The sequence below is a fragment of the Salvelinus alpinus genome, chromosome 30 (assembly GCF_045679555.1).
Source record: "Salvelinus alpinus chromosome 30, SLU_Salpinus.1, whole genome shotgun sequence".
Taxonomy (NCBI): domain Eukaryota; kingdom Metazoa; phylum Chordata; class Actinopteri; order Salmoniformes; family Salmonidae; genus Salvelinus; species Salvelinus alpinus.
This window is the reverse complement of record NC_092115.1, coordinates 17,123,192-17,232,254: the sequence shown is the minus strand read 5'-3', so window position 1 is coordinate 17,232,254 and position 109,063 is coordinate 17,123,192. Positions and strand designations below refer to the sequence as shown.

General features: G+C 43.0%; 4 protein-coding genes and 2 pseudogenes across 11 annotated transcripts; 3 read left to right on the top strand and 3 right to left on the bottom strand.

The window, feature by feature from the left end:
• The first annotated feature begins 3,229 nt into the window (after nt 1-3,229).
• Nucleotides 3,230-6,027, top strand: prg4a (proteoglycan 4a). Its single transcript, XM_071375679.1, has 6 exons — nt 3,230-3,305; nt 3,477-3,593; nt 3,876-4,268; nt 4,602-4,696; nt 4,819-4,975; nt 5,079-6,027. Exons 1-6 carry the CDS (start codon nt 3,230-3,232, stop codon nt 5,438-5,440), a joined length of 1,200 nt encoding a protein of 399 aa, XP_071231780.1. The 3' UTR covers nt 5,441-6,027.
• Nucleotides 6,021-31,002, bottom strand: tpra (translocated promoter region a, nuclear basket protein). Of its 2 annotated transcripts, none has more exons than XM_071377480.1 (47): nt 30,755-31,002; nt 29,653-29,757; nt 29,474-29,541; nt 29,272-29,359; nt 29,060-29,163; nt 28,697-28,861; nt 28,346-28,438; nt 28,185-28,265; nt 27,914-28,001; nt 27,569-27,700; nt 27,284-27,378; nt 24,901-25,098; nt 24,471-24,578; nt 23,876-24,093; nt 23,593-23,756; nt 23,189-23,325; nt 22,259-22,407; nt 21,825-21,987; nt 21,555-21,689; nt 21,177-21,317; nt 20,323-20,533; nt 19,957-20,171; nt 19,617-19,757; nt 19,325-19,441; nt 18,928-19,131; nt 18,517-18,713; nt 18,095-18,242; nt 17,853-17,990; nt 16,883-17,014; nt 16,189-16,319; nt 13,864-14,053; nt 13,494-13,679; nt 11,722-12,376; nt 11,377-11,570; nt 11,146-11,222; nt 10,823-11,022; nt 10,216-10,706; nt 9,878-10,084; nt 8,967-9,177; nt 8,481-8,722; nt 8,241-8,312; nt 7,939-8,030; nt 7,673-7,779; nt 7,260-7,524; nt 7,038-7,144; nt 6,811-6,915; nt 6,021-6,314 (listed from the first exon to the last, which is right to left on the bottom strand). In XM_071377480.1, exons 1-47 carry the CDS (start codon nt 30,903-30,905, stop codon nt 6,256-6,258), a joined length of 7,677 nt encoding a protein of 2,558 aa, XP_071233581.1. In that variant the 5' UTR covers nt 30,906-31,002; the 3' UTR covers nt 6,021-6,255. The 2 variants fall into 2 exon arrangements, with proteins under 2 accessions (XP_071233581.1, XP_071233580.1); XM_071377479.1 differs by having other exon boundaries at nt 7,038-7,147; nt 30,755-31,001.
• Nucleotides 31,003-42,753: 11,751 nt separating this feature from the next.
• LOC139559575 (protein odr-4 homolog) lies at nt 42,754-49,221 on the top strand (annotated as a pseudogene).
• Nucleotides 49,222-52,068: 2,847 nt separating this feature from the next.
• Nucleotides 52,069-52,982, bottom strand: LOC139559574 (phosducin pseudogene; annotated as a pseudogene).
• A 1,280-nt stretch (nt 52,983-54,262) lies between these two features.
• LOC139560585 (putative nuclease HARBI1) lies at nt 54,263-58,650 on the bottom strand. 6 transcript variants are annotated; one of them, XM_071377485.1, is made up of 10 exons: nt 56,970-58,650; nt 56,818-56,879; nt 56,649-56,735; nt 56,520-56,561; nt 56,278-56,451; nt 56,163-56,198; nt 55,512-56,064; nt 55,327-55,442; nt 55,119-55,230; nt 54,263-55,024 (listed from the first exon to the last, which is right to left on the bottom strand). In XM_071377485.1, the coding sequence occupies exons 7-10, from the start codon at nt 55,711-55,713 to the stop codon at nt 54,654-54,656; spliced, it is 801 nt and encodes a 266-aa protein (XP_071233586.1). In that variant the 5' UTR covers nt 55,714-56,064; nt 56,163-56,198; nt 56,278-56,451; nt 56,520-56,561; nt 56,649-56,735; nt 56,818-56,879; nt 56,970-58,650; the 3' UTR covers nt 54,263-54,653. The 6 variants fall into 6 exon arrangements, with proteins under 6 accessions (XP_071233586.1, XP_071233585.1, XP_071233587.1 ...); XM_071377484.1 differs by having other exon boundaries at nt 56,278-56,561; nt 56,970-57,146; nt 57,234-58,650; XM_071377486.1 differs by having other exon boundaries at nt 56,520-56,735.
• Nucleotides 58,651-73,318: 14,668 nt separating this feature from the next.
• LOC139560586 (uncharacterized) lies at nt 73,319-82,787 on the top strand. Of its 2 annotated transcripts, XM_071377490.1 has the most exons (10): nt 73,321-79,843; nt 79,931-80,107; nt 80,198-80,259; nt 80,342-80,428; nt 80,516-80,557; nt 80,626-80,799; nt 80,879-80,914; nt 81,013-81,548; nt 81,814-81,925; nt 82,020-82,787. In XM_071377490.1, exons 1-7 carry the CDS (start codon nt 79,780-79,782, stop codon nt 80,912-80,914), a joined length of 642 nt encoding a protein of 213 aa, XP_071233591.1. In that variant the 5' UTR covers nt 73,321-79,779; the 3' UTR covers nt 81,013-81,548; nt 81,814-81,925; nt 82,020-82,787. The 2 variants fall into 2 exon arrangements, with proteins under 2 accessions (XP_071233590.1, XP_071233591.1); XM_071377489.1 differs by having other exon boundaries at nt 73,319-79,843; nt 80,626-80,914.
• Nucleotides 82,788-109,063: the final 26,276 nt, after the last annotated feature.

Sequence of the window (109,063 nt, the reverse complement as noted above, 5' to 3'; positions counted from 1 at the left end):
GCCCAACACGATAACTGCTAGGCTATCTGCCGGCCTATATCTTAGAGCCCAGAGATTTAATTTACCAGACCTCAAGGCCAAGACAAACTCCTGGCCCTATCCATAGTACCTGGCTTGAGTTCCACACTAAATGATGCCGTACAGTATAGCAGATCATGGTTAGTTCATAGGAACTCTGGGCAGATCAGACTGTAACCAGATCATTCTCGTCACCCACGGTGAGTCCAGTCCAGAGGCAGAGAGAGACAAAGGTCATGACTAGCTGTGGAAGCCAGCTTGTGTTCCTGTGGTCTGTAGGCTGACAGCTGGGTAGTATACTAGCCTAATAAGGCCTCCAACACAGCTCCTACAAACCACCTTTTACAAGACTCTGAAATCAAGAACTAGAACATAATGTTCACAGAACTGAGAAAGAATTTGGGGTCACAGAGCAGGGAGTCGCCTCAGTCAGTCCCTTTGTAGGCATCAACCTTCAGTAAGATTCAGCATCTTCCATATGTTAACCTGCCGCCAGGTAGCCTAGTGGTTAAGAGCGTTGGGCCAATACCCGAAAGGTTTCTAGTTTGAATCCCTGAGCCGACTAGGGTAAAATCTGTCAATGTGCTCTTGAGCAAGGCACTTAACCCTAATTCCTCCTGTAAGTCACTCTGGATAAGAGAGTCTTGTAAATGTGGGGCTATACTTTTTTGATCTAGTGAACTCGTAAAATTCTGATTGTAAGATTATTGGTCAAAGAGGATGTTTATGTGAAGCAAAGCGCATGTGTGAACATGGGTGTGTTTAAGAATGCTCTTTGAAGCACTCACTATTCTCCAGTGGTGTAAAGTACTTAAGTACACATACTTTCAAGTACTACTTAAGTCGGTTTTTTGGGTCCCTATACTTTACTATTTATATATTTTTTTACTTGAACTTTTACTCCACTACATTCCTAAAGAAAATATTGTACATTTTACTCCTTACATTTTTCCTGACACCACCCAAAAGTACTCATTACATTTTGAATGCTTAGCAGGACAGAAAATATTCTAAATCACGCCCTTATCAAGAGAACATCCCTGGTCATCCCTACTGCCTTTGATCTGGCAGACTCATTAAACACAAATGCTTTGTTTGTAAATTATGTCTGACTGTTGAAGTGTGCCCCTGAAAAAAAAGAAAGTAAAGGTTGCTTAATATAAGGAATTTGAAGTGATTTATACTTTTACTTAACATTTTTGATACTTAAGTATATTTTAGCGATTACATTTACTTTTGATACTTAAGTATATTTAAAACCAAATACTTTTAGACTTTTACTCAAGTAGTATTTTACTTGGTGACTTTCACTTTTACTTAATTTCACTTTCACTTTAACTTCATTTTCTTTTAAGGTGTCTTTACTTCTACTCAAGTACGACAATTGGGTACTTTTTCCACCACTGCTATTTTCATTCTTGAAACAATTTGCCTCGGAGAGACGGTTTGAATAATACTTACATGTTCGTCGGTGGGGTAGAAGACATTACCTTAGAATTGGACCAGGAAAGACGGTTCTTTCTTGAATAGTCTCTTTTGTTCCAAACACTGAAAACGTATCAACAGACGGCCTCACAAAAAAAATACATTTTCTAAAAAAAAAAAACAGCAATTGACACTTGTTTGTGTGTATGCATTGATATATAGGCTGTGTGTGCCTTTTAAAAAATGTATGTAGTTCTGTCCTTGAGCTGTTCTTGTCTAATGATGTTCTGTATTATGTCATTCTGTTTTATGTTTCATGTTTTGTGTGAACCCCAGGAAGAGTAGCTGCAGCTTTTGTAACAGCTAATGGGGATCCTAATAAAATACCAAGTGGTAGTGAGAGTAAGTGCTGTGTTTCGGTGCGCCTCATTGTTATTGTAGCGAGATCAAATCACTGGAAGATCTCAGGGGTATACTACAAAGCAGGATCAATGAGTTAGCCAGCTAACTTTGATAAACAACCAGAAATAACTATTGATTTTCTGGTTCATTAAGAAGGCTAAACTGAGATTTGTGTTTTTGGTTGTTGACTCATTTAGACCATGCCCATTTCAAGCTTAAATAAGAAGTTATTTCAGAATATTAAGGCAAGTTAGCTTGCTAACTCATTGAGCCTGCGCTGTAGTATAGCCCTCGTGTTGTACACAGACCTACTCAGAGAGATGAACGCCACAATAAAGATGTGCTGAATGATATACATTCAAATCACTGTACACTGTTCAGTTGCTACATTATATTATTACTTGGGTCCAGAGATCTTCCTGACCACATGATCTGACAAGGCAAAACCTTTAAGAGCCCTAGTACTAGCCAGAGATTACCTATTATATTGGCACTTTCATAGAGTTCTTCCTGGTTATAGAGTAATTGGATTAGTTTAGTCATGATTGACCATGTTCCACTAACTTACTGTAAGGAACACTACAGTCAGAATGTAGTTAAAATATCACATTAAAACAATCGGTTATTTTTGTTTTGTAATACAGTACTATTATATCAGTTCGAAGTTTGGGCCCTGAGAGTGAAAGCTTGATCATAAACTGTGGTACGACCACATTGTGAATCACGAGAACAATTCAAACTTTTAACCAATTGAGGTTGGCATGATAAAAACCAATCAGTGTGTCGTTGTTGGAGTCCACACAGAGTTGCGGGAACAACCATGCAGGTCTGGTTATTAATATAAAGAACATAGTGTTTTTTGGGGACCCTTGAAAAGCAAGGTCGTCACCTCACTGTGATGTCATCGGTGTCTATGCCCACAGATGCTCTTCCAGTTTCTTATTCCACACCTCAACACACCTGGCCAGTTTAGTTCTACTTCCTGTGAGTGCGTAGGAGGTCTCTGCATCATTTGTGGTTTTAATTGTGGCTGTATTTGAACTAATAAAAATGTCCTGCGGTAGCTGTCACTCCAAAACCAGCCCTATTCACACTTTATAAAGCCCATAGGAAGTTAGAGAGAGCAAGGTGAGTCGACTGCAGTTGACTTCTGTGAAGGTGATTGGCTTTCTTCTATCTTTTTCTCTATTTCAGGGACCTACCAAGCATAACATGTGAAGAGAACATTGATAATTAGTTATGGTTTGATTATTTGAATGTAACTTTGTAACACTCCTTTATGGATAAAACCAAAGAGAAAGATGCTTTTTCCAGTTCATCCTACTGAGTTGGACAAAGGTATTTCATAGTCTTGTTTCTCTATTCTATTTGAGACAAACTCATGATGACTGCATCATCGCTGTTGGCTGCCTTCGTGGTGGAGACCTGTGCTGCTCTTCTGCCATTCTCCGCTGCTCAAGGTAAGAACCCATTGTCTGGTACAGGGGCCACATTATATGCTGAATATGTGACACTGTTAATGTCAACAGTTCTGTAAGTCACTTTGGACCTTTTTTAATGGTAGCATTGAATGTACAGTAGTAGTTGTTTTTGAGCTCATCCCTCCCCATCGCTCTCGTCCCAACCTGCAGACAGCTGCAGTGCTAGATGTGGTGAGCCATTTGCTCGTGGCCAGCCCTGCCAGTGTGACACCAGCTGCCTCCCTCATGACGAGTGCTGCAAGGACTTTGAGGCTCTCTGCACTTCTGGTAAGACTGATGCTACTACCATGTCATTACTATGTCTTTATTTAAAAGTCAGAATGGTTATTCATCAGAATCTGTATATATGCATGAATGTAAACATGTGTTGATGTACCTGAAACTCAAACTATGTGACAGGCCAAGTCATCCATCAATGGTGTAGTAGACAGGACCATGTACAAAGAGAAAGTCTGTGTGTTGGTTCTTTTTTTTTGACCCCCCCCAAAACCCCAACAACTTCAGCTCTCTGGCAGACATAGCCAAGGCCATGGTGTTGAATGATCCCAGCAGACTTAGCTGAGTCCTTGGGGGTCAAGAACCCCAACAAACCCATAACTCTGGCAGATATAGTCAAGGCTTTGGTGCTCAATGACCCCAGCACTCAGGCAGGCATAGTCAAGGATTTGGGAGTCAAAAACCACAACGACCCTGAGACACCCCAAAACCTCAACAGCCCCAACACTCTGGCAGATCTAGCTAAGGCCTTGGGGCTCAACGACCCCAACAAATCCATCACTCTGGCAGACATAGTCAAGGCCTTGGGGCTCAACGACCCCAACAAATCCATCACTCTGGCAGACATAGTCAAGGCCTTGGGGCTCAACAACCCCAGCACCCTGGCAGGCATAGCCAAGGCCTTGGAGGTCAACAACCCAAACAAACCCCACAAAAGTCTACCAGGTAGGGACCTCAGATTGTAATGTTTCTCCATCAGTCACATTTGGGATGTCTGCTCTGTTGTAATGTATAGTACTGCATCAATTGATTATGGCAAAAACAATTATGCAATCACTGTCAAGTAAATATTTAGCTATTATACAGTAAGCTATATGTATTATATAGTAAATGACAACACCTAAATATTCTTCACAATTGTAATGGCTTCTACCCACACGGGTGTGTCCTCTTTACTCTAGATGCCAACAGTAACACAGACCTCTGCAGTGACCTGCCCATCAACGGACTGACCACTCTGGCTAACGGAACCATTCTCATCTTCAAGGGCGTGTGTAGAGCATTGTAACATCACAGAGGAGTTGGGCATTCCATCCCCTATCGACAGTGCCTTCACCCACACCAACTGCCAGGGCAAGAGCTACATCATGAAGGTACTGTAGAACTGCAGAGGAAAAATCTAGAACCTGAGAGAAGTTCAGAGGGTTGGGGCAGTGGAGATTCCTTGGTGGAACCAAATGGCAACACTTTTGTCCCAATCTCTTTTCCATGTTAGGGTGATGGCGACTGGAGGATGGACAATGGCAAGATGGAGCCTGGTTACCCCAAATCTGTTGCCTCTAGTTTTGATGGTCTGACTGGCACCATCACTGCAGCCCTGTCTGTGCCTGCTACCTGGAGAAGGCCTGAGTCTGTCTACTTCTTCAAGAAAGGTTAGGGAGAGCTTTGAGGATTACCACTACCTAACCTACTCCCATTGCTTCACACCAATGAGCTTGCTTCACTCGATCCTAACTTACCATTTCTTTCTCACAGGAGGCACCATGCAGAAATACTCCTACCCTGCTGGAAGTAGTTCAGTCTGTGGCAAGAAATCCAAGTCCAGTACCAAGAAACACCACGTTCGCCAAGCAGAGGTGCATCTGGGAGGAGAGATTAACATCAAGCGGTCTCTGAAAGGCTTCCCCTCCTCAGTGACCTCAGCTGTGTCTGTCCCCAGCGTCAAGAAGGCCGACAGATACAAATACTTCCTCTTTGCTGGACCTAAGTCTTGGTCAATGTATTGTACATCTGATATCTTGGTTATATCATGGAAATGGGGTTACTGCAGTTCAAAAGACATCTACGTAATGTACTGTATACATACACACTTAAGAAACGTATCATTCTTACGCTGATGCTGCGTTTGACATACGGTGTGCAAAACACCTGCTCTTTCCATGACAGACTGACCAGGTGATCCCTTGAGGTCACTTGTTAAACACACTTCAGTGTTTATGAAGGGGAGGAGAAGGGGATAAAAAAAATGTGTAAGCCTTGAGACATCGTTAGTATGTCCTATTCAGATGGTGAATGGGCAAGATAAGAGATTTAAGTGCCTTTGAACAGGCGGCCGTTGGCACATTAGTTGGAGAGGATATGCTCACAGTAATGGCTGGAATGGAATTAATGGAATCAAACATGTTTTGACTTGGAGAAACAGAATATGCCATGTGTAAATGACCGGTCACTTAGGATAAAAACGAATACTAAAAAGTCAAAATCTAAAAGCAAATGGCAGCCCTGCCCTGGTATTCTGTTGGAAAGGTAGTTATTTATAATCTATATAGTAACATTTTAGCACTCGACTTCAACATCAAGATATCTGGTGACCTGCCTGCTCTGGCAAAACCAGACAACCCTGATCCCCGCCAGAACTCCATCAACTGGCTCAAGTGTGTCTAGAGCAACCCTATGGATGGACCACCGACAACGACAAACATTTTATTTTTCTCAAAGTTTATTAGCAAAAACAAAAGCAATGGAACAATTACTCTTCTTGAAACAAATACAAAACAACTCAAATGTATGGTATCCACTGACACATGGTATCCACTGACACAAAGTTAGGGAAGAAGTCCATCACAAATTAGTTGAATTTTTTAAGTAGACCAAGACACTGATTGATAGTTGGGACGAAGGGAGGGGGGTGGAGCAGTGCACGATGGCATCATTAGCGGGGTAGGTTTCCTCTACCGAAGGGGCCTCTTCCTGCTCGAAGGAAGCCCATACCTTGAATGGAGGAGGCGAAAAGAGACAAGTTCCATCTTACCCATCATCCAAAATGGCCACCCTATGAAGCTTGTAACTCTGTTGTGCTGCTTTAGATTGGGTCACTATAGCTTCTTTGACGATTGTTTTGATGTGCATTGAAATATTTACCTCTAAAAACTGTCAGTGCTAAGCTCAAACATAAGATAATACCATACCTGGGGGGGCTTAAATAGCTCTCGCATCACAGCAACCCTGCTCCAACAATACTTGCAGCACATGTACTCCAACATGCCAAACAAAAGTCTACAATGTGTGCTTTATGTCACCTACTTTCACTTGCTTATCAAACTAATAAAAACAATTATCCTCTACTTTGTTGTGTGCTGTGTTTCTACTCTATGATGCAACAGTATGGTAGCAAAGCCACTGCTTTAGTTGAATGGACTTATAACATGTTGTTCTGGGTTAAAAGTGGCCGTCAAGACTTAAAAATTCAATGTAGATGAAAGCTCACCTCCTCTGCGGATGAGCGCCCTGCCCCTGTTGGCTGTCCTCATGGGCAGAGAGTGCTGGGCCAAGGGGCGGCCGGAGGGCTTGGGCTGCACACTACTGCTGGTGTCTGAAGAGAGAGGGAGCGAAAGAATTAGAGAGGAGACAAAGAGGTTGTAAGCAGGGATGAGAGAAGGTTGAGGTGTGAGAGAACAAGCAAGAGAGACGTGAGAGAGGGAAAGCTGTACTGACCGGCAGAGCTGGAGGTGGGCTCCTGGCTTGTGGAGGGCAGACTGGCATCGTCTGACGGCTGGGCAGAGTCCATCTCAGCCTGGCTATCCATGGACGCTTCACCACTCCTACTAATAGGATTGAAAAGTGTGTATGAGCAACACACACACACACACACACACACACACACACACACACACACACACACACACACACACACCCCCCAACAACCCCTGTTCTCACCCTTCACTATCTGCCTCCATGAACACCTCGTCCCCGTCATCTCCTGGGACGGCCTCTCCGCCGGGGACTGCCAGCCCGTGGTGGCTCGTGGATGTTGTCACCATGGGAACAGACTGGGATGCCATGTCCTGGGCATCAGAGGGGTGGGATTCATTGAAGAGCGTCACTGGGGCAGCAACCTGCAGGGGCGTGGTGGGAACACTCCTCCCTCCAGACTCCTCGTCGTGAGCGGCCAGGAACAGAGGACTCTCGTACATCCCCAGACCTACAGACACAACCACAGAGGTCAGGGAGTTGAAGCGGACACTCAGTACAATGACATACAATATCTCTGTCATGAAATTTATATCTATAGAGGAAAAAGACAGTACAGAGCAGCATATTCACTCAGTGCTACTTGGTGTATGTTGTACCTCCTTGTGAGGCGAGCTGTCCGAGGTCAGAGTGGGACGAGCTGGCCTGAGGCATGTCTTCAGGAGGACCAAACCTGAACCTGGGAACTCCTGCTACCTGGGGAGAACTGAGACAGACAGAAATATAAGACATGGGACAGACACCGATAATAATATCAATGAAAAACCAACGGCCAAGAGACTGTGTCCAGTCAATAAATACCAAATCACAACATTCATTTAAGGGTCCATACAAGCAAGTGTGTGTGTGTGAGAAAGAGACGTACTGGATGGCCTCAGCAAAGCCATCAGTCCGGTGGGGCACCACCAGCGTGGGCGTACTGGGGACCATCCTGTCATCGTCATCAAAGAAGTGTTGCTGAGGGATGAGAACAGAAATGGTGAGAGAGGACTAGAAAACTGTGCAAGACATGACTTGGTGAGGTTACATGGTCATTGAAATACTCCTGGACCCAAATTATGCCTAGACCAAGAAGCCTTTAGTCCAGGAATAAGCTTGGTAACACTAATCTGTGTCTGGGAAACCAGGCCTCAATATATAGCCAGGCACCATTCCTTCCTGCCTTACCATGTTGCCTATCCCAGGCGTGAGCTGGGGTCCTCTGCCTACAGACTGCCGGCGGATTGGCGCAGACAGCCTCTGTGGGACAAACAACCACAAGGACGTTAAACTAGACAAAATCTTTTTGCACAGCTGACTCAGTCCATAGTGAATATTGTATAATTGAACCCAGGAGCATGTTAGTACAGGTTACATCTGAATATCTGTATTTACGTCTGAAGGCATGTGTCTGGATCAAAACCGTACCTGTGTGGGTGGAGGTCCCAGGCCCAGCTCAGTGCCGGGGGGCTGGATGTAGAGGCGTGGGGGCAGGGGGTGTGGGGGTCGGCGGGGGACGGACTGGGGCAGGCGCAGGCTGGAGGAGGGGGAGAAGGGGGAGGTAGAGAAGGAGAAAGTGCTGGTAGTACTAGCGGTAGGCTGTAGTAGTTCTTTGGGGGGGTCGGACATGGCCATGGGGAAGGATTCGGTGGTACTGCTGCTCCCCTCACCTGGAAGCAGGGGAAAGGGTTAATGTCTCAGACTGATACGTCAGTCACTAAGTCACATCTACCCGAAGTTTCTATTCACTTCTACTTAATGATATTTACTGCATAAATTTTACTTTCAAAACACGACATCCATATTTGGAAGTCTCAATTGTCAAACAAAACTCCCTCAGTCATCAGTGTTTCAAATGCCAACTGGGGGACTTCATAATACAAATGTTGTACAAAAACAGTGTCTCTCTCTCACCGCTTTGCGAGTCAGCCTGTTTCTGGGAGGTGGAGTCTATAGCTCCCATGCTCTCCTCGTTCTCTGAGGCAGGCTCCGAGGTCTCAGGGCCCGTCTCGTCTCCTTCAAACGGCTCGTTGGCGTCTCCGCTCCCCTCGTTGCTCTCCTCTCTTCCCATCCCCTGGTCCTCGTCATCATCATCCTCCTTCTCTTCCTCCACCTCTTCCTCATACTGGGAAAATACAAACATTTCTTGAATAATCAAATGTATTTAAAGATTGTGACAATTGCTAATGTATACAAAGTGCTTTTACAGAGAGAAAATAATCTAGCGTGAAATGCTGAAAACACCTTTCTTCAAATTAAACACCTAAATAGAGATCAACAGATCAGATTCCGCAAACATTCATAAAACACTGAATATATATATATATATATTTTTTAATTATACATTTTTATCCCATTTTCTCCCCAATTTTCGTGGTATCCAATCGCTAGTAATTACTATCTTGTCTCATCGCTACAACTCCCGTACGGGCTCGGGAGAGACGAAGGTCGAAAGCCATGCGTCCTCCGAAGCACCACCCAACCAAGCCGCACTGCTTCTTAACACAGCGCGCCTCCAACCCGGAAGCCAGCCGCACCAATGTGTCGGAGGAAACACCGTGTACCTGGCCCCCTTGGTTAGCGCGCACTGCGCCCGGCCCGCCACAGGAGTCGCTGGAGCGCGATGAGACAAGGATATCCCTACCGGCCAAACCCTCCCTAACCCGGACGACGCTATGCCAATTGTGCGTCGCCCCACGGACCTCCCGGTCGCGGCCGGCTGCGACAGAGCCTGGGCGCGAACCCAGAGACTCTGGTGGCGCAGCTAGCACTGCGATGAATATCACTGAATATATTTTAACGTCAACATATACTGAAACCCTCACCTGCTCTGCCTCCTCCTCTTCCTCTTCTTCTTCTCGACTGGAGCTGTCTGTGTCGATGATGATGACGTCAGGCTGGCGCTCTTCGCTGGAGTCCTGGGTGTCAGAGGGTTGGTGGGTCACCTGGTGGTCTGAGGGGACAGACTGGGACACCCCGTCATCCTCTTCCTCCACCTCTCCCAGTACAGGAAAGGACACGTCTGGTAGCTCCTACCACACACAGTTAGATAGGGTTTTGCAACAGGACTCATGTGATGATGAATGCATGCACCTGTACACATACAGGGCCTGATAAACATGCGTATGAATTTGTGCGCACACACTCCTGTCTTAAGGTTTACCTGGCTGCCGTCTGGAGTCTCCTGGTTCTCCCCTGACCCCTCAGCCTCTCCATCAGTGCCCTCTTCATTCTCCTCCTCCAGGCCCACTCTCTGGATGATACGGAGCTTCTTGGGGATGGGTGGTTCGTCTGGGTTCTCCAGGGCCGTGTCAGGGCTCTCTGCCCGAGCCTCCAGCTCCACCTCGCGGGCACGCTTTGGCCCAGCAGAGCCCCCTGTAGCAATAGCGGAGCCAAATACGGCCGTAGACGTGGAGGGCCTCTCCACTTGACCACTAGGGCCCGCCTCGGTCTCCTGACTGGCCGGCTCAGCGGTGGGCGGGGCCTGCTGTTGCTGGGTTGGCTGGACGAAGGCGGTGGCCTGGCTGCTGATTGGCTGAAACTGAGAGTGCGTGATGTTCTGGACGCTAGGGCTGGTGGAGCGGACCGAGCCGCTGGTGCTGCCGAACACAGACACGTGTTCCACAGGGGTTCCACCCTCAGAGGACTGCAGCACTGTGGGGGTTAACACACACACACACAGGGGATAACAAGGTCGCCCATCCACAGCTGCCCTGGGGGACAGTGGCCCATCTAATGCCAATCCTATAATACAGAGCCACTTCTCTCACCTTCCTGGCTTTCAGACTGTGTATGGGGCATGACAGTGGCCGTGGGTGTGGGCATGGTTATGGGCACCATGGGTCGGATGCTGGCCCTGGGGGTGGACTTGTTCCCGGGGATGGGGGAAGGTTTACTGGGGGCACCGCCCGACACTGTGGTGGGTTTGATGTTGGCAGTGGGGGGCTGCTCTGAAGAGCCGGAAGAACCACTGTTTGGTAAGAAATTGGAGACAAGACACAGATGTGGTGTTAAGAGTTGGGGGATGCATCAGTTACTTTAGATTTTAAACCAGTATTTATTTTCAGTGTGCATGATTCAGATATATTTCTACCTTCCCCTGTCTGCAGCTTGGGAAGTCCTCTGGTTGATCTGCCTCTGTTCTGGAGCTCTCTGCTGCTGCTCCTGGGTCTGGAAGGAGAAAGTGTCCATCACAAATAATTGAATGGGAATTTATCTCCTGGATTGACTGAATTTAAAATGTAATTTATCCCAAATCAAGTGTACAGTACTCCATGTACAGTATGTATGGGTATATGCAGATGTTTGTGTGCAGTGCCTGTACCTTATTTTTCCCCTGGTCCTGGGACTCGTCTCTCTGAGGTTGTTCGTCACGGTGGTCTCGGAGCTCCCTGATCTCTCGGTCCTGTCGGTGCAGACGGCCCTCATACTGGGACTTGAGAGCACTCAGACGCACCTCCTGCTCCTCCCGCTGCTGCTTCAGCTCCTCCACCTCCTTGGTCAGATGCTCCTTCGCAACTGGGACACACACAGAATACTTCATTTGGAATCCGTGATGAGTACAAACCCCAGATAGTTCTCACATCACTTAAATAATTTCTTTAAAAATCAGGGCAACAAACTAGATAATGTGCATAAATAAACATAAACAGCTAGCTATGTGACTTACTGTTGAGTTGGTTGATCTTCTGCTTGGCTCCCATAAAGACCTTCTTGGTCTTCTCCTCCTTGTCGGCCATCTGTTGCCGTAGCGACTCCTCCTGAGCAGTCTTCTCCTGCAGCTCCTGTTTCAGCCGAGTCACTTCACCCTGGGTCCCCTGGGCCTGGGTAGACTGTTCCTGGAGCCGGGTCAGCTCCTGTTTCAGCCGGGTCACTTCACCCTGGGTCCCCTGGGCCTGGGTAGACTGTTCCTGGAGCCGGGTCAGTTCCTGTTTCAGCCGGGTCACTTCACCCTGGGTCCCCTGGGCCTGGGTAGACTGTTCCTGGAGCCGGGTCAGCTCCTGTTTCAGCCGGGTCACTTCACCCTGGGTCCCTTGGGCCTGGGTAGACTGTTCCTGGAGCCGGGTCAGCTCCTGTTTCAGCCGGGTCACTTCACCCTGGGTTCCCTGGGCCTGGGTAGACTGTTCCTGGAGCCGGGTCAGCTCCTGTTTCAGCCGGGTCACTTCACCCTGGGTCCCCTGGGCCTGGGTAAACTGTTCCTGGAGCCGGGTCAGCTCCTGTTTCAGCCGGGTCACTTCACTCTGTGTCCCCTGTGCAGACTGTTCCTGGAGCCGGGTCAGCTCCTGTCTCAGACGCCCCATCTCTGTGTTGCGCTCATTCACTGTCTGACAGGGTGATGGAGAACAATACTTTATTAATCCATACGAGATGGAAATGTGTCTCCTGCTATCATTAGAGGGGTTTGGGGGTCAACGGTTTGAGGTGTTTTGTAAAGCTGTATGGTGAAGGAAGTACAGGAAAGGGAATAGATTGGTCCTCCAGAACCAGGGAACAGGATCATGGTTGGACAAGAAAGAAGGCAACGTATTCTCTGTCCAAGCAATCATGCTCTTTCTATGAAAAAATATGTATTTATGGAAATTCAAATACAATCAAATGTACATTTCTAGTCAATAGCTAGGTTTCCATCCAAATGGTGACAGATTTTCAGGCGATTATTTAAAAAAAAATCTGCATAAAAACACCAGATTTTCCCACCAGTGGTGAGTTTCCATCAAACTGACTTGTTGGGGATAAAAGGCTGTGTACATCATTTATTTTTCGGTCTATGGTTTTGTCACAAAAACTGTAGTGATAAATAGCTCAGACGCAGTCTGGTTTCACCTCATGCTCTCTAGGACAAGACTTTACTGATAGTGGACAGGGGGTTATATGATGAGATATGGATAAGAGCAAGACAATCTCAATTGATAATTGGCAGCCAAGCACCGATCATCATGTCACAAGCGTTCAAATAACAGCCTACCCTCAATATTTAGCCTATTGGAAATGTGCCTGATCACTGTGCACTTAACCACCAGCTGAAGTTCATAACTTATTTCATCTGCCTATAAACTTTTCATGTTTTCCACATTGTGGTGTTAGGCCAATATCATTTGCTCCAAGTTTACTTCGATACGATGGTTATGTTAATATTTGCGCATAATTCTTTATACAGACAAAAAAGATCCCACCATGTCGAACGAACAAATTGTCTTTCGACATTTTTCATATCTTCGACATATCTTTCGAAATTACACCGACATTTCCTGTTTCCATAAACCCTGTCAGGACCTTTTTTTTTATGCGTCAGGTAATTCAACCGCATTAAATGGTTGGATGGAAACATGGTTTATGATATTGACAAGGTGCCAACAGCCATCTGCACAAAACTGCTTTTCTAAAAGTCTACTTAAGTTCAGCATCTACAACACTGGCTCCATACACATACAGTATACCTACCTCCTGTACGTTTTTCAGTTGTCCCTCCAGGTCTTTGACCTTGGTCTCAGCCTGGCTGAGGGAGTCCTTCAGGCTCTGGATCTCTTGGGCAGAGGCCTGCTGGGCATGTTGAGCCTGCAGATGGGCCTGCTGCACGGCCTGCAGCACCTCCTCCTGGGCTGGCTTGGCTGCTGCCTCCGCCACCAGCTACCAAAGGGGACAGGAGCAGTGTTGGAACGGAACAGAATTAACAGTCAGTAAAGTTCTGACTGGCCCCGGTCATTGTAGCTGTGGGTGCAAACACGTGCAGGTACAGTTTAAACTTGAAACATGCATGATCAGCAAATGTACACACACACAGGCATGCAAACACACACACACACACACACACCTTGTCGTGCTGCACTTTGAGCTCCTCATACTGCGTCTTGTAACGTCGTCCGATTTTCTTGACCTGCGTGATGGTCTTGCACTTCTCCTGGATGTCCAGGGTCTTCGCATCCCTCTCGGTGGTCACCTTGCCCAGAATCTCCTTCAGGTTCTGCGCCTGGCTCTGGGCTGTGGTCACCGACGCATGGGTCCTAATGGAGGACAGGGGTATGTACAGAGTCAAGTGTAGAGGAATGTGGATTAGAAAATAACCTAATTCAAATATTTTGGACAATAATCTCTTGGACAGTTTATATTTGAGCCTACTGTACTATTACATTTGGATCCAGTTTCTGAATTGGAAACAATGAATTGTCCCCAACCCTGGTGTGCACTTGTGTGTTTTATAATTCTACAACGATGCATAGAATCAGAGTGAGCGGCAAATTGCATGTCACAACATATGAGAGGTGTATTCATTACACTGATTCTGTTGCAAAACGTTTCTTAAAACAGAAGTGAATGTTACAAAACTGGGAGGGACATACCTGAATTTGTCCAATAGAAACATGTTTAGTTGCAAAACTGTTTGGACAAATGATTACACCCCTGGGTGATTGGCGCATTTCTGTGTTGAAGTGAATTTCAACTGTTATGTGACTCAGTTAGTAGATCACTGCTCTTGCACTGCCAGGAGTGTGGGTTCGATTCCCGCTAGGACCACCCATATGAAAATGTAATGCACGCATGACTGGATAAAAGCATCTGCTAAATGGCATAGATTTGTTGATTTAACTCTGCCACTGATAGTGGTTTCAATGCTAAACTGAATTTATATGATCCACACAGAGTACATCCATAAATTCCACTCTTTTGTCGCGGCAATTCTGAATCATACAATGCAAAGTTGGTGGAATATTTAAAGTTAGAATGTTTGGTTGAGGGGGGAGCAAGTGTTGATTTGAAATCCATTATATTTATTTGCCATGGCGATTCTATTCAAAAGAATACACTTACATTTTAAAATGATTTCACAATAAAAAATGTTAGAATGTTTGGTTGATTGGCATCCATGTTGAGTTGGTGGCAACAACCCAAAGACCAGGGCCCAGATTCACAAAACACTTCTAAAAAAAAAAAAAAAGCTCCTAAGATAGTTCGTAAGTGTAATTCGCAACAATATCTTAAGAATTTATGATTTACGAACTTCTCAAATATCTTCTTAAAATGTGTTGTAAGGCAACCAATTTAGGTAGCAATGGCAGCATATTTCATACTGAGATTACGGTTCTAAAACATGTTCTTGGGTTTAAAACCATCAATACTGAAACTTTTAGATTAAGTTTGTGGATGAATTAAAAAAATTCAATTGCTTTCATGAGATTATTCGCTCATTTCCCAGAGTTTAAGACAACGAATGAACTATCTTGGAATTAAGAACAAATCCAATCATTTTATTTTTAAGTATCAAATTTCTTAACTTTTTGCTTAAGGAGATACATAAGAAATAGCGCAAGACCATTTCCAGAAACCTAGGGGAATAGCAACTTGGTTTAACTTACTTCATAGGTCTACAGTTAAGGGGGGGAAAAATGGCAGTTAAGACATTTAAGGTTTTGTGAATCTGGGCCCAGACATGTGAATTGTTTCTGCTATTTAACATGATCTATTTTTCAACAATTAGCTTCTACACCTAGCCATTAAACCAGTCAGGACCTTGGATGGCACAGCCATATCATCAGTATCTTCCTGTCAGCAATGGTAAGAATAAAATTGTGTATTTTCTTAACATGATTTGGTTAATTGCTTTTTTTGTATATTCCTCAACATCACGTTAGAATTAATTTAGGAATTGGTTGTGTGTGACTTTATGTCAGGTCCTCCCAGGTTTCTCAGAGATCTTTCATTGTCAGTGGTACTGGAAGTCCCTAAACATGGCCAGCTTCCGCTACCACAACCTGCCTGGGCAGGAGAAACAACGTCTGCCCACAAGCACAAGGTGATGAGGCGCGAGGTGGAGTTCTACAGGAGAGTGAGGAGGGAGTTCTACAAGCAGCGTATGAGCTCAGGTGACCAGTGGTTATTTTCTAACGAAGAGATAAAAAAAACTGGAAGTAATTTGGGGGGGGGGGGGGGGGGTTACAGAGACGGGCTTCTCTGATATCCCATGTATTATGTGTAGTAGTAGTAGTAGTAGTAAGACAAGATTAAATAATATAGGATAGCAAATTGGTAGTTATAGTAATTTTGATAAGTGTAGGTTATTGCCTTGTTTTTTATACCAACAAATATAAAGAATTGTATGTAAATTGTGATGAGTCTATTTCGAGTGAGAGTGCGTACTGACCTGGCCACCTCAGCCTTCAGTCTCCCAGTCTCCTCAGAGAGCTGCTGGATGCGTTTGAGGTGGGCCTCTCGCTCAGAGTGCAGCTTCTTGTTCTCCTCCTGGTCTGTGTCCTTCTGCTGGCTCACCAGTTGCTGAGGGACACACACACACACAGGGTGTGTTCTTAAATTCACTCTGGAGTGCCAGAGTGTGCTCTGGGCGTTCGCAAATTCAGAGCGCTGTCAGATTGTCCATTCGTAAATTCTCTGAGCATTCAGAGCGCACACTGGATGATCTGGCCGAAGAGTAGGGTTGATCTGAGCATTCTGACCTCACAACGCGAGTCAAGCACCCAAGCTAACTGGCTAACGTTGGTTAGCTACTTCAAGAAACAAATGAGAGAACAGCTCACTGACCATTTTACTCTCCCTAGCAGAGCTGGTTAGGCTGTTTTCATGTTATCCATAGTGTTGGTGACTGCAACTGTCCTGCTTGCAACAATTGAATTACACTTATTTGCAGACGTTTAATGACACCGGCCATATTCAACGGGTGTTGTGCGTTCGAAAATTCATCAGTTATTCTGCGCTCTGGTACACTCAGACGAGAGTGCTCTGAAATCGGAGTAGACAGCCAAAGTGAATTTATGAACAAACAGCACACACACATACTGTACATCATCTCTCTCACACAAACATTGAAGTTGACCTCTGACCTGTGTGCGGGCCTTCCAGCGTTTGCAGTCCTCTTCCAACAGTTTCTTCTCAGCCTGCAGCATGCCATTCTTCTCACTCAGCTCAGAGTTGGAGTCCTGCAGGGGAGTGATGTCCGCCTCCAGCTTACGCACCTAGAAGAAAAAGGAGGTAATGGTAAACGCTCAATTCACATGAGAAAAAGAGCACTTTGTCAGTATATAAATAGAGACAAGGGTTCTTTGTGTATAGCATCAAAGCAACGGAGTTCTACAGAACTATAAAAAATGTCAGATTAGGTCTCATTATACAGGTGATGTGTCTCCAAAAGGCAACAGACTGGCTCAGAAATCAACATTGGGATGCCTAATAAACATTTGAGAGTATTACTGCAGCTGACAAACCTCTTTAGAAAGAAATCATGTAGCTAGTAACAATTATTAGTGATGCTTTTAACACTCATAGGGCCCAATAAAATCCTTTCATGTTTTTTTGCTTGATTCCGTTTTGGTTTTTCTAGGTTTCAGTTTTCGTCTTCTGGTTTTTGTTCTCCAAATCACCCACCAAGAGACCATTGTATGGTATGCAGTGTTTCTGTAGCACTCATGTGATTGCAGAGTTAACAAAACAAATGGCCGCTGGATTGATGTAAATAATCAGATATTCTGCCAGGTAGGCATAGGCTACTTTGTAGTTAACATTTCATTGAGGTTTAAGGAATGCTTTTCCATCTACGAGTTTACGGTCATCATTAGCATCATCATTAACGGCTACACAAAATGTGTACAAACGCACGCACCGCACACAAACATGGGCATTCGTATTTCAGAAGGCTACAGATTATAGCGTTTTTTAATAAATTCAAAACATTTAGTTGATTTCCTAATAGTTCAATACATGTTATAATATTGTTGAATTCCGTTTAAATGTCTGGATTCCGTGATTCTGTCCGTGTTTTCCACATCACTCAAGAGAGTGTATAGTAGTTCTTACTTTAGCCTGGGTCTGGTGCAGCTCCTGTTCCAGCCTCTCCCTCTCCTCCTTCAGCATCTTGTTGGTCTCCACCAGCACGTTTAAGTTCTCCATCCTCTTCATTTTCTCATCGTGCTGGGCCATGGTCTTCGCTGTCAGCTGGGGGGCAGACAGCAGAGTTGGTTGAAATAAAAATATGAACCCTTAGCAGGCTATAACAGAGGAAAGGATGCTCTGAAAGGTTAAGAACTTTCTAGTTCTACCTGTAGTTTCTCTCTCTCAGCGTTGAGGCTCTCTTGTAGTTCCTTCAGCTCGCGGTCCTGGTGTTCAACCTGTTGTTTGTAGCGCTGTGTCTCAACCTCTGCCACCTCAAACTGTGTCTCTGCGATCTCCTTCTCACGACGCACAAACCTGCAGGAGGGAAAGGTCAGAGCAGGCTTAACAAACTGCTTGCTCGCTAAAGTACTGGTTAGGAACAGCTCTAGTATAGGCTCGGTTTTCCAGACACAGATTAAGCCCATTTTTAAAGGTAGAATGGTGCTTTTTTGTCTAGAACTAGCTTAATCTGGTCTGGGAAACCATTCTGTAGTGTAAAAATTTATCAGTGTGATCTTACAGTTTTACAACCAGGAAATTCAGGTGAAATTCAGGTGACAGTAAGCAAAGTCACATCCCTATCTAGTACCTGAGGATCTCCAGGATCTGTTCCTGGGACTTGCCCTCTTCGCTGAAGGACAGGTTGAGGCTGCTCTCCCTACTAGCCTGTTGCTGCTGCTGTACTGTGGCGGCCATTTTGGCTCCCAGGCTCTCCATCTGCTGGTGCAGCAGGCCATTCTGCTTCTGCAGCTCATCTGCCCGCTTCTGCTGCTTGGACAGGTCCTCCTGGGGGAAGAGGGAAGCCAGGGTGTGAAGAACAATGTGTCCAACTCATCACCAGCAAGCAACTGATGGAACGGTGAAACTTGACATTTCAGTATTCAGTTTCAGTAACCTGCTACATCCTGGCCAAATCGAATAGTTCTTTACCACATTGTCTGTCAAAAAGATGTGCATTACTCTTTCAACAACGTTCACACCGCATCTCCCCCCCACCAACCTTGAGTTTCTTCTCCAGTTGGTTCCAGTTGGTGCGAGCCTCCTGTAGCTGGGTGGTGATCTGTTTGGCCTTGTCCTCCAGCTGCTTCCTGCTCTGGTTCCCCTGCAGGCCTTGTTTCTTGACCGCCTGTAGCGCCTCCACATCAGCCGCATGCAGCATCAGCTCCCGCTCGTACTTGTTCTGGGCCTCCGCTGCCAGCTTGCCCTGTGCAAGGAGAAAAATAGTCAAGTTTGACAAACCCATGCCTAGACACTGTCATACCAACAGTCTTTCTAGCGTTTCACCTCATTTATAATTAGAGGTGAAGCACAAAGGATCTGAAGGAAGCAACATACAGGGCAGTTTGCCCTTAATTATCGACTGAGAACATGTAGCCTGACATTAGCTGGAGGTCTACCTGCTGCAGGCTGTCCTGCATGGCCTTCTGTTCCTGGGTGACGGCTGCAGCCTTCCTCTCCTCAGCCTCCTGCAGCTCTGACTGCAAGTTTTTCATAGTCCTCTTCAGCTCATTCACCTGGGGGAAAATGAGTGGGCATGAGCGGAGGATGACAGAGGGGCCTTGTTGGGCCCACGACTAACATGTCAGCTCCAGACATCCAACATTAAGAGGGGTCAATACATTGCAACATTTAGCCACAGCTGTGGCTTCTGATGTTTTGAGAAAGTATTTGGTACAGTTGCCATCTTACCTGTTTCTCCACAATGTCCACGGCCTTCCTCTTCTCCTCACGGAGCTCCTGTTTCTCCTTCTCAGCCTCCACCAGCTTCTTTTCCAGCCCACGCTGGAACTCCTGGGCCTCCTTTAGACGAGTCTCCACAGGAGAACGAGCCTGAGAGGTAGAGAGAGAGGTAGAGAGAGGAAGTTAGGCATCAAAGAAGTTATATCAAATTGGTGTTCAAAGTGAGTTTGAACTCCACTGGTAGTGTTGATTACTACAAGGATGGAAGATCGATAAGTCAAAGGGAAAGGGTCATTGTAGGATAATAAGTACATGTACGCTTTTCTTGTGCTAATTCTCAACACATAACCTGTTTCTCTTTGCTGAGGGACTCCTCCAGGCTGAGCACCACGATGCGGTACTGCTCCACGTTAGTGCTCGCGTTCTGCAGGCGCTCCTGCAGATCGCTGATCTGCTTCTCGGCCTGCTGCAGACGCCCGCGCACCTCCTCTAGTTCTGCCTGGAGCTTGGCCTGGGCCTCCTGGGTAGCCTGGGACTGGGCCTGAGCTAGGGTCTGAGATGGAGCTACAAACAAACCACAAACAGATAGTGACTGAAAATGCCAACAGTTCTGGTCCAATGCCACCATTTCCAATGCTTTTACGCAATACATTGCAATGTCTCCTGTCAAATTCCCAGAGGACATCTGTAATTGCCACTTTGGACGAAAGCCTACCTCTTAACGGTGCTCTGATGGGTGCCCGGGAGTTGGTCTGGCCCAGGCTCTGACCCTGGCCCAGACCTGAACCCTGGTTCTGGCTCTCAGCATGGCTGAGCTGTTGTTTCAGAAGGTTAGCCTGCTGCTCAGCATTCTTCAAAAGCTCCTTGGTCTTCTGGTGCAGGGCACACTGGGCCTCTAGCTGCTTCTTGGCCTCCAGCAGTTGAGCCTGAGGGAGTATATAAAACATTTTGGGCTGTTCATTCACACACACACAAAAGTATCTGAAGGCAAGACGAAGTCTACGCCCCTTCGTCAGTGATTGGTCAACAGTATGGATTCTTCAATGAAGTGCTTTTTGTCATTCAACAAGAAACAAATCATTTTAATGCAAATTTCTTCACTTTTTGCGCCAAACATCTTAGTTAGATGTAAAATTTGCTCGACTAAAATCTTGGCAAAAACGTCAAAATTAATGACATATTTCTTGAGTCATCTTAGATTAATTCTGAATATTGAGGAAGTGTATACTGGCTACGGCGTCTAAAGATGAACAAACAGTACTATTGCCGCTTTTTTCTCGTTCTTTTAAGGGAGTATGCGAGCTGAACAGAAGCATGCGGAAGGCTTAAGTGATGTTATGGTAAAAACCACAGAAGGTCTAATATTCTCATAGTCACGGTTATTCAACTCATACCTTACGAGAAGGGCAATTAAAGAGAGAAGGACAGAACGAAAGGGTTGGGGGAAGAAAGAGGGGATGAAAAAAAGTGACAGAGGAGATAAAGGAGACAGAAAAAAAAGACAACCAGACAACCAGTGTCAGTAAGAAAGAGGAAAGGAAGTAAGAACAATATTGAGTGTATACGAACATCTTGGTTACGGCCCAGCGTGTGCCTCTGCTCCACCTCCTCAGCCAGTTTCTTCTTAAACTGGGTGAGCTCTCTCTCCAGTCTCTCTATCTGGCTGTTCAGACGCTGCCCGGTCTCGGTCTCAGTACGCTCCATCGTCAGCTAGGGGACAAGAGTAAGGCAGGGAGGTGATCGTCATTAAACAAAACAGAGAAAGTGTGCATAGATCTTTTCTACACTAGAGTAGTGTGACTGCACTCTGCGGCAAACCACAGATTTGTCCTTTGAGGCATTTTCAATTACTAGAGGCCCACTGTGAGGAGTCTGTCAGGATAGGCCTCAGTAAGTGTGCAATGTGTTTGTGTAACTGGTTGACATATGTAAGAGCAGTGTGTGTACCTGGATGGACTTGAGGTTGGTGAGCAGGAGGTTCTGGTTGCGCTGCTCAGCCATCATGGCTTCCTTCTCCTGGTTCAGTCTGGACTCTGCTGACTTCAGCATGTCTCTCTCTTTCTTCAGGTTCTCACCACGCACCTGATGGTGGGGGGAAAGAAAGAAAAGAAAGGAGAAAGAAAGAAAAATGGAGAGAGGGGAGAAGAGAAATGAATAAACATACATACCCCATCGCAGCTTAACTAGCCCCGCCTGGGCCAACCTTAACCTCCTAACCTCTGCCATGGCCAGCTTCTCATTGGCTGCCCGGAGATCCTGGGTCATGGTGTGGATGATCTGCTCATGTTTCTGAGCCGTGGCGGCCATCTTCTGGCTCTTATCGTGCAGAGCAGCGATCTCCCGCCTGTAGCCGTTTACATTCTCCTGCAGCATCTCGTACCTGACAGAGACCAAACATGATTTGATTTACTTCAGCAGATGGACACTTCTGCCCAAAAAAATACATATGAGATGTGTTTGTTCAGAGCATTCGAAAAGGGAAGCGGAAAATGATCAATATCCAAAATAAAAAATGCAACAGAAATCAATTTTCTCAGAATTTTCTAAAATAAGTCAGGTGAAGTATGAAAAAGCAATGCAGGACATACACATCACTATTGTCGTTGGATTTAGTATAACTTAAACAACAACTAAGCAGTTGGCTAACTTACCTCTTGGAGGCGAACTCCAGCTGTGTGGAGAGCTTGGCCTTCTGGGAGCGGACCGCAGACAGCTGCTCCTGTAGCTTCTCGTTCTGCTCGTTCAGCATCCTGTCGTTCACCGCCTTCTCATTCTTGTATGTGGTGAAGGAGTCGTTCAACTGGAAGGGGCAGAGTTAAAAAATATTTTTGTGAACAGGGTGGTGTACCTAATAAACTGTGCGCGATCGTTCCCTTTTGATCACTGAGTGTAAGTTAAATGGGTTTCCATCGCATTTTCAACTCTACGGATTGTTTTGTCTCAAACTGTGGCAATAAATCGCGAACTTGCTCAATCTGGTTTTGGCACATGCTCTCTAAACAGTTCACTGATAGTGGACAGGGTACGTTATATGATGAGATATGGATAAGAGGAATATAATTTATATTTGATAATTGGCAGCCAACCATTGATTATCATATGTCACCAGCACTCAAGTAATATTCTCAATATTTATTGTAAATTTGCATCAAGCTCACCACTGTCCTTCACCACCATGAAGTTATTGATAATTTATTTAATCTGCCTATAAACTCTTAGTGGTAGTGAAAATGATATCACATGACTCCAAGTTTACTTCGATATGATGGTTATTACATCAAAATACAGAATATTTTGTAACAACTGATGAGTTCTCTCTTTCAGTGCCGAACTGCATGTCACTGCAGTGACAGGGATCTACAAGTCATTTTGCATGCTGGACAACCCCAGGCAATAACAGTAGCCTAGTCAAACTAAACACTGTGCCCAGTTTCACACTCTGACCAACGCGAGGTAAGTAAACAAATTCATAACATAGATGAGATACTATTCAATTTCCTTTGATTCAACAAAGAATCAATTAAAGTGTCAACTTCGATGTTGTCTGACTGCCTCTCACATCTCCCTGGTATGCATCTGACCTGTTTGAGAGCAGCCTTGGCCTGGATGGTCTGGGAAGACTCAGCGGCTGAAGCCCTCATGGGGGTGGACCTGGTGGGAGGGGGGAAGGAGGGCCGGCTGGGGGTGTACGTCTGGGGGGCTGCCTCCTGTGTAGGACCTGGGAATAAGAACATATATAATCCTGTCAGCATAACAAAGATCAATGAATTGATCTAAAGCTCCAAGGCCCAATAAATAAACATGCCCGTGTCCATGTACTGATTTGGTTGAGTGTGAAGGTAGGCTCAATGCATATATCTTTGTCGTGATTAGGGTTAGGTTGAGGTGTGGTTATACTGTGGTGGTTGAGGTTACGTTTAAGTTGATGAGTGTTTACAGTGCGTAGGTTGGGGTTAGGTTGTTATATGGTTGCTGAGAAGTTCACCTTGTGGTGGGAGGTTGAAGCCGGTGCTCTGGGACAGCAGGATGCGGTACATGTCTCTCTGGCGGCCGTTGGAGTCAGCCAACTGCTTTTGCTGGTTTCTCTGCTCCTTTATAATCTCCAGCTCCTTCTGGACCTTCTCTAGCTGCTGTTCCAGCTGGGTCACACTACATATACACAAGACAGGAGGAATAGAGTTTGTTTTCAGAAATAGTGCATTTGTAAAAAGCACTAAGCAAATGAAATCTGACTGTATGACTGAGATATTATGATAAACGTTCCCTACCGTGCAGACTTGGCCTCGGTCTGCTCTCTCTCCATCTTCTCCCCCAGCTCCCGGAGACGTGCCAGCATGCTCTGGTTCTGCCGCTGCAACTCCTCCACACTGCGGAAGGAAACCTGCCGCGGGTTGATGATCTCAGAGCTGCTGCTCAGGTTCATCGTCTCCTCGCGTACCACCGGGTTGCCACGCGCCTCCTCCAGCTCCACTAGCAGGACGCGCACCTAGAGGGCGCGAAGAAAAGGAGTAAAATCTATATGAGAGCAACTTATTAAAGGCAGTGGCTCCTACTCTTATTCCTGGAGGAGCTTCTCTTGATTTTGTTAAGGCAAGGAAAACCAAGACACTTTGATAGCCACCAAATTGTTAAATTCATGTTTTAAGTATCCCTATATTTCTGTTATTACGGTGCTATTACTCTGTTATTAGTACACCTGGACAGGAGTCTCACTGTTGATGGACCTGGCCTGAGTGCAATGGACACCATGTATTGTGGAAATATGGTTCAGTAAACGTTATTAAACTGGAACGTAGTTGTCATTTTAAGTTAACAGTTATATTAATAAGGTAATGGTAGACACTAAATGACACCATGGTATACCTGCTGGGACATGTCCTCCAGCTCTCTCTCAGAGTGCTGGTTGTCCTTCTCCAGGTTGGAGCAGTGCTTTTTGGCCTCATCTGTCTCTTTCTGCAGGCTGTGGATCTCCTGAAGATTACAAGAGATCGAGATTGGTCAATCCAAGCCTCAACTCAGACATTAGCACTGATATATGCCTATATTTTTCTGCGTCGTATTCTCTCCCCTCTTCTGTGTGATGTATCTGGGTTTTGTTCATGAAATGGAAAACATTTCAAAACTAAAATTAGCATTTCTTATAAATCTAGGTAGTCCCTCCCTTTTTACTGTCCGTTTTCTTCAGTTTGGTGCCTAATGAACACAACCCAGCTTCTTCCTCTGTCAATTTCTATTTTCCCCTCCCCCACATATAGATCCTCACTCATCCAGTCCTGCCATCTCTCCCGCTCACCGTCCTGGCCTGTTCCAGTTTGGCACAGAGGCTGTTCATGGACCTCTGCATGCTCTCATACTCCTCCCGCTGGCGCTTTAGGATGGGCGCCTTCTCCTCCACCTCCTGCACGATCTCGTCCAGCACGCGCGTCACACGCCGGTTCTCCTGCTTCTCCACGAGCAACTGGTCCTGGACGTCCACGAATGCGTTGTACAGCTAAGAGAGCGGGATTGTTTTTTTTACAGATGTTAAGTCATGACTAAACATTTGCCATCAGAAAGTATTCATACCCCTTGACTTATTCCACATTTTGTTGTGATATTGAATTCAAAAACAGATTAAATGACACACAAACCCCCAAAATAACAAACTGAAAACGTGTATTTCTTTGTTGAAATGTTGGAAAATTTATTGAAAATGAAATACAGAAATCTAATTTCCATAAGTATTCACACCCTTTTGCTATGACACTCCAAATTGAGGTCGGGTGCATCCAATTTTGTACCCCCCCCCCAAAAAATAACTTTTGGGGTGAAAAAGCTAACGTTTAAGTTCTTTGCTCAGAACATATGAAAGATGGTGGTTCCTTTTAACATGAGTCTTCAATATTCCCAGGTAAGAAGTTTTAGGTTGTAGTTATTATAGGACTCTCTCTCTCTCTCTCTCTATACCATTTGTATTTCATATACCTTTGACTATTGGATGTTCTAATAGGTAATTTAGTATTGGCAGCCCAATCTCGGGAGTTGATAGGCTTGAAGTCAAACAATGCAATGCTTGAAGCAGAGTGAAGAGCTGCTGGCAAATGCAGGAAAGTGCTGTTTGAATGAATGCAGTCAGAATGCTCTTTCAAATCATAGACTTAATTATAATATAATAACACAGAAATACGAGCCTTAGGTCATTAATATGGTCAAATCCGGAAACTATCATTTCTGGAAATTCATACAATTCTGGAAAATTTATTACGGTCTTTGTTAGGAAGAAATGGTCTTCACACAGTTCGCAATGAGCCAGGCGGCCCAAACGGCTGCATATACCCTGACTCTGCATGCACAGAACGCAAGAGAAGTGACAATTTCCCTAGTTAAAAGAAATGTATGTTAGCAGGAAATATTAACTAAATATGCAGATTAAAAAATATATACTTGTGTATTGATTTTAAGAAAGGCGTTGATGTTTATGGCTAGGTACACATTGGTGCAACGACAGTGCATATTTCGCGAAAGCGCTTGTTAAATCACTTAATCAATTTTATAAGATAAGTTTAATGCTAGCTAGCACCTTACCTTGGCTCCTTGATGCACTCGCATAACAGGTAGTCAGCCTGCCATGCAGTCTCCTCGTGGAGTGCAATGTAATCGTTGTCCAAAAATGCAGATTGCCGATTGTTATGAAAACTTGAAATGGGCCCTAATTAATCGGCCATTCCGATTAATCGGTCGACCTCGAGTCTGTCCTATATCTGAGAGATAAGAAACATCTGGAAACATGCATTTTCTGTTTTACATTAACCCCTTATTTTTTTTGACACGAAACAGTCTCCATATATACTTCCATTCATTTTTTCAGCGGGTACTGGGGGACCTTCAGACGGGTATTGTGAGGCCTGTGGTCATGTACGTGTTCGTGAGTCTCATCTTTCCATAGAGGGGTCATAATAGTTTTGCAGGCCAAACCGTTTGGACGCTACAAACGATTTAGTGTTAGCCAATCACCAACAAAGGGGTGTAGACTTTGGCTTGACTCCAGAATTGCTTTTATCCAAAACGTCACAAAATGTCTTCATAATATATGCACAAACTCTTTCTACCCGTTTCAGCTGGGAAGCATACGGACACCTTTAGACTGAGGCAAAGATTAACGTTCCAACAGGACAATGACCCCAAGCATTGAGCCAAAACAACATTGGCATGGCTTGAGAACAAGAATGTGAAAGTCCTTGAGTAGCCCAGCCAAAGCCTAGACTTGAATCCAATTGAAAATCTGTGGAAAGACTTGACTGCTGTTCACCGTCGCTCCCCATCTAACTTAAGAGCTTGAGAAAACACCCAAATCCAGATGTACCCAAGACGACAAAGCTGTAATCGTCGCCAACGGTGCTTCTACAAAGTATTGACTCAGGGGTGTGAATTCTTATGTAAATAAGATATTTCTGTATTTCATTTTCAATAGATTTGCCAAAATCTCAAAAAACATGTTTTCACTGTCATTGTGGGGCATTGTGTGTAGATGGGTAAGAAAAAAATATCTATTTAATCCATGTTTAATTCAGGCTGTAACACAACAAAATGTGGAATAAGTCAACGGGTATGATTTTTTTCTGATGGCACTGTATCTTCGAGACTTTTGGACCCTTCATTTCATTGCTTCATCACAATATTAAAACATGTCATTTTACCTCCATGAACTTCATTCCAGGCTTGACAATCTTGGCCACAGCAGCTGCGGTCGGACACATGGAGTCCAACTCTTCCTCTGTGAGCACTGGCATGCCTGAGGAAATAAGCACTTTTTAAAACAATCCTCATTCAACAATCCTGGACACCTTGTCTTGCAGTATGAGATAATATCTCAAATAAGCAATTTAAAGTGAATATAGGACTGAGGAGTCCAAGGTCAACAGATTCAGATTGTAGCGAAAGGAAAATTCCAGACAATACAGATATACAGTACTGTCCCATACTTCTTTTCTTATCTGAGGCACGCAGGTTGGCGTTCTCCAGCTCCATCTTCTTAAACTTCTCCTTCATCTCAGCCTCCTGTTTGCTCTTTGACCCCGCCATGTCTGCCAGCTTCTTCTCCATGTTCTGTCTCGCTGTTGGAAGGAAGAGCCATGACATAATCATTAAAAAAATTATAAACATTTTTATTAATTTTTCTATTAGATTTCAGCCAAACCAAAGTGTTACTTTTTCCTATAACATTTGGGTCTTTTCAAAATGTGATATTATTTAGATAGATTGTATCAATGGTTGACAACAACCATTAGGAATTGGAAACAATAGAGTGAATGCATTGTGTATCTCACCATCACCAGCCTCCTTCACCAGCTTGTGCAGCTCCTCCACGGCCCTGTTCAACTCCTCGTTCTTGGACTCTGCATCTGACGCTGACCCCTAAAGAAACCACATAAAAGAACGGACCATTAGCAAGCTACCACTGCACTGCTATGAATGCCTAAATGTTCACACTAAATATTGTACATAATGCAAAACAGTGCTAAAATATACCCCTGCATACTAAAAAACAGTGCTCATACATATTCCAATAGTACATTAGAAGAATAGTCAGATAATTACCTTGTACAAGTTGGAGAGCTTGATGTGGGCATTCTGTTCATTGCGGTACTTCTCCTCCATGGTGCTATGATGGTCTTTAGCCTACAGTACATAGATGTATTGATAACAGTATAGTTCCTTATCAATAATCCCATTTATAATCAGTTGAATTTACACCAAACCTCTTTCAGTTTTGTCATCAGGTCCTCCACTCGCTTCTGCAGGTTCTCACTGCTCTTCTTCAGATTGGTGACTTGGGTTTGAAGTCTTGTGACCTGGAGAGAGGGTGGAAGCCACAGGGTGTAAGGACATAACAGACTGCTCTATATGGTCACAACATTCATACCAAAGAAATGTAATGCTCACCAAATCATTATTGCTAAGAGTTATATTGACATTTTCTATGTCTATTGCTTTGTATACTGTTATCCTAAACAAGATCATACAATTACAGGACAGCCTGGTGAAATTGAAGCATATATGATATATTTGCACAAGAAGTCATAAAACCAGTGGGCCGTATGATACAGTACCTCGTCCTTCTTGCACTCAAAGCTGCACTTGAGCTCCAGGATCTCCTTGCCCTTGTCCCTGGAGACTGATAGCAGCTCCTCTGTCTTGGTCTTCAGTTCAGAGTTCAGCCACGTGTTCTGATTCTGCAGCAGCTCCTTCTCCTGCTCCATACGTTTCTCACGGTGCTGGAAATACAATGTGTAAAGTCATTAAGCAATCATTGTAATCAATACAATATAGGGATGATCGGACAGGTGCATTCTCAAGAGGCACCCCATCTCAATCTGCTTCTCAAAGTGCTTGAAATACAACCGTGTTATGTTGGCAATGTACTTAATAAAAAGTAAAGGGCTAGCACGCTCTGAGGCTCTGGAATTTTTCACCTGAATGGAGACCTCAGAAGATTGGATCTCATCCAGTTTGAGCTGTAGATCTATTTTGGCTGTGTTGGTCTCCACCAGCTTGTCATTGAGCCGCTTGACATCCTCTGCGGAAAACAAATGAACACATTTATCATATGGAACAATAGCAGATAGTAAGACAAACAAATAATTTACAATGAGAACAACTCGCATGTGCCGAGTCCGTGTCTTACCGGTGAGATTTTCCACTTCTTGAGTTCTCTTTTCAAGCAGACGAGCCAGTTCCCGCCTTTCGGCCTCAATCTCATATTTGGCTTTGCTCTGAGATAGAGTTATGATATATGTTAATGCTCATGCCCTTCCCTGAAGTTTGATGAGAAAGCTTTCTGCATGCATAACGGTCATGTGGACAAAGAAAGATACGCATATTCTCACCGGCTGCTGTGATTCCTTCTCCTCTGACGATTCCACATCCACACCTTTCAGATTGTTCAGCTCTTCGACTAGAGAGAAAGAAATTATAACATTTAACCTTCAATCTAACCTTCTGGACTTGGACTGTGTGACAGGTGTAATGTCAACATTGGTTGTGTGGAAAACAACAGACTACTTACTGAGTTTGGTATTCTCCTCTTTGAGAGTCTGGTAATTCCGGGTGTGAGACACAATCTGCTCCTGACTCTCTGCCAATCTCTTCTCAACGTCAAAGTATTGCTGCTCTAAATGTGTAGTAAGGCATGGGGGATATGTCACACAAGGGCAGGCGATAGGCTAGCTCTCAAACACGTTAAGAAATGTCAACAATCATCGCTTGCAATATGGCTTTCGTAGCATATGGCCCTTATCCTTCATCAGCAAGAAATAATCCTTATACACTTACTGTAGCATTCTTGCACAGATCCATACAGCTATGGGTGCCTCCAGCTGACGAAACTATACTTCAGCTAAACTTCCCGAGTTAGCTTACACACAGGCGTTCGAAGCATGCTAGATAGCAAATTAGCAAAGGTGGTCGCCTCTTGACTGGCCGGCTTGTGGGAACACTAACCCCAACTCTGAGTATCAATGTAACTTTATTTTATTATTTCTCGCTGATATTAAAGGTCATTATGCTTCCTAAACCGTACCGCAAGCGATGCGTGTTAATGATCAGATTGAGCGTCAGGGCTCTTAACAAAACTCCCCCGTACAGAAGACGCCTTCGTCCAATTAATATTATGTAATGGAAAATTGTCACGAGCAAGGGCTAGCGATACAATGTAGGTACAACACATTGACATGGGATGCAATAGTATGATGTAGGTAGCTGGTGTGTCTAACGTTAGTCTTCTAGACAAGAATGAGTAACACTGGAAATATGAATGAGAAACGTGTAAGAGACAGATTTTGAGGATGGATATGGAATAAAACGTGATCAGTTTAGTCACCCCTTCCTAGACCGTAGCGAGCTAACTAATTAGCAAACTCACTTTACTTTTAAAACGCACTTGCAAAACAATCATTGCACTCAACCAGCTAATGTTACAGTACAGGGCCTGTACTACTGCCATCTCAGGCTATAACGTTACTGCTGTGGTAGCTAATAAATAAGGCCAGCTTCATAGATTATTAGCTAACTAGTAACGTAAAATATAACCAACCAGCTGCTAAAGTTATATTGGTTGACATAAATAGCTAACTAAAGCTAGCTAACCGGCTAGCCAGTGTTCCACTTACCACAGTCCGCTTTGAACCGCTCGTGCTGCGTTTTGAGGGATTCGATTTCATTATTTTGGTCAGTAAGGAACTTTTCTAATTTGTTTTGAGCAGCTTTAGGAAGTTTATTAAGCTCTGTACGCTCCAAAACTTGGAGCAGAACTGCCGCCATCTCCCAACCAGTCCGAAACAGCGCAAAGCAACTTCGTTGGGCTTAGTATCAGAAGAAAAAAATTGACCTCGAGTAGCATAACCTACGCTACCAATACGCGACAGATAACATTAACCGCGGAGCATCACGGGAGATTGAGTATATTGTCCAATCATCTTCTTCGGATGCAGTGACGTATTATTTAAGCGATGCCACATGTATCAACCAAAAACGTTTTAGAACGAACTCGTTGTTCTGTGTATCAACCAACGTTTTTTAAATAACTAAACCAAGATAGACCAAAGCCCATCGTTTCAAATGGGAATACATTTGTCAAAGTGGGCAAAACAAGCAAGGAGTAGGGCAAAGTGTTAATAAAACGTTTACTGGAGACAGGAGAACAAGTTGAGACATAGGACGAGGTGGATAATTTTATAATAAGGCAGGTTTATTCAAGTGTAAAAATATTATGCAAAGCGTGCAGCACGGCTCTTTCTATCTGATCCGTATGGGGTCGTCAGGAAAAGAGAGAGTTTCCACAGTTGTACAGTTTTATATATAGACAACAAGCAAAGTAGGTTGATCTGCGAGTCTGGCCTTCCGATTGGTCGATCTGGGTCTTGGGTAGTCCTGTACAGGCCTGGTGTCCACGTTCCATTGGTTCCTGAGATTGTTCGTTGTCTGGAGCTCCAACCCTGAGTTGTGAGTGTCTGAGTGATTGTCATGGGGGAGGGAAGTTGTGGGTGTCGTGCATGTGTCCAATGAGTCCAGCATATGTCCAATAGAAAGAGGGAGTGTGTATATTGTGTCAACCATAGCTAATGTTGAGAAGTTGTTAAAACAAGTTACCAATATCTAATACAATTCCTTACAAATCCCCCTCTTCACGTCTCACAAGAGACGTGACATAAAGTATATAAAAAGACAAAACTAAAGGATAAAATTTGTCAGAAGACAAATTTTTGATTCCCTCTCTTCACGTCTCACAAGAGACGTGACATAAAAGTATATAAAAAGACAAAGCTAAGGGATAAAATTTGTCAGAAGACAAATTTTTGATTCCCTCTCTTCACGTCTCACAAGAGACGTGACATAAAAGTATCTTAGTCCTCAAATAGATAAACAGGTCCAGCTTCCCCATCATCAAGCAATGGGAACATTCGGGCCCTTTCCTGATTAGGGTCTATGGCAGCAGTTATAACACGGCTAACAAGCGTGCGCGCACATGGAATGCAACAGCATCCACAAAGTACAAGAATGCCTGCAAAAACGGAAATAGATACTAGGACAGAGGAAACCAACGTCTTATATTTACCAAAGGCATCCATCCATGAGTCCCACATAGACGTGTCCACTCCAGAATGCTGTTTCATCTTACCATTAAGGGCACGAAGTCCCTCTAATGCTACAGTTAGACTCCCATCCGTAGCTGTGTTATTGGGAATGAAAGTACGACACTGCTCACCAAACATTTCACAGACCCCCCCCCCGTTCAGCCAATAACATATCAACCGCGATTCTATTTTGAAATGCCATCAGGGATGTGGCTGCCAATTGTCCATGGACCGCCTCGAAGCCTTGTTGAGTCCAATTGCCCAGTTTCTGGACATTAAAATGAATGTAGTTAATTCTGTCCACATTTTTATTAACTGTACACCACCAACAGACAGAAGATTCAAACCCAGCTGTCACTTGGTCCACCAGTTTATATTCATCTGGCACCCCCTAGGGACACCAATAGCATCAATGTAAGTTGAGTCGTAAATGAGCAAGGACCAAAAAGGAGACCACTCCAATAACTACACCTGGAGTGGCCAACCACACATTAGTAACCCAAAAAACGAGAATATGTTAAACCCTCAGGTCCATCCCTCTATACAACCTGTACCAGGTGGGCTCGTCGCCACCCGGGAACTTCAAACCTTCACAACAGGGAGGACAAACATCACTTTTTATTCATTCGACCACATCAACTACAGCAAACCAAGGGTCCTCCTCTGTCAAGCCCACTCTCCTGCGGAAGCTTGTTTTCATATCAGCCTCTCCAACTGGAGCATCAAGCAACGGCATCATACCAGAGGCCCCCTACACATCTGTAACAGACTTCATCAAACAAGGTATGATACAGGCAACACAGAAATGAAAAACAACAACTAGTGTCAGAAATCCAGTATTCATCATTGCAGCGTACTTACCAAACCAACCACCCAGCCAGGGGAACAGTCCACTCTCCTCCACACCTGCAAGACCCTTCATCTCCATTGATAACCTTGCCAACCCACTCAGAGCTTTTGAAATGCTCCCATCCGGACTAGTATTGTTAGGAACAAACGTGCAACACTGTTCTACAATCTTTTTACATACACCTCCCTGGTTGGCCAGACTTATGTCCAGTGTTAGTCTATTGTGTCTACTGGTTTGAGAGGTAGCATCCAATTGTTCAGCCATCCCTGTAAGTGCTGTGTGGGTGTAGTTAACAAATCATTGTTGATTATATTAGATATAATTGATCCAGGCATTCTGCTTAGCATCAACAATGGCTGGGCCAATGATGGGCATCAGATGCCACAGGCCATCATTCCTGTTTGATGTCTGGTATTCGTGGGGGACCCCTATTGGGACCCCAACAGGTTGGTGTGCATGTTATCTGTACCCTCGGACCAAGGAGCGTCACGTTTCTACCGTCTCCTGGGTTGGTCCCGAGTCTCTGTGTCATGTACAGCTCCCAGAAGTTGGTTAGCTATAACCTCAATAATAGGCAATGGTGGTATCAGACTGGCCAAAACACATGTGCAACGACAATTTCCTTTCAAAATGGGGTCAACCGCCTGGCAGGTCCACACATCCACCATACATCAGCAACACCTCTAGTTAATAGTGGCATTAGTGATGCAGGTAGTAATAGGGAGCCCTCCATAGTCCCTACCTCTACCTGTACCAGTGTTACAGCTGTAATATCCTCCATATGCCTTAACTCCCCACGGTACCTTCTGGGGAGGTACTTCTGGGAACACAAAACTCAAGAGTTTTACACAAGGTTGAATTTGGCTTAAGCTTTCCAATATGCACATCCAACCTTCCCCATTACTTAGGACAAATGGGTGAGCAGCCAGAATAGGTCTGGCATGTCCACATACGACACAGTCCTTTCTATTAAGTGTTTTGTAGGCCAACCACATATTCTCCCTTCCCTCATAACCGGTTTCAGTCCCCAATTGTTCACTATCTGAGATGTCTTTTATATTTATCACCTGTACCGGATTAGAGAGCTTAGGTGGTGTTGTGGGACTTGGTCGTGAAGTGGTGGAGGAGGCCGGCTGAACCCTGGTCCGTTGGAACTGGTGGTGGTTCTGGCAGCACTGTGATGGTATCATCCCCATAGTATCCCAAACAGACAGCTCAGGACCACAAGCAGTTCTGTAAAGCCCCATCCTCTCCCAGAGAACACATCACCAGCCAGAGATCAAGCAACACTTTCACTTATAAGAACGTACACAGTGAGGAAAGGTCGGGGGCAGGGAATTCTTCATTAAGGAGTTGATCCCCGAACTCTATTAGTAACGGTTCTTCTCCTTAACTCTGTGATCATTCGGCAGTGTCAGTGTGTCTCACCCTCCAAGTGTGATATGCCCCCAGGTCGAGTGAATCACCTTCTCCCTTAATTCACCTGCAATGCATACAATCTTGGACATACAGGTTTGGTTAAACAAACAACCTTTTCATGTAATTAACAATACTTCTTACTATTTCTATATCTGCTTGTTTAGCTAGATTTTTTAATTTTTTATTAGTTTATCATCCAATAGGCCACATCCTATCCTAGACCACAACTTACCCATCCCCCCTTTTTTTACCTGGCTCTGCCAGGTAACAACCTTGCCTAACCTAACCAATGACTTAGGTAAAATTAGTGTAAATTATCCTTATGTCTGACATTATCATGTAGGAACGCCCCTTTCATCCGCCGCATGTCCAATTCTCCCTTGGGCGTCCATTCATATCTATCCTTTTCCAATTCTCTGTCAAGTGACTTATCTACTTTAAAAGGTATCTGTGCTGCTTATATATGTTCTTAGATATATATATATTTATTGATTTAAACCGTATCCCTCTTCTCACCTATCTTATTTCACAGCCTACCTTGCTCATGTCCTGGTTCCCCCCTCTCCACTCTGCTCTCAAACCTTCAAGGCCTCAACAGTGCGGGGTAGACCCCTCTGTCTGCCCTTTTTTAATAATAGTCAATAACAAACTATGAGTTCCTTTGCAATATTATCAATTTACCTCAAAACTAGTATCCCAAATGACACAAATTCATTATTCTCACTACATTTCCCCGTGAGTGATCAAGTCACCGGAAAATGCAACGAAAACAGAAAGATAGGTCAAAAGGTCACACCTACATTCGTGTTCCATACCATATCCAGACATACCAAAAGAACCCTTTATCTTCTCAAAGTCCCTTACCTAAATAAAACTCAAAAAGTAAAACTCCTATTTCAATATGAGTGTATTCTTTTAAGATATCTTGTCTCTGGGAACACGGAAACCCCTATCCTAAACATTTACTGCAAAAAACAAAATTATGTCACCAGCACTCAACCAGGCTCCCCGTCGGCTGGGAGACCGTTGAGTGCTGCAATACTGCCATCTTCTGTCCATTCACTGCACAGCTCTCCACCCACTCTCCTTCAACCTGCTCAATTTGAGCCATATTAGTTTCTTATTTTAACTGTTGTTTTTTACAAATTTTGATTTATTTTTTAATCTGTTATTACCTAGTTAGACTAGGGTGTCCGTGACATACATCCATGGGGATCCGGTTATAGTTATTCTATTAACCATGTGAAAGTGCCCAGGGACACCCCAAATATCAGTAGGAATATCACAAATAAGGGGCCAGATATCCCTAGTCTTGCCCAGGGAGGGAGAAATGTCCCTCTAACTGGGCGAGGTTTCTTTATCAGGGGAGGCGGAGTTTGATTCCGCATCACCTGAGTCAGGAATGTCTTCATTTGGAATCGAATTTAAGCTGTTTAAATCAGCTCTGACTTCTGTCAGTGTTCTAGAAGGGATTGGGGCTGGAGTGCAATGTGTGAGGTGGTGCCAAGGTGCGCCTGATTTACCTTTGACCTGGACTGAGTGTGAAGTAACCTCCCTCACTTCGTACAGTCCAGTCCACCTGGGTTCTAGCCACTTTCTCTTGTGGACATTAACCCCACCCAGTCACCAATTTTTCCTTCAGTGGTGCCAGTTCTCCCGTCAGCTTCCCCGTTGGACCTTGTGAATCTGTGTGAAGAGAGCTGCAGAAAGTTCCGTCAATTATCAGACATTACAATTTGTTGTACATCAAGGGCGGGCATATGACCTCCCTCCCTTGGTGAACCCAGCATGACTCCTCCAGCCATTGTCTCATGAGGAGAGAGGTGGGTGCCTGCACCTGGAGAGGCTATCATGGCCAGCAACGCCAGGGGCAGGACTTCAACCCAAATCAACTTCAAACCAGCACATACATTTGATTGGCGCGTTCCACGAGACTTATGAGATTGTGGCCTGTACACTAACCCCATCATTAAACAACATCCATTAATCAGTTGACATTTACACATCCGACCCTATTGGTACATGGAGCGTTTGTCATTAAACAATACACACCCAATCTTTCCTCCACCTGTCTCAGGTGTTGGTTTCTGAAATGGGACCCGTTTGTCGGATCGGATTTGCCTTGGAACTCCATACCTTAGTATGAGTTCGGTTTGCAGCCACTTAATGACCGATTTTGCATCCTCCCTTGCTGTTGGTATTGCCTCAACCTATTTAGAGAACCTGTCTACCATAACTAACAGGTACCTTTTCCATTTGTCACATTGTCTTGCCCCATATCTGTGTAATCTATGCTGATGTCCTGCTAACCCATTGTGGTCCATCAGTATGGACTGCTCCATGAGCATACGCTGAGTCGGTGTAGATGTTTACAGTCTTTCCTTCAGCCTTTTCCAAAGCTTGTGTTAACCCTATGATTTCTGCCAGTTGGGCCGATGCAGGTTGTGGGATGATGGCAGATTCCAAGGTCACGTGTGATCCCTTCGGAAGCTGCTGCACCACTGCGTATGCTGCTATGTTCCCTTCCTCTCCTCTATAGCAGCATCCATCTTGTGTATAACCATAGGTCCAGGTTGGTGAGTGGTTCGTTCCCCAGGTCAGGTCTCAGTTTCAGTTCCTGTGCAGCTCTTTCTGCACAGGAGTGGGGTAGACCTTCTTCAGCATTGAGTGCGTCTGCCATGTTTTTGTCAGTGTTGACAAATGTGATGTGTGATTGTGTGCATTTATTCTGAATTTTCGTTTTTCTTTCAGCGCTGAACGTGAATTCTTTGCTCATCAGATATGCTGCAACCCCATGGTGGGTGTGTATTTCCAATGGATGGCACATTACCAAGTGGGCTGTTTTTTCAATAGCTTTTGCCACTGCAGCTACATATCTGGAACATGTGGTTTGTCCTACTTCGATGTGGTCCAATTTGGAGGAGTGATACATCAACACTCTTCTCTCCCCCTCTTGTTTCTGAAAAAGGATGGATGATGTGAATCCTTCCTTTTCAGAAACATCCAGATGGAATTTGTTTTTGTAGTCAGGTGATGTCAATGCTGCTGCCACTGAGAGATCTGTTTTCAAAAGTGCAAAAGCCTTTGATGCTTCAGTGGTCCATGTCAATGACGAGTGTAGGTTCCTTGGTCCCGCCTCTCGCACTATTTCTCTCAGTGGCTCAGTTCTGGCAGTGTAGTCTGGGATGTGTGTTCGGCTGTACCCTGTCAAGCCAAGGAAAGACAACATTCCCGACACCGTGATGGGGCGTGGATGATGAAGTATAGAGTCTTTGTGGGTTTTGGAGAGTCCTGCTCCTTCTCCCGAGATTTATCTGCCAAGGAAAAGGACAGTTCTGCGACAGGTCTGGACTTTGCTCATTTTGACTTTGTATCCTTTGACGGCCAGAAAGTCCAGTAATGTTTTTGTCATCTGTAGGCAGAGATCAGACGTGGGAGCCCCCAGCAAATACAGTGAATCTCAGCTTGTGGGGTCTTGTATGGGTGTAATGCATAGATCTGTGATTTCAGTTGATTGAACTTAAACTGGACCTCTGGAGTCCCAGTTCCTGTCTCCCTGCATTTTAGCCAGTAGATTTCTTGTGTTGCTGACAACTCAGGGGTTGGGATGATGGGTAACATCAGCACCCTAACAGGGTGCTCCGGTGTTGAAGGAATGGGATCAATGGAGACCTCCACGCCCCTTTCAGTAAGGTAAATTGAACATTTCAGTTTACACAACAGGTCTCTCCCAAGGAGGTTGATTGGGCAATTGGGACAGTATAGGAACTGATGCTTTAGCTTGGATGGGCCCCAGGAGAAGAGCAACGGAACGGTTTTTTGTTGTGCTTCGGGTGTTCCTGATACCCCCACCACCTGTATTGTTTCCGAAGAGAGTGGTTGACGAGATCTCATGGCAGAATACGTGCATCCTGTATCTACCAAAAATTGGTGGGTCACTCCCTCCACCTCACACATGATAGTTGGTTCGGTGTGGAGTGGAAAATGTTGACCCCCATTCTCGTTCAGTGGTGGTGGGCAGCTTCAGGGCCATGGGGCATATTCATCTGACATGCCCTGGAAAAGAGGAGGTGGTTGCTGATTTGGGTCTGGGTTTGGGTGATTATATGCAGGTTGAGGGCCCGCACGTGGTTGGTACATCTGTGGCCGGACTCCTCCACGTCCTCTTGGGTTGGTTTGTCGTGCCCGATTGGTCATCCAGTAATGTTGGGTCGGTGTCAATGGGTATGGGCACTGACGTGCCATATGTCCAGTTTGTTTACAATTGTAGCAGTTCATTGGTCGTGCTTGACCTGTCCCCCAGGGTGATGGGTATCGTGGTTGTTGTCCCCATGTTGAAGGATAGTCTTGTTGTGTTGGTTGATAGTATGGTGGGATGTCCATGGGTAATGGCTGATCCAGGAGTTGTGATGGTAGGTTAGGTCCCTGTGGGGTTGACATGGGTTTTTTTTGTTGCTGTATCATTTGTGAAACCGTTTTTTCAATGATTTGTGAGATGTCTGGTTGATCTTCAGCCACCATCTGTTTCTTGGGTTTTTCTCCTTTCTGGGCCTCTTTCAATTGTAGTTTCAAAAGTTGTACCTGTAGGGACTGGATTTGTGTTTCAGCCCCTCCCTTATCCTTATTGTATTGGGTGATGTGGTGATGCACATGGGAATTGAACTGAGCCTGGGGAAGTGCCATTAACCCCACAGTGCCCCTGAGATGGGTTGGGGCCGATGGGGCTGCTGTGGTGGTAGGTGGGGCGTCATTATTGTTAGGCCTGCCCTCTTTGGTGTCAGTTGGTGCTCCAGTGACCACCCCCATATTATCAGGTTTCCTGTAAGGGAGTGCTCTCCTCATTTCTTCAATCGCCCACATGCCTATTTTTAGTTCTGCCTCCGCTTTTTCCCTATGCTTTGTTCCTTCCTTCTTAAATAAGTGACTCTTATTCTTTTCAATTTCACTTTCTATCCCTTCTTTTACTGCTTCCCCTAATTCTTTCTCCATAGTGAGGAGTTGCCCTTTTGATGGGGCCGTACCAGTAAGGTAACCTTCATGCGTCCATTTTAGCCTCACTTTTTTCCAGATCTTTTTAATGGCTTTATATTCTTTTCTCCCCCCTGCTCTGTCTTCCATTCTCTGATCTAAGTATTCATTGAATTTGTGTTTGGGGACGATAGTCGTGGTCATTTTGTCGTTAAGCTATGTCTAGGTCTATTATTATCTTTGTATACTTTAGCCCGTCACTGATCGAAACCAGCGATGTATTTATTTATTTATTTTTTTCTAACCCCCCCCGTCTCGTGTCCGACCCGCGTGGACAAAGAATTTTATTGCCGTGTATTCGATAAATTATTTTCGTTTTCCAACAATATTTCAGCTATATCTTTTTGAAACAATATACGAATATATTCACGCGCTCCTGATATAATTGGAATGACAGTTTTAGGTACTTATAATAAAAATATGATTTCTCTTCGCTTATTCAATTAATTAAATACTTTGGCAAAATATTTCAGAAGTTTCCTTTGGGAACAATATACTAGTAAATCAAGCGCTTCTAAAATAATGGTCAAATTAATTCTAACCCTTAAGGATTTATCAACAGCAGGAGAGGGAAAAATCAGGTCAATTTATCAGCAGAAAATAGCTGCTTCTCTGACCCGGCGGTCACTTCCAACACAGCCTCAATTTAGCATATGGCTAATTATTAGCAATCGGTCTCGTGGAACGTTCAATCACTCACATTAATTTGGAGAGTTTCAGGTTTAAATACCATTACTCCTATTTCAAGCTTAGATTTACCACCGATGCTCCTAGTTGAAGAATATTTCGACTAGTCCCAGATTACTAATGCGACTTGAATCCCAATGTGCCAAGCTTAGATTTATCACCGATGCTTCTAGTGGAGTGCCATGTCCACTAACCCCAGATTACTAATACGACTTGAACAGGCTACATTACATTTCAACACTTTGAGTTTCAAGTTTAATACCATTACTCCTATATCAAGCTTAGGTTTATCACCGATGCTCCTAGTGGGGTGCCATTTCCACTAGTCCCAGATTACTAATTCGACTTGAACGGCGTCAAGCTTAGATTTATCCCCGATACTCCTAGTTGAAGAACAATTCAACTAGTTCCAGATTACTAATTCGACTTGAACAGCCTCAAGCTTAGATTTATCCCCGATACTCCTAGTTGAAGAATAATTCAACTAGTTCCAGATTACTAATTCGACTTGATTTTATACTTCGCAAATATCTTTACACAATGCCTTAAGATTCTAAACAATTCCACATAAATTTAGCAACAATTCACACTCACCACAGTACTTCTGATCATTGAATTTAGATATTGGCTATAATACAATATACAGAATTTGATTAAACAGGCATCTGCTCACCTTTTAGTTTCGAGCTCTTTTGATCAGTTTCCTGGGTGAGTTGAATCGCGATTCTCCTTCAAAAAAGGTCACCTCTCCTTCTGGAATCTTTCTCCCACGCGTCTCCTGTCTGATCAATTTTCTATGGACCGAAATCAAAGGTGTATAACCATCCTCTGCTACCAAGTCTGTTAATAAAACGTTTACTGGAGACAGGAGAACAAGTTGAGACATAGGACGAGGTGGATAATTTTATAATAAGGCAGGTTTATTCAAGTGTAAAAATATTATGCAAAGCGTGCAGCACGGCTCTTTCTATCTGATCCGTATGGGGTCGTCAGGAAAAGAGAGAGTTTCCACAGTTGTACAGTTTTATATATAGACAACAAGCAAAGTAGGTTGATCTGCGAGTCTGGCCTTCCGATTGGTCGATCTGGGTCTTGGGTAGTCCTGTACAGGCCTGGTGTCCACGTTCCATTGGTTCCTGAGATTGTTCGTTGTCTGGAGCTCCAACCCTGAGTTGTGAGTGTCTGAGTGATTGTCATGGGGGAGGGAAGTTGTGGGTGTCGTGCATGTGTCCAATGAGTCCAGCATATGTCCAATAGAAAGAGGGAGTGTGTATATTGTGTCAACCATAGCTAATGTTGAGAAGTTGTTAAAACAAGTTACCAATATCTAATACAATTCCTTACAAATGCCAAGCACGAGCTAGCGAGATCCTATTGGGGCGTTCTATCATAATTTGTATATTTCCGCTAGGGAACGCCTACTTGAATGGGAATCAACGCCCCATCCAACAGACTATTGACCAATCGCGTTCACGTTGGCAGGCTGCGTCACCTGGTTGCTAAACTCAAACCCTTCTAAAGGGCAGGGTATTGCCGCTTTCAAGACAACTGGGAAATTTTTGACTTCCGAGCGTTCACAACAGTTAGTCTGTCGAAAAAAATAGGAGCTCTAGAAAGCGGCCAGAGTTCCCGAGTTGGAATTCCGAGTTGGGTGACCGTTCAAATCGATTTTTCCAAGTCGGAGCTCGTTTTTATTCAGGTCCCAGTCTTGAACGCACGATTGTCGGATACTTTCGAGTAACCCGTTGTTTTGAACGCGGCACCTGCCTATTTTCCTCGAAAGTACTTAATGTAACGATTTCAATAGAGTATTACAAAAAACAAGTTATTCCCATCTCTGATATGAAGTGGTTTTTTTTCAAAGTTGCCGAAATATCAGGTGCGTCCACTTATGTCTGTGTATTCGTAACAGCCTACCATAACGAAACGTTTATTCGATCAAATAAGACTCACAATAGAAAATTAGTAATTACATTTGTGTAGACAAATTCGACACTCCCATTGACTTGCATACACAAATTCCTCTCTTTGTGGTTTTATTTCGTAGACAGATTTTAGGCGGAGTAAACCCTCTCGCTTCGTCTTTTCCTCTCTGGTTTCCACTAATTTGGTCCCTTATTTAAGTTTAGACATAATATTAGCAGTGTGGTTAGGTTTAAAATCAGATTTAAAAAATATAAATTGTAGAAATGGGTGGGGTTTAGCTATAATTATGACTGTCTTTGTGGCTGTGTTAATTAGTGACGACCATATTAATTTGCTGCTGGAACTATTCATGAAGTAACCACTCATGTCAACCAGGTAACTAACGTTATAACGAATTTAAGCATACATTTTAATACATTTAGGCTGAACTCATAAGGATACAATCTTACACCTCTGTGCGATTGTCAAACCTCTAGAGGATTTGTGTTTGTTTGAAAACCAAGTTACCTTTCCATCCACTAATGTAACGTGTCATGCTAGACTGAGCTAGCTAACTATAACGTTAATTTCTGCTGAAGTACTGTCCATTAGTTATCTGAAATAATCTACTGTGATATTTTGGAAAATGTCGTGTTTCACAGCTTCTGAATATAACTTGCAGGGCTTCATGATTGAAGAGAAAGCTAAAGTTCTCTCGCTGCCTTTCTCCGTCTTTATTCTGTCGTTAGAATGGGCAGAGGGTGTGGTGGTGAAATATCTGTTCAATCTCCGTGCATCTTGTGTCACAGGACTTCTCATTGGCCAGGTAAGGTTCACTTATCATGGATCTATGCGTCATTCCCTAATGGTGTCAGGATCGTATTCATTAGTAGGCTACACATCGTAGCAAAACGTTTTGCAATGGAAAACGAAAAGTACCACTTCAGGTAGTCCCTCCCTGTTTTATTTTATAATTATTTAAGATTTATTTTAATTTGCAAACATCAGAAAACATACATAGACAGTATACAATAGACAAACGCACACAAATTCCAACAAACATCAATGACATCACACCTACTCAAACCAACATGTTCCCACCTGATCCATACCCATCCCATTTTTCTCACTCCAACATTCCCTCTCATTCTTCATACCTTGGGCGTTTCCAGTGCTTGTGACACTATGCCATATGGCCCCAAATTGCACTATTCTATTTCTCTCTGTAGACACGTTTAAAAATAATAATAAAGCATTTGATTCATCTACTGTTTTTAACAATGGAGGATAAGTTAATTTACAGTTTAAGTAAAAGTTTTTTTTTAATTATTTTAGAGAAAAGTATGGTCCAACCCATTGGGAATCTCACCACACCCTGAAATATGCAGATACTTTAGCTTTCTCTTCAATCATGAAGCCCTGCAATTGGGGAGAAAAGGGGGTAAAATTTCAATTAAAAAAAAGAAGAGAAAAAAAAAAGTAATCTTAAATTGTTACATTTATGACAGCCAACTTTCTAACTCCGCCCACAACTTTTGTACTTTATCGCACTCCCAGAAGGCATGAATTATTGAGTCATTGTTCGTTTTCCACTTAAGACATGATTCTGCCATTGTGCTGTAGAATTTGTGAATGTTGTTCACTTGTATAATACATTCTATACATTAGTTTATACTGGATTAAGCGTACATTTTCGTGAACTGTAATTTCGTTAGTTATGTTCAAACACTCCATCTTGTGCCAATCAATATCTCTTTTTAATTATTGGTTGGAGAGGCTCTCTGCAAGGTTTTATATATCTTATCTATCATATTAGTATAATTTCTGAATCAAAGTGTAAGGGGTGCGTACTGGCGGCAGAGAAGTCAGGCGCAGGAGAGCAAAAACTGTGTTTACAACGGAGCACTTTAATAATAAAAGCCACCGGAAACAGAACAAACAATCAATGGGTACAAAACCCGTCGCACACCAGATAAACGTGCACATGCACTTACAACAAACAATTCCGGACAAGGACATGGTGGGAACAGAGGGTTAAATACACAACATGTAATGATGGAGTTGAAACCAGGTGTGTGGGGAGACAAAACAAATGGAAAATGAAAAGTGGATCGATGATGGCTAGAAGACCGTCGACTGCCGAACGCCGCCCGAACAAGGAGAGGAACCAACTTCGGCAGAAGTTGTGACACACAGGATTCCCTCCACATTGCTCTGATGTCCAAATGATTTCAAATCACATTTTCGTAATATGAAACTTAAGTTACATGTATTTGAAAATATCTACATTGGTCAGAACAAAATTACTTTTTAATTCTGTAATTGAAATAACTTTATTTCCTGTTACCAAGTCATTTATGGTTTCTATGCCTTTAGTTTTTTCTATGTGGACCAGTTTATTGTGAATTCTGAAAAGCTATCCAAGAATTGTTCCATAGGGGTGTGTTTTTTGGGAGTGATATTGATTCTTGTAGAATGTTTCATTTTCTTCCATATTGTTATAGTGTTCTTATTAAGTTTTTAATGTTCTTAGCTTTATCCTTTGAAAACAATATGTACCCATTGTTCCTCTTTAGTGCATTTAACAATACACTGAGTGTACAAAATATTAGGAACACCTTCCTAATATTGAATTGCACACCCTTTTGCCCTCAGAACAGCTTCAATATGTCGGGGCATGGAATCTACAAGGTGTCGAAAGCGTTCCACACGGATGCTGGCCAATGTTGACTCCAATGCTTCCCACAGTTGTCAAGTTGTCTGGATGTCCCTTAGGGGGTTGACCATTCTTGATTCACACGGGAAACTGTTGAGCGTGAAAAACCCAGCAGCGTTGCAGTTCTTGACCCATTCAAACCGGTGTGCATGGCACTTACTACCATACTGCATTTAAAGGCACTTCAATCTTTTGTCTTGCCCATTCACTCTCTGAATGGCACACACGCAATCTGTCTCTCAATTGTCTCAAGGCTTTTTAAAACCTATCTCCTCCCCTTAATCTACACTGATTGAAGTGGATTAAACAAGTAACATCAATAAGGGATCATAGCTTTCACCTGGCCAGTCTATGTCATGAAAAGACCAGTTGTTCCTAATGTTTTGTACACTCAGTGTATGTCTCAAGTAAAAGTCTTGGGTGGTGAGTTGACAGTAGCGGTGCATGGGTAAAATCACTGGAGAAGCCAAGACCCCCACTTCAATATCATCAAATCACCTCTGCTTAGTCTAGTACAGTGACAACTAAAATATACCAAAAACAATTTAGTCCAAACAACGTAAGCTAAATATGATGTGGCTTTCAATGATTTTGATCTGTGTGTGTGTGTGTGTGGATGCATTCGTGCAAATAGAAAAACCATGTTGATTCACCCTACTTGTAGAGGAATGCCAATGCCATCCTCCTCTCTCTCATGTTGACGAAACGGTCTATGACTCTGTTATAAAGTACACGCTTTTATTTTTTGTTGTCCTAGACTACCTTGCTAAAATGCTTGCTCGCTAGCCTAACTTCCTTTCATGGCCAACGTTAGCTAGTTAACATTAGCCTTCTACATCTAGCTAACGTTACATATTGAACTTCCATCCTCTCGGGCAAGGGGCACAATGTATGAATTTATGGTTAGATCAGAATCGCCGGTAACAACCATTGGTCAGTACAGAGAATTAAGTAAAACCACAAGTCCAAATCCCAATCTCCATCCATAGCTAATTTAGGAAAGGGCCAATTTTAGCTAGCTAGCCACCTGAAGACATCAATATAATGAGATGCAACAATTCAAGTTGTCTGTCAATGATGTATACTCTCGATGCCATGTGATAGGAGTGAAGCCATATCCAAACTGGCTTCCCTTGTCACTTTATTTCAGTGCGCCAGGGCCATTCACAATTGAGCTCACTCAGTTTAGCTCAATGCTGATTGGCTATTATTTGATACTTTTTTTTAATCAAGGGAGGTCAAATACTCACTGGCTTCCTTTGCATTCAATGCTACAGGTGGCAACAATGTAATACACTTTTTGACCAGAGGAGTGTCAGATAGATGGCCTACACATACTGAGACAGTGGGGCGCTGTTTTCTCTCGCTCGGATGCTTTCTCCGGTGAGATACATTCAGACTCTTGCAAATTTAAGGAAAATCATGAAACACAGAGAGATGAAAGAAAAAATATTTTATATGTGTTTTTTGTTGGGGTTTTTTGTCCGTTTTTTGGGGAAGCCTGGCTTCCCTTGGCATCCAGGAATACACGCCACTGCGTGTTGATACAATTCCAAGTCTGGGAGGTTAAAACCACCCTCAGACTTGGGGAGATGTAAAACTTTCCTTTTATTCTATGAGTTTCAGTTTCCCACATAAAGTCTGTTATGACCGAGTATACTTTTGAAAAATATTTTCTGAATACTCTAAAATCAGAGGATATAAAATTAACATGGTTAAACTTAAATAATGCCAATAGGAAAAAGAATAACTCATGATCTACAGCAATCCTTTAAGTGGACCATGAAAAATATTAAATACTTATGATGCTTAATCAACAAATATATAAAGATAACTTTATCCCATTATTCAACAATATGAAAACAGATCTAATTAAATGGAACATTTTTCCCAAAAATCTTACAGGTAGAATAAACCTTTTCAGAATGGCATTGCTCCCAAATCTATTTCCGGTAATACCCAATTACCCCACCGACGACATTCTTTTAACAAGGGGGTATTGAGTTTTCCATATTGATCAGGTATATCAGGAGATCGTCTGCAAATAAATGTAGTTTATACTCATGTTTACACAGCCATGGGAAGCAGGGGTGCTGAGGGGTACAGCACCCCTTGAAAAATCGGAAATAAAAGAAAAAGATATAATAATTTAATCTATATTTTTATTAAATGTATTATTTCAGCTGGAAAGTTGTTTTAGTCCGTTTTTTCCCTTCAGTTTGGTGTCTAGTGAATACGACCCAGGTCTTTTCCCTGAGCACACAATTTGACCAGAAAATAGCTTACTTTTTACAGAGGGCCCAGAGTTTTTCTTATTCAGGTCATGTGACTCAGAAAAACTCCTGGTAGGACTTCTAACTACTCCTAAGTAGGACATCCTAGTCCCCTCTGTCAGAGTTAGTCCCAGAGAGACTTTGTGGTGCTGGCTATGAGGACACCTCAGAAGGACACAGAGGGACAAGGGTCTCCATCTGTCAGCAGGAGAGCTGGGACCTCACTGGACCACTTGGGCTGGGTCACTGAGCATGCCAGACAGGTAGATAATGATAATAGTGCATTTTATACAATAATAATAATCATAATAATACAACTTTTAAAATGAAAATGTCAGCTCTTATAGTTAGTTCCCATAACATGACACAGTTTTAGCACTGTGAGCAATTACTTGTATCTCAGTCTCACTCTGTAATAATGTTTAATTATGTAGTAATGTAGGTTTCCTGAAGGTTTCCCGGGTGTTACAGGGAGGTTTCTCCGTTTTTGGTAAATTTCTTGTCACCCCACCTGAGCTGCCCAAAGAGGCTCAAAATACATTGAGACAGTTAAGCAACACATAAACTAAAGCTGGGGGCAATAATGTTTCAAAAGCCTAAATCCATCTGAGTATTATTATATATAGAGATCATGCATTTTAATAACAGGAACTACATTACTAGAAAGTGGGCTTCTTAAAACTAGTGTGTTTTTAGTAGTTGATCTTTGCAGTGGGCAAGCAAATATCCAAGGGACGAATATGGAGTCTCACAAAGGAGGATGTTACTGAGGTCACGCTTCACATCTGCTCAAATTGGTCTCAATTGCATCATCTATTTACTGCCCAAAGACAGTAAATGATGAACAATGGTCTCACTAAAGTCCATGATAAATGTAGTGACATCTTTTTCCCGAGTTGTGTGGTGTGCTTGATACAAGGCGAACCCTTAGCATTGGAAAACATTTTTATCACTCTCAGAGCCGTTTGCTGAACATTTGATGTTCGAGATCCCAAGATGAGTTAATGTGTGACAGTATGGCCTTTTTTAAAGTGGTCCATTTTCCTCTACTTTCTCTTTTCTGTATTCAAATTCAGCCCTGGAAATACTACAAGCCTTAACTTTATTCTGATTGGTGATTTCAGAGTTTTGCCAAGCCTGCTGATTGGAAGTACCAGTGGTGGGGGTGTACTTCCTGGCCAATGTTTACATGTTCAGTGAAACTGGACCTGCTGTTCCCCGTGTTAGAGATGCATGTCTTACCACAGGACATGGAAAAGTGTGTGAAGGTGATGGGGGTTATATTGGATACTATTACCTGATGTATTGTTATAGCTCCATATGAATGTTTATAACACACTTATTAAAACACCTTTATTAAGCGTGTCAGCATTACATCACTATATGAGAGATGAATAAACAGTACATTTTAGGAAATGCCTAGTGAGTTCCTCTTTAGCAGAGCTCACTTTGCCTTTTTTTATATTCTCAAATAGGACAGTGGATTAAAATGTTAGTTCTAGTGAAACTAATCATTTGCTTTTGTGTTTCAGGAGGAACTTCAAACATGGGCGAAGCAGATTGAAGATGGGCTTTGCCTCATCAATGGCAAAACGATGCCTGATGAAGTGTAGCTAGTGGCAGGGCAGGTAAGCACAGCGTTACTTTTGGTGGCACAATGTAGTTCATAGGAGCGTATTACTGCTTATTACAAGTCAATGTTTTTCTGTTCAGAAAAATAACGTAAAGGCTGTTTAGCTGACGTTCCGAGCCCAGATCATCATCCTATTGGTAAGAATGTCATGAGTAGGGAGTTATTTTGTAGCCCATAACAAGGGCTCAGAGTTTCCTTGCTGAAGATAATTTGTATGTGTGCATGCTTGTTTGTGTGCCTGCGCGTTTGTCTGTGTGTGTTATGCTTTTGTGAGTGTGTGCCTGATTTCGTGTGTGTATCGAAGAAATAGAATTAATAGAATGGGCATGCCCGTTCAAGTAAATGGTGGCATTGTGGGTGGACTGGCAGCCATTGTGAGTGAAAACCAGGAAGTTTACCCTTCAATCTGTGCTGTGATTTGTTGACATTACAAAAAATGCATTCCATTGCATGAGCCACAACAGTTAGCATCTTTGAATGAACATTCTACCTGCCGCCTTTGTGATAGGTGATAGGTCAAAAGAGATATCATCCAGTGTAAAGTATCAAAAGTAAATAAAAATAAATAAATAAATAAAAATCACAAATGTGTAAATCATTTCAAATTCTTTATATTAAGCAAACCAGACGATACAATTACATTTTTTCTTTAATTTACAGATATCCAGAGGCACACTCTTACACTCAGACATCATTTACAAACAATGTATTTGTGTTTTAGTGAGTTTTTTTCAAATTTATTTAAAAACATTGTACCTTTTAACTAGGCAAGTCAGTTAAGAACAATTTCTTATTTACAATGACAGCCTACACTGGACAAACCCAGCGCCGCCCTATGGGACTCCCAATCACAGCCAGTTGTGATACAGCCTGGATTCGAACCAGGGTGTCTGTAGTGACACCTCTAGCACTGAGATGCAGTGCCTTAGACTGCTGCACCACTCGGGAGCCCCAAGTTACCCAGATATGAGGCACTAGAGATGACCACTCTTGATAAGTGTATGAATTTGACAATTTTCCTGTCCTGCTAAGCATTCAAAATGTAACGAGTACTTTTGAGTGTCAGGGAAAACGTATGGAGTAAAAAGTACATTATTTTTTAAAGATTGTAGAAGTAGAAGTTGTCAAAAATATAAAAAGTGAAGTACAGATAACCCCAAAAGTATTTTACTCCACTAATATGAACATAGTGTCCAGCAGAGTGGAGATGTTCCTGGAAGATATTTTAATAGAGAGAGAGAGGACAAAGGTACAGTATTAGTTCTCTGCTTTAGCATTGGATTTCAGGCTATGCAGATCAACCACAAGGTGGCACTGTTGACCATTCACTGGTTGTCGCTATACTCAGTGTCCCATCATTTACCTGTTCTCCTGCATTACAGTATATATTCCCCCAAACAATAACAAATCAAATTTGAAGGGGTGTCCACATACTTTCGTATATATAGTGTACTATGCTGGTATTTCCTTTTAAATACTCTCTTCAAACAACTATTTCCTCAGAATTCATGAGGTAGAAAGGAAAGGAACGGGAAAGGGGGATACCTAGTCAGTTGTACAACTGAATGCATTCAACTGAAGTGTGTCTTCTGCATTTAACCCAACCACTCTGAATGACCAGGGAAAAACTCCTGGCTGTCATGATTTGAGTTAACAATATATCAATAGCTATTGAGAAAGACTGAAGCGTGTGTATGTAAAGGCATGTACAGGAAGTATCGATAGCTAAAAGATTAGGGTAATGGTTGTGACATGGTGAGGTTGGACCCAGGTGCAACGAGACCAGACGAGGAATCAGTGGTTAAGGATAAACATATTACTTTACTGAGAAACGGTAACAGAAGGATCACAGTAACACTGGGAGACCAACAAACACTGAGTCTCGAAAACTCACTCAGGAGACAACCGCACACGGCACATAATACAGGCTTCTGCACAAGAAAACACCTCCTTTTAACAGGGAAATCATAATGAGTAAATAGGACACACCTGAGTGTCGTTAATGTCTCTAGGATGTTTTTTTTGTGAACCACTAGGAAAGCACCTCTCGTGACATTCCTAACACCTAACCCAACCTATTAATCAGAATCATCAGGTATGTAACATAGCTGTCTCTTGACTCAGCCGGATACCGTTGTGTTGTGTAGGTGTTGCCATGTTGTGTAGGTGTTGCAATCACTGTCCTAGCCACGGGCAACTTGCTGCTCTACCTGAGCAACAAGTGGTGGACGCACACAGGATACACACACAACAACAGCTGGTCCTATGTGGAGTGACTAAATCGCTTGATTTAATTACATTTTCATGAAATTGAGTTTACATTATTTATTATTATTATACAAGCATATGCAAGCTGTATGTTTCCTATTGATCATTTAGCATATTTTTTTATATGAATTGTAAAGCAGAATTATATAGAGAGAAATAAAGAATTTACTCAGAGAAGCATGTGTATAGCATATGGTGTAATGTCTTTCAGTAGGTGTGTGTCCAATTAACATGTTGAAGCATATATTTAAAATTCCCTCTATGATTTATTATAATGGGGAAAATGGACCCGCTAATTGTTATTTTCAGTTCATTCAGGCGTCATAAGATATTCTGATGTGAGATAACCACAAACTTTCCACTCTGTTCTGACATGTTACTTCATGCCACCCACGCTTCATGCCAACAACCATATCGGACCACTCCTCACCCACAGTGCTGGCACAACGAACAACGGAAATGCATCAGAAGTGCTCAGAGCGTTGGTATTCAATACAGTATTTTGCGATGACCTAGGCCTACAGTATGGTCTTGTATGGTTATGCTCAGTATAGAGCTCGCCAGCTTGTAGTCCTAAAAAACAGCAATGAGTTACCTCTGGTTCGTTCAGCCATTCCTACGGGGAAGGACGTTGTTTTTTGGATAAATGCCGAAAATAAGGTTGCAGGTTAACACAGGTTTAGAATACAGTATTTAAAACGTTTTGTTCTGTCAGATAATATCAGTCAGTTAACATGACCTTTATGAACAATTATTATGTACAGTGCTTTATGTGCTTGTTTTGATGACATAAATGCTTCAAAATTCACAAAAAGCTACATTAGCTGATTCTCATAGAACAAAATGTATAACATCTCCTAAGCCTGTTGTTACCACAGACTTATTTTCAGCGTTTATCTAAAATCCCTACGAAACCTCCATTCATTTCCCTATAGGCTTGTTAATATTGATAAAACAATTAGACTGAGAAACCAACCAACACTTTCATGGGGAAATACTGCTTTTAATGACTGATTGGGGGTTAACAACTTTAACCCTATTGAATTCAAACATGAAAATATAGCACAGAATACATTGGGTCAGTAGTGATAAACAAGCCCAAGCCCTGAAAGGGGGTTCATTACTCCAACCGCAGGATCATATACTGTGTCGCCAATACAACCTTTAACAAAGATTGCAATATTATCCACTAATCAGTCACACACACATAGAGAATAAAATAATTTTATAGTGATACACACATACAGTATTGAGCTGATGTCTGAAATCTGTAGCTTTGCCGATGTTAATGTACACTGCCTGTGATAAACTTAAACGGCCTTGACTGGATAGTGGATACTGTTAACTAAAAAGATAGCATTTACAGCAGCCTAGAAGGCTAATAGGTTCAGAAATGTGCACTGACTGTCACTGACACCCTATTAAGACCCTTATTCCACCTCCACACCTGCCTCCTCCTCATCAGGACAGGCCGCAAACTCCTTCTCGGGCAGCAGGCCGTACTCGCTGAGGAAAGCCTCGATATCGGTAGCGAAGAACTCCTCGCTGAGGTGCTGTGTCATGGACAGGAAGTTGCCTAGCAGCTCGCCTGCCTTGTACACCAGAATGGTGGGCAGCACGTTGTCTGAGAAGCGCTCGCCGGCACCTGTTGCGGCCGCTTGGATGCGGCAGAACTTGATGCTGGGGTACTCGGTGGCCAGGCAGTTGAGTGCCTCGCAACCTTTGACCCCGTCCTTGTAGATGTGTACGATCACCAGGGTGAGCCTGTGCGCCTTCTCAATGAGCTCCAGGAAGGCCTCGGCGCTGTCCAACTCCACCACGCTTTCGAACTTAGGGCCAAAGCTGAGACGCTCGTGCATCTCCTTCATGCACTGATGCCGATACTTGCGCAGTCACTTCTCGTCCTCCTCTGCGATCATTTCATACTCCTGGACACTCATCTGTATGGAGACAAATGGGGTGATGGAAGCTGAGTCAAGGCTCATGTCTAGGATGTATAGGGGTCTGAAACACAGAAATAAAATTGACTTGAATGGAGGGTCGAGTCATTTTATTTCATTGGGTTAAAATAGGTAAAGTAAACATGTTTTGATTTGCACAGGAGCTTGTAACACTTGTGTCTCCCTCTGTGGTCGAGTCACTTACTGTCTCGCCGTGTGGTTGTGATTGAACACTGACTGACCGTGTGGTTGTGGTTGAACACTGACTGACCTTGTGGTTGAACACTGACTGACCAGTCATTGATCACACCCTTGGGGCCTTGTAGATAAACCACAAAGTAGTTGAGACAGGGTTCTATATGTAATTATATGGGTTGAGAGGGGTCCATCAATAGGTGAAAACAAGAGCCGAGTTTTACAGAGAAAAAAGTCTGCATCAGAAAGACAGTTTATGTAACGGGCTTCCTCCTCTTCATACGAAGAGGAGTAGTGATTCGACCAAACTGCAGCGGGTTGTGAATACATAATGATTTAATAAACAAAACTGAAGAACACGACGAACACTTGAATAATTACAAAACAAATAAACGAATGTAGACAGACCTGGGGCCTGTTGCACAAAACTAGGATAAGGGATTAAGCCAGGATATCTTGGTGATCCTGGCTCAATTGATCCGTAATCCGGTTGCACTAAAGATGGATAGGGGGCAGGAGGATATGTTATGGTATAAATTACCATGGAGATTTATTCTGTGGAGCTAGCCTGCTCCAGACCAGGCTAAATTCCAGGATCTATTTAATCTCATCCCTAATGTGTCAGCAGTCACCACAAATGGAAACCAATAGTTATTTCACTGCTCACTATACATTGTTATCACATATAACTAGACCCACTGTTATTATTTAAACGTTTGTGATCATTAATTTCAATGATTTTGGATAAAAAATGATTTTTAGATGATGTTGCTATCATTAGATAATTTACAGTTTCCCATAGACTATAAGGCTATATATAAAATGATAGAATATTAGGGCCACAGAGGGGAAAAAAACACAAGTCATATTGTAACCAGTTGTTTTAAAGGAGGACAGTTGTTAAAATGACAGATGTGGGGCATTTCGTGAAATTGTACTTCAGTATGGTTTCATAAACAAAGACATGCTGATGTGCCAGAATATTAAGTATCACATTGTCATAAGTATCAAAACTGTAAAAACAATATGTAGCTTTTCTGCAGAAAGAACCAGCCTCAAATTTATGACTTTATCCTTTTTCTTCAGTGTGGCCCTAGTACTCTGTCATATAAACAAATACACATTCCATATGAATATAAAAACACAATGTGTAACATTATGTTCCTTTATTGAATAAGGACAAAACAAAGCAGGTAAACCATCAGCTCCTTTCGAAACTGAAGTCACAGTGACTCTACAAGATGGAAAGCACAGAATCCAAGCATATTATACAAAATGATACATACACATTCAAAGGTCTGTATATAACACACCCTGCATGTCTGCACACTAAAATAAATGCAGGACAAATCCATACACATCAACTGAACAGACAAATGAATGGATGCAGTAGCCTCCCTGCAGCCTTGTATTACACACAGTATACCGCACAAACATCATAAGAGGCCAAATTCGTCAAAAAACGAACCCAAAAAAACCAAAATTCCAGGACATATTTAACCAAAATTGAAAGCACACATACTAACTAAAATAATTCAACACATATTGGTCCCTCAGCAGCCGACCACTGTCGTCATCAGGGAAGATTGCCGGATTGTCCCAGTCCATGGCTGGTGGCACTCTGGGGGCCCTCTCCTTCCTCAGGCAGGCCACATTGTGGAGGACAGCACAAGCCACAGTAATATCACATGCCCTAACAGGGCTGACCCTTAATTTGTGAAGGCAGTGAAAGCGTGCCTTCAGGAGGCCAAAGGTCATTTCAACTCTGGCCCTGGTCCTGGCATGGGCATGGTTGTAGGCCTGCTGTGCTTCCTGGGGGTCTGTGAAAGGTGTCAGGAGAAAAGGCTGGCAGCCATACCCCCTGTCTCCCAGCAACACACCAGAGAATTCACCTGTCAACACAAAATCTCATCATTACTACCTCATAAACACAGTGATATTCTTGACACAGCCATGATGGTTATAAATAGGGGTTGTGTGGCTTACCTTGTGATAGGCACTGATAGATTTCAGAGGCCCGAAAGATTCTGGAGTCATGGACTGAGCCAGGCCATTTTGCCACAACATTGCTGATCACACAGTCAGCATTGCAGACCATCTGAAATCATAAGATGAGGAATATTACACCAATCAATGCACATCACTGGCAATGCAGAGTGTTCGTCAATGGACAATATCAAAAAGTTATGTTCACCTGAACATTAATGCTGTGAAAGGATTTCCTATTCACAAAATCGGCCTCATGGGCACCTGAGGGGGCTTTTATCCTTATGTGTGTGCAGTCCACTGCACCAATGACATTGGGGAAACCTGTCACACAAAGTAATGAGTATCCTACTATGTGTTAACAGTTGTCCTGTAATTTGTAGATCCTCTTACCTGCAATCCTATAGAACTCCTCTTTGATGTCACAGAGTCTTCTGTGGCCAGGGAAGGAGATGAAGACATCTGCTAATGCTTTGATAGCCAGACACACACTCCTTATTGTGCGGCAAATTGTGGCCTTGTTCAGCTGTTCTGCATCCCCCACTGAGTACAGGAAGGCTCCACTAGCAAAAAAGCGCAAGGCCACACAAACCATTTGCTCCACACTCAGTGCATGGCTCCGTGCAGTGCGGTGCTTAATCCTGGGACCCAGTAGTCTGCATAGATACCTGATGCCATCTGCAGAAAACCTGTATCTTTCATATAGATGGTCATCAGGGAAGGCCAGTGGGTCCAACCGGTCCCTGAAGACCCTTTCGCCTGAAGGCTCTCCTCAGCACAAGTGCTTCTTCATCCACCACATCTCGCACGAATGGGCATGCCATTGTCAGAGCAGAAAGGAACACACAATTTTGGGCCTTCATATAGGCTAGTGGCCACACCTGGTGCTGGGGGGGTGGGCAAAAGAGGGCGATGCCTTATAACGATGACTTGGTTGTACTGATTGCTGGGAAAATAAAAAAAACCTTAGAAAGATGCCACCGTCCTGTGTGCTCACAATAAGAGCTCATATGTCATGGCTCACTTGACTTTACGAGAATATACCTAATTTTTATTTTGAGCTGTGTCATCTTCTTGGAGCTGGGGGAGGAAAGAAAAATAATGATTAATACATTTGTGTTACAGTTAGCATACAGTGTACATTGAAGGCATATCTCACCTCCCTCTCAAGTTTTTTTATTTCAAGGTCCAGTTTCCTAATTGTCCTCTTTTTTATTTCGGACTCCAGTGCAAGATTTTCCATCTTTTTCTTCTTGTACTGAATGTCTATGTCTGCCAGTTCTATTTGGCGCCGGAGGCGGTTGCCATACAACTTTCTGATAGCTTGTGAGCTCTGTGAACACAATACAATTAGCGCAGCTGGAATTTGGCAGGATGTGGTGTCCTTTTATTAATACGCACTATGTTGCCAGGCTGGTTTTCCCACTGTATAGCATCTGGGTCCTGTAAAAGAAATTAGATTTTTTGATTTTGATGAGGACTCCTCACCATTGTAGAGTAAATAGTACTTTCACAGTCTTAACATGATACCTCATGCCTTCTGGAATCCAGAGAGATGGTCTCCTCCTCATCATCGTCTCCATCATGTGCTGTTGCTGCTGCACTGGGGCCTTCACCCTATCACATTTAATCGGATTCATATTGAAGCTAGTAGACAAGACATGCCAGGCCTACAGTATGCCTTTGATGGAGTACTCACTGGATCAGCATCGTCTGGTGCTTGTGCTGGTGGCTCTAACAGGAACACAGTGCTGCCAGACACTGCAAGGCAATAGGTAAACCAAAGTCAGACAGTCCAAATTGATTCAATATGAATGTGGTTGTATCCCATGTAGAGATGGAAGGACATACCTTGAATGAAGCGGGTGGCATCTTGGGAGGAACCTATGCTCGTCTCTTTCCCCCCAGGGATCCCCTCTAAGACGGGCCTGCCTTTATTTAGCTCCAAGGCCATGTCCTCTGCTGGGGTAAGGTCAGCCTTTGGTGACCCACCACCCGTGCCTTGTCTGTGGGTATTCTTTTTCACTGCTAAAACAGTACAGACAATGTGTGAGCAGGCACCTTCTGGGTACAATATATGCTTGTGCTTTGTTAAATATTAGTCAGGGACCATACCATTCTGCAGAATGTTCTTGTATTTGATTTTGACCTGCTGCCATGTCCGTTTTGGCCCGTTCATGTTTAATCTACACACACACACACACACACACACACACACATTTAATGGAGTCACACTGCAAAAAATTACTTGGTATTTTTGTCTTGTTTTCAGTAAAAATATCAAAAAATTTATCATAGCTTTATACAGTGTGATGGAGTTACTTTACACAATTTCACTCATATCTGCAGTGCATTTCAATTAAAAATTTAACCGTTTCATAATTACAGTACAACTGCATTTTTGGAGATGTGAATTAAATATTTGAATTGTAATTGTGATGTTTCAGCGGAGCGGTGAGTGTGTAATTGTGCACTACTTACGCATTCAGGCGGTCTGCAATACTTAGCCACGCTTTATCACTGTGGCGGTGTTGCCTTTCTTCTTCATTATATCTTTTACCTCCTCGTATGCCTCCATGAGGATTTGTGCTTCCGACGGGGAAAAGTACGCGGCTCTAGTTGCCATGGTAAATCAGTTAATCTGTGATCTGTGGCGGGGTCTATTTGAGTGAGCCGTGAGCGCGCACCTATCCAGGATTGGTTTCACCTGGCTTAATGAATCCGTGTCTGCTCATCCTGGCTTGGTCTTTGTGCAACCAATTAAGCCTGGACGCACATGTTTTGGCTTCATTGAGCTCAGCTGAGTCATTTATCCCGGATGTCTTAATTCTACTTTTGTGCAACAGGCCCCTGGACCCGAACTTACATACAACGTGAAGAACGCATGAACCAGGAAACAGACTACATAAAACGAACAAAAACCGGAACAGTCCCGTGTGGCGTAACATACAGACACTGACACAGGAGACAATCACCCACAAACAAACAGTGAGAACAACCTACCTTAATATGACTCTCAATCAGAGGAAACGTCAAACACCTGCCTCTAATTGAGAGCCATACCAGGCAACCCAAAACCAACATAGAAACAGAAAACATAGACTGCCCACCCAAAACTCACGCCCTGACCATCAAACACATACAAAACAACAGAAAACAGGTCAGGAACGTGACAGTTTATACAGAATTCACTCTCATTTCATGTGAGGTTTGGATTGTAAACAGTGTAGACCTATAAAGAGTCAGGTCACTAGAAGGGTTGATATTAGTTGATGATTTGTCTGTCACCTTTTTGGATTGCTGGCACCTCATCTTCATTTGGGCTTGACATAATGAACTTTCTGAATGAGGAGACAAAATAAAGTTTATCAATGAAAACCATTTTCTTATCACCACTTCCTCAAAGAGACTGGCTTGTAACAAAGCTTTCGCCTTTGCAGCATTGTAGCATCGCATTGGTTCATAGGTGTGCCTGGCTTGTGTGCTGTATGCAGCATGTTGAAACTGTCAGAGACATTCAGAGGGAGCCAGGCTGATGCTGTATTATCAGATTAAGATTATGTCTAATATTCAGGGTTTTCTAAAACAGAGTTAATTCATGGGTCTGCGTGGGACTACGTGTGTAAGACGCTGCTGGGGGATAAAGATAACAATGTGGCATGTATTGTTTGTATGACCTATGCAGATCCCCTAAGCCACTAAGCATTAGATCAGGGAGCCAATACAACTCTTCAGGTGGAGCATCTAAAGAGGCCATACAACAGCAGCTTGTTTAGACATGATGCGGCTGAGTCTGAGTAATGACAGCATTCATAGGCCTGCTCAAAACAATGCGTCAAACCTAAGTTTACTAATCTGGACCATGCCAATCCTTGTGATATTCACACCGTCCCCCCAAAATCTCTCCTCCATCTCCAGTGTTAGAGCAACTACAATATAACATCTCAATTTCACCTGAAACCTTTCTCATTTGATCTGTCGCTAAATTTGAAAAGCTACTTTGCCCCCCCCCCCCCCCCCCTAGGGCAACCATAACCATAAAGCTTCTACAGAGCTGAAAATAAAACATTATCTTTGATGATAACGCTGCCAACACAACTTGCTAGATTCTTACTAAATGTGTACAGTGTGTCAATGTATTTTGGTTTGTCTTGTACATCATCATTGTGTCCAAGGTGACGTTCCTCAAGTTTGTGCTGTGTGGCAGTAAATTACAGAATAGTCTTTATATGTATCCATGCACAAGCAAAACATTTCAGTGGTTTCGATAATGTTGAGCATAAATTATGATAAGGCCTGATGTCGTTTTATATTGCTCCACCTAGTGCTGACTATTGCGCTGGTCATCTGAAATGATCGGTTGCAGATTTTAACGTATTTTAACCATCTGAATGTGCATTCTAATCCCAGAGACATGAAACATGGTCCTTACTACACCTGTCAGAACACAGCGACGCACAATACACTGTAAAACCATACACCTATAAAGGGAAAATCTGCAGCTCAAGCAATAACAAAGCCCGACACCGTTTAGTAAAACTTTGATGGATGTTGCTGGACAAATTTAACCACTCTCAATTCAATAGAAAGAGCTATGGGTGCAAGGACTGACTATCCATGATATCAAAATTATATCTTTAACCATGTTTTGAGGCTATATAGTGTTTGTTTACAATTACATTGTTTACAAACAATGAAGTAAAACCGGCTTGTATATTGAGTTATGATTGGGTACGACAGTTGAACTAAGCTCCTAAGGCAGCGTTTCTTAAAGTATGGGTCGCGGACCTGTTAATGGTGGGTCGCGACGTAAATGTATAATTATTTCATTAATTAATGGAATTTATTTGGCCAAGTGCAACTGCGCTCTCGGTTCAGTACGCTCTCTGCTCAGCAGAGATCTCTGCTCAGTTTGGTATCTGCGCGAGTAGGAGAGGGAGATGTCCGTGTGCTTCGCGGTTTACCGGATCTTTTTTCTGCAGTTTTGTTGAAGATCACTCCGCGGCCCACACGCTGCAGCGCTGTAGTTCAAGCCACTGACTTGTTATTCCCACTCGCCATCACTCACCGCTGTCATGGAATGGACTCATGCTAGACACAAGTTATGACTGAGCTCAATAGTCATGAAACGCAAAAACAGTTAGGACTTTTTGTCTCTTTCATACAAACTTCGAGAAATAACGAGGAGCGCCCACAATGTGTTTTGTGTGGGGAAGTGCTTAGTAATGAGTCTCTCAAAACGAACAAATTAATAAAACGACACGTCCTGACCAAACATCTAGGCACAACATGACGGTAAACCCAGGGAGTTCTTTCAGAACAGGGCAGAATGCTTCAGGAAACAGTGCTTCGAAAGTGGAAAAGTAAGTCAACTAGCAAGGCATTGTTGTCATTTTATAACATGATGATATGCAGAAATAAGGGAGTACTATCTTTCATAGTAGTAGATGTGAGTTTCTCTTTCAAACAATCCCCTGGCCTTTTAACGTTACACAGCTAATAGCTAACATTAGCCAAAGCAAGCTAACTAGCTACAGATAGTGCAACCCTAAGAAACAGTACAGATGAAAAATGATCAGGCCTACTGTACATTTTACTGTAGAAATGTTTGTTGAAAACACGTCTAGGTTGGAACTGTTGCTGTTAAAATAAAAGTAATCATTTTTATTCTGAACTGGAATAAACTGATTGAAGCAAGATGTTTTTTTTTAGACAAACACTCACAAAGTTCTGGGCTGTTCATCTACAGCAGGAAGCGGTCTCCTGCCTGACTGAGAAAGCAGTAGATGTTCTGATCCAGTTTGGCACCACATACATATGCAAGTCAGGGTTCTCAAGTACAGAAACAGTGTCAATGCTGAGCATGACCTCAGTGTTGCACTATCAAAACCTGAGCCCAGAATAGATGTGCTTGTTGAAATGTTCAACCAGCCACACACACCTCATTGGGACTGTGTGTATGTGTGTGTTTTCTGGTCTACATCTGTGTGATGTGATCAATCAGTTTATTCCAGTTCAGAATAAATAAATAAATAAATATTTTAACAGCAACAGTTCCAACCTAGACTTTCAATCAACAATAATTTCTACAGTAAGATGTACAGTAGGCCTGAATTGTTTTATCTGTACTGTTACTTCGGGTTGCACGGTCAACAATCCTGTGTGTGTGTGTGTGTGTGTGTGTGTGTTGTGTTATACATCTGTGTGATGTGATCAATCTGTTTATTCCAGTTCAGAATGAAATTATTTATTGTATTTTAACAGCAACAGTTCCAACCTAGACAGCTGTGTTTTTAATGGGGAAAAATAAACATGAAAATACATTTATGGGTATTTCACTGTTATTTGTTTTTGTCTATATTGCATTTTTTTCGGCATAAAGGCAATGAAATGTACCGATATTTACGTATAGTTGCATATTTTCCTTGGGTCATAGGAAAACACAGAATTTCTAATTTGGGTTCCTGGCTGAAAAAGTTTAAGAACCCCTGTCCTAAGGCATTTATTTATACGTTATATTCTTCAAGACTTAATGGGTATACAATATATCATTAATTTATAATTCCAAACATGGATGTAGCGACTAAGGAATCTAGCTTTAAAATGTTAAAATCTCACACACTGCAGAAACAGCATAGAGTATTCCAAACGTTTTCCACGTGTAATTTCTAACATTATGGAGGATCACTTTAGATTTGATCACATCTTTCATTACTTATTTCTCTTCTTCAATCCCAGTGGAGAATTAGACCACATCTTTCACTGCTCTATGTCAAATAGAATCAATATTAATCAATAGGATAGCAGACAGTCGTGCTCACCTGTGTGGTTAGCTGCACTTCCTTCCTGAGTCTCCCTAGTCCTGACCAGACGGGTTATCACTGATGTGTTGCAATGGGTTTCTTCTGAGGACAGCTGGGGAAGGCTGTGCAGGATTAATTAGAGATATTTTCATAGTGACAAGTAATATGGTGACGTGTATAATAGGCTCAGGAATTAGACCTGCTCAGTGTGTGTGTGTGTGTGTGTGTGTGTGTGTGTAAGAGAGAAACATGGAAAGAGCAACAGATGAGCTACACTACCGGTCAAAAGTTTTAGAACACCTACTCATTCAAGGGTTTTTCTTTATTTTTACTATTTTCTACATTGTAGAATAATAGTGAAGACATCATAACTATGAAAAAACACATATGGAATCATGTAGTAACCAAAAAAGTGTTAAACCAAGACATGGCGGTTGGAACCAAAAATCTCCAATTTGGACTCCAGACCAAAGGACAAATTTCCACCGGTCTAATGTCCATTGCTCGTGTTTCTTGGCCCAAGCAAGTCTCTTCTTATTATTGGTGTACTTTAGTAGTGGTTTCTTTGCAGCAATTTGACCATGAAGGCCTGATTCACGCAGTCTCCTCTGAACAGTTGATGTTGAGATATGTCTGTTACTTGAATTCTTAAGCATTTATTTGGGCTGCAATTTCTGAGGCTGGTCACTAATGAATTATCCTTTGCAGCAGAGGTAACTCTGGGTCTTTCATTCCTGTGGCGGTCCTCATGAGAGCCAGTTTCATCATAGTGCTTGATGGTTTTGGAGACTGCACTTGAAGAAACTTTCAAAGTTCTTGAAATGTTCCGTATTGACTGACCTTCAGTTCTTAAAGTAATGATGGCCTGTCATTTCTCTTTACTTATTTGAGCTGTTCTTGCCATAATATGAACTTGGTCTTTTACCAAATAGGGCTATCTTCTGTATACCCCCCCTACCTTGTCACTATACAACTGATTAGCTCAAACACATTAAGAAGGAAAGAAATTCCACAAATTAACTTTTAAGAAGGCACACCTATTAATTTAAATGCATTACAGGTGACTACCTCATGAAGCTGGTTGAGAGAATGCCAAGTGTGCAAAGCTCTCATCAAGACAAAGGGTGGCTATTTGAAGAATCTAAAATATAATTTTGATTTGTTTGTTTTTGGTTATTACATGATTCCATATGTGTTATTTCATAGTTTTGATGTCTTCACTATTATTCTACAATGTAGAAAATAGTAAAAATAAAGAAAAACCCTTGAATGAGTAGGTATTCTAAAACTTTTGACCGGTAGTGTATATTAACAGCTGTTAAGGGGGTGTAGATGAGATTTTTTTGTCAATATTAGCCCAATTCTGATCTTTTTTGTCAATATTGTCTGCGTTTACACAGGCAGCCAAATTCTGATATTTTTGCCAGTAATTGGTCTTTTGACCAATCAGATCAGATATTTTGTCAATAATTGGGCAAAAGATCAGAATTGGGCTCCCTGTGTAAACGCAGCCTATGTGATGTGCACTTTCTCAATGCATGTGCTTTTCAACACCGGCATTGTCATTCAAATGTATATTAGTGTGGACCACATCCTCAATCTTCAATCACATCACATCTTCAATCTGGGAACATTACATAATGTAGGCGTATTGTACACCATGCAAGAACATGACTACCTCATGGAGCTACCTCAGATTGTCTGCATGCGTATATTCATACATTTTAAAGGCTTATAGGGTCTTACAGTGTGTATTGTGCGTCACTGGGTTCTGATAGGTGTAATGACCATGTTTCATATCTCTGGGATTAGAATGCACGTTCAGATTAGAATTTGCAGTTGAAACAAAAACAAAACAGACACCCCGCCTATATATCAATTGATTCTTTAAGAATATAACTTATAAATGCCTTATTAGCTTAGTTCAACTGTCATACCCCATCAGAACCCAAAATACAGTAGTTTTAACCATGTTTTGAGGCTAAATAGTGTTTGTTTACAATTATAAACTGGGTGGTTCGAGCACTGAATGCTGGTTGGCTGACAGCCGTGGTATATCAGACCGTGTATCGCGGGTAATTTTGCTGCTCTAATTACGTTGGTAACCAGTTTATAATAGCAATAAGGCACCTCGGAGGTTTGTGGTGTATGGCCAATATACCACGGCTAAGGGCTTTATCCAGGCACTCTGCTTTGCGTCGTGCATAAGAACAGCCCTTAGCCGTGGTATATTGGCCATATACCACACCTCCTTGTGCATTATTGCTTAATTACATGATTTACAAACAATGGAGTAAAGCAGGCTTATGTTGGGTTCTGATGGGGTATGGCATTTCTAAGTTATATTCTTCAAGACTCAATGGGTATATATCATTAAGTCAAAAATGGATGTAGCAACTGCGGATTCTAGCTTTACAATAAATGTAACTAAAATTTGCAACCAATAATTTCAGATGACCAGCGCAATAGTCAGCTCTAGGTGGAGGTAAAACTCTGTTGTGTTAAACTAGGGGGAAGCTTGTCCATCAGTCTCTCTTGCAATATCTAGAAAGGAAATTGGGAAATTCTCTGGCCTCTGTTGCAGACTTTTTATATAACGAAGGTATCCATGAACATGCTATGCATTTTGTGAAATGTCTCATACTACAGGGATGGCATGTAGATTATAAGTTGCCGTTTCAATGCATGCCTTTCATACAAACACAAAACAACTCAATGCGCACAGTTTCTCTAGAGATTAATCAGATCCAGCCTGGGCTGTACGATGTAGTAGGGAGTAGTAGTTTCCAACAGGCCAATAATCAACATTGTTTCGACGTGGTAATTAACTACAATGACCATAATTCATTGCACATCTACCTGTCTGATCTATTACTTTTATGCCAGCTATGGAAGAGAGAAGAATGCGCGATTGTGAAGGTATATAGAGCAGCTGTTGCTTCGCGAGATATCTTTACCTGAAAATGCATGATCGAAGTGATTAATAGTTGGCATCATAAAAGTATGCCTTATTTACTTTGAATAACTACAAAATAATTATTTTGTCTGACAGCATAGGCAGCAGCTCTGTAGAGATGAGATGAGGACTTGGAATTATTTTTTTATTCTTATTATTTCACCTTTATTTAACCAGATCGGCCAGTTGAGAACAAGTTCTCATTTACAACTGCGACCTGGCCAAGATAAAGCAAAGCAGTGCAACAAAAACAACAACAGAGTTACACATAAACAAACGTACAGTCAATAACACAATATAAAAATCAATATACAGTGTGTGCAAATGTAGAAGAGTAGGGAGGTAAGGAAATAAATAAGCCAAGGAAGCGAAATAATTGCATTGCGTGCTACGGGTGGGTGTTGCTATCGTGACCAGTGAGCTGAGGTAAGGTGGGGCTTTACCTAGCATAGACTTATAGATGACCTGGAGTCAGTGGGTTTGGCGATGAATATGAAGCAAGTGCCAGCCAACGAGAGCATACAGGTCGCAGTGGTGGGTAGTATATGGGGCTTTGGTGACAAAACGGATGGCACTGTGATAGATTACATCCAGTTTTCTGAGTAGAGTGTTGGAGGCTATTTTGTAAATGACATCGCCGAAGTCAAGGATCGGTAGAATAGTCAGTTTTACGAGGGTATGTTTGGCAGCATGAGTGAAGGAGGCTTTGTTGCGAAATAGGAAGCCGATTCTAGATTTAATTTTGGATTGGAGATGCTTAATGTGAGTCTAAAAGGAGAGTTTACAGTCTAACCAGACACCTAGGTAGTTGTCCACATATTCTAAGTGAGAACCGTTCAGAGTAGTGATGCTAGTCGGGCGGGAGGGTGCGGGCAGCAATCGGTTGAAGAGCATTCACTTAGTTTTACTTGCATTTAAAAGCAGTTGGAGGCCTCGGAAGGAGTGTTGTATGGTATTGAAGCTTGTTTGGAGGTTTGTTAGCACAGTGTCCAAAGAAGGGCCAGATGTATACAGAATGGTGTTGTTTGCGTAGAGGTGGATCAGAGAATCACCAGCAGCAAGAGCAACATCATTGATATATACAGAGAAAAGAGTCGGCCTGAGAATTGATCTCTGTGGCACCCCCATAGAGACTGCCAGAGGTCCGGACAACAGGCCCTTCGATTTGACACACTGAACTCTATCTGAGAAGTACTTGGTGAACCAGGCGAGGCAGTCATTTGAGAAGCCAAGGCTATTGAGTCTGCCGATAAGAATGCGGTGATTGACAGAGTCGAAAGCATTGGCTAGGTCGATGAAGACGGCTGCACAGTACTGTCTATTATCGATGGCGGTTATGATATCATTTAGGACCTTGAGCGTGGCTGAGGTGCACCCATGACCAGCTCAGAAACCAGATTGCATAGTGGAGAAGGTACGGTGGGATTCGAAATGGTCGGTGATCTGTTTGTTAACTTGGCTTGCGAAGATTTTAGAAAGGCAGGGCAGGATGGATAAAGGTCTAAAACAATTTGGTTCTAGAGTGTCTCCCCCTTTGAAGAGGGGGATGACCGTGGCAGCTTTCCAATCTTTGGGGATCTCCGACGATACAAAAGAGAGGTTTGAATAGGCTAGTAATAGGGGTTGCAACAATTTCGGCGGATAATTTTATAAAGAGAGGGTCCAGATTGTCTAGCCCAGCTGATTTGTAGGGATCCAGATTTTGCAGCTCTTTCAGAACATCAGCTGTCTGGATTTGGGTGAAGAAGAAGCGGGGGGGAGGGGCTTGGGAAAGTTGCTGCAGGGGGTGCTGAGATGTTGGCCGAGGTAGGGGTAGCCAGGTGGAAAGCATGGCCAGCCGTAGAAAAATGCTTATTGAAATGATCAATTAATGTAGATTTATCGGTGGTGACAATGTTTCCTATCATCAATGCATTGGGCAGCTGGGAGGAGGTGCTCTTATTCCCCATAGACTTTAGTGTCCCAAAACTTTTTGGAATTAGGATGCAAATTTCTGTTTGAAAAAGCTAGCCTTAGCTTTCCTAACTGTCTGATTTATATTCGTTCCTGACATCCCTGAAAAGTTGTATATCGCGGGGGCTATTCGTTGCTAATGCAGAACGCCACAGGATGTTTTTGTGCTGGTCAAGGGCAGTCAAGTCTAAGGTGAACCAAGGGCTATATCTGTTCTTAGTTCTACATTTGTTTGAATGGTGCGTGCTTATTTAAGATGGTGAGGAAAGCACTTTTTAAGAGCAACCAGGCATCCTCTACTGACGGGATGAGGTCAATATCTTTCCAGGATACCCGGGCCAGGTCGATAAGAAAGGCCTGCTCGCTAAAGTGTTTTAGGGAGCGTTTGACAGTGATGAGGGGTGGTCGTTTGACCGCAGACCCATTACGCACGCAGGCAATGAGGCAATGATCGCTGAGATCCTGGTTGAAGACAGCAGAGGTGTATTTAGAGGCCAAGTTGGTCAGGATGATATCTAAGAGGGTGCCCATGGTTATGGATTTAGGGTTGTACCTGGTAGGTTCCTTGATAATTTGTGTGAGATTGAGGGCATCAATTTTAGATTGTAGGGCGGCCGGAGTGTTAAGCATGTCCCATTTTAGGTCACCTAACAGTACGAACTCTGAAGATAGATGGGGGGCAATCAATTCACATATGGTGTCCAGGGCACAGCTGGGGGCTGAAGGGGGTCTATAACAAGCGGCAACAGTGAGAGACTTGTTTCTGGAAAGGTAGATTTTTAAAAGTAGAAACTGTTTGGGCACAGACCTGGATAGCATGACAGAACTCTGCAGGCTATCTCTGCAGTAGATTGCAACTCCGCCCCCTTTGGCAGTTCTATCTTGTCGGAAAATGTTATAATTCGATTTTTTGGTGGCCTTCCTAAGCCAGGATTCAGACACGGCTAGGACATCCGGGTTGGCGGAGTGTGCTAAAGCAGTGAATAAAACAAACTTAGGGAGGAGGCTTCTAATGTTAACATGCATGAAACCAAGGCTTTTACGGTTACAGAAGTCAACAAATGAGAGCGCCTGGGGAATGGGAGTGGAGCTAGGGGCTGCAGGGCCTGGGTTAACCTGTACATCACCAGAGGAACAGAGAAGTAGGATAAGGGTACGGCTAAAGGCTATAAGAACTGGTCGTCTGGTGCGTTTGGAACATAGAGTAAAAAGAGCAGATTTCTGGGCGCGGAAGAATAGATTCAAGGCATAATGTACAGACAAGGTTATGGTAGGATGTGAGTACAGTGGAGGTAAACCTATGCATTGAGTGACGATGAGAGAGGTTTTGTCTCTAGAGGCACAATTTAAGCCAGGCGAGGTCACCGCATGTGTGGGGGGTGGAACAAAAGTACTAGCTAAGGCATATTGAACAAGGCTGGAGGCTCTACAGTGAAATAAGACAATCACTAACCAAAACAGCAATAGACAAGGCATATTGACATTAGGGAGAGGCATGTGTAGCTGAGTGATCATAGGGACCAGTGAGTAGCTAGGCGAGATGGAGACACGGCGATTCAGACAGCTAGTGGGCTGGGGCTAGCAGATGGGCCTTTGGGGGACGTCGCAACGGAAGAGCCTGTTGAAACCCCCTCGGATGGTTACGTCGGCAGACCAGACGTGATGGATCGGCAGGGCTCCGTGTCGGCAGTAAAATGGTCCATGCCAATTGGCAAAATAGTTATTGTACCCCAAGAATTGGCAGATGTACCTCTTCAGCTAGCCTGGAGATGGGCCTAGCTCGAGGCTAGCTCCAGGTTAACTGGTGCTTACTTCGGGACAGAGACGTTAGCCAGGAGTAGCCACTCGAAGTAGCAGCTAGCTAGCTGCAATGATCCGGTGTAAAGGTTCAGAGCTTGCGGTAGGAATCCGGAGATGTGGTAGAGAAAAGCAGTCCCATATGCTCTGGGTTGATATCGCGCTGTGCAGACTGGCAGGAATTGCCCGGGCTGAGGCTAGCTGATGTCCGAGTTAACGGTGATGACTGCTGGCAGTGGCTAACTGACAACTAGCTAGTAGCTAGTTAGCTGGCTAGCCTTTGATGGGGGTTATGGTTCTAATGTGTATAAAATGGCAGATCCATACCACATTGGGTGAGGCGGGTTGCAGGAGAGTATGTTCAGTCCTTAGATGGAAATTGAGATGTAAAAAAAATATTACAAATATATACAAAGAAAAAGATATACGGGACAAGACAAACAGACGTCCTACTTCTACGCCATCTTGGAACACCAAGATGGCCCACGAGTTTCCACTAATATAAATAATAGTCATCAAATAAAATATAATGGTTAATAAGTGATTAGCACCAATGGGCAGTCACTACCATCATGGGACTTTTATTAATTGTTTTATTCTGTGTTACACCATTCAACCCACATAATGAATAGTCCATTTAATCAAAAACCCGAGATTATTTTTGAATAACTGAACCGAAACCGAATCGACCTCAAAAAGCAGTAATCACTCAGCTCTAATTGCGTAAGATAAGAAAGTCTATGTATGTAGCAGGAATTGAAACACAGTGATGTTTTAAAGGAATCTCCCCATGTCTTCGTCACCCCTTCTGATTTAAAAAGTGAAGGTGACAGTATGGAAATGCTTTACTCAGCAGTATAAAGGAGGATGAGGAGGATATGGGAAATGACGCTGCAACCCCCTATCTCTGACCTCATAGCCAGAACCAGAAACCCATATCCAAAAATCCCTCACAGGTCAGGAATGTTTCACTTTTCTTCACAGTGGCCCACTAGTTCCCACTAAAGTGAAGTTATTGCATGAGCAGAGTCCAACCCTTCCCCATCCTTTTCCATGAACCTCTCCACTAGGTGGCGATAGCGTCAAGACAATATGAATAATACTGATTGCAGGTAGAGCTTGCTGGCTGTTGCAGAGATCTGGGACCAATTTCCTCATTAATGCTTGATAATATGGGAAAGGAAATCTGAACACAAATCAGCCTGCGGTAAAAAGCTTCACTAAAATTGCCAGGAATTTGAATAAAAATGTGTATAATTTATGAAATCTGTTCCCAAGAATAAAGAAAGATCGTGTCTCAATGTAATCAAGCTATGAAATTATTGTTATTTTGAAATACAGTCTTTTATGTGTCTTAGTTGTGGTCAATTTGCAGTGTTCAAATTATTACAATTATGTTCCGGACCCCCGACCATCCGTTCTGACATAAATAGGCCCGCGGCTGAATCTAGTTGCCTGTGCCGTACAGTCATGGCCAAAAGTTTTGAGAATGACACAAATATACATTTTCACAATGTTTGCTGCTTCAGTGTCTTTAGATATTTTTGTCAGATGTTACAATTACATGAAGTTGATGCAAAGAATTAATATTTGCAGTGTTGACCCTTCTTTTTCAAGACCTCTGTAATCTGCCCTGGCATGCTGTCAATTAACTTCTGGACCACATCCTGACTGATGGCAGCCCATTCTTGCATAATCAATGCTTGGATTTTGTCAGAATTTGTGGGGTTTTGTTTGTCCACCTGCCTCTTGAGGATTGACCACAAGTTCTCAATGGGATTAAGGTCTGGGGAGTTTCCTGGCCATGGACCCAAAATATTGATGTTTTGTTCCCCGAGCCACTTAGTTATCACTTTTGCCTTATGGCAAGGTGCTCCATCATGCTGGAAAAGGCATTGTTCGTCACCAAACTGTTCCTGGATGGTTGGGAGAAGTTGCTCTCGGAGGATGTGTTGGTACCATTCTTTATTCATGGCTGTGTTCTTAGGCAAAATTGTGAGTGAGCCCACTCCCTTGGCTGAGAAGCAACCCCACACATGAATGGTCTCAGGATGCTTTACTGTTGGCATGACACAGGACTGATGGTAGCGCTCACCTTGTCTTCTCCGGACAAGCTTTTTTCCGGGTGCCCCAAACAATCGGAAAGGGGATTCATCAGAGAAAATGACTTTACCCCAGTCCTCAGCAGTCCAATCCCTGTACTTTTTGCAGAATATCAGTCTGTCCCTGATGTTTTTCCTGGAGAGAAGTGGCATCTTTGCTGCCCTTCTTGACACCAGGCCACCCTCCAAAGGTCTTTGCCTCACTGTGTGTGCAGATGCACTCACACCTGCCTGCTGCCATTCCTGAGCAAACTCTGTACTGGTGGTGCCCCAATCCCGCAGCTGAATCAACTTTAGGAGATGGTCCTGGCGCTTGCTGGACTTTCTTGGGCGCCCTGAAGCCTTCTTCACAACAATTGAACCACTCTCCTTGAAGTTCTTGATGATCCGATAAATGGTTGAATCAGGTGCAATCTTACTGGCAGCAATATCCTTGCCTGTGAAGCCCTTTTTGTGCAAAGCAATGATGACGGCACGTGTTTACCATGGTTGACAGAGGAAGAACAATGATTCCAAGCACCACCCTCCTTTTGAAGCTTCCAGTCTGTTATTCGAACTCAATCATCATGACAGAGTGATCTCCAGCCTTGTCCTCGTCAACACTCACCTGTGTTAACGAGAGAATCACTGACATGATGTCAGCTGGTCCTTTTGTGGCAGGGCTGAAATGCAGTGGAAATGTTTTTTTGGGATTCAGTTCATTTGCATGGCAAAGAGGGACTTTGCAATTAATTGCAATTCATCTGATCACTCTTGAAAACATTCTGGAGTATATGCAAATTGCCATCATACAAACTGAGGCAGCAGACATTGTGAAAATGTATATTTGTGTCATTCTCAAAACTTTTGGCCACGACTATACAGCATGCTCAGGGGGTAAAGCAAAACAAAAGTTATGTCAATATCTTTTCTTCGTTCTTCAGGCTTGTTATATATTTCCTTCCTGTTGCTTTGGCAATATTACATACACACAGAGTCAAGACCTAACTTGCCAGGGCCTTGAAAGGGAAAGCTCGCCACCAGTGCCTTAGGTCAGTCATAGAAGACCAGGATATGTTCTCATGCGTCGTTTCGACTTAGGAGTGTGTTCTGAAAGTAAAATATCAGCAACACAGCCGCTAACTGGATGAGTCACATAGTTTATTTTCATCTGTTAAACATGCATCACCAAATAATCCTCTGTGGATGTGTCACTGTATCACTGTTGATGTAAAGTAAGCAAACATTCTGTAAACAACATCTGAGATGCACGCAGAGTCAGACCACATCCTAAAAGTGTTCTCTGGACAGTGCAAGGGCAAGATAGGTTCCAAAACTGTTTGTGCTGTCTTGTCAACTCCAATGTTCATTGTGAGTTTACCATGGGGGTGGGTCAGACGGCACAAACAGATCTGGGATCAAGCTAAAATGATTAGACCCGCTAGTCTCTTACTGGCCATCGTTTTCATGTTGGGAAATTTGGACAAATAATACCATGATTTTTCATTCTGGTAACTCATTAAAGTGTAGCTAGTTTGATTCACTCACATGTTTGACATGGCAAAAAAGCTACACAATCACAATGGAAACATCAGTTTTCTAACCGCCCCCCCAATTTTAACAATTTCACTCCTGCAATTTTAAGGGCCCCTCATAGTGCCAGCAGAGTGCCCAACTCCAAGCATAACACATGCTGACTCTGGGAAGCTGGGCAAGAGAAGACTGTCCAAATGTTTCATTATTTAAAAAAGTCTGTATGGATTATCATAACCTAACAAGGTGACAGAGGTTATGAATGGTTAAAATGAGACAGAATTTGCGCATGGCATAACTGACTATTGGACTGATGATTGATGGGGAACCAGTGGTGCAGGGATGCTGCTAGACTTTTGTTTAATCTTTTTCTATTGAAATCTGTTGAAGAGAATGATAATGGAAAGATTTTAAAATGAAAAGAGCAGTTTCCTCTTTGGGACTGCGATTGACTGCATGTGTGACTAGACATGATTGTGTATCATGGGAAACATTAATTCTTTATTAGAATAGAATAATTATATATTCAGTCTGTAGGCCTCTGAAAAAGATTTTCCAATAATTCTTGAAATCACATTATCACGCATACATTGCAGGGCAAAACAAATAGCATAGACTGTTCTATGATGAATTTAACAAATCTGAATTCAGACTGAATTTCCTTCCTAGACAGCATGATTCATAACAGGGATTCCCTAATTCCCACACAGTCATATTTACAATATTTGTGATTCTGTTGGTTTAAACTTTTGCCCTCACATTTTCTGTGACTCACACAGCTCTATCCTAGTGAAAGGGATGTACGTGTATATGGTTGTCAAAGCGATGAGGATTACATCATGACTAAGACGAGACGTAATCCTCAGGCCCAGAAATGAATTGAAATAAAAATATATATTTGGCATCAATTTAAACCAAACCCAATACTGCTACCAAACATGAATAGCTGTGTGAATATTGATCATTCTGACACTAGCGATGGTTTCATGCTGTCTTGGGACTTTCAGACCAGGGCATACTTCTGTATATGCATGGCAGATTGACAGATGTTTTTCATACAGGATGATTGCTTTCCGGAAAGCTGCTGTTATAATATCTGAAACAGATGTGGATAGAGGCGGGTGGAAAGTTACAATCATTCTCATTGGAAGCCAAGCACAACTGTTTATATAATGTTTTATATTACAATTCGATGTTAAATTAGTAAATTACAGTGGAAAGAAAAAGTATGTGAACCTTTTGGAATTGTCTGGATTTCTGCATAAATTGGTCATACAATTTGTTCTGATCTTCATCTAAGTCACAACAGACAAACATAGTCTGCTTAAACTAATATCACACACGTTATTGTATTTTTCTTGTCTATTTTGAATACATCATTTAAACATTCACAGTGTAGGTTGAAAAAAGTATGTGATCCCCTAGGCCAATGACTTCTCCAAAATCTAATTGGAGTCAGGTAACCTGGAGTACAATCATTGAGACCAGATTGGAGATGTTGGTTAGAGCTGCCCTGCCCTATAAAAAACATTCATACATTTTTTGTTTGCTATTCACAAGAAGCATTGCCTGATGTGAACCATGCCTCGAACAAAAGAGATCTCAGAAGACCCAAGATTAAGAATTGTTGACTTGCATGAAGCTGGAAAGGGTTACAAAGTATCTCTAAAAGTCTTGATGTTCACCAGTCCACGGAAAAACAAATTGTCTATAAATGGAGAAAGTTCAGCACTGTTGCTACTCACTAGGAGTGGCCGTCCTGCAAAGATGACTGCAAGAGCACAGCGCAGAATGCACAATGAGGTTAAGAAGAATCCTAGAGTGTCAGCTAAAGACTTACAGAAATATCTGGAACATGCTAACATCTCTGTTGACAAGTCTACGATACCTAAAACACTAAACAAGAATGATGTTCATGGGAGGACACCACGGAAGAAGCCACTGCTGTCCAAAGAAAACATTGCTGCACATCTGAAGTTTGCAAAAGAGCACCTGGATGTTCCACAGCGCTACTGGCAAAATATTCTGTGGACAGATGAAATTAAAGTTGAGTTGTTTGGAAGGAACACACAACACTATGTGTGGAGGAAAAAAGGCACAGCACACCAACATCAAAACCTCATCCCAACTGTAAAATATGGTGGAGGGAGCATCATGGTTTGGAGCTTCTTTGCTGCCTCAGGGCCTGGACAGCTTGCTATCATTGACGGAAAAATGAATTCCCAAGTTTATCAATACATTTTGCAGAAGAATATAAGGCTATCTGTCCGCCAATTGAAGCTCAACAGAAGTTGGGTGATGCAACAGGACAGCGACCCAAAACACAGAAGTAAATTAACAACAGAATGGCTTCAACAGAAGAAAATACGCCTTCTGGAGTGGCACAGTCAGAGTCCTGACCTCAACCCGATTGAGATGCTGTGGCATGACCTCAAGAGAGCGGTTCACACCAGACATCCCAAGAATATTGCTGAACTGTAACAGTTTTGTGAAGTGGAATGGTCCAAAATTCCTCCTGACCGTTATGCAGGTCTGATCCGCAACTACAGGAAACGTTTGGTTGAGGTTATTGCTGCCAAAAGATGGTCAACCAGTTATTAAAAACAAGGGTTCACATACTTTTTCCACTCTGCACTGTGAATGTTTACACGGTGTGTTCAATAAAGACATGAAAACGTATAATTGTTTGTGTTAGTTTAAGCAGACTGTGTGTGTGTCTATTGTGACTTAAAATTTGATCTGATCTTCATCTATGACGAATTTATGCAGAAGTCCAGGTAATTCCAAAGGGTTCACATACTTTTTCTTACCACTGTACTTCTTCATCATATTATTTTAGTGGGAACACGTTCTGATTTTCTAAGGGATTGACATTAAAGTCTGAAAGGCGTTTGACCATTGGGCAAGTCAGGATAATTTTTTTGGTTACCCAAAGATTATGATCACTTGCCCAAACATTGTAATTAGCTTTTTACATTCAGAAGTGCCATATATGGCCTGCATTTCACCTACACATAGAGGAGGAATCAGAAAGATCAGTACTGGAATTCTTTATTTCGGTTGTTATCAGTAAAAAAAAATCTCAGAGCCGGCTCAACTTGCCTGACTGCCATAAATACCATAAATTGTTTGTCTTTCACTTAAACAAAAGGGAGGAACCAGAAAGATCTGTTCAGGCTACTGGAATTATTTGCAGTTTGGTTGTTTAAAAAATATGTGGCTCAATGGAGCAACCTCAGAGCATGCTCAACATGTGCAACTGCTAGTTCACTTTCCCCAGGCAATAAGGAAACCCTTATTGTCAATCCCTACTTATATATAATAAAGAGCTCATTGTCCTTATAACAACCCTCAATGTCATGTTGCTTACATTACAGTAACTGAGTATTTGTTTTAGGTTGTCACTCTGTCCTTTGCACTTCCTGAAAGGAGTGGCATCGATTAGATGTAAAGCGGAAGAGACTAAATGTATACTGTTTTCATCTTGTTGCGTATCTTTGTCCCTTTCATCCATTGTTTATACCCGCATCACAAACTTATCAGCGTCACACACTCAGAGAATCCAGTTGTCTTGTGGTCAATATTTTAAAAAAAAACCTGATTGTTCCGCCTTTGATGATACCAACCAGTTCTTATCATACTTTTCTCTGTCTCTATTCTGTCTGAACGAATTGTGTGTCAGGGTCAGTTTTAGTCTACCTGAACGAGGACACCAGATTGTCTTGAAAGTATACATGTTTCTGATACACTGATGTCATACAGTAACACATGTTTTATTCTGTCACTTCCTGGATGATGAGTGATTTTCAGGATACACACTGTAACCTCACATTCACAACCTTAACGTATCTCTTTGTTGATGTTTTGTTCTGACCAGAGTAGCCTGGTTACCTTAAACTGTCACCATCATGTCCCCATCCTGTCACCTACTCCATACAGGTGTCTACTGTCTGAAGTATAGGTGCCACCCGTGCTGTCATTGAAATCCTGCACACATTGTATGAACTGCTGCTGATCTGCTGATAGGGCAGCAAGGCAGAGTCACATATCTCAGTGGGAATCTTTCTTTCTACCCATATCTCTCACCCTCTCTCTTTCTGTCAATTCAATTACATTTAAGGGCTTTATTGGCAAGGGAAACATATGTTAACATTGCCAAAGCAAGTGAAGTAGATAATAAACAAAAGTGAAATAAACAATAAAAATAACAGTAAACATTACACTCACAAAGTTCCAAAATAATAAAACATTTCAAATGTCATATGTGCAAATAGTTAAAGTACAAAAGGGAAAATAAATAAACATAAATATGGGTTGTATTTACAATGGTGTTTGTTCTTCACTGGTTGTACTTTTCTTGTAGCAACAGGTCATAAATCTTGCTGCTGTGATGACACACTGGTATTTCACCCAGTAGATATGGGAGTTTATCAAAATTGGGTTTGTTTTTGAATTCTTTGTGCATCTGTGTAATCTGAGGGAAATATGTGTCTCTAATATGGTCATACATTTTTCTGTTGGTTTATACTTTTGCCCTCACATTTTCTGTGACTCACACAGCTCTATCCTAGTGAAAGGGATGCACGTTTATATGGTCGTCGAATCGATGAGGATTACATCATGACTAAGACGAGATGTAATCCTCAGGCCCAGAAATGAATTGAAATAAAAATATCTATTTGGCATCAATTCAAACCAAACCCAATACTGCTGCCGAACATGAATAGTTGTGTGAATATTGATCATTCTGACACTAGCGATGGTTTCATGCTGTCTTGGGACTTTCAGACCTGGGCACACACACACACTCATTGTACTATGAACTGCTGATGATCTGCTGATAGGGCAGCAAAGCAGAGTCACTTATCTCAGTAGGAATCTTTCTTTCTACCTATATCTCTCACTCATAAATCTTGCTGCTGTGATGACACATTGTGGTATTTCACCCAGTAGATATGGGAGTTTATCAAAATTGGGTTTGTTTTCAAATTCTTTGTGGATCTGTGTAATCTGAGGGAAATATGTGTCTCTATGGTCATACATTTGGCAGGAGGTTAGGAAGTGCAGCTCAGATTCCACCTCATTTTGTTGGCAGTGTGCACATAGCCTGTCTTCTCTTGAGAGCCAGGTCTGCCTACGGTGGCCTTTCTCAATAGCAAGGCTATGCCCACTAAGTCTGTACATAGTCAAAACTTTCCTTAGGTTTGGGTCAGTCACGGTGGTCAGGTATTCTGCCACTGTGTACTCTCGGTTTAGTGCCAAATAGCATTCCAGTTCTGTTTTTTGTTAATTCTTTCCAATGTGTCAAGTAATTATCTTTTTGTTTTGTCATGATTTGGTTGGGTCTAATTGTGTTGCTGTCCTGGGGATCTGTTGGGTCTGTTTGTGTTTGTAAACAGAGCCCCAGGACCAGCTTGCTTAGGGGACTCTTCTCCAGGTTAATCTCTCTGTAGGTGATGGCTTTGTTATGGAAGGTTTGGGAATTGCTTCCTTTTAGGTGGTTGTAGAATTTAACGTCTCTTTTCTGGATTTTGATAATTAGCAGGTATTGGCCTAATTCTGCTCTGCCTGCATTATTTGGTGTTTTACATTGTACACAGAGGATATTTTAGCAGAATTCTGCATGCAGTCTCAATTTGGTGTTTGTCCCATCTCTCGCTCGCTCTCTCTACCATTCTCTCTCTCTCCCTTTCTCTACTTATTTCAAACACAGCTGTGATTTGTACACGAAGTAAACACAGATCACAGCTGTCTTTCCTATTTACAGCATGTCAAGACAGACCACCGCTGTTGATGTTTTTGTGTCATTGCCTAACTGCTTTCTGTGCCACTACCTAATAACTAGTGTAAGCACCTCCCTCTACTTCCTTCCACTGCCATATAAGGCAGCTGACCTGTTTGCATCCAGACCCTGGGAAAGCACTACGTAGATGCCATAAGAATACTTCACAAACCATTTACATAGGCCACAGGTCTCCTGTAAGAAAAACACAGGTGTGCCACCCAGAAGAGCTGTAGATTCCTTACACAAGTAAGCTTATGTAAACAATCATCAAAGGTCACACACTTAATACAGAAATATCATACGGTATGACACAGTACTATCCTAATAACATTAGACCTTTTGATAACTTGTGACTCCAGGAATTACAAATGAGGAAAGGAAACGTTCATTGAATGAGAAAAGAGAGATTATATGATATGTACAATACAACCACACACATGGATACAATGCATTTACAAATCAGAGGATAACACAAGTTTGGAAAAGTATTTCCATTGTGGTCCTCGTTAACAAAATACATAATTCATCAATGAACAACAAATTAAATATGAAAAACGAATGGAGTTGATGCAGTTTGGAAAAGTCAGTATGGCTTGAGCGGAGGGTGCATCGCTGGTACATTACAGCCAGGGCTGTCAGACAAGCCAGTAGCTTTAAAGAAAATAACATATATATATATTTTTTTTCACCTTTATTTAACCAGGTAGGCAAGTTGAGAACAAGTTCTCATTTACAATTGCGACCTGGCCAAGATAAAGCAAAGCAGTTGTCACGTTCCTGACCTGTTTTCTGTTGTTTTGTATGTGTTTGATGGTCAGGGCGTGAGTTTTGGGTGGGCAGTCTATGTTTTCTGTTTCTATGTTGGTTTTGGGTTGCCTGGTATGGCTCTCAATTAGAGGCAGGTGTTTGACGTTTCCTCTGATTGAGAGTCATATTAAGGTAGGTTGTTCTCACTGTTTGTTTGTGGGTGATTGTCTCCTGTGTCAGTGTCTGTATGTTACGCCACACGGGACTGTTCCGGTTTTTGTTCGTTTTATGTAGTCTGTTTCCTGGTTCATGCGTTCTTCACGTTGTATGTAAGTTCGGGTCCAGGGGCCTGTTGCACAAAAGTAGAATTAAGACATCCGGGATAAATGACTCAGCTGAGCTCAATGAAGCCAAAACATGTGCGTCCAGGCTTAATTGGTTGCACAAAGACCAAGCCAGGATGAGCAGACACGGATTCATTAAGCCAGGTGAAACCAATCCTGGATAGGTGCGCGCTCACGGCTCACTCAAATAGACCCCGCCACAGATCACAGATTAACTGATTTACCATGGCAACTAGAGCCGCGTACTTTTCCCCGTCGGAAGCACAAATCCTCATGGAGGCATACGAGGAGGTAAAAGATATAATGAAGAAGAAAGGCAACACCGCCACAGTGATAAAGCGTGGCTAAGTATTGCAGACCGCCTGAATGCGTAAGTAGTGCACAATTACACACTCACCGCTCCGCTGAAACATCACAATTACAATTCAAATATTTAATTCACATCTCCAAAAATGCAGTTGTACTGTAATTATGAAACGGTTAAATTTTTAATTGAAATGCACTGCAGATATGAGTGAAATTGTGTAAAGTAACTCCATCACACTGTATAAAGCTATGATAAATGTTTTGATATTTTTACTGAAAACAAGACAAAAATACCAAGTAATTTTTTGCAGTGTGACTCCATTAAATGTGTGTGTGTGTGTGTGTGTAGATTAAACATGAACGGGCCAAAACGGACATGGCAGCAGGTCAAAATCAAATACAAGAACATTCTGCAGAATGGTATGGTCCCTGACTAATATTTAACAAAGCACAAGCATATATTGTACCCAGAAGGTGCCTGCTCACACATTGTCTGTACTGTTTTAGCAGTGAAAAAGAATACCCACAGACAAGGCACGGGTGGTGGGTCACCAAAGGCTGACCTTACCCCAGCAGAGGACATGGCCTTGGAGCTAAATAAAGGCAGGCCCGTCTTAGAGGGGATCCCTGGGGGGAAAGAGACGAGCATAGGTTCCTCCCAAGATGCCACCCGCTTCATTCAAGGTATGTCCTTCCATCTCTACATGGGATACAACCACATTCATATTGAATCAATTTGGACTGTCTGACTTTGGTTTACCTATTGCCTTGCAGTGTCTGGCAGCACTGTGTTCCTGTTAGAGCCACCAGCACAAGCACCAGACGATGCTGATCCAGTGAGTACTCCATCAAAGGCATACTGTAGGCCTGGCATGTCTTGTCTACTAGCTTCAATATGAATCCGATTAAATGTGATAGGGTGAAGGCCCCAGTGCAGCAGCAACAGCACATGATGGAGACGATGATGAGGAGGAGACCATCTCTCTGGATTCCAGAAGGCATGAGGTATCATGTTAAGACTGTGAAAGTACTATTTACTCTACAATGGTGAGGAGTCCTCATCAAAATCAAAAAATCTAATTTCTTTTACAGGACCCAGATGCTATACAGTGGGAAAACCAGCCTGGCAACATAGTGCGTATTAATAAAAGGACACCACATCCTGCCAAATTCCAGCTGCGCTAATTGTATTGTGTTCACAGAGCTCACAAGCTATCAGAAAGTTGTATGGCAACCACCTCCGGCGCCAAATAGAACTGGCAGACATAGACATTCAGTACAAGAAGAAAAAGATGGAAAATCTTGCACTGGAGTCCGAAATAAAAAAGAGGACAATTAGGAAACTGGACCTTGAAATAAAAAAACTTGAGAGGGAGGTGAGATATGCCTTCAATGTACACTGTATGCTAACTGTAACACAAATGTATTAATCATTATTTTTCTTTCCTCCCCCAGCTCCAAGAAGATGACACAGCTCAAAATAAAAATTAGGTATATTCTCGTAAAGTCAAGTGAGCCATGACATATGAGCTCTTATTGTGAGCACACAGGACGGTGGCATCTTTCTAAGTTTTTTTTTATTTTCCCAGCAATCAGTACAACCAAGTCATCGTTATAAGGCATCGCCCTCTTTTGCCCACCCCCCCAGCACCAGGTGTGGCCACTAGCCTATATGAAGGCCCAAAATTGTGTGTTCCTTTCTGCTCTGACAATGGCATGCCCATTCGTGCGAGATGTGGTGGATGAAGAAGCACTTGTGCTGAGGAGAGCCTTCAGGCGAGAAAGGGTCTTCAGGGACCGGTTGGACCCACTGGCCTTCCCTGATGACCATCTATATGAAAGATACAGGTTTTCTGCAGATGGCATCAGGTATCTATGCAGACTACTGGGTCCCAGGATTAAGCACCGCACTGTGTGGAGCAAATGGTTTGTGTGGCCTTGCGCTTTTTTGCTAGTGGAGCCTTCCTGTACTCAGTGGGGGATGCAGAACAGCTGAACAAGGCCACAATTTGCCGCACAATAAGGAGTGTGTGTCTGGCTATCAAAGCATTAGCAGATGTCTTCATCTCCTTCCCTGGCCACAGAAGACTCTGTGACATCAAAGAGGAGTTCTATAGGATTGCAGGTAAGAGGATCTACAAATTACAGGACAACTGTTAACACATAGTAGGATACTCATTACTTTGTGTGACAGGTTTCCCCAATGTCATTGGTGCAGTGGACTAAAAGCCCCCTCAGGTGCCCATGAGGCCGATTTTGTGAATAGGAAATCCTTTCACAGCATTAATGTTCAGGTGAACATAACTTTTTGATATTGTCCATTGACGAACACTCTGCATTGCCAGTGATGTGCATTGATTGGTGTAATATTCCTCATCTTATGATTTCAGATGGTCTGCAATGCTGACTGTGTGATCAGCAATGTTGTGGCAAAATGGCCTGGCTCAGTCCATGACTCCAGAATCTTTCGGGCCTCTGAAATCTATCAGTGCCTATCACAAGGTAAGCCACACAACCCCTATTTATAACCATCATGGCTGTGTCAAGAATATCACTGTGTTTATGAGGTAGTAATGATGAGATTTTGTGTTGACAGGTGAATTCTCTGGTGTGTTGCTGGGAGACAGGGGGTATGGCTGCCAGCCTTTTCTCCTGACACCTTTCACAGACCCCCAGGAAGCACAGCAGGCCTACAACCATGCCCATGCCAGGACCAGGGCCAGAGTTGAAATGACCTTTGGCCTCCTGAAGGCACGCTTTCACTGCCTTCACAAATTAAGGGTCAGCCCTGTTAGGGCATGTGATATTACTGTGGCTTGTGCTGTCCTCCACAATGTGGCCTGCCTGAGGAAGGAGAGGGCCCCCAGAGTGCCACCAGCCATAGACTGGGACAATCCGGCAATCTTCCCTGATGACGACAGTGGTCGGCTGCTGAGGGACCAATATGTGTTGAATTATTTTAGTTAGTATGTGTGCTTTCAATTTTGGTTAAATATGTCCTGCGGTGGCAGAGGAATTTGGGTTTTTTTGGGTTCGTTTTTTGACGAATTTGGCCTCTTATGATTGTGCGGTATACTGTGTGTAATACAAGGCTGCAGGGAGGCTACTGCATCCATTCATTTGTCTGTTCAGTTGATGTGTATGGATTTGTCCTGCATTTATTTTAGTGTGCAGACATGCAGGGTGTGTTATATACAGACCTTTGAATGTGTATGTATCATTTTGTATAATATGCTTGGATTCTGTGCTTTCCATCTTGTAGAGTCACTGACTTCAGTTTCGAAAGGAGCTGATGGTTTACCTGCTTTGTTTTGTCCTTATTCAATAAAGGAACATAATGTTACACATTGTGTTTTTATATTCATATGGAATGTGTATTTGTTTATATGACAGAGTACTAGGGCCACACTGAAGAAAAAGGATAAAGTCATAAATTTATGAGGCTGGTTCTTTCTGCAGAAAAGCTACATATTGTTTTTACAGTTTTGATACTTATGACAATGTGATACTTAATATTCTGGCACATCAGCATGTCTTTGTTTATGAAACCATACTGAAGTACAATTTCACAAAATGCCCCACATCTGTCATTTTAACAACTGTCCTCCTTTAAAACAACTGGTTACAATATTATGACTTGTGTTTTTTTCCCCTCTGTGGCCCTAATATTCTATCATTTTATATATAGCCTTATAGTCTATGGGAAACTGTAAATTATCTAATGATAGCAACATCATCTAAAAATCATTTTTTATCCAAAATCATTGAAATTAATGATCACAAACGTTTAAATAATAACAGTGGGTCTAGTTATATGTGATAACAATGTATAGTGAGCAGTGAAATAACTATTGGTTTCCATTTGTGGTGACTGCTGACTGACATTAGGGATGAGATTAAATAGATCCTGGAATTTAGCCTGGTCTGGAGCAGGCTAGCTCCACAGAATAAATCTCCATGGTAATTTATACCATAACATATCCTCCTGCCCCCTATCCATCTTTAGTGCAACCGGATTACGGATCAATTGAGCCAGGATCACCAAGATATCCTGGCTTAATCCCTTATCCTAGTTTTGTGCAACAGGCCCCTGGTCTGTCTACATTCGTTTATTTGTTTTGTAATTATTCAAGTGTTCGTCGTGTTCTTCAGTTTTGTTTATTAAATCATTATGTATTCACAACCCGCTGCAGTTTGGTCGAATCACTACTCCTCCTCTTCGTATGAAGAGGAAGCCCGTTACAGCAGTTCGACACATACAACAACACAGAGTTACACATGGAGTAAAACAAACATACAGTCAATAATACAGTAGAAAAATAAGTCTATATACAATGTGAGCAAATGAGGTGAGATAACGGAGGTAAAGGCAAAAAAAGGCCATGGTGGCGAAGTAAATACAATATAGCAAGTAAAACACTGGAATGGTAGATTTGCAGTGGAAGAATGTGCAAAGTAGAAATAGAAATAATGGGGTGCAAAGGAGCAAAATAAATAAGTACAGTAGGGGAAGAGGTAGTTGTTTGGGCTAAATTATAGATGGGCTATGTACAGATGCAGTAATCTGTGAGCTGCTCTGACAGCTGGTGCTTAAAGCTAGTGAGGGAGATAAGTGTTTCCAGTTACAGAGATTTTTGTAGTTCGTTCCAGTCATTGGCAGCAGAGAACTGGAAGGAGAGGCGGCCAAAGGAGGAATTGGCTTTGGGGGTGACCAGAGAGATACACCTGCTGGAGCGCGTGCTACAGGTGGGTGCTGCTATGGTGACCAGCGAGCTGAGATAAGGGGGGGCTTTACCTAGCAGGGTCTTGTAGATGACCTGGAGCCAGTGGGTTTGGCGACGAGTATGAAGCGAGGGCCAGCCAACGAGAGCGTACAGGTCGCAGTGGTGGGTAGTATATGGGGCTTTGGTGACAAAACGGATGGCACTGTGATAGACTGCATCCAATTTATTGAGTAGGGTATTGGAGGCTATTTTGTAAATGACATTGCCGAATTAGAAAGGCCTGCTCGCTGAAGTGTTTCAGGGAGTGTTTGACAGTGATGAGTGGAGGTTGTTTGACCCATTACGGATGCAGGCAATGAGGCAGTGATCGCTGAGATCTTGGTTGAAAAACAGCAGAGGTGTATTTGGAGGGCAAGTTGGTTAGGATGATATCTATGAGGGTGCCCGTGTTTACGGCTTTGGGGTGGTACCTGGTAGGTTCATTGATAATTTGTGTGAGATTGAGGGCATCAAGCTTAGATTGTAGGATGGCTGGGGTGTTAAGCATGTCCCAGTTTAGGTCACCTAGCAGCACGAACTCTGAAGATAGATGGAGGGCAATCAGTTCACATATGGTGTCCAGAGCACAGCAGGCGGCAACGGTGAGAGACTTGTTTTTAGAGAGGTGGAAGTAGAAGTTCAAATTGTTTGGGTACAGACCTGGATAGTAGGTCTTTTCATCAAGGCCCATCGCTTTGTCTGACGTTCCCAGCTCCTCCATAGTAGCCAGTCATCCGTGCGTAGCTAGCTGATCCTCTATTGCCGACAGTGTTACACCCTACTGAGTAATGCATCAGCTGCAGTAAAGCACCAGAAATTCAACCACACATCAGCAGTGGTGAGGAACAGTCCCTCTGCCTCTCTGATTTCTCAGACACATCAGTCTCCACCTTCAAATCGGCAGGTGAAAATAAAAAGCCTGAGCCGCTGCTGCTGCCTTATTTAAATGAAAACATTAGCCATCCAGCTAGCTAGCTAGCCAAGGCAAACAAACAGATTTAACATCAAAGTCTTGTAACTTTGACATTGAAGGCCACCATATTTATGTGATCAAAACAGAGTTATCAACAAACAAATTGATTAAAACATTTAACAAAAAAACACTTCAAAATTGTTAAATATTTACAACATGTACAGTAGCTCTCTACCTAGGCGAACTCACGGCGCCATGGCAACCACGGAACCATTGCTCACTGTGTTATCAAATGATATAATGGTGTAATGTTAAATCACTATCATTAACCAGCTAGATAATCAGGTATATGCAAAGGGAAAAGTCATTTAAACACATTAAACACTCCTCTAATGTGTGTCCATGTTAAGGAGAGGTGATTGGTCAGGGAGTGAATGCATCATCATGGAAAGCTCCAGTAATTGGTCAGGTGTGTGAATGTGTGCCATCGTCATGGAAACTCAATGTGGTTCCTGATTCACAGACAGATATGGTATATGGGATGGGTGGTCTAACTGGTCTTTATCTGGCTTAGACATGATTCACCTACCACCTCCACATTCAACACCCCCTCACTGCTTACGCAATACCTCCAACCTTTTTTAGGTCAAACTATTACCTCAGCCTGAGGACCAACTGTATCTAGTTACCCCCATATGTACCGCAGTGTAAGGGTGGATGGTAGGTCCCTTAGTTTCCCTGGATGGTTCGAGCTGTCTGTTTGGTGTTGGTGAACAAAGAGAGGCAGGAAGCAGAATATCCAGTGAAAGCTTTTTATTTAAAGGTTATTGAAGCAGATGCAGGTATTTACAAAATATACAAATCATCCAACAAGATGCTGGACCAGGCTCAAAGTAAATGATTAACTGATTAAAACTTCTTAGGGATAGGAGTCCCGTTAGCGGGACAACTTCCGGTGAAACTGGAGGGCGCGCAATTCAAATAAATAATCATAAATATTATGGATTTTAAACATGTATGTACATATAAGTGTCATATTGGCTGAAAGCTTAAATTATTGTTAATCTAACTGCACTGTTTTGATTTACAGTAGCTATTACAGTGAAAACATGCCATGCAATTGTTTGAGGACGGCGCCCCATATCAAAATATTTTTCCACCGGCACAGGTTTCATACTTTCACAAATAACCATTAAATATACAATTATTTTTTGAAAATCTTCCTCTGATTTGTCATCCAAAGGGTCTCAGCTATAACATGTAGTGTTATTTTGTTAGATAAAATCCTTCTTTATATCCCAAAAAGTCGGTTTAGTTGGCGACATCGATTTGAGTAATCCACTCGTTCAACATGCAGAGAAAGGAATCCGAAAATCTACCCCTAAACTTTGTTTCAAAATACGTTTCTATTTACCCCTCAGATACCCTAAAATGTATTCAAACTATAATATTTATTTTGGAAAGAAGTATGTTCAATAGGAAGCAGGTGCGTAATGTTTTCATGGTGCGCGCAAACACGAATTTCCAAGACTGTGTCCCTCTACTAAAACGGATATTTCTTATTCGTTTTTAAAGTTACAAGCCTGAAACCTTGAACATAGACTCCTGACACCCTGTGGAAGCCATAGGAATTGCATCCAGGGAGCTAATTTTCAATATGACCTTTCTCTTGCAATTCTAAGAGGATGGTCTCTCTCAAAGAAAATCTGGTTGGTTTTCCTTTAGATTTTCTCCTACCATATCTATTGTGTTATATTCTCCTAAATTATTTTAACATTTCTACAAACTTCAAAGTGTTTTCTTCCCAATGGTACCAATTATATGCGTATCCTGGCTTCATGGCCTGAGCTACAGGCAGTTTACTTTGGGCACGTCATTCAGACAGGAAGTGGAGAAAAAAGGGGCCTAGCCCTAAGAATTAAAAAGACTGAAGAACAGTCTGACTAGCCCCTAGAGCTCAGAACAACCCTAACTAACCCCTGCAGAGACAGGCAGCCATCTTAATCTCCCATAAAGCACTACACCTGAACATTTAATACCTTTGCAGAGACCAGGAAACAGAAAACACTTATATTAATAGAAAACACTTTGTCAAACTAAGCCAATAAATAATTAACAAAGTAAACAACTCTACAATAACTGTTTAGATACTATAACCTGTACGATACAAACATATGTAGAATACTTATAAAAAGCTGGACTATAGCAGAAACTCTTTCCCTCCAATTAGTAATGGAGTGTGTTTTCGTAATGAGCAGACCATGGTCTGCTTGTTGGCCACGCCCCTCCACATGCTACATGACAGATCTCACACAGAAACATTTGTAATTACCGCTTTAGACTAGCAACATAACTAATGCACTTTATCTGATTAGTCCCATTTCACAGTGTACATGGTGATTTAATTGCTTGGTCACCTCACCAAATATTACCTTTGGTTGAGTGTGTCACCTGTGTTTGATCTGTGCTAAGTCATTTGTAAACATTTAATATAAATTACAGAAGACAAGTGAGGAAGCACCAAGTTAACTTTCTTACACCCAGCTTGTGCCTCCTGTAACCCATATTCTCTGCACTACATTGGCCCTGGCCCAGCCCATTTCCCAGGCTCTTAATTTCAGCAGTACACCAGCACCATCCACAGTCTCTTTATCTGGTCCAAACCCCATCACTATCCTAGCTCCCCTTAATGTGGCCCCCATTACATTGGCTCCACTGCCTTCTCACAACCCTTAACCTGGCCCCAACTATTTGCAATGTGCTGACTTAGAGAACTGGTCTACCGCAAACGGCACCTGGCATTCTACAATGACGCTTTGTAATTAATTATTCTTCCTCTCCCCTTATCCAATCATTATTTGAACCATTTAAATTGCTCACATTTTTTTTCTTCAGATGAACGACTTCACTGTCAACATCCTTGTTCCACTTTCTTTAAATGCAAGAGGGTTTGGAGCCTGACAGATTTGAACACATCAACCCAGAAACCCTGCTCTCTGTCATTGGTAATCGAACTTGACTGCAGATATTCTGAATGTAAGTAAGTAGAGAGAAGCCAAAATTGTAGATATGTACAGAATGCCAAAAAGAAAACCGGACAATTTGCCCCAAGTTTAAAATCGTTTTGGTTGATGTATCCTATACTATTTACAATCTCAGAGTGAAAGTGTTCATTAGATTATTACATAATGCATGTGTATGGATGATGTATACTGAAGAAAAATATAAACGCATGGTTTGGTTTCATGAGCTGAAATAAAAGATCCCAGAAATGTTCCAAACGCACACAAAACGTATTTCTCTCATTTTGTGCACAAATTTGTTTACATCCCTGTTAGTGAGCATTTCTCCTTTGCCAAAATAATCCACCCACCTGACAGGTGTGGCATATCAAGAAGCTGATTAAACAGCATGATCATTACACAGGTGCACCTTGTGGTGGGGACAATAAAAGGTCACTGTAAAATATGCAGTTTTGTCACACAACACAATGCCACAGATGTCTCAAGTTTTGAGGGAGCGTGCAGTTGGCATGCTGAATGCAGGAATGTCCACCAGAACTGTTTCCAGATAATTTAATGTTCATTTCTAACATAAGCTGCCTCCAACCTTGTTTGAGAGAATTTGGCAGTACGTCTAACTGGCCAAGGACTGCCACATCCGGCTTCTTTACCTGCGGGATCGTCTGATGTGGGTGAGCAGTTTGCCAATGTCAACGTTGTGAACAGAGTGCCCCATGGTGGTGGGGTTATGGTATGGGCAGGCAGGCATAAGCTATGGATAACAAACACAATTGCATTTTATCAATGGCAATTTGAATACACAGATACCGTGACGAGATCCTGAGGCCCATTGTTGTGCCATTCATCTGCCGCCAACACCTCATGTTTCATCATGATAATGCACGGCCCCATGTCGCGAGGATCTGTACACAATTTCTGGAAGCTGAAAAAGTCCCAGTTCTTCCATTGCCTGCATACTCACCAGACATGTCACCCATTGAGCATGTTTGGGATGCCCTGGATCGATGTGTACGACAGTGTGTTCTACTTCCCGCCAATATCCTGCAACTTTGTACAGCCATTGAAGAGGAGTGGGACAACATTCCACAGGCCACAATCAACAGAAACTCTATGTGAAGGAGATGTGTTGCGCTGCATGAGGCAAATCGTGGTCACACCAGATACTGACTGGTTTTCTGATCCACGCCCCAATTTTTTGGGGGAGGTATCTGTGACCAACAGAGGCATTTCTCTATTCCCAGTCATGGGAAATTCATAGATTAAGGCCTAAAGAATGTATTTCAATTGACTGATTTTCCTTAAACAGTGCATTTGGAAAGTATTCAGACTCCTTGACTTTTTCCACATTTTGTTACGTTACAGCCTTATTCTAAAATTGATAAAGACTTTTTTTCCCTCATCAATCTACAGGGAGTTTTTTAGTTGTTGAAATTTTGGAAATGTATTAAAAATGAAATACAGAAATGCCTTATTATTTATGTAAGTATTCAGACTCTTTGCTGTGAAACTTGAATTTGAGCTCAGGTGCATCCTGTTTCCATTGATCATCCTTGAGATGTTTCTACAACTTGATTGTAGTCCACCTGTGTTAAATTCAATTTATTGGACATGATTTGGAAAGGCACACAACTGTTTATATAAGGTCCCACAATTGACAGTGCGGTTAAATCATGAACAAGTGATTGTGGGATTGACAACAGGTGTGTGAAACAAAGACAAAACAAATGGAAAATGAAAAGTGGATCGGCAGTAGCTAGAAAGCCGGTGACGTCGACCGCCGAACGCCGCCCGAACAAGGAGAGGGACTGACTTCGGCGGAAGTCGTGACAGAACCCCCCCTTGACGCGCGGCTCCAGCTGCGTGCCGACACCGACCTCGGGGACGACCCTGAGGACGAGGCGCAGGGCGATCCAGATGGAGACGGTGGAAATCCCGCAGCAATGAAGGGTCCAGAACAGAACGTCCTCCACCGGCACCCAGCATCTCTCCTCCGGCACCTCGAGTCCAGCATAGCTCGAACAGCATACGCCGAGGCCCCCTCGATGTGCAGAGGGGGTGGAGGAACCTCCCGCACCTCAGCTTCCTGGAGTGGACCAGCCACCACCAGCCTGAGGAGAGACACATGGAACGAGGGCTTAATACGATAATCTGGGGGAAGCTGTAACCTGTAACATACCTCGTTCAGTCTCCTCAGGACTTTAAATGGCCCCACAAACCGCAGACCCAGCTTCCGGCAGGGCAGGCGGAGGGGCAGGTTTTGTGTCGAGAGCCAGACCAGGTCCCCCGGTGCGAACACCGGGGCCTCGCTGCGGTGGTGGTCAGCGCCCTCTTTTTGCCGCCTCACGGCCCGTTGTAGGTGCACATGGGCGGCGTCCCAGGTCTCCTCCAAGCGCTTGAACCAATAGTCCACCGCAGGAGCTTCGATCTGGCTCTGATGCCACGGTGCCAAAACCGGCTGATACCCCAGTACGCACTGGAAAGGAGAGAGGTTAGTGGCGGAGTGAGTTTGGGCCATCTCTGCCCAGGGGATGAACGCCGCCCACTCCCCCGGCCGGTCCTGGCAATATGACCGCAGAAACCTACCCACATCCTGGTTGACTCTCTCCACCTGCCCGTTACTCTCGGGGTGAAAACCTGAGGTGAGGCTGACCGAGACCCCCAGACGTTCCATGAACGCTCTCCAGACCCTGGACGTGAACTGGGGACCTCGATCAGAGACTATGTCCTCAGGCACCACGTAGTGCCGGAAGACATGAGTGAACAGGGCCTCCGCAGTCTGTAGGGCCGTAGAAAGACCGGGCAAAGGGAGGAGACTGCAGGACTTAGAAAACCGATCCACAACGACCAGGATCGTGGTGTTGCCCTGTGAGGGAGGATGATCCGTCAGGAAGTCCACCGACAGGTGCGACCACGGCCGTTGTGTAATTTCCCTCTGGGCAGGTGCCTGGGAGCCTTGCACTGGGCACACACCGAGCAGGAGGAAACATAAACCCTCACGTCCTTGGCCAAAGTGGGCCACCAGTACTTCCCACTAAGGCAACGCACCGTCCGCCCGATGCCAGGATGACCAGAGGAGGGTGATGTATGGGCCCAATAGATCAAACGGTCGCGGACAGTAGACGGAACGTACAGGCGCCCAGCTGGACACTGGGGGGGGGGGAGTGGGCTCTGTGCGTAACGCCCGCTCGATGTCCGCGTCCAGCTCCCACACCACCGGTGCCACCAGGCAAGAAGCCGGAAGTATGGGAGTGTGATCCATGGACCGCTCCTCTGTGTCATACATCCGGGACAGTGCGTCTGCCTTAGCGTTCTGGGAACCTGGTCTGTAGGAGAGGGTGAAAACAAAACGGGTAAAGAACATAGCCCACCTTGCCTGGCGAGGGTTCAGTCTCCTCGCCGCCCGGATGTACTCCAGATTGCGGTGGTCAGTCCAGATGAGAAAAGGGTGTTTAGCCCCCTCAAGCCAATGTCTCTATGCCTTCACAACAGCCAACAGCTCCCGGTTCCCCACATCATAGTTTCGCTCCGCCGGGCTGACCTTCTTCGAAAAGAAGGCACAGGGTTGAGCTGCCCGAGCGCTGAGAGAGCACGGCTCATATTCCAGCCTCGGACGCGTCCACCTCAACTATGAACGCCAAAGAGAGATTCGGATGAGCCAGCACGGGAGCCGAGGTAAATAGAGCCTTCAGGTGACCAAAAGCCCTGTCCGCCTCAGCCGACCACTGCAGCCGCACCGGTCCTCCCTTCAGCAGTGAGGTAATGGGAGCTGTTACCTGACCAAACCTCCGGTAGTAGTTGGCAAACCCCAGAAACCGCTGAACTTCCTTTACCGTGGTGGGAGTTGGCCAATTACGCACGGCTGAAATGCGGTCACTCTCCATCTCCACCCCTGACGTGGAAATGCGGTACCCTAAGAAGGAGACGGACTGTTGGAAGAACAGATATTTCTCAGCCTTGACGTACAGGTCATGCTCCAACAGTCGACCAATCACCTTGCGCACCAGGGACACATGCTCGGCGCGTGTAGCGGAGTATATCAGAATGTCGTCAATATACACCACTACACCCTCTCCGTGCAGGTCCCGGAAAATCTCGTCAACAAAGGCCTGGAAGACTGAGCATTCATCAACCCGTATGGCATGACGAGGTACTCATAGTGCACAGGGAAAGGCATATCCACAGGAACAAGGGGAATCCCTAAAATATTAGCAAATGAACGATCAATAAAATTCCCAGCTGCGCCTGAATCTACTAGTGCCTTATGCTGGGAATGCGGGGAAAACTCAGGAAAAGAAACAAACACATACATGTGAGCAACAGGGGGGGGCTCTGGGTGAGCCTGGGCCCGACTCACCTGGGGTGACACAATAGTGCCCTGCCTGCTGCCTCAACTCCCTGAGGGCCCCTCCTGCACCGACCAGCATTGTGCCCTCTGCGGCCACAAATTGTGCAGGGAATGGCCCCTCCGGTCGCCCTAAGTGCAGCACCCCCTAGCTCCATGGGCGTTGGAGCGGAGGTGCTGGGGGATGGAACTAACAGGTCCCGATCCGTACGTCCGTGGTCAGTCAGCAGGTTGTCCAGCCGGATGGACAGGTCCACCAGCTGGTCCAATGTGAGGGTGGTGTCTCTGCAGGCCAACTCCCGATGGACGTCCTCATGCAGACTGCACCTGTAGTGATCGATCAGGGCCCTGTCGTTCCATCCCGCGCTGGTGGCCAGGGTCCGGAAGTCCAAGGCGAAATCCTGCGAGCTCCTCGTCCCCTGCCTCAGGTGGAACAGACGTTCACCCGCCGCTCGACCCTCAGGTGGGTGGTCGAACACTGCCCGAAAACGGCGGGTGAACTCTGCGTAATGATCCAACGCCGCATCTCCCTCACACCATACGGCGTTGGCCCACTCCAGGGCTTTGCCGGTGAGGCAGGAGACGAGGGTGGACACACCGGGTGGACGGTTGCCAGGTAGAGCTCCAGCTGTAGTATAAAACCCTGGCATCCGGCAGCCGTCCCATCATACTCCCTCGGGAGCGCGAGTCGAATCGCGCTAGTGGAGCTGGTGGAGGCGCTGAACAAACTCCTCTCTCAAAACGATCCATAGTCTGCAGCACGCGATCCATGGCAGTGCCCAGACGTTGGAACATGGTCGCGTGCTGCTGAATGCGCTCCTCCACTGGAACAGGGAGGGCGTCTGCTCCTGCTGACTCCATTCTTCGGGTGAGTGATTCTGTATGATTTGGAAAGGCACACACCTGTCTATATATGGTCCCACAATTGACAGTGCATGTCAGAGCAAAAACCAAGCCATGTGTAATGAGTCCTGTGTGTAGCTGGTGAGAGAGTCAGGCGCAGGACAGCAAATACGAGTAAAAAACATGTTTTACTCAAAAAAGGACAAACATACAAAGTAACATCTTGAGCACACACAGACGGACTGAAATATACAAAAAACAATCACTCACAAAAACTATGTGGGGAACAGAGGGTTATATAATGAACAAGTGATTGTGGGATTGACAACAGGTGTGTGAAACAAAGACAAAACAAATGGAAAATGAAAAGTGGATCGGCAGTAGCTAGAAAGCCGGTGACGTCGAACGCCGCCCGAACAAGGAGAGGGACCGACTTCGGCGGAAGGCGTGACACCATGAGGTCGAAGGAATTAGAGAGCTCCGAGACAGGATTGTGTCGAGACACAGATCTGGGGAAGGGTACCAAATAATGTATGCAGCATTGAAGGTCCCCAAGAACACAGTGGCCTCCATCATTCTTAAATGGAAGTAGTTTGGAACCATCAAGACTCTTCCTAGAGCTGGCCGCCTGAGCAATCGGGGGAGAAGGCCTTGGTCAGGGAGGTCACTAAGAACCCGTTGGTCACTCTGAAAGAGCGGTGGAGATGGGAAAACCTTCCAGAAGAACAACCATCTCTGCAGCACTCAACCAATCAGGCCTTTATGGTAGAGTGGCCACTCCTCTGTAAAAGGCACATGACAGCCCACTTGGAAATTGCCAAAAGGAAACAAGATTCTCTGGTCTGATGAAACCAAGATTGAACTCTTTGGCCTGAATGGCAAGTGTCATGTCTGGAGGAGACCTGACACCATCCCTACGGTGAAGCATGGTGGTGGCAGCATCATGCTGAGGGGATGTTTTTCAGCGGCAGGGACTGGGAGACTTGTCAGGAGCAAGGTACAGAGAGATCATTGACGAAAACCTGCACCAGAACGCTCAGGACGTCAGACTGGGGCGAAGGTTCACCCTAAGCACACAGCCAAGACAATGCAGGAGTGGCTTCAGAGCAAGGACTTGAACCCGATCGACAATGCAGCGACACTCCCCATCCAACCTGGCAGAGTTTGAGACGATCTGCAGAGGATCTGTAGAGAAGAATGGGAGGAACTCCCCAAATACAGGTGTGCCAAGCTTATAGCATCATACCCAAGAAGACTCGAGGCTGTAATCGGTTCCAAAAGTGCTTCTACAAAGTACTGAGTAAAGGGTCTAAATACTTATGTAAATGTGATATCAGTTTAATTTTTATACATTTGCTAAAATTTCTAAAAAAACAGTTTTTGCTTTGTCATTGTGGGGTATTGTGTGTAGATTGATGAGGGAAAAATGCAATTTAATCGATTTTAGAATAAGGCTATAAATAACATAACAAAGGATGGAAAATGGTCTGAATATTTTCCAAATGCACTGTATGTAACTCAGTAACACCTTTGAAATTGTTGCATGGTGCATTTATATTTTTGTTCAGTGTAAATCAGTGGTGTAAAGTACTTAAGTAAAATACTTTAAAGTACTACTTAAGTATTTTGGGGGGGTATCTGTACTTTACTATTTATATTTTTGGCAACTTTTACTTCACTACATTCTGAAAGACAATAATGTTATTTTTACTCCATACATTTTCCCAGACACCCAAAAGTACATGTTACATTTTGACAGGAAAATTGTCCAATTCACACGCTTATCAAGTGAACATCCCTGGTCATCCCTACTGCATCTCTGGCAGACTCACTAAAACAAATTCTTAGTTTGTAAAATATGTCTGAGTGTTGGAGTGTGGCCCTGGCTATCTGTCAATAGGAATTTGAAATTATTTTTACTTTTGATACTTTAAGTGCATTTTAGCAATTCCGTTTACTTTTGATACTTAAGTATATTTAAAAACAAATACTTTTGGACTTTTACTCAAGTAGTATTTTATTACGTGACTTACCTTAATAGAAAATTACTAAAGTAAAAGTATCTTTAATTTTACTCAAGTATGACAATTTAGTACTTTTTCCACCACTGAGTGTAATTCACATTGTTGAATTGCATGGTACCGCTCCTAGTTTGGGAGATCTAAGCTGCATAGCCATTATGGCCTTAGTGTGAGTCTGTGACTCATGACATATTGTGCAGCAGGTTTGATCCCCTATTCCCTCTTCTTGTAACAACATGACTTTTTTGCTACCCCTCCTTTCATCCTTTAATTCCTTTAAATTCCTCCGTCATTCCCTATTCTTATGTTAGTCACGGCACATGTTTTATTTGACTCTTATCTATCCTGATGTTTAGTCACTTTACCCTGCCTTTATGTACACATTTACCTCAAATACCTCGCACCCCTGCATATTGATCTGGTACTGGTACTCCCTGTATATAGCTTCATTCTTGTGTATTTTATTCTGCTGTGTTCCAAGTTCTTTTTTACACTGCATTGTTGGGAAGGGAAAGCATTTCATGGTAAAGTCTACACCCGTTGTATTCATCGTATGTGACAAATACAATTTAATTTAATTTGACTGTTGTTGGACAGTCAATTTCCCATTCCACTAATCCCCCTCCTTAGCCAAGTCAGTCAGCCCTGACTATCTCTTCACACGTGAGTCTTTGGCCGTGTTCGAGAGCACCAAAACCGTGATATTTCATGGGTAACTGATCTACATATTATTTTGAGTAGGTATTTATGATGTAAGATGATTTGTAGATCCGTCAGTCTTGCCTCGCCTTTAAAGTCTGCTGCAATGTTGAACCCGCCCTTCGTGAGTGTGTGTGTGTGCGCAGGCAGGCATGCCTCTGTAAGGATGTTTTTCTGATTGATGATTAAGAAGATTATTTCCTTTTCTTAGTCAGATCCTTTCCAGTTTAGAAGTTATTAAGAAGAGACAGAGTCTTTTGACTGCACATGTCTGTGCCACGGTAGGTCATGTTGTCATCCCACTGGGCACAGACGTCAGTTCAACATCTAGTTTTGATTTACATTTGGTTGAGTTGTCAACTAACATGAATTCAATGTGAAATCAGCAAAAAAAATGGCACCATGTTCTTGAATTTAGTTTAAAAGTTGGGTGAAAGAAATATGAAATTCCCTTACCTTGATGATTTTTTTCCGCGTTGATTCAACATCACCACATTTAATTTTTTTAAATGTTGACGTTGAAATGACACGGAACGTTGAAATGACACGGAAACAATGTTGATTCAACCAGTTTTTGCCCAATGGGATGCGTTCCAGCATCCTAAATGAATGTGATGGGAGAGCAAAAAAAACATTCCCCTACAACAAAGAGGCATTAGCAACTACTCTAAATGTTTTGTTGTGGTCAAAACCTACTGGTCTTGTACTAAATGTGCTGTGCCTGTAGGCACACTCAACCATTAGACCTATATTACATGACATTGATAAGGTGGCTCCAACATCTTAGGTAAATTATGAATTTCATTTATGTGACCACATACCTTTTCCCAAAAGACCATTACTAAATGCAGACTTTACATATTACTACAAGTTTATAATTTTACTTGGCTGGTGGGTTTCCAAACAGAACAGGTCCTCTGTAACTTACCACAGCTTCAGTGAGACCATGTTATTCCGTGGAATTTTATGGTCCTACAATTGAATTAGCTATGAAAATAGTTTGGAATTGTTTGGAAAATAGTTTAGTTTAATCTCAAAGGTAATTATCTTGCTTTGAATTGGAACCACGACTCTTTACAGGCTACACACTTCCAGCACTGGGTCCTTACCCACTGGTTGAATCAATGTTGTTTCCACGTAATTTCAATGAAATGATGTGGAAATTCCTCTACTAATGCCTCTTCCAGCATTCAGAGATGCTTAGTACAACTTTCCCAGAAGAGCTGCCTGTAAGTGGACTGTGAGGCTCGTTGACATGCGCGAACACACACCCACACACCCACACACTCACACACCCACATTGAGTTGAGTTTTTCCAGGTCTGTTATTGGAGGCATAACCACCCTGCAGAGCTCTTTCCAGTACATGACTCCTCCCATTCATTTCAAACATGCCTGTATCGGGTGGTTTCGTGCCTGGAAGCACATCTGACATTCCGACACCACATGTTTTCTTTACATCACAGATGAGGGAAAGTCTCCATCCCCCTCTTTCGCTTTACACATCCCCCTCCTTCGCTTTACACTGCTGGTTTCGATTTTATTTTATTAGGATCCCCATTCCATGATGACAGCAAGTCTTCCAGGGGTTCCAACACAACAAAACAAGACATTACAGACAGGTCCTCATACAGATAGACAGCTCAGTTGTCCATGTACAGTTGAAGTCCACTCCACAAATTTCTTGTTGACAAACTATAGTTTTGGCAAGTCGGTTAGGAGATCTACTTTGTGCAAGACACAAGTAATTTTTCCAACAATTGTTTACAGACAGATTATTTCACTTATAATTCACTGTATCACAATTCCAGTGGTTCAGAAGTTTACATAAATCAAATCAAATGTATTTATATAGCCCTTCTTACATCAGCTGATATCTCAAAGTGCTGTACAGAAACCCAGCCTAAAACCCCAAACAGCAGGCAATGCAGGTGTAGAAGCACGGTGGCTAGGAAAAACTCCCTAGAAAGGCCAAAACCTAGGAAGAAACCTAGAGAGGAACCAGGCTATGAGGGGTGGCCAGTCCTCTTCTGACTGTGACGGGTGGAGATTATAACAGAACATGGCCAAGATGTTCAAATGTTCATAAATGACCAGCATGGTCAAATTATAATAATCACAGTAGTTGTCGAGGGTGCAGCAAGTCAGCACCTCAGGAGTAAATGTCAGTTGGCTTTTCATAACCGATCATTAAGAGTATCTCTACCGCTCCTGCTGTCTCTAGAGAGTTGAAAACAGCAGGTCTGGGACAGGTAGCACGTCTGGTGAACAGGTCAGAGTTCCATAGCCGCAGGCAGAACAGTTGAAACTGGAGCAGCAGCACGGCCAGGTGGACTGGGGACAGCAAGGAGTCATCATGCCAGGTAGTCCTGAGGCATGGTCCTAGGGCTCAGGTCCTCCGAGAGAGAGAAAAAAAGAGAGAAAGAGAGAATTAGAGAGAGCATACTTAAATTCACACAGGACACCGGATAAGACAGGAGAAGTACTCCAGATATAACAAACTGACCCTAGCCCCCCGACACATAACTACTGCAGCATAAATACTGGAGGCTGAGACAGGAGGGGTCAGGAGACACTGTGGCCCCATCCGATGATACCCCCGGACAGGGCCAAACAGGAAGGATATAACCCCACCCACTTTGCCAAAGCACAGCCCCCACACCACTAGAGGGATATCTTCATCCACCAATTTACCATCCTGAGACAAGGCCGAGTATAGCCCAAAAAGATCTCCGCCACGGCACAACCCAAGGGGGGGGGCAAACCCAGACAGAACATACACTAAGTTGACTGTGCCTTTTAAACAGCTTGGAAAATTCCAGAAAAGGATGTAATTTAGAAGCTTCTGATAGGCTAATTGACATTTCAGTCAATTGGAGGTGTACCTGTGGATGTATTTCAAGGCCTACCTTCAAACTTAGTGCCTCTTTGCTTGACATCATGGGAAAATCAAAATAAATCAGCCAAGACCTCAGAAAAAAATTTGTAGACCTCCACAAGTCTGGTTCATCCAGACAATTTCCAAATGCCTGAAGGTACCACATTCATCTGTAAAAACAATAGTACGCAAGTATAAACACCATGGGACCATGCAGCCGTCATAGCGCTCAGGAAGGAGACGCGTTCTGTCTCCTAGAGATGAACGTACTTTGGTGCGAAAAGTGCAAATGAATCCCAGAACAACAGCAAAGGACCTTGTGAAGATGCTGGAGGAAACCGGTACAAAAGTATCTATATCCACAGTAAAACGAGTCCTATATCGACATAACCTGAAAGGCCGCTCAGCAAGGAAGAAGCCACTGCTCCAAAACCGCCATAAAAAAGCCAGACTACGGTTTGCAGCTGCCCATGGGGACAAAGATCGTACTTTTTGGAGAAATGTCCTCTGGTCTGATGAAACAAAAATATAACTGTTTGGCCATAATGACCATCGTTATGTTTGGAGGAAAAAGGGGGAGGCTTGCAAGCCGAAGAACACCATCCCAACCGTGAAGCACGGGGGTGGCAGCATCATGTTGTGGAGGTGCTTTGCTGCAGGAGGGACTGGTGCACTTCACAAAATAGATGGCATCATGAGGGAGGAAAATGATGTGGATATATTGAAGCAACATCTCAAGACATCAGTCAGGAAGTTAAAGCTTGGTCGCAATTAGTCGCAATTAGGTCTTCCAAATGGACAATGACCCCAAGCATACTTCCAAAGTTGTGGAAAAATGGCTTAAGGACAGGAAAGTGTCGAAATTTGGTTGTGCATCATCAGTTTCTCTTGTTTTGTCACTGACAATCATTCAATTAGCCATGTCAGCTGACAGTTTTTAGCTTGGTAAATTAGGATAGCCAGTTATCTAAACTTGTAGTAATCAAGGTCGAGGGGGTCAGGGGCCCTGACCTCCAGAGTTCTCCCATTGATTTTGTTAGTCACTCTCACTCATATCAATAACATGGCATAAGTCATGGCAAAATGTGTAGAATTGCAGGTAATTAGCTTTAAAACTGCAAACAATTCTCCCCACCCCATGGCAAAATGGGTAGAAATGCAGGAAATGTGCAATAAAACTGCAAAAAAATCTCTCTGCCCCACGGAAAAATGTGTAAAATTGCATGATATTTGTTAGAAAATTGCAACATTTTCTCTCCGCCCCATGGCAAAATTAGTAGAATTGCATGAAATGTGTTGTTGTCACGTTCGCTGGAATAATTATCGGACCAAACTGCAGCGCGATATGGTTTCTACATAATATTTAATTGAAAACGCACAAAACAACAAAGAAAGAAACAAACAACGAACCATGACTACAGAGGTGCTACGTGCACTAACTCAAAACAATATCCCATAAAACACAGGTGGAAAAAATGCTACTTAAATGTGATCCCCAATTAGAGACAACGATAGCCAGCTGCCTCTAATTGGGAATCATACCAAACACCAACATAGAAAAACTAAACAAGAACCCCACATAGAAAATAATAACTAGAAAACCCCCCAGTCACGCCCTGACCTACTCTACCATAGAAAATAAGGCCTCTCTATGGTCAGGACGTGACAGTTGTACAATTTCTAAATTTTCTCTCTGTGTCCAGTTTTCTGAGGGTTAGAATATTCGATCAATGTCCCACCAAACATACACAGAAAATGGTTGCCATGTTCTTAGAACATAAGATAATGATGTTCTAGGAAAGTTTAATAGGAACGTTGCCAGAAACCGGCCCTGATTGGTGAACCATCCATAGCTCTTTGTCTGTTTGCAAGGTTAAGGATACTCACACATAATGCTTTTAACTTACATATTTGAAACACATGTTTACATTGTGCATTTATATAGTTATTATTATTCAACATGTCCTCACCTGGGATTTGCACTCACAACCTCTTGGTTCACAGGACTCATGCGATCTTCATGCTACGCCATCATGTCCATATTAGTTATCAGTATATATGACTAATCATTGATTTTATTCACTTATTTCAGCAATTTAAGGGTTTTCTGTATAGTTGTCTAATGTTGGTGGGGCATATTAACCTGTTTTAATGATACTCCTGAATCACTATGATCAATAAAATATTTTCTTGAGTGTACTTTTAAAAGAGCTGAAATTTACTTCAAAGTCCATTCACCCTATTGCTTACACCCATCAAATTGTTTCAGTGTCTAGTGAGGAGGGGGTTAGGTTTTCTTCTGGACAGAGCCTAACTACACTGGCCCATTAAGCACAAGTTAAGCACGATATCCCTTATTGGGACAGTGGTTAGGGCATTCGTCATTGATGCTGGTGGTATGCGTTTGAGACCCCGATAGGGCAGTCACCCTACGCTCACATTCTTAGCAATATATGTTGATGTCATTATTGCCGTTTTGAATTGCATATATCGGACATTTCAATTGTTGATATAGAAATGTCGAATAATATTGGAAATATTATTAATGCATCTTTGTTACGTATTTGTGGAACATTGGCTACCAGCTTTGTGCCTTTGTTCACGACCTCCAGATTACTTTTTAGGTTTGATGTGGTGTTTCTGGACAAGGAGATCCATGCTGCCTTTGCATAGTTTACATTTGACTAAAATTGTATTCTCTTTCTCATCGATTAACTCAAACTAATGGGAGCATTCCCACAAGGAAAAGGTTAAGCGGGGTAACTACACAGCTGCCATCTTTCTTAGATTTTCGGATTTACGATAGCTAGTTGAAAATGAGTTAGCCTACAGCATGAATTCTGTCAGCATTAGACAAGGCTTTAAAAAAGACATAACACGCCGGTAGAGATATGCTTCTGAAAGTAATGTGTGGGTTACTTGAAAAAGTAACTGTAATAATTGTACAATATTTTAAGACAGTAAGTCATTATATTACTCCGTTACTTTTAATATATTACCCCCAACACTGGTCCCAAGTGAATATTTAGCAATTTGTCTATTCCACATTAAGAGATGGAACTCTGTGTTGTGTATTGTTTTGGTAAAACTGGCATCATCATTGCTTAAATGGCAAATTTTAGACATCTTACTGTAAAAAAGTACAGTCATCATACTGTAAATATACACATTTCTGCTCATTTTGAGAATATGGCAACCATGTATGTATGGTATGTTTCGATCAGAATCAACACTACCACCTGGGCCATGATTCTATCAGAATCAACACTACCACCTGGGCCATGTTTCTATCAGAATCAACACTACCACCTGGGCCATGATTCTATCAGAAGCAACACTACCACCTGGGCCATGTTTCTATCAGAATCAACACTACCACCTGGGCCATGTTTCTATCAGAATCAACACTACCACCTGGGCCATGATTCTATCAGAATCAACACTACCACCTGGGCCATGATTCTATCAGAATCAACACTACCACCTGGGCCATGTTTCTATCAGAATCAACACTACCACCTGGGCCATGTTTCTATCAGAATCAACACTACCACCTGGGCCATGATTCTATCAGAATCAACACTACCACCTGGGCCATGTTTCTATCAGAATCAACACTACCACCTGGGCCATGTTTCTATCAGAATCAACACTACCACCTGGGCCATGATTCTATCAAAATCAACACTACCACCTGGGCCATGTTTCTATCAGAATCAACACTACCACCTGGGCCATGTTTCTATCAGAAGCAACACTACCACCTGGGCCATGATTCTATCAGAATCAACACTACCACCTGGGCCATGTTTCTATCAGAATCAACACTACCACCTGGGCCATGTTTCTATCAGAATCAACACTACCACCTGGGCCATGATTCTATCAGAATCAACACTACCACCTGGGCCATGTTTCTATCAGAATCAACACTACCACCTGGGCCATGTTTCTATCAGAAGCAACACTACCACCTGGGCCATGATTCAATCAGAATCAACACTACCACCTGGGCCATGTTTCTATCAGAATCAACACTACCACCTGGGCCATGTTTCTATCAGAATCAACACTACCACCTGGGCCATGATTCTATCAGAATCAACACTACCACCTGGGCCATGTTTCTATCAGAAGCAACACTACCACCTGGGCCATGATTCTATCAGAATCAACACTACCACCTGGGCCATGTTTCTATCAGAATCAACACTACCACCTGGGCCATGTTTCTATCAGAAGCAACACTACCACCTGGGCCATGATTCTATCAGAATCAACACTACCACCTGGGCCATGATTCTATCAGAATCAACACTACCACCTGGGCCATGTTTCTATCAGAATCAACACTACCACCTGGGCCATGATTCTATCAGAATCAACACTACCACCTGGGCCATGATTCTATCAGAATCAACACTACCACCTGGGCCATGATTCTATCAGAATCAACACTACCACCTGGGCCATGATTCTATCAGAATCAACACTACCACCTGGGCCATGATTCTATCAGAATCAACACTACCACCTGGGCCATGTTTCTATCAGAAGCAACACTACCACCTGGGCCATGATTCTATCAGAATCAACACTACCACCTGGGCCATGATTCTATCAGAATCAACACTACCACCTGGGCCATGATTCTATCAGAATCAACACTACCACCTGGGCCATGTTTCTATCAGAAGCAACACTACCACCTGGGCCATGATTCTATCAGAAGCAACACTACCACCTGGACCATGTTACAGATAGAGATGCAATGACAAGTGCGATGTGATTCCTAATCAGAGACACATGTTTGTTCTATGTGGTGTGGATTTCAAAAAGACGACAGAGTTGTTCTCTTTGAGATGCTCAGTTATCTAGAATTCTACCGATTCCCTTCTTTCAATGAGAAAAACTTTTTTATTAGATCAAGGGTATATTCATTACGGAAACCGTTTAAAGTTTAAAAAACAAACTGATGCAAACAGAGCAAAACAAGAACAAATTCAGGTAGGTCCCTCCCCGTTACGTTTGCGAAATGTTTTGCAACATAATGAATACGCCCCAGATAGGTGTGTTGTAACTGTTGTCGAATAATGACATTAATATACAGTACCAGTCAAAAGTTTGGACACTAGAAAGCCGGTCCCTTTGGACACAGATAAGATAGAACGCTGACAGTGTTCTGAGTTATACAGTTATAAGGAGGTTATAACATAGGTTGTTATACAGTACCTGATACCCCCTGATGTAACTCATCAGAAGACTCTGTGACTGGAAAAAGCTGTGTGCGCATAAGTGCTCCACATTCTGCGAGGCAATCTGAGATAAAGAGGAAGGGAGACATCATGTTCTGAAACTCACTGAAGCAATGTTCCATCCAACATGGCTGCCGCCAATCCACATCTCATGGTGCATTGCTTTGAATTGGATTGTCCATTCAACTTATTCGAATTCTATGGCGTATATATTGCATTGACATTGAACAGCCATGATTTGAATGGACTCTCAGTGGATATTCTGAGGGCAGCTCTGCCTCGAGGGCAGAAGGAATTTGATTGGTTGAAAGAAAGCTCAACAGTCAGTGGACAGAGCTTATTTCAGACACACATACAGTAGTTCATGCCAGGAATGGAACTGATTATAAATCAGTTTCCATGGAGACAAAATTAAGGACTTCCTACTCTCCTTTATGACATCTCAATTAACATTATACTCTACAACATGGAGAAACCAGCTAGGAGAGGAAAACATGTCTTACCTTCTTCACCACAGGCCAACAATACAGTGGACTGTATTGCCATGGCACCACCTGTCCACAGTACAGAGGACTGTACCCCCATGGCAACAGCAGTCCACCTGTCGAAGACACCTCCTAGAACACAGAAAGGACATACCATATAAGGAATTATGGATGAGTGTCTACTAACATTGATATTTCTAGACTTGAAGGTGCCATATTTCTCTCCTGGTGTGAAGACATACAGAGGGAGGCTCCTGTTGGTCTAGTTGACCTAGGTCTGCGTTGGCCCACAGACAGGCCACAGCCAGTCCCTTTTGATTGGTCAGGGTCAGGGTTAAAAACATGGTTTAGTTTATTTAATGGGTTATGAGAATACTTTCAAAGCTTTCCATAGCTACATGATTTAATTTGGACCAAACAATTTCTAGTTGTGAAGATCAACCTTTGCTAATTTAATTTTTATCTGCTGCACATTCAGTAACTGACTTCAGCTTACTATTCTCATTGTAAATCACCTGGACCTCTTCCTTGGGTTTGATGGTCTTCTGGGCCTTCTGATAGTAGAAGTAACCAGTGGCGGCTGCAGCTGCCCAGCCTTGTCTCATAGACTAGAAGTAACCTAGTAAATGTCAATCCGGCACACTCAAATTAGTATGATATGTTGCTTTTGGTATGGTTACATAAGACAGATGGTTACCAAAGGTTGCGAATTCGAATGTCATCACGGACAACTTTAGCATTTTAGATAATTAGCAACTTTTCAACTATTTAGTACTTTTTAGCTACTTTGCAACTACCTAGCACGTTAGTTAACCCTAACCGTAACCCCTTTAACTAACTCTTCCCCTAACTTTAACCGTTTAACCTAACTCCTAAACTTAGCCCCAACCTTAACCCTAAATCCTAGCCTAGCTAACGTTAGCAAGCTAGCTAATGTCAGCCACCTAGCTAGAATTTGTAAAATATCATAGATTTCTGCAAATTTGTAACATATAATACGAATTGTAATTTGTAACATGTCATATAAAATGGGTGATGGACATCCATAAATCAATACATAATATACGAAACGTAACATATCATACTAAAAAGAGTGTCTCTGATTTACGTACAGAATAATACAAAGTGCTCTGAGACCATATATACAGTGGGGCAAAAAAGTATTTAGTCAGCCACCAATTGTGCAAGTTCTCCCACTTAAAAAGATGAGAGAGGCCTGTAATTTTCATCATAGGTACACTTCAACTATGACAGACAAAATGAGAAAAAGAAATCCAGAAAATCACATTGTAGGATTTTTAATGAATTTATTTGCAAATTATGGTGGAAAATAAGTATTTGGTCACCTACAAACAAGCAAGATTTCTGGCTCTCACAGACCTGTAACTTCTTCTTTAAGAGGCTCCTCTGTCCTCCACTCGTTACCTGTATTAATGGCACCTGTTTGAACTTGTTATCAGTATAAAAGACAACTGTCCACAACCTCAAACAGTCACACTCCAAACTCCACTATGGCCAAGACCAAAGAGCTGTCAAAGAAAATTGTAGACCTGCACCAGGCTGGGAAGACTGAATCTGCAATAGGTAAGCAGTTTGGTTTGAAGATATCAACTGTGGGAGCAATTATTAGGAAATGGAAGACATACAAGACCACTGATAATCTCCCTCGATCTGGGGCCCCACGCAAGATCTCACCCCGTGGGGTCAAAATGATCACAAGAACGGTGAGAAAAAATCCCAGAACCACACGGGGGGACCTAGTGAATGACCTGCAGAGAGCTGGGACCAAAGTAACAAAGCCTACCATCAGCAAGGGCATTGAAGATGAAACGTGGCTGGGTCTTTCAGCATGACAATGATCCCAAACACACCGCCCGGGCAACGAAGGAGTGGCTTCGTAAGAAGCATTTCAAGGTCCTGGAGTGGCCTAGCCAGTCTCCAGATCTCAACCCCATAGAAAATCTTTGGAGGGAGTTGAAAGTCCGTGTTGCCCAGCAACAGCCCCAAAACATCACTGCTCTAGAGGAGATCTGCATGGAGGAATGGGCCAAAATACCAGCAACAGTGTATGAAAACCTTGTGAAGACTTACAGAAAACATTTGACCTCTGTCATTGCCAACAAAGGGTATATAACAAAGTATTGAGATAAACTTTTGTTATTGACCAAATACTTATTTTCCACCATAATTGTGATTTTCTGGATTTTTTTTTCTCATTTTGTCTGTCATAGTTGAAGTGTACCTATGATGAAAATTACAGGCCTCTCTCATCTTTTTAAGTGGGAGAACTTGCACAATTGGTGGCTGACTAAATACTTTTTTGCCCCACTGTAGCTGCCCACACAAATAGTTGGCAGCAGTCTGCAGCCTCCCAGTTGGGTCAGCAGAGAATTTATGATCCAAAGCTATGCACCAACCAAACCAGGCACTAATTACGCAACGCAAGCACTAATTGGGCAAATCAGGTGATACCATAGACAATCTATTAAACACTGAATAGGGTGCTTATGTTCTGTTCCTTGTACACCCAGAAAGTTGGGCATTGTGACTTAATGTGTGACAGGTAAGCTAGGCGTTAGGCTTACGTCCCAATGCACACAGTATGTCATCACAATACATTTTTTTGTGGCATGTTGTGTACAAACTACCATTAGGCTAGCCTGGGTGCCAGTTTGTATCTCTTTTGATAACTCCTTATGGAATTGTCATGTTAATGATAGCAATGGAGTTGGCAAGAGTACAAGCAGATCTTGGACCCAGGCTACTGTTACGCCTACACATTTCTTTCCCCTTCTAAAATGACTACAGGCTCCTTAACTTTCAAGACATCTTCAGTACTGACATTATTTCTCATGCCACTATTGTGATAGCATCTAGCACTGTGATGGGTTTCAAGCACAATAAATAGACCTGTCATGATTGATAGACTTGGTTTCATACCATAACATAGCCAAACCATCCACAAAACCTTTACCTGCATTTGACCAATATCAAAGTAACACAAATGAAATAAAATGCCAATAAATTCCCATATAAAATTCTCAGGATTATAATGAAGTCCTTGTTGCTAATGGATTTGGATTGTTCACATTTTCCTTCCTGGCTGCTCACACTATTTAACTTGGTATGTGGCTGTGTATTCATTTCCTTTGTACATTTTACATTTTAGTCATTTAGCAGATGCTCTTATCCAGAGCGACTTACAGTAGAGTGCATACATTTTATTACATTTTTTACATACTGAGACAAGGATATCCCTACCGGCCAAACCCTCCCTAACCCGGACGACACTATGCCAATTGTGCGTCGCCCCACGGACCTCCCGGTTGCGGCCGGCTGCGACAGAGCCTGGGCGCGAACCCAGCCCAGCCTGGGCACGAACCCAGAGACTCTGGTGGCGCAGCTAGCACTGCGATGCGGTGCCCTAGACCACTGTGCCACCCGGGAGGCCCACTCGTTTGTCCAACGGTTTGTTGGCACTCAGTCTCAGTGGCTGAGCCAAAACTTCATAAACTAGAATCCAAGTTGCAAGTTACTGGTATAAACAGGGATTGACAATAAGCGTTGCCCTATTGGCTGGGGCAAGTCAACTGAGCAGTTGAGCCCGATCTGAGATTGCCCCATTTGGCCGGTGATAAAACAATTATAGTTAAAACAGCCAAACTGCAAAGAATTCCAGTAGCCTAAAACTTATATTTCTGGTTCCTCCCCATTGTTTAAGTGAAAGACAGACAATTTCTGGCAATTGTGCAAGTTGAGCCAGTACTGATCCAGTACTTATCTTTCTGATTCCTCCCCTACTGTATGTATAGGCGAACGCCAGGCAATATATGGCACTTCTGCCAGTAACAAGCATTTCACATTTTTGGACAAGCGATCTTCAACCAACCCAAAAAATACTCCTGACTTGTCAGATGGGCAAACACCTTTCAGACTTTAAAGTTAATCCCTGTATGAGTAAAGGAAAGTTTGAAATGAGTAAGAATGACAGACTACATTAAAGTGAAAGGGATGTTCTCTGTTCCCTTCTAAATCTATTAAGCAACAGCATCCTTCTAGCTAGTTTCATTAGAGTGGTCTGGGTATGAGATGAGTGTATGTGTGACGTGGTGTAAGCCCACTCATTACAATGTTGATTTTTTTCTATTGTATTGCATAGTGTTGTGTCTACAATCCCAAGAATATTAGCCCAGAAAGACTAATGGTTCTTAATAAATAAAGCACTATAATAAATGCAATGTCAAATTTAACTTGTTTTATTCACAGGCAGATGGGTGAATTATTTTTTATATGCAACCATGTTAAAGGGGCAATCTGTGATTCCTACGTCCATTCTTACATTTTTTATTAATGATATGTACCCATTGATTCTTGAAGAATATAACTTCATGAGCTTTGTTCAATTGCCATACCTCATCT

Bases quoted from the DNA above. Each gene is read 5' to 3' on its own strand.
- tpra (XM_071377479.1), bottom strand. From the start codon at position 30,905: ATGGCGGCAGTTCTGCTCCAAGTTTTGGAGCGTACAGAGCTTAATAAA. The intron at 29,542-29,652 runs GTAAGTAGTCTG...CTTTCTCTCTAG, and splicing joins AGAGGAGAATACCAAACTCA to TCGAAGAGCTGAACAATCTG. The intron at 18,714-18,927 runs GTTGGTGGGGGG...CTCTTCCCCCAG, and splicing joins AACTGGAGAAGAAACTCAAG to GAGGACCTGTCCAAGCAGCA.
- LOC139560586 (XM_071377489.1), top strand. From the start codon at position 79,780: ATGAACGGGCCAAAACGGACATGGCAGCAGGTCAAAATCAAATACAAG. The intron at 80,108-80,197 runs GTATGTCCTTCC...ATTGCCTTGCAG, and splicing joins TGCCACCCGCTTCATTCAAG to TGTCTGGCAGCACTGTGTTC. The intron at 80,558-80,625 runs GTGCGTATTAAT...TTGTGTTCACAG, and splicing joins AAAACCAGCCTGGCAACATA to AGCTCACAAGCTATCAGAAA.
- prg4a (XM_071375679.1), top strand. From the start codon at position 3,230: ATGACTGCATCATCGCTGTTGGCTGCCTTCGTGGTGGAGACCTGTGCT. The intron at 3,306-3,476 runs GTAAGAACCCAT...CCCAACCTGCAG, and splicing joins GCCATTCTCCGCTGCTCAAG to ACAGCTGCAGTGCTAGATGT. The intron at 4,697-4,818 runs GTACTGTAGAAC...TTTCCATGTTAG, and splicing joins GCAAGAGCTACATCATGAAG to GGTGATGGCGACTGGAGGAT.
- LOC139560585 (XM_071377486.1), bottom strand. From the start codon at position 55,713: ATGGTTTGTGTGGCCTTGCGCTTTTTTGCTAGTGGAGCCTTCCTGTAC. The intron at 55,231-55,326 runs GTGAACATAACT...TTATGATTTCAG, and splicing joins TTCACAGCATTAATGTTCAG to ATGGTCTGCAATGCTGACTG. The intron at 55,025-55,118 runs GTAAGCCACACA...TTGTGTTGACAG, and splicing joins CTATCAGTGCCTATCACAAG to GTGAATTCTCTGGTGTGTTG.